At 56.7% G+C, this 141065-nt stretch overlaps 2 protein-coding genes across 2 annotated transcripts; one reads left to right on the forward strand and one right to left on the reverse strand.

Moving 5' to 3' along the window:
- The first annotated feature begins 30075 nt into the window (after nt 1–30075).
- RFLNA (refilin A) lies at nt 30076–35328 on the forward strand. Its single transcript, XM_049769261.1, has 3 exons — nt 30076–30297; nt 34277–34386; nt 34869–35328. Exons 1-3 carry the CDS (start codon nt 30076–30078, stop codon nt 35218–35220), a joined length of 684 nt encoding a protein of 227 aa, XP_049625218.1. The 3' UTR covers nt 35221–35328.
- A 2317-nt stretch (nt 35329–37645) lies between these two features.
- On the reverse strand, nt 37646–103538 carry NCOR2 (nuclear receptor corepressor 2). Its single transcript, XM_049769271.1, is given in 49 exon segments — nt 37646–38598; nt 38926–39105; nt 39901–40122; nt 41511–41564; nt 41986–42131; nt 42356–42505; nt 42803–42996; nt 43078–43223; nt 43317–43458; nt 44444–44984; nt 45204–45387; nt 45474–45608; nt 45707–45856; nt 46290–46541; nt 47071–47283; nt 48429–48774; nt 49665–49960; nt 50078–50164; nt 50266–50353; nt 50355–50401; nt 51073–51223; nt 51312–51415; nt 51513–51617; nt 51707–51809; nt 52019–52155; nt 52508–52660; nt 54910–55063; nt 55233–55353; nt 58158–58722; nt 59118–59168; nt 59663–59810; nt 61155–61297; nt 68635–68697; nt 70888–71060; nt 71499–71638; nt 73764–73862; nt 74922–74976; nt 80161–80339; nt 81589–81682; nt 81970–82142; nt 84475–84541; nt 85876–85928; nt 87114–87170; nt 88764–88877; nt 89626–89805; nt 91218–91380; nt 92510–92637; nt 95297–95483; nt 103479–103538. Coding segments are annotated over 48 exon segments (7533 nt in total). The 5' UTR covers nt 95402–95483; nt 103479–103538; the 3' UTR covers nt 37646–38416.
- Nucleotides 103539–141065: the final 37527 nt, after the last annotated feature.

The raw sequence follows: 141065 nt of genomic DNA on the forward strand, positions 1-141065 counted from the left end.
TGTGCAGGCCACATCTCGGGGTACAGGAGTCCTTGGGCAAACATTTCTGGCAAAGGGCCCCCAAGCACTAGTTCCAACTTTGGGAACCAAAAGATAAAGTGGAGAGTTTTGAGTGATCTGGAGGGTCTTCCTCCTGCATGGGAGGAGACAGGAGACCTGGGTGCAAAAGGGTGTCCCTTCCTGTGCCCTGCACTGAGATACCCACCCTGAGCCCGGCCTTACTCATGGGCAGAGGCCACTCTCGCATAAACAAAGTGGCACAGTGGTGCCAGTGTCACAGGCGGGACAGCTGCTTGCAAGACACTCTGGATTTGCTGGCATGTATGTGGTTCAGGGACCCTGGCCTGTCCCCTCGTGGGTCACCTTTCCACCTCGCTCTCCTATCTATTTCTCACATGCCCAGGATGGAGCCGCCAGGCACCACAGATACGCTGGGGTGTCTCCCGGGTACAGCCATCCCGGAAACCCGGTAGTATACCCACACTCTCATCCTGCTGCCCCCCTTCCCTATGCCCAAGGCCCGTCTCTGAACCTGACCGGCCCACGTTTGTGGAATGAGGGGCATTTCCTTCCAGTACCTGCCTCAAGGGGGGCCTGGCAGAGGCTCAAACCCTCACTTTTGGCTGGATCCAGGGTGTCTGCCAGCAAGAATATGGTGCTCCAAGCGCCATCCTAGCGGCCCACAATGCTGCTTAGTGGATCTGTTAGGATGCCGCCTCTCCGGCCCAGAGGTGCTGCACAGCCCACAGAGCGGCCTTGTTCCCCACGCCCTGGGCCTGAACCCCACTGGCGGGGCTGAGCCTGGCTGGGTGCCACCCTCTGCTCTGTGCAACTTGGCCAATTCACGGCCTGGGGGTGTGGGGGGACATCGCCAGCCGTTCCCTCCAAAGGCAGAGGCACTGGTTGACCAGTGAAGGCCCTGGAAACTAGTTTTATTCTCTCTGCTCACTCACTCCCCAGGGCAGAATTTCTGAAGCTCCGAACCCAGCTTGGGGAAGCAGCTTACAGAGCCCCGCAGCCTCAGCTCTGAATAAAGTCTTTGTTCTTTCCCTGCTGCCAGAAGGGGCCGTAGAAGGAGGTTTTCTTAGTGAGTGGCCCAAAAGAGGGAACACATCCAGGAAGCAAATTTCTGGGGCATTTTCTGGATTCCTCTTTGTGGGGTGGCAGAGAACATCCCCCCCTTCCCTGCCTGGGCCTCCCTCTTGGTGTCTCACATTTGCATTAAAGTCTCACTTGTCTCTGCAGAGTTCTGTGCTCACGGGGAATGGGCCTGCACCCTTTAACCATGGGCCAATCCTTCTTTCCCTCCCTGTAGAAAGTCCTACATCGGGCCAGAGAGATAGCACAGTGGCAAGGCATTTGCTTGCATGCAGCCAATTCAGGATAGACGGTGGTTTGAATCCCGGCATCCCACATGGTCCCCGAGACTGCCAGGAGCAATTTCTGAGTACAGAGCCAGGAGTAACCCCTGAGCGCCTATGGTGTGACCCAAAAACCAAAAAAAAGAAAAAGTTCTATATCGACCCTGGGTATACTCAGAATGAGCCTAGATGAGAATTATACCACACTTTATTTTACCCTCTGAGACCAGCAAAGTGGACATTGGCGAGTACTGATGGGCCACCCAGTTCTAAAGGCTGGATCAGGGGTGGACTAGTTTGAGACTGGGAGAATTGGGGGTGTAGAGGAAACAAGAGGTACCTCCGGGCTACTGACCCAGCCTAGACTCAGCAAATAAACAGACCCTTGCTCCTAGGATTGGCTGTTCCTGCACCTGGACTCCAAACCCAGTTCACACACATGCAGGGCATGAACCCAGGCCCAGCATCTGCAGGCCCACACTGCTAAGAACCTCACCCGCCTGAGGCACGTCTGGGGGTGGTCCCCTCCATCATTCCATCCTCTCACCCATCTGTCACCCACAAACAGATGCAGCATCTGTGTGTGCTGGACGCAGCTGCCAGAGGGAGACCTGGGGACCAACCAGCTTCCATTTGTTGTATTTATCTTATGCTTCGGGCCACACTCAGAGGTGCTCAGGGCTTACTCCTGGCTCTGTGCTCAAGGGTCAGTCCTGGCGGGCTCAGGACCATATGGGGTGCTGGGGATAGAATTGGGGCTAGCCGTGTGCAAGGCAAGCGTCCTCCCCTCTGTGCTCTCTCTTGGGCCCGAGCCGCCTTTCTTGCTCAAGGAAGGACCATAGACACCCTTAAGTGACTGAACGTGGGTACCAGGGCATGTGGCGCTGGTGATTTCTGCAACGTAAAGAAGTTTAGAAATTTATTTCTCTCTCTCTCTCTCTCTCTCTCTCTCTCTCTCTCTCTCTCTCTCTCTCTCTCTCTCTCTCTCTCTCTGTTGTTTTTTGTTTTGTTTTGGTTTTTGGTTTTCAGGTCACACCCGGCAGCGCTCAGGGGTTCCTCCTGGCTCTATGCTCAGAAATCACTCCTGGCAGGCTCAGGGAACCATATGGGATGCCGGGATTCGAACCACTGTCCTTCTGCATGCAAGGCAAACACCCTACCTCCGTGCTACCTCTCTGGCTCCTTTTTTGGTTTTTGGATCACACCTGGCAGATTCCTGGCTCTACGCTCAGAAATTGCTCCTGGCAGGCTTGGGGGACCATATGGGATGCTGGGATTCGAACGACCTTCCTTCTGCATGCAAGACAAATATCCTACCTCCATGCTATCTCTCTGGCATGAGAAGTTTAGAAATTTCAACAAAAGGTGGTAGATAAAAGATGGGATAAAGGATCGTTCAGTACCCCCAGTTCTGCCCCCAACATCACAATCTAGCTCAGCTTCCCATTCTTCTCTTCCTCACAGAAGACAGTTGGGGGCTGGAGCAATAGCACAGCCATAGGGCGTTTGCCTTGCACTCTGCCAACCTGGAACAGACTAGGGTTCAATCCCTGGCATTCCTATATGGTCCCCTGAGCCTCCCAAGAGCGATTTCTGAGCTGCTGGGTGTGGCCCAATCCCCCCCCCAAAAAAAAAAAAAAGACCATTGGGACATCTTCCTCGGAGCCTTGAACTTCCTCCCTGCTCAGCCTCACAGCAAGAATTGAGAAAGGGGGTGTGGAGAGCCCAGCTATGTGGCCTCAGGTCAGTCCTCCAGCCTCTCTGAGTACCAAGACCGCCGTGAAAGAAACTCAGAATTCAGCAGCAGCCGCAGAGAAGAGGCATCCTGGGGCGGGTGGCAGGGACCCCCGGGAGAAGCTGCATGGTTTGCCAATGGAGGCAGACACTGGCCTCCTCCTGAGGGCTGAGCAGGTCCAGCTGGCCTGGAATGTTCCTCGCTGAGCACATCCATCAACAGGGGGAGCCAGAGTTAACAGAGGTGTCTGGAAATTCCCAAATCGACCGCCCCGGAGACCCAGCAGCGAATAACCAGGTACTCAAAGGAGGGAAACAATCCTCGCCTTATTCTGGAAAGTTCATGCGCAGGCCAGGGCCTGTGGGGACCTGATGGAGTGAGGAAGGGAATGAAAACCTTGCTCACGTCTGAAATAGGCTCCGTGTCTCTGCGATACATATGTCCCTCAAAAAAGAAGGGGCCAGAGCTGGGGCTTTCCTGCAACTGAGCCTTCAGAGTTCCCCGGGGACCTTCCGTGTCTCAGCCCCAAAGTCACCTCCTGGGAGACTCTCTGAGCACTGCTACCAAAGGCAGGGCGGGCGCTCAGCCCGGGTCTGCCCCAGGCTCTGCGCCTTCAGTTCCAGCCTGGCCTGGTGGCATCTGACACCTCACCCCCTCACCTCACATGAGTATCTCCCGCTCTGTGGGACGGGTCTGACCCACTCCGTCCTGCCCCCTGGCAGGTCTGCGGTGACTGGGGCCTTGTCTGCCTGTGTGGCCATCACTCTCCTCCCTCTCCCTGCTTGGTGCTTTTGCTGCAGAGAATAAAAGGGGCTCCAGCAGGCTGGGTGTGTGTGTGGGGTCCTCTCCTTGGCCCTGCCAGGGCTTGGAGCTTGGGCAGGCCAGCCTTGGATCCCAGAAGCTCCATCGCCACCTGCCGCCCCTGCACTCTGTCAGGGGCAGAGGGTAGATGGTTCAGCCGTGTTCCCAGCCTATTTTCAGGATTGCAAACTCCAGCCATCCTCACCCCAACTCCTAGGCACCCAGGGCCACGGTTCTAGACTTTTCTGCAGCTCAACCTGCTGCATCCATGTGCTGGTTGTGTGGGTGCTGTATAGTTGCCCAAAGGACAGTTCCCATTGACCTGGCCCCGACAGTTCTAGCCACTGCCCAGGCTCCTGCCATGATGCCAACTCACGGCATGACAGGACACAGGAGTGTCAGCTAGTCCCTGCCCTGGAGGGCCCTGGGATGCTCCCGGCTTTGGATTTATGTGGTACCGTAAACTGTACCATCACTCCAACGCCTTGGGACTTTCACCCCAAGTTCCGGCCTGCCTTGTGTGCATCCTCTGTTGAGAAGGGGCCAGTCATGAAACTGGAGCAATAGCACAGCAGAGAGGGCACTTGCCTTGCACGCAGCTGACCTGGGTTTAAGATCCTCGGCATCCAATAAGGTTCCCTGAGCACCTGAGAGCAGAACCAGGGATGAGCACTGGAATGAGCGCAGATCCAGGAATGAGTGAAACAAATAAAAATAAATAAAAAGGGGCTGACGAGGTGGTGCTAGAGGTAGATGTCTGCCTTGCAAGCACTAGCCAAGGATCAGGACCATGGTTCGATCCCCCGGTGTCCCATATGGTCCCCCCAAGCCAGGGGCAATTTCTGAGCGCTTAGCCAGGAATAACCCCTGAGCACCAAATGGGTGTGGCCCGAAAAACAAAACAAAACAAAAAAAATTAAATTAAATTAAATTAAAAAATAAAATAAAGACAGGTCGGGCTACCACTTGGAGGCATCCTTCCCACTTCTGTGTCTTCCAGCAGAGGAAGGGGGGGGTGAGTGGCTGTGGCCTCCACCCCTGATGAGGAAATGTGAAAAACAAGCAGTGGAGGGAGAAATTGGGCCCATGAGGGTGAGAGCGAGATTCACGGGACAGCTGTGATGCTCCATCTGGGGTTCCAGGGGGGTCCAGTAGCACCCCCTAAGCCAGCAGTCCCATTGAGGGCTGCCTAAAGAACCAGCAGCCATTGTCCTAACAAAAAAAAGAAGGCTTTTTTGGAGGGGCCAGAACGCTAGCACAGCAGTAGGGCATTTTCCTTGCACATGATTTGATTCCCAGCATCCCATATGGTCGGTCTCTTGAGCCTGCCAGAAGCGATTTCTGAGCAAGAAGCAAAGAGTGACCCCTGAGCCCAAGAACAAACAAAAAAAAGTATTTTTGACTTATTTTATGGGCCACACCTGGTAGATCTTAGGGGTAACTTCTGCCTCTGGTTCAGGGATCTTTCCCTGGCAGTGCTCAGTGGACCCTATGGGATGCTGGGGATGTGGGGATGAGCCCAAGTCAGATCACGTGCAAGGCAATTGCCCTCCTGGGTTCAATCCATGGCTTCCCATAGGGCCCCCCTAGCCTGCCAGGAGCAATTTCTGAATGCAGAGCCAGGAGGAACCCCTGAACGCCACCAGCCAGCCCCAGCCTTGGAGCCTCAGTGCTGCAGCATCTCTTAGCAGCACGGCTGTGACCTTGAGGACCTGCTGCTCCTGTGTCAGGGCCCAGGAGGGGCGTCAGCCCTGGAGCAGGGGCCCCACAGCAGCTGGGAAGGCGGCCTGAGCGGAGTAAGGGGGCCCTGGTCCTAGGAGGCCCATCTGGGAGGCTGTGGGCGGGCCCGGCCACACAGACGCCCTGTTTACTCCTGTGCCCAGGAAGGCCTTTCAGACCCACACCTCATTTGTCCTGATTTGGAGGCGGCTGAGGCTGGACGCCTGCAGGTAACAAGGGGCTCTGTGTACCTCAGAGCCAGGCAGGCCCCAGCCAGGGCCCCTGAGCCTCCGCCCGCCGGAACAGAGGCGGCTACGGTGGGGCAGGTTTGGTGGGGCCAGGGCTCACCCTCCTCAAAGCCGCTCTGTCCTAGGGTTCATATGTACGCAGATGTGGGGTGAGGCCTGTCTCCCTGCAGATGTGGGGTACAGAGCCTGTCTCTCTGCAGATGTGGAGTACAGGCCTGTCTGCAGATGTGGGGATACAGGCCTGTCTCCCTGCAGATGTGGGGGATGGGCCCGTCTGCAAATGTAGGGTACAAACCTCCTTACTGTGCGTGGCATTGTGACTCACTGCTCGAGGACATCACACACCGGGACATCTGGATGATCCCCCACTTTGCAGGCAGGCAGGCAGGCAGATCTCACAGTCCAGCCAACCCCCCTGCCCCGCCAGGCAGCCTCCTGTGTGGTTCTGGGGCTGCCCTTAGCTTCTCTAGAACATTCTGTGGGAACAGACAGGTTGTATGTAGTGTTTGTTCTTCTGGGTAGGGCCGGGAGGGAACCCCAAGAGGCAGCTTGGGTGCAAGGGGAGGATGGAGGATGGTGGTGATCGCGTCCTTGGGGAACCTGGAGGATGGGAGATCCTGTGTAAAGCTTTCCCCCACTATTCTGGTCCCCTTTCAGGGCTACTTTCAGGGTTCAGGAACGGGGAGAGGCAAGAAGCAACATCAGGGCACCCTCCTCTAGCCCCCTGTTCACCTCCATCCCGTGAGATGCCTGTCCCCATCTGGGCTTGGGGTTTTCGGGTCTGTCCCTATCCCTGACTTATTGGATGTCTCTGCTCGGTTCCCCATACCCTTCCGCATCTGGGCCACACATAAGCTCCGTACCGGGGTCTGTTCTTTTCTGACTCCAGCGGCCATGTGACCCATTCTGGAACTGCCTTCATTTTGTGTTCCCTGTTTGTGCGGCCACTCTGTGGGACATCTCTGGGCTTGGCAGGATAGAAGCCTCATCCTTCCTGTTTGGGGTCAGCCCATATAACTTCCACTTCCGGATTACCCCTCCCACACAGCACCCAATGGATTGGGGCATCTTAGGGGCCCAAAGGCAGACTGTCAGTCATCAGTGTTGGGCCTGAGAGCAGGAACCTCATTGGCTCTGTCTCTGCAGATGGGGATCCACAGCCTTCCTGGACCCTGGGATCCCAATACCCCCTTCCAGAAAGGTAGCAAATCCCTTCGCCCAGGACTGAGGGCTGCAGGAGCTGAAATGTGGCAGAAGGAGGAAAAGGATTGAATGGAGCGGGTGGTGCAGTGCTGTAAAATCACCCCACGCACTGTATTACCAACCCCAAGTGAATGAATCTGAATCAGGGTCACACATGAAATAATTTAAACCAGACTGAGGTGAAACATATATAGTCTGGCAGTCTTCTACCTCGTATGGAGAGCCAGCTGCCTGCCAGAACTGCTTTTTTTTTTTTTTGAGTCCAGAGACCGCCCTTGGATGGGGCAGTGTTGAATAATTGTTGTAATATTGTTTTTGCCTGTCATCCCACCTGGATTTTCCAGGTGGGGGTGATTAAGGAATGAAATAAAAAGCTTGTTGGGGAGGCATAGGGAGCTCTTTTGCCAGAACTGACTGCTGGTTCGGTTTGCTTTTTGGAGCTGGCTGCAACTGACAAAAGACTTTCCTTGCTGAACCTTTGGCCCCCTAATCTTTTGCATTCGTTGATTATTCACGTCGGATATTATTATCAAAGTCTCCCCCAAAAGGGGGGACAGAAGAATGGGATTCAATTTATCTTTTTGGGAATCATTCTTTGACTTGGAGACCATCAACAAGGGGTTTGACCTCCCCCCACATTTGGCGCCCGGAACAGGTGAATCTGGACCCTCTGGAACTGTAAGTGACATGTTTTATTGGAAATCACCTCTGGAGATCCTTGGCTGGTTATTATGGATACTCACGCTCACTATGCCATCTGTTATTAAATACATCGGTTTGGCATTACTCAAGTGCATTACTCTGCTTGGATATAAACCATTTGGTTTGATACTAGTAAATATCATTGTCGTTGGATGGTTGCTGCTTACAATTCAATCAAAAATTTCTACTCCAATATTTGCATTGCTTGAGTGGTCTCCATTAGTCATAGTTTGTGGAATTTCTGTGTTGGCTAATATGACTACCATATGCATAGTCATTGGCTGGTGGTTAGGAAATAGACAATGTGGAAATTGTAAAGTGATGACCAGTATGGACAATAAAAAAATTTTTCCTACGAAAATTCAGACTAAGATACAGGCTGATAAATCTAACACTGGCAGCAAAAGTATAGGTATTTTTGCCGGTAAAAAATCAACTCGGACACGTAATTTAGATACTCATAATCCAAATCAAGATCTTGACACTGATGATCAGCCTCCAGTGCTAAGTCCACAAGAGAGTCCTGATTCTGTTCACAGTATGGACTCACATGTTAATGCCAACTCAGACAATGAACCACATTCTAGTATTCCACACCTCAGACATCAGAGTCCTGTGCAAGGTACTTCTGCTAATCCAGCCTCAACTCCATTTCAAACAGTATATGTTTCAAATTATGAACCTCTTGAAATGGAGGATGTAGAACGGTTTAAGAAAGCATGTAAAGAATATGGGGCTACCTCTCCATATTGTCAGGAGGTGCTAAGCATGTGGTGTCGAAAATCAATTTGGACTCTGCATGACTTTAAAAAACTTGCTGAAATATGCCTGCCATCTAAACAGCGAACTGAATGGGAAATGTTATATGCAGAGGGTGTGAAATCCAAACTATATAGTCCAGATGGAACCAAAAAACGAGTGGCAGGGGTTAATCTCTCATATGAATTATTAATGGGAGAAAATCAATATTCAGATATACAGACACAAGCAGCTTTACCAAAGGAAATCTCAAAAATAATTAAAGACATTGCATTATCTGCATGGGAAAGAATTGATACTAACAGTACTGGTGAGGGAACCTTTTTAAGAATCATCCAAGGTCCCCAAGAGCCTTATGTAGAATTTGTGGCTAAACTCAAAGATGCTTTAAAAATACAAGTTAAAAATGATGAGGTGAGGAAATTTCTAGAAAAATGTTTGGCTTATCATAATGCTAATTCAGCTTGCAAATTGGTATTGGCTCCGTTGCAGGAAAAAGCTGATTTAAATGAATTTTTATATGCCTGTAGGAATGTTTATGATATACCCCATTCATTAGCAAATTCAGATCAGGTGCAAACCTTTGCAATTACTAAAGGAAATATACCTCTTTACCAAAGGGGACAAAAACTTGCCCGAAAACCAGGTCTCTGCCCAAAATGTAATAAGGGTTACCACTGGGCAAAAGACTGTAGATCTGGAAATCCCCATAGTAATAACATAGGAAGAACTTTTAATACAAACCCTAGGAGACAATTTGCCTGTTACCATTGTGGAAAACAAGGACATATTAAAAGGAATTGCCATCTTTTGTTAAATTCAGTTCCTCCAGGATCTACAATTAAAAAACAGGGAAACTCCTACAGGGCCCATCCCCAGGCCCTTACAAATCAGGGGCAAAGTCATCAAACCATAATTCTCCCCAGCCCAGCCCAAGAAGATTAATTTCAATCAGTGAATTAACACATGCCACTGTGGGCAGTGCTGGGCTTGATATAACTTGCCCAGTGGACATTACAATTTATCCAGGAGAATGCCCTTACATGCTACACACAGGCATAGTGGGACCACCACCCCCAGATACAATGGGTTTGATTCTGGGCAGAAGTTCCCTTAATGTAAAAGGTATATCAGTAATCACAGGTGTTATTGATTCAGACTCAAAGGGAGAAATTATTGTAGTTATCAATGTGCCTGTTACTTGGACTTTCAAAAAAGGGGAGACAATTGCCCAAATAGTAATAATACCTTATGTTAAATTTGGGACTTCAGATAAGATAAGAACTGGAGGTTTTGGAAGCACAGATCCAGGGGCTGCCAAAAACCCATTAGTGGCTCTGATTACTAAATGTAAAGATGAAAATCCAATGATTAAACTTAATATAGAAGGACAAGTCTTCAATGGCATGATAGACACAGGTGCTCAGATCACTGTAATTTCTGATAAAGAATGGCCAAAAAATTGGTCTCTGCAAGAAATTCCATATTCATTAAAAGGAATAGGAGGCCTGAGTTCTTGCTTGTTAAGCACAAGAACCATGGTATTTTATGGCCCAGAAAATCAAAAGGCTATAATCAGACCTCATGTGGGCCCATTTTCACCATCCTTGTGGGGCCGTGATTTGCATAAACAATGGAAGGCAGAATTCCATATTCCATTAGCTCAAGGTGAGCCTGAACCTTCTCCTGAATTAAAAACCCAAAATTTTTGGTAGGGGCCACTGCCAGTAAAACCCCAGCACCAATAAAAATAAAATGGAAATCTGATGAACCAATTTGGATAGGCCAGTGGCCCCTTAAAACTGATAAATTAAAGGTGCTGACAGAATTAGTGGAAGAACAGCTAAAATTAGGACATATTGAGCCTTCGTTTTCTCAATGGAATTCACCTGTATTTACCATAAAAAAGAAATCTGGTAAATGGAGATTGTTAATGGATCTGAGAGCTGTGAATTTATCTATGGTACCTATGGGAAAATTACAGACAGGTTTACCATCACCTGTAGTAATCCCTAAGGAATGGCCACTAATTATAATTGACCTAAAAGACTGTTTCTATCATATTCCTATTCACCCAGATGATAAACACCGTTTTGCATTCTCAGTTCCTTCTATTAATAATACTCACCCTTGCAGGCGTTTTCAGTGGACTGTTCTCCCTCAGGGCATGCTAAATTCACCAACTATGTGTCAATATTTTGTGGACAAAATTTTGAGCCCTGCTCGTGAAAGATTTCCCCAAGCTATAATTTATCATTACACCGATGATATTTTAATTACAATGAATAATGAAACAGATTTACAGAAATTATATGCTTATGTGATCAATTGTTTGCAAATGGCAGGACTGAAAATAGCTTTAGAAAAAATACAGACCATGCCACCATATCAATACTTGGGCTTTATTTTGGACAGAACATCAATACGTCCACAAAAAATTTCCATAAAAAAAGAGAACCTTAAAACGCTTAATGACTTTCAGAAACTTTTGGGTGATGTAAATTGGCTCCGCCCAGCACTAGGAATCTCAAATGCAGAGCTGTTTAATCTGTTTAAAACTTTGGAAGGTAATCCTGCATTAGATAGTCCCAGAAATTTAACACAAGCTGCTAAAAATGAATTGGACATTTTTTTGAACAGACTGCAAAAATCATTTCTCTTAAGATTTATCCCTGGAGAGAAGGTATTTTTATTAATTTTCCCTACAAAAGAAACACCTACTGTGGCTTTAATGCAACAGGCTGGTCCTTTGGAATGGGTGTATTTACATAACAAACAGCCTCAGTCTGTGATATCTTACCTGCAACTAATCTCAGAATTGATTATCAAAGCAAGACTCAGATCAATATCTTTGTTAGGTTTTGATCCAGATATAATAGTATTGCCAATACCAAAAAAGGAAATTGAGTTAATATTGCCTCTTAATGAATCTCTACAAAGGGCTCTCTCAGATTTTACAGGAGAGATTTCTTCTCACTATCCAAAAGGAAAGACCTGGGACTTTTTGAAAAAGACTCAGTTTGTTATATCTTCAATTGTGAGGGATTCTCCTATTCCCAATGCAAAAGTTTTTTATGTAGATGGATCAAGTGGGGGACGAGGCGGAATAACCGGAGAAAATATGAACATAACAATAGAAACCAAATATAAGTCTGCACAGAAAGTTGAATTAGCAACGTTAATTTATCTATTAGAAAATGTATCTGAAGCCATGAATGTCGTTTCTGATTCTTTATATGTTGTAAATTTATGCCCGGTGATAGCCACTGCCTCCCTCAATTCTCATAGTCCTATTATACAGAATTTATTAAAAAAGTTACAACACATTATTCAAAAAAGAACTGAACCTATCTTCATCACACATATTAGAGCTCATTCAGGCCTTCCAGGGCCAATGGCTCAAGGAAATAAAACTGCTGATTTGTTGGCAATGCCTATATTTAAATCACCTGTAGAGGAACATTCAGCCTTACACACAAATGCTCGTCGTTTACATGTAAATTATCAAATTCCATGGAGGCAAGCGAGAGAAATTATAAAAAGATGTAACATATGTGCCCCGCTAGCACAAAAGACCCATATAGCAGGAGCAAATCCAAGAGGCTTGCAGTCTAACGAATTGTGGCAAATGGATGTAACTCAAACAGACTTATTTCCCAAAAAACCATACCTTCATGTGGTAGTGGATACATATTCTCGATTTATTTGGGCAATTCCTATGTCTTCTCAAAAATCTAAGGCAGTTTGCAGTTTTCTTTTACAATGTTTTTCTGTTATGGGTATTCCGTATTCTATTAAGACTGATAATGGACCCTCTTATATAAGTAAAACTTTTGAATTTTTTTGTAATGAATGGCAGATAAAACATCTTAAAGGAATTCCCCACAATTGTCAAGGACAGGCAATTGTGGAAAGAGCCCATAGAACTCTGAAAACTCAATTGCAAAAGAATAGAAAAAGAGGTTTGATGCCAATGGAGCTGTTATCTTTGACTCTCATTACACTAAATTATTTAAATTTACCTCAGGGAGAGAGCTATACAGCAGGGGAAAAGCATTTTAAAGAAGATAATCAGAGACAAGAAACAACAAATATTCCAATTTGGATAAAAGAGGATAAAAAATGGATTGCTGGTTATCTCCTCTTGAGAGGGAGGGGTTATGCTTATGTTTCTACAAATGACAACCCTCCTAAGAAATTTTGGGTCCCCTTGCGTCTCGTTAGAAATCGGACTGGCACTGATGATCAAGGTCAGGTTGCTGGGACTATAGACTCCTCCCCACATCAAGTACAGAGTGCTCAAGATATTGACAGTTGTGGTGCTGCTGAGGTGACTGGGAAAGTAAGTGAAGGATCAACTTTCATACCTCATATTCTCAGTGAATCTGACAAAAGTGAAAAATCCTTACAGTCTGGACTACAAACAGAAAAACGGAAACCTGTTTTCACTGGATTACAAAATTTGGGTAACTCATGTTACATGAATTCAATATTGCAATGCTTGTATAATATTACAGACTTGACTCAGTATTTTTATCAAGATTATTATAAAAAAGATATTAACAGAGAAAATCCAAAGGGACATAAAGGTAAATTAGCAGATGAATTTGGTCATCTTATCAAAATCATGGGAAATGGATGCCATAAGTATTTCAATCCTGAAAGTTTCAAAGCAACAGTAAGTTTACTCAATGACCAATTTGCTGGACACAACCAACAGGATCCTCACGAATTATTAATGTTTCTTATAGAAGGACTACATCAAGATTTGCTTAAAAATTCAATAACAGATAAAACTGTACACTTTATAGACAATGATAAATATGAACAATTTAGAGTTTGCAAATCTATTATCTATGATACCTTTCAAGGACAGTTTAAATCTATACTACAGTGTCTTACATGTTACCAAAAGTCTGAGGTTTATGAAACATTTGTTCAGTTGTCCCTGGCTGTCAAGTCTGCAGATAAATGTACTTTACAGGAATGCCTTGTTGAATTTTTTAAAGAAGAAGATTTGAGAGATAACAATAGAATTCACTGTAATAATTGCAATACTAAAAGAGATTTTTCAAAGAAAACCTATTTATGGAAAATACCTCCCGTATTGATAATTCATTTGAAACGTTTTGCTTTTGATGGAAAACAGATTAAAAAATTATACACTTATGTGGATTTTCCTTTGGAAGACCTCAATTTAGCAGAATTCACTCAAGAAGATAATAACAAGATTGAAAAATATAATTTATCATCAGTATCAAATCATTTTGGTCAAGTTCATTATGGACATTGTACTTCATATTGTAAAATTGCCACAGAACAGTATTGGATCAATTTTGATGATAAGAAGATCAAGAAAATCCCTATTGCATCGGTAAAATCTACAGCAGCATATATCTTGTTTTATATTTCTCAGAGATCTACTATGAATACTTAATGATCATTTCCTTTATTTGTTGATTATCATTGATGTTTTACTGGTCATTTTTTAGGTATGATTGCTTAATAGGAATGAATACGATGAATCCCCATTGTGGTTGTTTGTATGATGTATTTATGCCTTAATTTCAGTATTGTTTTAGGTCACTATTAATTAGAAGATTTTGCAATATATTGATGTTACTTAAGACCTATATGAAAGAAAGATACTTAATTATGTTAATGTTGCTTTATGATTGTGTATTGATATATGTTCATTTGGCAACTTTTGACTTTTCATTGTAACATCAGTGTTTTATTGCTCTCAACATAGATTTTGAGAGGAAGGTATAATTATAGTTTTGATATAATCATAATTTTGAGTAGATTCTGTTCACAGTGCTCATTATTGATGACTGATTATAATATATTTATTGTTTCATATTTGCATTATAGAATGTTATGGTTATGGTGTATATGAAATTCTTGATCATCTAGATTCACTTGACTTTGATTTAAAATTTTTTTTGTTACTATAATTTTTTGTTATTTTGAAATATTCATTTAAACAGTTTTTTCATTATTATATTTTCAAAGTGTTTTTTCTTTTTTTCTTTTTTTGATTTAATTCAAATTTTTCTTTGGCTTTATTTTGATTCCTGTCTAATAGATATTTTTGGTGATTATAAATGAGTGTTATTCCCATAATTTTGTATAGTATGTATTTGCATATTTATCAGTTTTCTAATTTTTGTTTATAGTTTTCTTTTCCTGATACTTTATGCCTTAATTTATTATTTTTCATAATTCCCCTTTTTTTCCTAGTTTTTAACGTTTTATTTGTAGGAATCTCATCACAATTGCAAGCCTCCTGATATCGAACTGAGGAATACATCATTAACTGTTCCAGTGCTGTGTTCTATATCAAGTTACAACTCGTCTTTCCTGATTCATCAAATGTCTTTGATTGGACTTTTAGGAGTTCTATACTCCTTATTTTTTGAGAGTAACTTTGAACCTAGTAAAAAAAATTTAACTTATATATTTGTATTTTTTTATGACTAAAATCTTTTAAAGTATATTTAATTTATGATTAGTGTAACTAAATGTTTTTAATTAATTGAAATTAATGTTTTTAATTTTATAGTATTTAATATTTTATTAAAGTTTTGTATTTGTAATTATGTAGTGTTGTATTGTATTGTATATTATTATTGTATTGTATTGTATACTATTATTGTTTGCTTACAAAAAAGGGGGAATTGTTGAATAATTGTTGTAATATTGTTTTTGCCTGTCATCCCACCTGGATTTTCCAGGTGGGGGTGATTAAGGAATGAAATAAAAAGCTTGTTGGGGAGGCATAGGGAGCTCTTTTGCCAGAACTGACTGCTGGTTCGGTTTGCTTTTTGGAGCTGGCTGCAACTGACAAAAGACTTTCCTTGCTGAACCTTTGGCCCCCTAATCTTTTGCATTCGTTGATTATTCACGTCGGATATTATTATCAAAGTCTCCCCCAAAAGGGGGGACAGAAGAATGGGATTCAATTTATCTTTTTGGGAATCATTCTTTGACTTGGAGACCATCAACAAGGGGTTTGACCTCCCCCCACAGGGCAGTAAGGACTTTGTAAGGACAGATAGTTCAAGATAGCCTGAGCCAGTCCCACCCAGGTTTACAAGGAAGACAATCTGGGCCAGAGTGGTAGCACAGCAGTAGGGTCTTGCCTTGCTCGTAGCTGACCCAGGACGAATGCTGATTTGATCCCTGGCGTCCCATATGCACCCCCCCCCCTCGAGCCTGGAGCGATTTCTGAACACAGATCCAGGAGTGACCTCTCTGAGTGCTGCCAGGTGTGGCCCCAAAAACAAACAAACAAAACAATCTCTGTTTTGAGGCAAATTCAAGTTGTAAACAAACATAAAAAGGAACCAGGAATGATCTTTGTCAACCTGTCCCCATCTTCCTGTGTAATCTTACCTAATGGTAAGACCTGCTCACTTTTGGGAGGGGTCTATGGGAGTAATAAAAGGTTGTCTCAAGACCAGAGAGGGATTCATCGAAGGGAGATTCAGCGAGAAACAGCAGGAGAGCTGGCAGGATGGAGGATTAGGAAATAGATGAGATGGCAGGGCAGCTGAAGAGAGGCTGCTTAAAGGTTAGCCTAGGTGGCTAGGGTATTTTATTATTATTATTATTATTAGTTATTATTATTATTATTTTGGGTTTTGGGTCATATCCGCAGCACTCAGGGATTACTCCTGGCTCTACACTCAGAAATCGCTCCTGGCAGGCTCGGGGGACTGTATAGGATGCCGGGATTCGAACCATCGTCCTTCATGCAAGGCAAATACCTTATCTCCATGCTATCTCTCCCGCCCTTCGGGTGTATTATTAATAAAGCTTCATGTCTCCTAAAACCGACTGCCTGTGGATCATTTTCTCACGGCTATCTTGAACCCGCAGACCTGCCGGCTGGAGGGTGAGGCCTTTCTCTGCAGGCGCGTTCCGTTCCCCGGGCTGGCAGAGAAAGGCCTCATCCTCCTTCTCACCATCACCCACAACCATCCTGGACTCTATAATTAACATGTTAATCAACAATCTTTGTTTTAGATAAAATACGGTGTGACCTAACAGAGCAGCCAAGGTCCGGGCTTCTTTCATTCAAGACTCGCATCCATGCATCCATCTGCTCTTTCGTGTGTGCAGGAAAAAGGACGGGTTGGTGCTAAAGAGACTCCCTGGCTCCCCAAGGCTTCCTCCTCCCTTGCACTTTCCTAGCCAGAAAGGTCGGGCCACAAGGTCAAATCCAAGGCTCCCCCTCCTACCAGTGAGAATTTAATCATCTCATTTCCTTTTCATCCAATTTATTTTTGTACTGTTCATGCCTGGCACAGGTTCCTAGCTTTTTCCATGTAGGGACACAAATGAAAAATTTTCCTTCAAATTAATTTTTTTTACCCTCAGGAAATGGACAAAATTATAAATTTTTCTTTTTGGTTTTTGGGCCATACTCGGTGACACTCGGGGTTTTTTCCTGGCTATGCGCTCAGAAATTGCTCCTGGCAGGCTCAGGGGACCATATGGGACGCCAGGGATGGAACCGGGGTCCAGCCTGGATCAGCCACGTGCAAAGCAAATGCCCTATCACCGTGCTATCACTCAGGCCCCAATTCTAGATATTTTTGAAAAAAAAAACAACATTTCAGCGGCTGGAGCGATAGCACAGTGGAGGGCATTTGACTTACATGCAGCTGACTCAAGTTTGATCCCTGGCATCCTATCTGGTACCCCTGAGCACTTCCAGGAATTATGTCTGAGCACAGTCAGGAGTAACTCCTGAGCACTGTTGGGTGTGGCCCCAAAATAGAAACAAACAAACAAACAAACAAACAATAAAGAAATAAAGTTTCAATGGAACTCAGGGCAGCATCTTTGGCGGATTGTATTTGGATAAACTAGATTAAATTATACGCATACCATATTTTTCATACCATAAGGCGCACTTTTCCCCCAAAAGATGGAGAAAAAATGTGACACACCCTTTATTGTGCAGACATACCACATAGGACAAGCAGTCAGATTAACACACTTTCACTGTCATATATAGAGCTTTTGTTTAAACTATTTGGTCGCTGCTGCGTCTTTTATTTTTTTCTTGTGTGTGTGTGTGTGTGTGTGTGTCTGGGGCTGGAGAGATAGCATGGAGGTAAGGTGTTTGCCTTGCATGCAGAAGGTCAGTGGTTCGAATCGGGCATCCCCTATGGTCCCCTGAGCCTACCAGGAGCGATCGATCTCTGAGCGTAGAGCCAGGAGTAACCCTTAGACCCTGCTGGGTGTGACCCCAAAACCAAAAAACCAAACAAAAAACCAAAAACAACAAACAACAACAACAACAACAAAAAACCTACGTGTCTCTGATGGGCGGGTGCGTCTTATAGAGCCAAAATATGGTAATTAAAAATTAAGTGACTGGGCTGGAGTGGTAGGGCGTTTGCCTTGCAATGGCTGACCCAGGACAGACACGGGCTCGATTCCTGATATCCCATATAGTCCCCCGAGTCAGGAGTGATTTCTGAGCTCAGGGCCAGGAGAAACCCCTGAGCGCCGTCGGGAGTGGCCTAAAAATTCAGAATAAGTAAATAAATAAATAAAAGTAAAAATTATGTGACGCCTTTTGCCTTTTAAGTTGGCTCTGAGAGTGTGGAGTCAGTCAACGTGGCCACAGTTGGTGGGGGCCATGAATCTGTTTCTCCTGTTGCTGTTTTTTGGGGGCTACACCCAGAGGCGCTCAGGGCTTACTCCCAGCTCTGCGCTCAGGGATCATTCCTGGTGGTGTTCTGGGGACCTTATGGGATGCCGGATACGGAACCCTAGCTGGCCGTGTGCAGGGCAAATGCCCTCCCCTCCTGCTGTCGCTCTGCCCCAGGAATCAGTGAGTCAGTGATACCAATAGCCAGCCCTCTGCTCCCCTGCCTGCTGCCCACTGCTTATCTACACCTCCAGCTAAATATCTGCCAAAGGCACTAGATTACTCAGAGAGGAAGTGCAGAGATATTTTTAATTGTTGTTTTGTTTTATGGGTCACACCTGGTGGTACTCGGGTTACTCCTGGCTCTGCACTCAGTAGTCGCTCCTAGCAGGCTCGAGGGACCATATGGGATGCAGGGATTCAACCACCATCTGTTCTGAATCGGCTGCATGCAAGGCAAAGCCCTACTGCTGTGCTATCGCTCCGACCTTGCGCAGGGAGATTTAAAAAATGACTCACGGGTCAGCAATTTTACACACGAAGCATTAACACAGGCTCCACAGCGCCCACTTGCTCAGCAGTTTTGAGTGACTCGAGGGGAATTTCATCCCAGATCTTCAAAGTCACCAGCCAATGTCTCTGTGACTTTGGACCCCTGTGCCTGGATGAGTTGGGCCCTGGTGGCCCCCCACATACGGTTTCTGATAGTCTCCTCCTTCCCTCTCACCCATTCGGAGCCTCTGCCCACTGCAGACTGCAGTGGCGGGGGTCAGGTCAGTGTGGGGGCTCTGGTAGGGTGTGGAGGTGAGGAGAGGGTCCCTACACCTGATTCCTGGAGTCTGTGAGTGACAGAGAAGGGCTCAGGGGGCCCTGGGGTCCAAACAGCCTGGATGAGGATCCAGTGAGCTGGACTAGGTGGGGGCTGTGTCCGGGCACCCTGGAGACCTGATGCCTCTGAGACACAAAGGGTCATCGGAGGACTCAGGGTGGGCTCACCACCAGCCTGGGACCCCTGACAGTCCCTCTCACCCCCTGCCCCCCAAGACTTGCACAGTGCAGACTTCTTTTATTTTGGTTTTTGGGTCACACCCGGCAGTGCTCAGGGGCTACTCAGAAATCTCCCCTGGCAGGCTCGGGGGACCATATGGGATGCCGGGATTTGAACCACTAACCTTCTGCATGCAAGGCAAACATCTTACCTCCATGTTATCTCTCCGGCCCCAGTGCAGCCTTTTTTCTAAGGTAAATGGGACTTGTCTGCCACCCTCTCAGTCTTACTCCTTGGCTCTGCCTGATGGTGGCAGGAGGGCTGAGACCAGCTGTGCCCAGAGGAGCTGCCACACTGGGCTCTTGTGCGGGAGACAGACCTGGGGCAAGGGGAGGGGAGTCGGAGGCAGCTCCAGCCCTGAGTCCTCCCTGGCTGGGTCAGATGCTGAGGATGCTGAGTGTAAGCCACACGGAAACCCCGGTCTCAGCCTTTCTACGCTCAAACAGGGCTCCATCTGCCACATGTGGGGGCACCTTAGGAGTATTATGTGTTCCAATACATGCATATGAGTGTGTAGGAGCATGAGTGTCTGTATACATACGTGTCTGTGAGCCATGCGCAGGTATATGTGAACTCATGTGGATGTGTTTTGGTTCATGTTGTTATGTGTTGTCCACATGTCCTGGCACACACAAGCTCATGTGTTGTGTTCATGGGAACACAGAATGCCTGTGTGTCTATATTATATCACGTATGAACCAGTATGTTTATGTTCTTGTGCATGTGTAAGCCTATGAGTGTGTCTGCATGTCTTTGTGGATGTATATGTGTGTGCTGGTGTAAGCTCAGCTGCTGGGGCCTGCCCTGGTCAGAGAGCCTGTAGGGAGAATTGGGGGGTTGGTCACTTGGCACCCCACTCTGAGAGCCTGTCTCCATTTTTATGCTGGGCAGCACCATGGGTTTTTTTTTTTGGCTACACCTGGCGGTGCTCAGGGATTACTAACTGGCTCTGTACTCCTGGCAGGCTGGGGGGGGGGGGGCGGCGGGGGGCATATGAGATGTCAGGAATCGAACCCTGTCTGTCCTGGGTCGTCTGCGGAAGGCAAACACCCTACTTATGTGCTATCACTCTGGCCCTCTCTGTGCCATCGTTGGAAGACCTGAGCCAGACCAGCCTATTCTCTGAGTCTCACCGAGGTCACAGGCCCCAGAAAGAACTTTCTTGGGCCTGAGAGATAGCACAATGGGATGGGCCAGTGAGATAGCATGGAGGTAAGGCGTTTGCCTTGCATGCAGAAGGACTGTGGTTCGAATCCCGGCATCCCATATGGTCCCCTGAGCCTGCCAGGAGCGATTTCTGAGCTTGGAGCCAGGAGTAACCCCTGAGCGCTGCCGGGTGTGACCCAAAAACCATTAAAAAAAAAAAAAGAAGTTTGAGAGATAGCACAATGGGGAGGGTGTTGCTTTGTACATGTTCAAACCCGGGTTCGATCCTTGGTATCCCATAGAAATCAAGATTGACTTCTGAGAGCAGAGCCAGGAATAAGTGCTGAGAACCTCCAGGTGTGGTCAAATATATTGGTTTTTGGGTCACACCCAGCAGCACTCAGGTGTTACTCTTGTCTCTATGCTCAGAAATTGCTCCTGGCAGGCTCGGGGGACCATATGGGGTGCCAGGATTTGAACTACTGACCTTCTGCACACAAGCCAAATGCCCTACCCCCATGCTATCTCTCCGGCCCACAAAAATAATTTTTTAAATGACTTTTGTCAAGAGTCCACAAAGGCTAATAGGATTGCTCTTTTGCTCTTACTAATAATGTTAAATGTCTTTGAATTCCTTGGGGCTGGAGTGATAGCACAGTGGTAGGGCATTTGCCTTGCACATGACTGACCTGGGATAGATCAGGGTTTGGTTCCCAATATCCCAGATGGTCCTCCAAGCCTGCCAAGAACGAGTTCTGAGCGCAGAGACAAGAGGAACCCCTGGGCGCCACTGGGTGAATGTCTTTGAATTCCAGTAAGATAAGCTCCCCTCCATCATCAAGTTAAATGAACTAGAGCCAAACCTCCCATGTGTCTTCTTGGTCTTTTAACATTTCACACTGAAAACCTTGCCTGCCTCTGGCGCCAAGGAAAAAGCAGCATTTGGAACTATTGGCCCACAGGGCTAGAATCCAAACACTGGTCAAGACTAAAGACCAGGGCCGGAGAGATAGCATGGAGGTAAGGCATTTGCCTTTCATGCAGGAGGTCATCGGTTCGAATCCCGGCGTCCCATATGGTCCTCCGTGCCTGCCAGGAGCAATTTCTGAGCCTGGAGCCAGGAATAACCCCTGAGCACTGCCGGGTGTGACCCAAAAACCACAAAAAAAAAAAAAAAAAAAAAAAAAAAAAAAAAAGACTAAAGACCAGAGTCCTTGCAAGAAGTGATGAAAAGTTAGACCACATTGCAGGAGAATAGTACAGGGGAGCTGGAGAAGGAAAATGAGAATCCAAGGAAACAAAAGTTGGGACTTTTTTGGGGGTGTGTGTGGTCACACCCAGCTGCGCTCAGGAGTTACTCCTGGCTCTCCACTCAGAAGTTGCTTCTGGGGCCGGAGAGATAGCATGGAAGAAAGGCATTTTCCTTGCTTGCAGAAGGATGGTGATTCGAATCCCGGCATCCCATATGGTACCCGAGCCTGCCAGGAGCGATTTCTGAGTGTAGAGCCAGGAGTAACCCGAGTGCTGCTGGATGTGACCCAAAAAACAAAGAAAAATAAAAAAGAAGTTGCTCCTGACAGGTGTGGGGGACCATATATGACTCGAACCTGGGTTCGTCCTGTGTTGGCCCCGTGCAAGGCAAAAGCCTTAACGCTGTGCTATCACTCCACGCCCCCCCCAAGCGATTTCTGAGCACATAGCCAGCCGTAACCCCCGAGTGTCACCAGATATGGCCCAAACCAAAAAAAAAAAAAAAAGACAAAATGAAAAATAGGGTCGGAGTGATAGTACAGTGAGGAGGGCATTTGCCTTGTTCTTGGTGGACCCAGTTTCAATCCCTGGTAACCCATAGAGTCCCCTGAGCCTGCCAGGAGTGATTTCTGAATGCAGAGTCAGGAGTAACCCCTGAGTGCAGCCGGGTGTGGCCCACAGATAATAAATAAATAAATAATGGGAGAAAAAAAGAAAGGAAAAATAGAGGTTATATCTAGAACACATACTGGCAAATGCAGAAAAGTCAGGTTACAAAGGGGTTGGGGTGTGGACGGGATGGGCAAGAGAACAAGGTGGCAGGGGAACCAAGCCTATAGCGGTGGTCGCTGGGCTGGGCCTGGAGGTTCATGCATTGGTGGGCACCATGACTTCTCAGGGTCGCCTGATGGAGGTGAGAGGGAAGGAGACCCTGTCCCCCAGGTCCTGATCTGTGGCCTTGTCTATCTGTGCTCTGCCTCTAGGCTCACTGCACGCTCCCAACAGCTGTCCCGATGTGGCTGGCACCCCCAAGCCAGCAGCACCAGGTTGAGTGGGTCCCTGTATGTCCTAGGATCCTTCCTGGGCTTCCTGCAGTTGCATCTGCCCCGACAGCATCCTGGGTCCTGCTGACCTCAGTCCTGACCAGTTTCGTGATGCCACTACAGAGATTCGAATATTCACCTTCCCTGAAAACCCAGGTCCGGAGTGAAGGCGCGAAGTCCCGTTTGGGCCGCCGGAGCCGGCTCGGGAGAGCGGCATAAGCTGTTCTTCTGCATCCCAACCCCTGTTGCAGTTCTTGGGTTCACCCCAGGCCGGGTGGAAAAGAACCTCTGGATGAGTCCTGGACAGCCTAATTGTCCCAGTTTGCCTGGGGCCAGGCACGGGAGAGACGGAGGACAGGATGGCAGGGCCAGGCGTTGAGCTAGCTTGGAGTTGAAATTGGGGCAACTCCAGCTGGTTCATCTCCAGCACTGTTCCGGCTCTGGGGACCCACTTTAAGTCTGGGTGTGGGGTGGTGGGCGGGACCAGGGCTCAGCACAATGTGGCCTAGATGGAGTGTGGCCTAGATGGTGTGTGTGTGTGTGTGTGTGTGTGTGTGTGTGTGTGTGTGTGTGTGTGTGCACGCGCTCGCACGTGCCTGCTCTATGCCCAGGGTTGGGACCCTGAGGAGGCCGCAGGGAGCCCCGGGCATCTGGGCGGTGTCGGGTTTAATGTCCAGAGCCCCGAAAGGCCGTGTTTGCCTGCTGCAGCTGTGCAAACTCCACCACGCTCTGGCCGCTCCGTCGAGCTCCCTCCAAGACAGACAGTGGCCGCTTTGTCCAAGTCCCTTCCAGTCCCCCGTCTTGGGGCGCTGGCCTGCCACAAACAGCTGCGGTTGGCCCTGTCTGAGGCCGCCTTCAGCCCCGGGTGAGAAGGAAAACACGGGGTGTGGGGCACCACCCTGGCTCCCCCAGCCCTCCCTGGTCGTGCACTGTCTGCTTGGCCTTGTGAGGAAGAGCACCCAGACCTCCAGCTCCCCAAAGGGACCTGGTTTCATGTCTTCGCTTCTCTGGGCCAGAGAGGCTGGGGGACTCTCCCCTGGTGATGGGGCTGGTCCTGTCGGGGTGATGAGAACAGTGTGTGTGTTGTGTATGTGAGTGTGTGTGTGTGTGTGCATATGCGTGTGTGTACACACAGCCTATGAAGCTGTCTTGTCTTCACATGTTCATGGGTGCACATGGGTGCTATGTTATTCGGTGGCGTATGCATATGCATGATTGCATTCATCACCCTATGAACATATTTATTACATCGGCACAAATATATGCACGTGGGTGTTCAGGTCCAGGGGACCCAGCTGATGGGGTGGGTGCAGGTCTGGGACCAAACAAGTGATCCCACAGCCGCCACACTCTCAAGTGTTCCCCCGGTACCTGTATCATTTATTTTCAGCAGTGGTGGCACTGAGGGGGTCCAGGTTGGGGGGATGCGTCCCTCAGCCCCTGAGCCCAGGTCGCACTGAGGATCCCAGACGAGGTGGGTTGAATTTTTTGTTTTTGTTTTGGGGCCACACACGGTGATGCTTAGGGCTTACTCCTGGCTCTGCACTCAGAAATCTGCGTTCCTGGCTTGGGGGGACCATATGGGACACCAGAGGATCTATTCTGGGTTAGCGCATGCAAGGCAAATGCTCTACCGCCTGCGCCACTGCTCCAACCCCTAGTGAGTTGAATCTTTAGCGGGCATTGTTGGGGCATTGGGATGAGGGATCAGACCCCGAAGGGCAGGGAAAGCCTCAGGAAGGGCGAGAACTAGTGAGTTGGCAGCTCGAATGGTCCATGGAGGGGCCCCATAACTCTCGGACAGTCCCCTCTGCTGTCCCAACCAGTGTGACAGCCCTTGTGCCTCTCATCCCGCCCACACACCACCTTTCCAGCATGGAACCCCTTTGGCAGTCTGAGGCGGGTGGGAGCTGCTTCTTCTGAAACCAAAACGGGTGACTCAGAGCCAGTGGCTGAGCTGGGCTGAGCCCCTCAAGTGTGGATGGGTGACCGACAGGGGCTCACATTTTATGAGATGCTGACATTGAGTGGCGGACAGAGAGGTGAGAAAGGAGGAGGGTCAAGGTGGTGATGGGTCCAAGTAGAAGATGGAGGGGAAGGGCGAAGTTTCAGGGAGAATCCAGGGAAAACGGCTCCAGCAGCCAGGCTGGTCTCATTCATGCTGCCCAGACCCTAAGAGTGAGTTCAGGGAAGCTGCTGCTGAGCCTATCAGGGAAGGACTGGAGGAAGCTTCCAGATGCCCTGGGACCCTTCCACCCGCTTCTCCCCGGCCCCAGTATAGCAAGTGCTGGTCCTGGGGCGTCCAGGGAGCAGCTGATCTTCCCATACCCTGATTTTCCCCTGATTTTCCCAATTCCTGGGCATTTCCCTGCTAGGATATCCCCAGAAATCATTTGCTTAGCAAGAGCATTTGGTCTAATCTCTGAATCTTTTCACTTGTTTGTTTGATTTGCTCTAGGCTTTCTTTCCTTCTGCTCTTGTTATTCTTCTCTTTGTTTGGCTTTGCAGCAAAAACTTCTTGTGGGGCCAGCCAGAGTGACAGCAAAGCGGTAGGGCATTTGCATTAAATACAGCCAACCCAGCATGGACCTGGTTCGAATCCCGCATCCCATTTGTTCCCTCATACCTGCCAGGAGCGATTTCTGAGCACAGAGCCAGAAATAACCCCTGAGCGCCTTTGAGTGTCATCCAAAAAGACCCAAAAAACAATTTTCTATCCACCGAGCTTTTTTCTCCGACTAGCTAAGTAGACTTCAGAGAAACAGCCATGGAAGGGGGCCAGGCAGCTTGGGTAGGGATCAGGGCAAACTAGATGTAGGGAATGTTCCAGAAGAACCAGGTGGGGACTCCCCATTCCCCTCACAAGCCCCTTAGGGTGGGCATGTACACCGGAAGGTTCTAGCTTTGCGGGATGGCAGTGAGGATCATCCAGAGTCCAAATGAAAAGACACTGGATGGATGGATCCCCAGGGTTGGAGCGACAGAACAGCGAAGAAGGCGTTTGTTTTGTACAAACCTGGCTGACCCAGGTTCCATCCCCGGCATCCCATATAGGATTCCCTCAGCATTGCCAGGAGTAATTCCTGAATGCAGAGCCAGGAGTAACCCCTGAGCATTGCTGGGTGTAGCCTCCAAAAAAGTTTGTGGGTGTCTTACCTGACAACACTCAGAAGCTCTGCCCCTGGCCCGTCTCAATGAGGGCAAAGTCGGTCTCTCTTAAAACGGGCAGAAGGCAGAAAGGGCACCTCAGCTCAGGGCTCTGAGCCCTGCAGGTGCGAGTTGCAGAGTTCAAACGCGGGTGTGGATGTTGGACAGACAGACAGACAGACAGACAGACAGACAGACAGAGAGAGAGGAGTGAGAGTTCCTGTATGATGGTGCTGTCGGGACGGGGTTTCGTGGGAGGGCAGGAACCCCGGGGTGTATCCGGACACTCTGCCCCCCCTACAGAGTATAGGGCATCACAGGCTGCTCTTCAGCATCTCTGGGCACCGGCCAGGCCCAACAGCTGCCCCGCCAGGCCAACAGAGCCACGGGTGATGAGGGGACGGGCTAAAAGCGGAGCGTGACTCACTGGGCCCATTCCTGACTGGGGGTGTGTGGGCGGAGTGTGAGGCCACTTCGGTGAGTGCTGGGTGGCCGGGGCCTGTGGGGACACAGGAGCACGGGGACTCGGCCTCGGTGCAGCCTGTCATTCCTGCTCCTGGAGAGGTAGAAGGGGAGGCCAGGCTCAGAATGCGTCTCGTTCCTTAAAAAAGAAAAGCTGGAGCCAGAGAGATAGCACAGCAGCAAACGGCTGACCCAGGACCAACGGTAGTTCGAATCCCCGCATCCCATATGGTCCCCTGTGCCTGCCAGGAGCGATTTCTTTTCTTTTCTTTTTTTTTCTTTTTTGGTTTTTGGGCCACACCCGGCGGTGCTCAGGGGTTACTCCTGGTTGTCTGCTCAGAAATAGCTCCTGGCAGGCATGGGGGACCACATGGGACACCAGGATTTGAACAACCACCTTTGGTCCTGGATCGGCTGCTTGCAAGGCAAACGCTGCTGTGCTATCTCTCCGGGCCCACCAGGAGCGATTTCTGAGCAGAAAGCCAGGAGGAACCCCTGAGTGGCCCCGGGTATGGCTCAAAAAAAAAAAAATCCCAATAGGTGATGCTGGAGCCGTAGCATAGCTGGGAGAGCGTTTGCCTTGCACGAGGCCAAGCTGGGTTCAAACCCTGACATCCCATAGGGTCCCCCGAGCCTGCCAGAAGCGGTTTCTGAGTGGAGAGCCAGGAGTAACCCCTGAGCATCCTCCGGTGTGACCCCAAAACCAAACAAAACGTGTGTGCGTGTGTGTCCAGAGCTGAGCATGAAGATGGGCCCAGCAGGCCCCATTCTACTTTGTCCCTCATTTCACCCTCTCATCCTGTCTGTAATCACAACGACTGCATATCACAGAGCAGGGATTTGAGCCCAGGTAGTCTGAGACTCCACCCCCTGAAACTCCATCCTGGGGGGAGGGCAACGCTGCCAAAGGCCAGCTGTGTGTGCCCTCCCACCTCTGTGATGCTGGATGACCCCACTGGACAAACAGTAACAGGCAGGCCCACGCTCGTTCCCAATACAATAAGTAGAGTGTCTTGGTTGCTACAATGCATTGGGCCCACCCTATCCCTTCTCCTCTGCAGAGATGGGTTAAAGGGTCACTAGGACCCTTTGAGTGACCCCTCCAGGATAGGACTGGAGCTCAGCTACCAATTCAGTGGTGTCTTCAGGGTCCTGCCTGTGCCCCTCTGGGAGGCCTGTTTGCTCTGGGGGGACCCCTGCAGTTGCCCCCCTGTTCTGTAAGACTCTGGGCACCCCTGAGCCCTTCCTGCATCCCCCAACACCACTGAGGTTGGCTTCCGCCTGTGGCTAGAATAGCTGTTATACATTTCTGAGTCTTTCTGGCTCAGGAACTTGGTCTTTTTGGGGGAGAATGGGGGGGTGGTGCTGGGTCACACCTGACAGTGTCGGGGGCTATTTTGGGTTCTGCAAACACCCTCCTTGCTGTGCTCCGACCCTCATCCCTGCACTATTTTATTTTATTGTTTGCCCCACCCCCCTTTTCCCCCTGGTTTTGAGCCATGCCAGGTAGTGCTCAGGGGTTCCTCCTGGCTCTGCGCTCAGAAATCACTCCTGGCAGGCTTGGGGACCATATGGGATGCTGGGGATTGAACCTGGTAGGTTTGCCCTAGGCAAACGCCCTACAGATGTGCTATGGATCCCGCTGCAGTATTTTAAAGGTGGAAGCACCTAGTGGGCAAAATACCAAAGACTTTGAGGCAGAACCTTCTCTGAACCCCTGCCCAAGTTGGTCCCAGCTGCTGCTAAGCATTACTCCGGGGGGGGGGGGGGTTGTTCCAGAGGCTCCAGCCCCAGCTCTGATGCTGGGAGGGGGCATATTTTCACCACCCCTGAGAGTGCAGCCCCCATCCTGGCAAATGGGCAGAGACAGTCCCGTGGGACTCCTCCCCTTACCTGAGGGGCTGAGGGGCTTGGAGGCTGAACTGGGACAGTGGGGGGCTTTGGGGAAAAGCATTTTCAGAGCCAAACTCTTAAGGGTTTCCTCTTCTCTTTCCAGAGCCCTCCTCGGGACTACTGGGGGCTGTGGGGGCAGGGGCATTGTTCTCCCCATCAGCCTCGGAGGTCCTGCTGGCCTGGGAGGAAGGGAGAGGGGATAAGTGGGGGTACCCCAGCACTCAGCCTTCTCCGGGGTGCCATGGGGCCAGAGTAGTGTCTTCCAGAACAGTCTCCAGTGTCATTTGTGCTCCAAGGCTTAGACTTTGCCAGGATGTGTGTGTGTGTGTGTGTGTGTGTGTGTGTATGTCCCCACTTCCCAGACTTGTCAGTGTGTGTGTGTGTCTGTGTTTGTCTGTCTGTCTGTCCTCACTTCCCACCCCAGAAACATTCTCCAGTCTCCTCATTTGGCTCCAAGGCCCAGACATTGCCAGGGTATGTGTGTGGTGTGTGTGTGTGTCTGTCTGTCTGTGTATCTGTGTGTCCCCGTGTGTGTGTCTGTCTGTCTGTGTGTGTCTGTCTGTCCTTTCTGTGTATCTGTGTGTCCCTGTGTGTGTGTCTGTCTGTGTGTGTCTGTCTGTCCTTTCTGTGTATTTGTGTGTCCCTGTGTGTGTGTGTGTCTGTCTGTGTATCTGGTGTGTCCCTGTGTGTGTCTGTCTGTGTGTCACTGTGTGTGTGTCTGTCTGTGTATCTGTGTGTCCCCGTGTGTGTGTGTGTGTCTGTGTATCTGTGTGTCCTGTGTGTGTGTGTGTCTGTGTATCTGTGTGTCCCCGTGTGTGTGTCTATCTGTGTGTCCTGTGTGTGTGTCTGTCTGTGTATCTGTGTCCCCGTGTGTGTGTCTGTCTGTCTGTGTGTCCCCGTGTGTGTGTGTGTGTGTGTGTGTGTGTGTGTCTGTCTGTCTGTGTATCTATGTGTCCAGACATTGCCAGGGTGTGTGTGTCTATCTGTCTGTTTGTCTGTGTATCTGTGTCCCCCCGTGTGTGTGTGTGTGTGTGTGTGTGTGTGTCTGTCTGTTTATCTGTGTGTCCTCGTGTGTGTGTGTCTGTCTGTGTATCTGTGTGTCCCTGTGTGTGTGTGTCTGTCTGTGTATCTATGTGTCCAGACATTGCCAGGGTGTGTGTGTCTATCTGTCTGTTTGTCTGTCTATCTGTGTGTCCCCGTGTGTGTGTGTGTGTGTCTGTTTATCTGTGTGTCCTCGTGTGTGTGTGTGTGTGTCTGTCTGTGTATCTGTGTGTCCCTGTGTGTGTGTGTGTCTGTCTGTCTGTGTATCTATGTGTCCAGACATTGCCAGGGTGTGTATGTGTGTGTCTGTTTGTCTTGTCTATCTGTGTGTCCCCGTGTGTGTGTGTGTCTGTCTGTGTATCTGTGTGTCCCGTGTGTGTTTGTCTGTCTGTGTATCTGTGTGTTCCCGTGTATGTGTGTCTGTCTGTCTGTGTATCTGTGTGTCCAGACATTGCCAGGGTGTGTGTGCGTGCGTGTGTGTGTGTGTGTGTGTGTGTGTGTCTGTCTGTCTGTGTATCTGTGTGTGCCCACTTCCCACCCCTGCCCTCGTGCACCCTGTCCTCCAGACCCTATGGCCGCTGCTCCACAAGTCCCCGCACACCCCGGGGGTCACTACCAGGGGCCCCCTGCTCCCCCCAGCCCCGGACCAGGCCCGGCGGGGCCGGGGCGCCTGGGCACGCGGAGGCGGCGCCTGGCTGGAGGCTTGGGCGGGCCGGGCGGGAAGGTGCGGCGGGCCGGGGCGGCGCCGGCGAGGGGGCTGGAGCTGCGGGCCGGCCGGGCCCGGGGACGGACGGACGGGGCGCGCGCGGGGGGCGCGGCGAGGGGAGCGGCCCGCGCCCCCCAGGCATGGTGGGCGCCCTGCGGCTGCGGGACATGGGCGACGGCCCCCGGGCCGGGGCGCGCGAGGGCCTGCTGGACAGCCCCGACTCCGGGCTGCCGCCCAGCCCCAGCCCCAGCCCGCCCTTCGACGCGCCCCAGCCCCGGGCCCTGGACACGCGCGCAGACCCGCCGGCGCCGGCACCCGGACCCGAACCCGAACCCGAACCCGCGCCGCGGGAGGCCGCAGCGGTAAGCCGGGGCCGGGGCCCTCTCCCGGGCGTGGAGCCAGGGTCCCCCTCCGGCCTGCCGTGGCCCCCTCGGAGCCCCCCAGGAGCGAGCCCGGGGATGGCTCAGGTGGGGCGCGCAGGCTGGGGAAGGGGGATCCCGCCCAGGGCCCCCCAGCCCAGCCCAGCCCAGCCCCGACCGCCCTGGGTCGTTGCCCCTGGGGGGCTGCACCCCGGTGCCCCGGCCTCTCCACTGCCCTGTGGCTCGATCCCGCTGCAGGGACAGGAAAGTTGCGTCTGTGTGTGCGTGTCTCCGAGTGCGTGTGCTGGTGGTTTGCGTGTCTGTCTGTCTGTGCAGTGTGCGTGTCTTGTGTTGTGTGTTTTTGTGGGCATGCGTGTCCGTGGTTGTGTGTCTCCTTGTGTGCCTGTGTGTCCCTGAATGCTTGTGCTTGTTCGTGGGTCGGTCTCTCTGTGTGTCTGAGCGTGAGTTCATGTGCTTGCCTAGGTCTTGTGTCATGCGTCTCTGTGTGCATGGGAGTTGTGTGTCTCTGGGGTCTGCGTGTGCTTGTGTGTGTGCGCTTGTCTCTGTGTGCAATGCATGTCTCTGAGTGCATGTGTCTGTCTGCGTGTCGGTGTGTATCTGTGTGTGCTAAACCAAACCCAGACCAGGGCTCCCTGCCTTCCTGCTGCCTTCCCCATAAGCCTGTGGAATGTGGAAGTGGAGTGGAGCGAGCGACGGGGTTCTTGGGGAGGCTGGAACCCCAGCTCAGGAGAAATCAAACCCTGAGGTCCTTGGGGAGCCAGCTTGGCTTTATTGGGGAAGCCTCCAGCCCCGCTGGTTGCCACCGTCCCCTGGGAGGAAGCGACCCGCAGAGCCCAGCAGTTGATGGTCAGACTTGGCGTCTGGTTCCCCCCAATCCTGCCAGCCTGGGCCCCTCTTCCCTGTAAGACACCGGCCTTCGCAGAGCCAGAAACTGTGTCCCCCGGAGATCCCCTCCGGACCTGGCATTGGAATCTGGAGACTTTCAGCCCCAAACCTCACATTTCAGTGGACACTCACGTGCCACCGGTGGGTTGCACGCAGGCTGACCGGGCAGGAAGGCTCGGGATTCCGCTCTAGAACTGTCTGGACGGACCGTGTGTAAGACTCTGACGTTTGGTCTCTTTGGGATTGTGAGCTGGGAGGTGGGGGCTGCCGTGGGCACCTGGACCAAGAGCTCTGAGTTACAGTGCTTGGCCATGGTCATGGGCATGGGTGACAGAGCTCAATCATGGGGTGTGGGGGTCTAGGGGCTACTCAGGAAAAAGGGACAGGCCCAGCTGCTGTCACTGGGACCACTCAGCTCCTCCTCAGAGAGAGTATCTCGGCATGTACTGCACCCCTTGAGTCAGCCAGCGTGGAAGCAGATATGGAGCAGCATTGGGTGCAGATTTGGAGAGAGCACTGGTACAGAACCGAGGGAACACTGGTGCAGATAGAGGGAACAGTGGCACTGGTCTGCAGGGAGCACTGAATGCAGAATGGAGGAGCACCGGATGCAATTATAGAGGGAAGCACTGGTGCAGATACGGAGGAGCACTGCACCCCTGACCTTTAATCCCTGAGCTTGACTCTGGGCTTGAAGCGGAGCTGGCGACCTCCTGCCCACGGGTACCTGGCAGGGTCATAAACTCTGGCAGTTGCTATCTGATGGTCCCTTTCCCAGAGGGGAAACTGAGGCTCAGAAGTGGATGAACTACCTGTAGATCAACCCCACCCCACCCCACCCCACCTCAGGTCCCCAGGACACCTCCCTGAGGGACTAACTCCCACCCTCTGGGTCTTTCTTAGCTTTTGTTCAGACACTAAATACCTGTGAGCCTCTGGGGTTCGAAGGTGCTGCTGAAGGAGAAGTGGTTGTCATGGTAGTGGGACCCCAGAGCTGCCCATGGGGCCCCCTTATTCTTCTGCCTATTAATCCTCCGTCCTCCTGCTTAGAGGCACTGTCTATATGAGGGGACAGGGTGGATCTGTCCTGCCTTGGGGCCCATGGCTGTGCCAGCACCTCCAGCTTGAGCTGTGTTCCTGGGGTGTCTCCTGAGAACCCACAGAGGCCTCAGGGGGCTCATCGAGTGCGGGCCAGTTGGCACCCCCAGACAGTGGGCAGGCCAGGGCAAGCCTCTCAGACCAGTGTCTGCCCAAGTGGGTGATGCCCCCGATTGCTGGAGCTGTGGGTAAAACTGGGGGTGCCGAGAGTTTCCTGGAAGGTGGGGATGGTGAGGACCCCGCAGGGTCCCCGATGGTCTTGGCTGTGGGGAGGACCAAGGGACTGGGTTGGGCAGGGTAGGGCCTCAGTGAAATCCTGAAATTCTTCAGGAGTTCCCGGTGTTTAGGGACCATGTTAGTCCCAGGGTATCGTGAGCACCGAAACGCTGATTTGGGAGGCCGTGTCACCCCACAGCTGCCAGAAGGCCCCACCTCACGATGCGACCCCCTCTAGCATCTCGATACTCTTCTGCCAAGGACACCCCAGACCACGGCCGCTTGGGCCTGTTCTGGAGCTCATGGTTGCGAGTGAGGAGTTCCCCGACCCCAGCCAGCAGGTGGGACGAATCAGTGTGACATCTGGCTCTGGGGACCTGCCCTCTGGGCAGCAGGGGGCTCACGTGAGGGATGAGTCTGGCCCTCATCCTGGGCCTTCTTGAGGCTCCCACAGCTATTTCTCCCTGCGACCAGGAGAGGTGCCAGTTCAGGTGCAGGGCTGGGGGCACCATGGCCTGGACCACCGGGCTCTTCTCGTCTCCACCCTGGGTCCCTGGGGAAGCGGTGAAGGAGGATGGGACTCGGGGAGTTAGTGTCAGCATCTGGGAAGGCTCTGTGGATGTCACATGTGGCCAAGTAAGTGTGTGGAGATGGGTGGTGGGTGACAAAGGAGTGGACAGCAGGTACTGACACCAATACTCAGCACACAGCACTCAAGGTAGGTAGGTACTCAGCACACAGGTACTCACAGGTACTCAGCATGCTTTCAGCACCGTGATGGAGTATCCTGTTTCTTGGGGGGGGGGTCCATTGGGAATAAGCATAGCATCCGGAGTTCTGGGGTCGCACTGACTGTGGGGCTTGGGGCACTAAGTTGAACTCTGTGAAAACCGTATTTTCTGCCCCAGGACCTTGTTTGTCTGGGTTCTCTGTGGTCTCCTTGTCACTCACTTCAGGACTCCCTATGGCACATCCAAAGCTCAAGTCAGGGGAGCAGAGAAGGGCCCGGAGAGAGAGCACAGCGGCGTTTGCCTTGCAAGCAGCCGATCCAGGACCAAAGGTGGTTGGTTCGAATCCCAATGTCCCATAGGGTCCTGAGTGCCTGCCAGGAGCTATTTCTGAGCAGACAGCCAGGAGTAACCCCTGAGCACCGCCGGGTGTGACCCAAAAACCAAAAAAAAAAAAAAAAAAAGGGGGGGTGCAGAGAAAACAAGGAAGCACTCCACTGCTTGGGGCTGGAGATGCTTCCCAAGCGAGAACTGGGTGTGTGTGTGGGGGAGGCAGGGGCTTTGTGGCGGAGCAGCAGGAATCTTGGTGGGTTTTGAGGGGCCGTGGACAACTCTTTTCTACTCTGCTGCTGCTGCTGCTGCTGCAGTCCTTGGCCTTGACCCTGCACAACATGGATTTGCTCGGTGGGCTCATATGTGATCTGGTCAGCTTCTTGCATGCTTGATCCAGGTCTTTACACAGATTGGCAAGACTTGAGCTGCTCCTGTGAGGGCTCTTCTCCATACCCTACCTCCCTGGAAATCCTGGGTTAGCTCCCTGGCCCATCACAGGCCCAGATCTGACCAGTCTAGGTGTCCTGGCCATGTCCCACCCATAAAGACTTGGGGCTCAGGGGGTGTCTGGAAGAAGACTGTTCTCACAGCTGTGTTGGGCTCAGAGACAGACCCCCAGAAGGGGCCTGGAACCCGTATGCAGAGGGTGTGGATATGGCTCTCCTGTGTCCCGTGGACATTGAAGTCTGGTCTCTCCACAGCCCCTTGCCCTGCCCCCTGACTCCCTGGTGCTGGTGAAGAGGCCCCGGATGCTGCCCGTATTCTTTGGGGAGAGAATCGAAGTGAACCCAGTACCCACTCATGCGATCCGGTGAGTATGATGGCTTGGCTAGGGGGTAAAGGGCCTGTGGAAGCTAAGGCACAGCCTTGGGTGGGCCGTGGTGGGGGCACTTGCCTTGCAGAAGCAAACCAGGTTCCTGGAACCCTATATGGTTGGTTCCCCTGCTAGGAGTAATCCCTGAGCACAGAGCCAGGAGTAACACCTGAGCGGCACAAGGTGTGGCCCCAAAATAAAAGAAACTCATTCTACCTGGCTGGGGGCCCTGGGTGTCCCCACAGACCTGCTTCAATGGGCTGATCTGTTTCCAGTCCTGCACCCCAGAGCTTTTGGGGGTGAGCTCACAGCCCACCGCAGATATTTGGGGGTGAGCCCCACAGCATCACCTCTGGGGGGTCCTGGCCTTAGTCACACGACCCATGTGTCCCTATGAGGTGACCAGATGTCACCACACCTCCTCCATCCCCCACCCCCAGTCCAACTCACCCCCACTGCTTCCCCATCTCCACCCCCAGCTGCAACTCGGAGGTCACCTACGCCTCTGAGAAGCACTTTCGGGACAAGGTGTTCTACGCTCCAGTGCCGACGGTCACGGGCTACAGCGAGACCATCGTGGCGGCCCCCAACTGCACTTGGCGCCGCTACCGCAGCCAGCTAACCCTGGAGCCAAGGCCTCGGGCACTGCGCTTCGGCTGCACCACCATCATTTTCCCCAAGCACCCACGCCCATCCTTCCGTACCACTCTGCACTGCAGCCTAGGCTGGCCCGGCCGCCGCTTCATGGCTAGCGTCCAGTTGCAGCCCACACCAGGGCCGCTCTGGTGTCCAGAGTGGGGCCGGGACACGCTCGAACCCACCCGGCGCTGACTGCTGCAGGAGCGAGGGACAGTGTCGGCTCCTGCCAGTACACAGGCATCCCCTCACCCTGGCTGGGACCCTGTGTCCAGGGCCTTCCTGTGCGTGCAGGACACAGAGCATGGAGCTGTGCTGCTCCCCACTCTGGGCCTTTGAGCTCGGGATACAGTGTACCCCTTGTCCTCCCAGGCCTTTGGGACGAGACTCTCAAGTCGGGGCCTGTCTTCCTGGCCATGGGCAGTAGGAGTCGCCCACTGGCCCTGTCCCCCATTCTGGACGGCGGCCCAGCTGCTGGTCTAGCGATGGGCACAGCCCCTTCACCCACTTCACGTCACCCCAGGAACTCTGAGGCTGTGCCCAGCCTGGTGCTGTTGAGCCAATGCCCAGAGCCCATCTGGCGGGGCACATGCCCCTCGAACCAGGTGCTGCCCTGGCTCGGCCCCAGGACAGACCTCTCTCTCCATGGGCACTCCGGCTGTTGGTAACGTGGAGTTCGTGGATTCTCTTAATAAAAGGTGCAAACCACACACGCTTCCTCTGCTGCTCCTGGCCATGACGCCTGTCGGGTCCCCACTTCCAGCTGCCAGCGGGGGTTCCTACGGGCTGCCTCGCCCCTGCAGAGCTCCAATGATCCCTCCCAAAACCCTTCCTCCTGGTCAGGGAGCTGAGGGGTGTGTCCGGCCAACAGCAGGGACAGCTTAGGCTGTCAAAGCTTGTCTGGCTGGAGGGGACAAAAGGGACAGCAGGGAGGGGAGCGTCTCTTGCCAGGCAATGCCCATAGGAAGGGGCGCCTGCCAGATGCCAGATGGAACCCAGATGGACCTTTTGCGGGTACCAGTGGCTGTTCCTGCTTTTTTTCTGCCCTAAAGCCCTATGCAGATTTGGGGGGCCCCTAGCCCAGAGAAGGGGGTGCCACCAGCTATGCAGTCGGGTGGTCCTGAGCAGTGAGGTTGTTACCATGGGAGCCACGTTTTGAGCCCCACAACTCATGTCGAATCCCCGTTGCTGGTGCATCTTGGGGTCACGGGGGCTGGGGGGAGACGACGAAGCCCATTTGGGTAATAGCCCGATGTTGACCAACACTGCCACCTGCCGGCCGACCCTGGCACTACACCAGGATATAGCATCCTCTCTGGGTCCCTGCCATCCTGCTTGGAAACTGAGGGGCCCTGGAGGGGCCGCATTCCTGCCTCCAGAAGAGCCTGTGAGGATGAGACTTAAGCCTGATCTAGGGGACCCTGAAGGACTGGGGGTTACTGGGTGCGCTAAGGGGCAACGGTGTGAGCAGAGGGGGCCAAAAAGGTACCAGGCCAAAAGCTCCCTAGCAGAACCAGGTGAGAGAACCCCAGCTTTGCAGGTGCCTTGGAGCTTACCTTTCTTTTTGTTTTTGTTTTGTTTTGTGTGTGTGTTTGGGCCACACCCAGCAGTGCTCAGGGGGTTACCCTGGCAGGCTCAAGGAACCATATGGGATGCTGGGGGTCAAACCCGGTCCTGCCAAGTTCAAGCTCCTTCCCCGCTGTGCTTTCGCTTCGATCCGGGGAGTTGGGGGAATGGTCACCTTTCTGCTCAGAGCCTAGCCCCACACTCCACTCTTGCAAAGGTTCCAGCAACCCCCCAGTAAGTCCCTCACACTGGTCCCTGCAGAAGCCCATGCGAGATCCTGCTTGTGGAGGGACAATGATCAGACAATGGGAAGTGGCTTGCAGGTGCTTCTCCCTTTGGGTGCTCTCCTTAAGATGCCCGTGGGGTTGAAGTCCCCGGTCCTCTCTCAGGACACCAACCAGCCTGTGAGGCTACAGACTCCGGGCAGGGACCTGCATGGCTTAAGGGTCCGTGGGGACCGGGGAAAGGTTGCCATCGGTGGCAGAAAGGGCAGAGTGGCAGGACTGGGTGGCTCTACTGAGTCCAACACGCATGCGGGGAGCACCCACAGCTTCACCAACAGACAACAGTGAGAGGCCTCTCCTGGGAGGGGCTGCATTCGGGTAAAGCTGTAGCTATGGCGCCTCGCTGCTCATGTCAGCCAGAAGAGATGGCTGGCACCTCACTGCAGTGAGTGCTGCTGCAGGTGTGACTGGCTCGGATGCACGTTGTCAGGCCCTTCCCTAGACTGTGAACCCCCACACTATCCCCAGGAGCACCAAGAGGCAGGTTCTCTGGGTTTAGGGGGCTTCACCTCCCAGGCTCTCCGCTAGTCCTGCCTGACACCCAGCAGAGTTCAAGAAGTGGCAGCCTAGGGGCCAGAGGATATCACAGCAGTAAGGTGTCCTTGCAAGCGGCCAACACAGGACGGACCTGGTTCGAATCTGGCAACCCATATGGTCCCCCGAGCTTGCCAGGGGCGACTTCTCAAAGCAGAGCCAGGAGTAGCCCCTGAACGTCGCCACTGTGACCCAAAAACCTAAAAAAAAAAAAAAAAGGCGGCAGCCTCGGTGACTCGAGTATATTTGCTTTTTAATGAGAAGAATGTGTAAATGAGAATGTCGCCGCCGGACGCAGTGGCGGCCACAGAATCCCATCGAGTTCATTCTGCCCGTGGAGGGGGGAGGCAGGCGCGGGGCGCCCCGGCCCCCTCGGATTCTGGGCTCACCAACTGTCTTGAATGCTAAGCGGAGACGGAAAGCACAGCTGCAGTGATACTGGGTAAGTCCTTCCTGGCGTAAAACATCTGAATCCATTCATTGAAGGTATCAAAAATATACCCTGTAAACCAATACATCATCTACACTGACTGCCTCCCTCCCCACCACGGCCCGCAGGGCCTGGGCACTCCTGGGGGGCTGGGCCAGGCCTGCACCCGACGGTCCAGAGCACTAAGCAGGATGGGTGGGGGTGGAGACAGGGACGGGGGCTGCTAGCTCAGTTTAGACTTTGGTTCCAAATGCGTTAAGGGGGAGGCAGCGGCGTGGGAGGGGCATGGTCATCCGGCTTCAGGTCCCTGGCCACGCCTGCCCGCTGCGCCCCTCCGGGCCCCTCCCCTCCCGAGCACCAGGTAAGCTTCTCCTGAGTAAGATCACTGCACAGGGCCAGCCCGGGGCGGGAATTGTAGTTAAGGCTTTAGACAGGCAAGGAGGCCGGCTCTGGACGGACTGACGGACGGATGGACAGGCGGGCGGGTGGCTCGCAGGCAGACTCAGGGGCTCCTCTCTCGGCAGGGCGTGCCTCTCTTGACGGCATCCTCGCTCCTCGCCAGCCGCACTAGGGACAGTCACTCGCTGTCGGAGAGTGTCTCATACTGGGAGCACAGCAGGGGCTTGGGTTCCTCGTCCCAGCCATGATGGGGGCCGGCCAGGGGCCCGCTGCCCGTGGGGAGGCCGGGTGGCGGCGGGGAGGCCATGGCACCGGCCTGCAGCCGCATGATCAGGGGGTTGTAGGGAAAAGGCGTGGAACCTGCAGGAAGAAAGGATGGTGCTGGTGAGGGGATGCCAAGCCTCGGCTCCGCCCCTAGCCCCTTCATCCTGCCGCCTGCCACTGCTCCTGGGGTCTGTCCCGAGGATGGTCACTGGGTCCTGATACCCTCCCAGGTGCCTCCTCCTGGTGAAGAAAACTACCTGCCCTTCCAGCCCTTCTGTTGTCTCTGGTCAGGGCCCAGGAAACCAGCCCTCCACCCCAGTGTTTCTAGAAGCTTCCCGAGGGGTGGTGGGTGAGCAGGGCTGAGCCCTCCCAGGGTTCTTCCAACAGGGCTGCGCTGCATGCACACTAGAGGCTGATGCCCACCTGCGGACGAGGGCCGGTCCTCCCACACGCGGTTGGTGAGCGGCGTCCGGCGGTTGCAGTCCCCTTCCGAATGCACCGAGGAGACAGAAGGGGGCCGCTCCCCTGACGCCAGGCCTGGGGCGGGGGACTTGGCCTTGCGGCTGCTGGGCCTCCCGGACACTTTGGCCTTCGCACCGCCACCTGTGGAAGCACAGGAAGGGGCATTGGTGCGTGCCCATGGCAGCCGCGGCTCCCAGATCCCCCCCCCCCCGGGCGCTGGGTCCCTCCAACCCCTGAACACAGACATAGTAGTAGGCTGGTGGGAAGGTATCTGGGGGGCCTTCTGGGGTAGGGGTAGGGGAGGCAAACGACCAGTGAAGCGCCCTGCACTGCCTCTTCCCGCCTCCACTCCAGCCGGGCCTTAAAACTCTGCCCCTGCCCGGAGGGGCCCTGGCGCAAGCAAGCCGGTGCTCGCAGGGTGCAGGGTGAGATGAACAGGCCCGAGGCCTCTCCCTCCTCCCCACCATACGCGGGCGCCAGGTGTGCGGGAAGGCAGGGAAGGGCGGCTGTGAACATTTTAGACAAGCATCAGCTCGGTGGGCGACAACGAGTGGGCGCGAGTGGGTCCGAGCCCGGAGGACGCGAGGCAGGGAGAGCAAAAAGCTCTGCAGCAGCCGGGATGTGGCATGAGTGGCGTGCTCGCGGCGCGTGTTAATGACGCAACGCGCAACTGTCACTGTCACGCGTGGGCGTGGCCAGAGCGAGCCAATGAGAAAGGACAAGGGTGGGCCTGGAGCGTCGTGTGTGCGGATGACGCAGGGGAGCGCGACGCACAGGAGCGGCGCCGGTTAATGACGCATGGGGGGCGCGACAGCAAGGCAGGTCGTTAGCGGGCGCAGGGGGCGTGGCCCCGAGGGCGGGCGCGGGTTAGTGACGCCAGAGGGGCGCGCCGGGCGCGGGTTAATGACGCGGAGGGCCGGCCCTGCGGCCGCAGACCTGGCGAGGTGCGCGCGTGGTCGCTCCGTCCATCAGCAGCGGTTACGGGCATAGCAGCGGGCAGGCCGGCACTGCCGCTCAGAGGGTTAAAAGCATTGGCGCCGAGCGGGTGCTCCTCCCAGTGGTCATATTTACCCATGAGCGCCTTTCTAATTATGGCCTCCAGCCCCATGTTGGTGCTGGCGTGCTCCTGCACCGCCTGGCTCCGGCAGGTCATAAGGCCTGGGGGAGAGACAGACACACAGGGGCCGGGCCGGGGACGGGGTGGGGGGAAAGACACGGTGAGCGCGCTTCGGCAAAGCCACGAGGCCCTTGGGCCCGCCACCCCGTTCCATCTTCAGGGGGGAATGGCGCCCTCCAACTTGGCAGGCTTCCTGTCTCCTCAGGCATGCCCCACTGGGTGGGCAGGGAAGCCAGACACTCTCCCAGCCCCAGTAGGCTGGTGGGAAGGTGCCTGGGGGCCCTCCTGGGGTGGGGTAACCAGTGATATGCAGTGCCCTGCCCTGCACTGCCTCTTCCCGGATCCACTACAGCCCCAGCCTGCGGGATGCTCTCTGACTCCCCCAGGTCCTCAAAGCTGCTGCTTTTTTGAAAGAAAAAAACACCCAGCGGCTAGAGGGGAGCCTCTGCAGGAAAGGGAGGATGCTAAATAAACGAATCAAGGAATCAAGAAGGGGTGCCCTTTGGTCCCTAAGGGGACTCCTTAGTCTCTCCCTGTTCCACCCTCGGCCTGGCTCCACCCACCGGTTCCTCAAGGGTGGAAAAAGGTGCAGAAAGGTGGGGGAGGCAGCCATGCAGTTAAAGGTGCATGCAGGGGCAGGGCAGGGAGTGCTGAGATGAGGGCCCGCCCATCCCCCCCCCCCGTACTTCCTGTCCTGCCAGCCTTGGCTCTGGGCCCCACTGCCTAAGGCTGTGTGCCATGCTGCTACAAACTTTTTTTTTTTTTTTTTTGGCTTGTTTACTTTGGAGCATATCTCCTCAGATTATACCTGGCTCTGCACTCAGGAATCACACTCCTGGTGGGGCTCAGGGGGCCCTATGTAGCCTGGGTTGCCTGTATGCAAGGCAGATACCCTCCCTGCTGTCCTATGGCTCCAGTCCGGAGTGCCGTGTTTTGCGGCATTGGAAACTCAAGCTTCTCTACCTTATTCTATTCCCACCACACTGCCCTCTCCACTGCCTGAGGCCTGGTGCAGGGCACAGGACCAAGACTGGGGGACAGGGAACAGGTACACTCCTGGAAGAACCTGTGTCAGGGCTCCGAACCAAGCTGTCCTTCCACCTTCTGGCACCCAGACCAAGGTTCTACTTGGCCCTTCTCACCAGTCCCCTAGGCCTGGGCCCTGGCACTCTGTACAGTGTTCTGAGGCTGCAGAGCCAGCCCCTGGAGCACCAAGGTGCAAGGAGAGCTATGAGTCTTCTACAGGGAAAGCTCTGGCTCCATGTGGAGCCGGGCGAAAGCTGCTTGCCCACTCACTGAGACCCCCGGGGGTGCACAGAGCAGTGCTGCCCAGATGGACACTGTTGCACATTCCTAGTCCTGGACCCCAAAGCCAAGAGGCCCTACTTGGGGGTATGGGGAGGGAGAATGACCAGAATGGCAGCAGTACCTGTTCCGGTGATGGCAGGCATATTGAAGATTTCTGTGCCCGGCTGGCCGATATCTGCAGGGAAATCAGATTGTGAGGCTTACAGGCCTGGGGCATCCTCCATTCCTAGTCCCCTGGGAGCTGTTGGGGATCCTGGCTGGCCGGACAGGGTAGGGCTGAGATGGTATCAGCCCTGACCTGTGTGGGATGCCTAGCTTGGTGCCAGGGTCGCACCTGACCAGCTTGATCCTGGTTGGGAGTGATGGGTGGGTGCTTCATGCCTCGAAGCGAGCCCCAAAGCCCCTCCCATTTCAGTTATGAGGGCGTGATGTGGTGCCTTAGTAACTGTAGGAGAAGCCCAGGTGAGCCCAGGGCTGGGCGCTCTGCTAGGAGTCACTGTTGGGCTAGGGAGCCACCCTGGGAGCCAGCTAGCGCCGCCGTGGCTGAGCTCAACCACGCAAGGCTCTGAGGGGTCCCGGACCCTCGTCCCACTCACTGTACTCGGGCTCGTTGCGGTTGTGGGTGCTCAGCTTCTTGTTGATCTCCTGTTTCTTGGACTTCACCATGGCCGAGTTGTTCTCGGTCAGTTTGCTGAAGAAGGCGGGCGGCTGGCCAGTGCTGCCTGGAGACTTGGAACCCATCCTGGGAAGAGGCCCGGGGAGCCTGTCAGACGCCCACAGTCTCTTGCTTTTGCCTGCTTTGGCCTTTCCATTGACCCTGTGGCTGGTGTGAGGTTTGCACTGCCCACCCAATCAGGGAGCCCCACAAGGGTTCCTGCGGGTTGTCAGCTAATCAGAGCCTCTGCTGTGGCCCCCCCGGCCACCCCGCCTCACCCCGCAGGGCCCAGGCCTGCCCTCGCTGCCTACCTGGACTCTCCAGTCTCTCCTTCTCGGTACAGCAGGGGAAACATGGCGCTGCGGGGGTGTCCTGGCTCGGCCAGGCCTTCTGGGGGGGAAACAGGCTCCATGCCGTCCTCACTGCTGCCCAAGGTCGACGTCTTGCTGGGTTCTGGGGACCTGAGTGGAGGGACATGGGGGTTAGAGAGCAAAGCCCCGCCGCCTAGGTCATGACCTCCGGAAAATACAAGTCCTGCTGGCACTTCACCTTTCAACATCTTCTGGGCCAGTCTCCCCACCTGCCCCCCCAAGCCAGGCACTGCTGCTAAGCCAAACCCCACTGCCACCCCGCCTGGGTCCCCGTATGCATGCAAGCACACAGTTCTGGCTGTCCCTCTATTTGTCAAATAGCCCATATGCCCCAGTATGTATGTGGGGTCTTTTCCACCCACATCCTCCCCAAAGGCCTGTGCCCACCTCTTGCCCCCCTCGCTGTGCGGAGAGCCACGGGCAGGGACGCCGTGCTCGGGAGGCGGGAGGTAGAGGTCGCTGGGAGGGCGGCGGAGGTCCAAGATGGGGCAGCTGGCACCGGGGAAGGTATAGAGGGGGGCGGGCAGGGCTGCGCTGAGCTGCTGTGGGTGGTGCCGCGTGTAGTCCTGTGTGATCACCTCCTGTGGGCAGAGGCAGGCGTGGGTTTGACCTGTTGCCCAGGGCTGTCCCCCGCCTCCACCCCCGGATGGGCAGAAAGTTACACTGATGTGTTGTGCCAGGGTAACCACCCGCTGGTGGCCCTTCACCCCCGGCGTGGACGGCAGCAGTGAGCTGGGGGCCGCCTGGCTCTCGGTCAGCGGCTGCAGGTGTGGCAGGAGAGCAGCCTCGGTGCTGAGCTTTCCGGGGCCTGCAGGCGTGGCGGGGCGAGGTGGTGAGGGCGCAGCGGGGGACCCCATTCTAGAGGGTACCCTGCTCTGTGCGTGTCACCTGCAGTGCCCACCTGGTGGTTTGTGCCGCAGCTCCCCCGGCAAGTGGCTCTTGTCGAGCTCCTCCAGATGTTTGGGGAGCCCCTTGTCGTGGGGAGAGCTCACGGGGCTCACGGGCTCCACCCCGTCCGGGCTGTAGCTGCCGCCCCCGCCGGTGTGATAACCTGGGGTGGGCAGGCAGGCAGGTGGGGTCAGCACACAGGATAAGGCGGGCTGCCTTCCCGACCCCCCTACAGACTGGAGGGGCTGACTTGGAGGTAATGGAGGGAAGGATGGGGCCTGGGAAGGAGCTGTTGGTGAGAAGTGGGAGAGATGGTGGCTGTGCGCTGTGGGCAGGAGAGGGAAGAAGAGAGGACAGGGAGAGAGAGGGGGGGGAGAGGGGAGGGAGAGAGAGAGAGAGAGAGAGACAGGTGGGAAAGAGGAACATGAGAGAGAAAGGGATCTGAGAGAGGGAGAGATGGAGACGAGAGAGGAGAGACAGGAAGGAAGGGGACAGGCCAGAAGATAGAAGCAAAGGAAGGAGGGGTCTGGGCCTTAGGCTTGGGGAGCTGCCATGGAGAAAGAAGTGGGTGGGGGACACCAGCTCCTGGGGGGTGTTCCTACATGATTCACAGCCCAGCCAAAAGGTAACAGGCAGGATGCCCGTTTTTTCTGGGGCTACTTGGTGGGCAGGTCAGCAAAGGGGCCCAGAACGTTCGTCCTGGCAAGTGGGAGGCCCTCATCCCTTGCACCAACCCCTTCCAGCCCCACAGCCCTGCCAGGCCTAGGAATGGTCCCGCTCTGTCCCCCAGAGGTTGCGGGGTGGGAGGGAGACAAGGCAGGGAGAGATGAAGGCGTGGTTGAATCACAGACCCATCCATTCAAGGGAATCAGAAAAAAAAAAAAAAGGCGAAAATTCAAAAAAGCAAAAAAGGAAAAAAAAAAAAAAAAAAAGGATAACCACGGAAAAAACAATGTGGGAATAATGGGGCGGCAGCTGGGCCGCGAGCGAGCGAGTGAGCGAGCGTGGGGGCGTCCAAACAAAAGACCAGAAGTGAGAAAAGACCAACCAAAAAACCAAACCGAGAAACAACGGGTGGGAATCAAATCAAAAGCGAGGATCTGTGGGTGTTGGGGCCACGGGCGGGGGCGGCGGCCGGAGCTTACCGTGGGGAGGGGAGCCGGCGGCCGGCGGACCTTCTCGTGGCCCCTTATCGTGGGCGATTTGACGCATGATTACCGCGTCTATGAAGGTGGCCGCCGTCAGGGTGGTCTTACCCAGAGAACGGAGTTCCAGTTCCTGGATGGAAAAGGGTTTACTTGGGGTCTTTTCCCGATGCGGGTCCGCGGCCGGGGCCGATGCTGCGGGAGGCTCCGGGCTGGCGTGGTGCGGCGCGAGGCTCTTAGCAGGGGCGCGCCCCACGGTGTGGCCGGAGGCTGGGGGTGCCGAGGGCCGAGGCTCGGAGCCCTTTCCCGGGGATGAGGCAGGCTCCAGCCCCGAGCGGGTGGGGGGCTTGGTGAGGAAAGCGTGGGCCGGTTCAGCTCGGGCCCGCTCGGCCCGGGTGCCCCGTGACGCCTCCTTGGGCAGCAGGACGGGCTCGGAGAGAGGGGGGTAGACCCCGTCCAGGGCGCTGCCCAGCGGGCAGTGGGCGGCGGGCGGGAATGTGGCGGCTGGGCGCACGGGCGAGGAGGTGGCGGTGGACCTGGGGAGGACAGTGGGGGTCACGCGGTCACCCCATGCCTGGCAAGTCCCCGGCCCGGCCCTGGCACCCTGCTGCAAACCGCCAGCGTCCATCTGAAAGGTGGTGGTGGGGGTCCCCGAGGTTCTGATGGATGGAGTGAGGCTCCCCAACCCGCCCTCTCGCCCACACAGGCGGCCCACCTGCCCACCCCGTCCCCTCCCTTGTGCCAACCTGGCCCACCTCAGGACCGTGGGCGTGCTGGGCTCCACGGAGCTGGCGACGCCCTTCATGCCCGTGTTGTGCAGGACGCTGGGCCGCTGCTGGACAGTGTCCTGGGTCCGGGGAGAGATAGGCGAGTGCTGGTGGGTGTGGGAGTGAGAGGTGGCCCGGCTGCTGCCTCCGCTGCCGCCGCTCTGCTCTGTACCTGGGAGACACAGGCCAGGGTCAGAAGGACGTCGGGCAACAGCTGAGACAGGGCAAGGCAGGGCAGGGGGGACTTGGGGTCCCTACCGGGTCTCCAGATGGGCGCGTGCTCCACGGTGGTGGTGGACGTGAGGACAGAACGTTCCCGCTCTCGCTCTCTCTCCCGCTCTCGCTCCCGCTCGGAGGAGGCAGTCGATGGCTTGGTCAGGTGAGTGGGGCCTCCTGGAAACCAATAAGTTTCGAGGCTGCAACTTGACCCCAGGGGCCACTGAGAACCCGCCCAGCCCCTCCTAGGTCCCCCCCATGGGGTGAGGCGTTACCTGGGGACAGTGGGGAGCTGCTAAGCCGGCTGCTGAAATGCTGGGGTGCGGTGGGGAGGTAGGCCAGGCGGTCCATGGCGGTGGCAGGCGTGCCTGGCGTTGGGGGCACCAGCACGGGCAGGTGTGGCACTTGGGACAAGTCAATGATGCCTGTGGGAAGGAAGGGGGCCGGGTGGTCGGCAATGTGGGGTGTGAGGGGAGCTATCCTCAGAGAATATGGATCCTTCCACGGTGCCTGGGCCCTGCTCCCCAGCTCTTGCCGGGGGGGGGGGGGCGGGGGGCCCCTGCAGGAAGGTTGCAGAAGCTTCATTGTCATCCCACCCACTCAAAAACACCAGTCTGCCAGCAGCCATAGGCGTAACAGATGGATGACAGACAATCTTCTGCTTTACAATCCAAGTGTAAAACCGTGCAGACCCTAGGGATACACTCTCACCACACGTCACCTGCAAGGCATGACCACCCACCCAGCAAAGAGGCCGGTCCTGTCACCGAGAGCCCCAAGTCCTGGGAGAGGCCCCTGTCCACCACCAGCAGCCCCACCTGCGGCCCAGCCCATCCACCACCAGCTCCACCCACCCACCTCGTGGGCCAGCGGCATAGTTAAGGGCCAGCGAGGACTCCCGGGGCGACAGGCCCCGCAGCATGTCTGCCCGCTGGGCCATGGCGGTGGCCGCGTTGTGGTGCATCTGCTGTGAGGTGATGTAGTCATTGATGATTGTCTGCCGGTTCTCCAGCGCCGCCGTGTCGGGGTAGCCGCGGATGAGGTACGGCGGGTACAGGTGCGAGTAGGTGGGGTTGGGAGTCAGGTGCCGAGGCAGGTAATAGGCAGCGGCTGCCAGGGGAGAGGGAGGATCAGGCCAGTTCAGCTGTCCTAACACCCCGATAGTCCAAGAACCTGGGACATGGGGGGAGGGAAACACTTTCTCCCCCACAGGGGGTGACTTTGGATTTTTTCTGTGCTCAGGGATCACACCAAGAGGTGCTTGGGGGTAACCCAGAGGATGCTGGGATAGCAGAATCCAGGCCAGCCACATGGAAGGTCAGTGCCTTCCCCGATGTGCTCTCGCTCCGGCCACTTGCTCTTTCTGAGACTATCCTTTGCAAAAATTAAGGCTTCTTTGGGGTTGGACACAGAAGCATAAAGGCCACAATCAGCTGGGTACCCTCATCAGGGTTTTCTAAGTCCCACCAAGTTCTGCAGGGAGCTTTCTCCCCTGAGAAACACTTATGCTGAGTCCCTGAAACTCCACTGAGTTCTGCTCATCTCTCTGTTGGGCCTCCTCACCCTAGGCCTCGGTTTCCCCACCCAGTGTTGGTCCCCACCTCATCCTCTCTTCCTCCCCCCTGCTACTGAGAATCACCTGCATCCAAGGAGATTCCTCGGGGAATGGACGTGGGGTCAAAGGCCAGTGGGATGTGTCCACGATACAGGTCCACACCCCGAAGCAGGTGCTCGTAGGGTGAGATGGGGTGTGGGTGGTGCTCGGGCACGCTGCTGTGCGGGGACTTGGCAATCTCTCGAGGAGTCGACGTCAGCTTGCGGTCCTGGGGCGCCTTGCTGGACGACAGGCTGCCTGCGGGGCCCATGGGGTCCTCTGTATCATGACTGCCCTCTGGGGATCCTGGGACCTCTACAAGCCACACACCCCCACCCCACATCCACCTGCCGGGTGTTCATTTTCCTCCATTCACTATCATTTCACTCATTTGCTTTCCTCTAGTTACTTCCAGCTCTGCTCAGAACTCATTCATTCATTCACTCATTCTTCCCTTGTTCTGTCCATCCACCGACCCAGACTTTTGGGGAGTCCTATACTTCCTGCCAAGGACTTAAGAGCTGGGCTGCCCAAAACCCAGACTGATGATCTGAGGAAACTGCCATTTCCTCAGAGCAGAGAGAAGGTCCTAAGAAAGAGACTGGTCTGGTCCAGCCAGTGTTTCAAAGCACTTGGTCCTCAGAGGTGACAGAGGGTCTGGGGACAGGCAGGTGCCATGGTGGCCTAGGAAGGGTAGGCAGAAAGGTTTGGGAGGCGGAGCCTGAGCCAGGCTGCTAGATGGAATCATAGGTGGTGGATGGATGAGTCTAAGTAGAGCCTAAGGCAGACCCTGCAGCAGCGAGGCCCTGCCTGTTAATATGTCCCCAAACCCTAACCCCGGTCACTGCCATGCCTGCAAACCAGATCCCACCCACCATCGTGTCTATGCCCATTCACATGTCTACCAACATGTCCCTCTCTTGTTCCTACCCAAGCCCACCAACATCAGCACCACTCTTTCTTGCCCATGCCCTTATCCTGGTCCCACCATTCATAGCCACGCCCACCCACCGTGACCACACCCACTCACAACATGCCCAACCCATCCATCAGTTCCTGGCTCCACCCACCCGCCATGACCACACCCATTCATCAATTCCTGGCCACACCCACCCACTCATAAGCACAGCCTCATTCCTGCCCAGGCCACACCCACCTATTAGTCACGCCCACAAACCCACTGGTTATAAGCCACACCATCACAATCCTGGCCACACCCACCCAAGCATGTCCATTCCCAGACACACCCATCTATTCCTAACCACGCCTCACTCCTGCTCCAAGCCATGCCCACCCATCAAATTCCTTGCCCACCCCCTGACCCCGTCCACCACCCAGCTCCACCTTATTCCCTGGCCACGCCCACCACTCTGACCCACCCACCCGCAGCCAGCCCCACGCACCCTCCTGCAGGCGTGGGGTGGGCTCCCGGGTGGTCACAGGAGAACCTCTGGGTAGGTGGCCAGTGAACGGCGTCCCGTGGTCCTCATAGGCCAGGGGACTCTGCCGCGGCTTGCCCAGCTCTGGCACAATGACGGGTGCCCCACGCGTGATGGAGCCCCCTGCGCTGCTGACAGCGCCCGGCCGGCCCTTCAGGCTCTCCTCGTAGCAGGCCCGCTCCAGGGCGCGTGGGTCGGCTATGACGTCCAGCGGGTGCACGGGTGGGAAGGTGCGGCCTGGGCTGCCGATGATGGAGCGCACGTCATGCTTCTTGGAGCCAGAGCTGCTGTCGTACTTGAGCGGGGTGCCCTGGGGAGAAGCGGGCTGGGTTGAGGCTGAGACTCCTTACAGTCTGTGGAACCAAGGCCCAACATCCGAAAACATCCACAAAAGGAAGCAACACTTTCTCTCCCAGCTGTCACAAGCAGCAAACCCAGTTCAGCTCATGGGCCAAGGGACCCAGGAGCAAACAGGGCCTCGGTGGAACCAGAAGCCGGGTCCCTGGCAGGCCCCAGTCTGTGTCGGCAGCGCTGGGGTGTCCGTGTCCACTCAGGAATGTCGGGCTTTCGCCAAGAAGGAGGCAGGCCAGCACTCTGGGGACTGCTAGACTCAGCCTGGCTCCATCTGGCATCCTGCTGGTAGGGCCTGGACTGCACAGGGCTGAGGGGCACACCCTCAACACTGCCTGGTTCTGGGCCTCATCTCTGCCAGGCTGGGACTCCTCCCAGCACCCCCCAACTCGGCCCACAGTAGGGCGCCCACCCTCGACCAAATACATGGCCTGGCCCAGCTCCTCACCCCAGAGACTCCTTCCTGTCCCTGAGCCAGGACAGGCAGCACGTACCTGATGGGCGAGGCAGACATAGAAACACACAGGGAGGGACACAGACACAAACAGGGACACCCAGCGGAAGTTCACAGCCACCAGTTACTCTGCTGTGTGGCATGGGCCCCATCACTGGCCCTCTCTGAACCCGAGTGCATTTCCCAGTCACGTGAGACCAGCAAGGAGACACGCTTGATGCCATATTCTTTGTACTTTCTCCCCAGTGCCCTGGGCCAACAGCTCCATCTCGCTGGGTCTCAATTTTTCCACAAGTGTAAACTCAGAAGGGCGTGAATATACCCATGAGATTGTGGCCTTCCTTCCCAATTGACCTCCAGCCTCAGTTTCCCCTTGGTGCAGGCCCGCACCCTACCTGGGTGATGGAGCCCTCCTTGAGCGGCCGTGGTGCTAGGGGCAGCTCGGGGGTGCGGCGTAGTTCCTCTCGTGGAATCTCGTGGATGGAGCGCCCGGCCTCTTTAACAGTGGCCACCAGGCCCTCGTGTGTTGGCTTCAGCTTCAGGGGCCCCAGGGCCTCTAGGGGTCGTGCCTTATAGGCCTCAGCCAGGTCCCGGGGAGCCGGGGGTGGCGGCGGGGTGCCCTCGCGTTTCAGGAGTTTGGGTTCCCTCCGCAGATAGTCCTCCTGGGCCTCCACGTAGGATCGTGGGATCCCTGAAAGGAGGAGTGGAGAGGGGCACACTCACCCCCACGCAGACGCTCGGACACTCTCTCAGACCCTCCTAGATCCGACCAACATCCCATCTCTCCCCCGGGGGCTGCCGGAAGTACCTTGCGTGATGGAGCCCCGAATGTGGTGCTGTTCCTTGAGGTGGTGGGGGCTGTGTCGCTCAGGCGGGATGGCACGGCCCATTAGCCCTGAAGTGGAGATGTGGCAGTGATGGGCCTGGCAGGGGAGTGACCCCCCCCCCAGAACAGCCTGGGGCTTCGGCCCCCCAAAACCTCCACCCAGCACGCACCTTCAATGCTGGCCGAGGACACGGCCCTGCTCACACGGCCCTCCATCATGTCATACGTGCGCTTGGGGGCGGCCGTCTCGTGGGGGGGGGGCCGCACTGCTCCCACTGTCCTCCTTGGGGCACTGGGACATGCCACCTGGGCAGAGACTAGCTTCAGTGATGGCCAGCCTGGACAGGGGTGCCATAGCAGGCAGGAGGGCAGCATGTTCCCTGTCCGACCCCGACCCCAAGCAAACATGTACCCACATGTCCCATGTGCATGGAGACTCCCATACGTGGTGGGAAGGAGCTTGTGAGTCTGAGCTGCCTTGCTGAACAGAAGAAGCCTGGGGGCTGGGAAACCCCAGTCAGGCCAGCTCAGCCCCCCCCCCCCCCCCCCGAGAAGGGCGAGGTCTCATTACAGGAACCCAGAGACATCCAGGAATGGCCCTGATGTTCTCCAAATTAAACCCTGGTTCTGAGCTATGCTTTGGGGAACAGCCACTGGTGCCCTTCAGCGTTCTGTAGGCTCTTCCAGCTGCCCCACTCAGAGCTGCGGCTGCGGGTCTGCAGGGACACCCCAGTGCCTCCTGCCAGCCTGTCAGTCCTCCCTGTGCTGGGCCCAATGCAGCACTTGTACTTTCGGGCAGAGGAAAGGGAGAGGCAGATGCCAGAGAAAAGGAGCAGAGGGAGGAGCAGGGTGGGGAGGAGCAGAGTGGCCATCAGGTCCCTCAGGCTTCTGTCTCTGGGGCCCTGTGTCCACAGCTACCTGGAAATGCCCTTCCCAGCCAGCCCCTGCCCAATCATCCTGGATGAGTCTGGCCTCACCATCGTAAGACAGTACATGGCCCTTCTTGCCCTCGTAGATCACATGCCCCTTGGGCAGCCCGTCATCCCGGCTGCGATCCAGGCGGCTGGGACTGTCCTCGCCCAGGATCCTGGTGATGGTGCCCTTGTACAGCACATCTGCTGGGGTGCCCTGGGGAGGAGAGGGGAGAGGAGCTCCTGAGACCAGGACAGGAGCCCGGAGAGGTGCCCGCAGCCCCCACATGACCCCCAGAACATACGTGGGTGATGGAGCCGCGGTAGGTGATGGTGCCTTCAGAAGGCACACGTGTGCTGGGGGTCCCTTTGGTGATGCTTCCTCCTGACACCACGCCCAGAGACGCCCCTGGAAGACCCGGCTGTTATGGTACTGTGGGTGCTGCCTAGAGCCGCCCACCTCTGGGCGTCACATGCAGAAGGTGCCCTGACCCTGCCACACCCACCTCGCAGCACAGATGTCTCCTGGGCTGTTGGCACCCCCAGGCTCTCCGGGGGTCCGGCCTGGCCGCGGGGAGACAGCTGCTCCTGTTTCACCCCACTGAAGGGCACTGGGGTGAGAGACAGAGTCGTGAGGCACCTCCGTCGAGATGCGGGGCCTCCCCCCGCTCCCCACCCTCTGCAGGCCCCCAATGCTCACCCAGCTTCTTGGGGTCCACGGCAAGGGGCAGCCCAATGGCAGTGGGGCCCACGGGCGCCTTGGCGTGTTCTGAATACGGGACGTGGAGCTGCATCGGCCCCGACTGTGGGAGACAGAGGCAGGGTCACAGCCCCCGACACCCCTGAGCCAGGGCCCCCTCGGAGAAGCTGCCTGGATTCGTGTCTATGCATTCAACTCGTTCTCCAGGGGGGAAACTGAGGCACGAGACAGTTAGGCAGTGCCTAAAGCAGAGCCACGACCACCCACTCTGGCCCCACCCCTGCCACCAGGAGGCGTCCACCTCCGCCTCACCTGGATGAAGCCCAGGGGTCTCTCGAGGACGCTGGGGTGTTTGGTGGAGGAGATGAGGGGCGGCGGGTTGGACATGGTGGACGGCCGTGGCAGCACTGGCCGGGCACCATCTTGCAGGCCCAGAGGCAGAGGGGCACCTGCAGGGAATAGGTGCCATGGGGGGCCGGGCACCCTCAATGTGCCCAGACCTACTGTCTGGTCCTTCCAGCCACCCAGACCCTGCCCAGTGGTCAGCAGCAGCAAACAAGGTGTGCTGGACCAGGGACCCCCACACCGGTCACAGATACCAAAAGTATCTTGGGGGGTCTCAGCTGTAGCCCATGGGTCCTGCCTCCCTCTACCCTCATTTCCCTGGCGGTGACTCTCCAGCTCCCAGCCTAGAAGCACAGCTGATTCCCCTCACACACCCCTGAGCCATTTCTCTCCACCCCAGACCAGGGTCCCCCTCCCTCCTGGACACCCCATTCCTGATGCAGCCCGGCCACTCACCAGGAGGGGCGTAGGAGAAGGCTGAGGGGTCAGGGGCATGCGGGGATGCCTTGATCACCTCCCGCGGGGGCACTGGGAAGGCCAGGCCTGGCGCCCAGCACAGGGACTCAGTGGGCAGCTGTTGACCCTCGGGTGGCCCAAACACGGGTTTCTCTGCGGAGGACACGGGAGTGAGTCAGCACGGGATAGCGGCGGTGTGGCTGGCAGACCCTCTGTTCAGCGGAAGGTGTCTGAAGCCAACTTTCTGCTAGGGGACCCCAAAAGTGTGTGTCCCTGACACCCAGCAAGAGAGCAGAGTTCCAGGGCCAGATACGGAGGGTGGCACATGGCCCACTGGGACCTTGGACACGGTGAGCAGGGAGCCTGCATTGGCAGCATGGACAGATGGAGTCAGGGAAGGGGGTTTTCACGTTAATGGGCAGATCCTGGGGTGACAGACATAGATGTAAGCACACCAGTGGGGACACAGTGATGGCTGATGGGAGCTAGACCCTCCCCTAGGACCTGTAGCCTCAGCTCTGGCCTGAGCCACCTCGGAAGGAACTACAGGCTTCCTCTTAATAGGGAAACTGAGGCACGTGAAGGCACTGCTGCCTGGCCGACGCCCACAGACAGGCTGGACCAAGGCTTCAACACTGACGGCCAGGCAAGTCTCCAAGGCCTGAAACCCGACCTCAGCTTGAAGCTGGGAATGGGGATCAGGCTGGGGCAGCTGGCTGTGAAAAGGGGGAGGGACGGGCCGATGAGAGATCAAAGGTGGCTGTGAATGACTATCAGCCTCAGGCCTGGGGAGTTGGAGACAGCTCGTTTGTGTGTGTGTGTGGGGGGGGGGGCGTTCTTCGCTTCTTCTAGCACCAGGGAGCCTAGTCAGGGCCCCTAGGCTCATCTATCCCACCATCCAACCCAACGGCCAAAGTGGGCAGTGGCTCGGGTCCTCCCAGGATAGATGGATGGGAACAGGCCTGCCCAGGTCATGACTTGTCCCTTCTGCTGGGCCCGGGGAGCCCAAGAGGCCAGCACAGGAGACGTGGGAGACCCGAGGGGTGCTGGGCTGGAATCCACGCAGCCTCTGCCATTCAAAGGGTACTTGCCTGGGGATCTTACATGTGTGTGTTTGTGGCTGATGTCTGGGGATGGCCATGAGGCTCTGGTGGGTCCCAGGAGACAACTAGCTTTGGAGGGCCCTCCCAGATGACTCTGTGCCCCCTCTCAGAGATTCCTAGCGGTCAGGCCCAGACTAGCTTCTGAACCAGCCCCCTGGGCCTCACGAGAGCAGTGAAGCCTCATTCCTCAGCTGCCATCTCAGCGACTACGCCCAAGGGTCACGTAAGCCCTCAACACAGGCACACCACACGAGCATGTGGGTATGTAAGCATAAAGACATGGGACACGTGCACACGCACACGTGCCCAAAAACACAGCACACACGTACAGAAATGAAATACATGCTGCAGTTAGATGACACGTTGGTTTTTTTGTTTATTTATGGTTTTGGGGCCACACCTGGTGAGCTCAGGGGTTACTCTTGGCTCTGCGCTCAGAAATCGCTCCTGGCTTAGGGGGATCATAGACGCCGGGGATCAAACTGTGATCCGTCCTAGGTCAGTGTGCAAGGCAAAACACCCTACCACTGCGCCACTGCTCCAGCCCCTAGATGACACCTTGTTTCACCCAAAACAAAGATTATCCCTGGCTCCTTTGTATTTGTTTGTTTACAAATTGGTTTTACTCAAAACAGAGATTGTCTTACATGCAAACCTGGGCAGGACTGGCAGAGGACAGCCTGAGCTATCTGTCCTTCCTTCCTCACCTGAGGTGGTCTCTGTACTCAATAAAAGTGACAGTCTGGCAGGCAAGTTTGCTCTCTATACGAGGTAAGAGACTGCCTGACTACACGTGTTTCACCCACCCTCAGCCTGGTTTGGATTATTTTGTGTGGTGACCCTGCTCCAGTGGAGACCCACTCACCCAGGGTTAGAAATACACATGAGGGGCATTTTCACACGCTACCAACATGTGAGTGAAAACAGATAAAGGCATGCACAAATTCAGAGACACACATATAGTAACAGAGACACAGAAACACACATGCCACATAATGGCAGACACATTCCTCTGTGTCACACTCACAAATACACACATATACACGATACTAGACACAAATACAGACGCAAAGACATGCACATACCACACTGACAGGCATGCACCATACAATGCACACGAACATCTTCATATACCTCACACTCACACACGTCGACATATACAGATGGACGCAGCAGACACATACAATGTTTGACTAAACAATACAGTGCAGACACACCCACGCACAAATACGCACATACATCCACACTCACACACCTCTGGGACAGGGCACGGGGCCCCTCGGCCTGGCGTCCACTCACCATCCTTGTCTGCAGGGGGTGCAGGGCTCCTGCGTGCGCCCTGGGGACTGCTGCCCGGCTGCTGGGGGGTGTCGGGGTCTGGCTGCAGATGCTGGGCAGGCAGTGAGGCCAGGGCGGGCACATCTTCCCGTGGGGGCTCATGGGCTTTGGGGGCCTGTGGACCGAGGTAGGGACAGAGTTGTCCAGGGCACATGGGACAGGGGAACATGGCAGCTGGGCTCCATCTGTGCCCAGGGACAGTGAGGGGTATTGCCAGCCCCTCAGAGCCATGTCCCGTGGGAAGGGCAGACTGTGGACACTGGCCTGCCTCCAGAAGCACTCACAATGGGGGGGATGGCAGCTGCCCTCTGCTTCAGCTGCTTCAGGTCCAGCGGCTTCTGTGGTGAGGCACTGGCCCTGGTGTCACCGGCTGGGGTGAGGAGGCTGGGCCGCGGGGACAGGAGCCTGAAACAAGCAGAGCAGGTCACCACCGGCTTCTCCCTCCCAGCTCTGAGTGATGGAGGACAATATCCAGGACACCACCAGCTGGCCCCAGGCCGGGAGAGGGTGAGGCTGTGAGCCCCGCAAACCAAACGTGGAACCCTCCCCAGGACAGACCACAAGTGTGTCTGTCACCTAGAACCAGGCGTGGGGACCCAGACTCTGGCCTGCACCATTATGGGCCTTCAGATGCTTCTAGAAAGCCTGCGGCCAAACCTTTGACCCCAGTGAGCAGAGTCCAGGACACCAAAATTGGGGCTGGTGGGGGCAATGGGGACCCTACAAGGGGCTAAAAAACTGACCACTTCGGCCACAGACCAGAAAACTTGCTTGCACCCCACTTCCTGTGGAGCTAAAAATCCCAGGGATACAGGCCATGTGTGTGGGTGCACTAGGACACCTAAAGTGGGTCTGGGGTACCCACCTGGGCAAAGCCATACCCACCCAAGTGCAAGCCTGCCCACAATTACAGACCACGCCCACTCATATGAGACCACATCCCCCAGAGAAGGTGACAGTGAGTAGGGTGAGATGCCTAGGTTGGGGCTACCACCAGGAAAATGGGGTTTGTGGGTGCTCAGCACTGTACCCAGTACCACCACCATTCACCCCCATGGTCCCGTCCCAGCCACTGCCCGTGGATGCCCGGCCCTGTGCTGGCCTCTGGGCAGAGACCCACCTCCCACAGAGCATGGGGGTGTAGTGTCAGGACCCAGACTTAGGGACTGCTGCCTCGGGAGCGGGCAGGTGTGACACAGCCCTCAGGCACCAGTCCCCACTGCCACCAAGGTCGCTGTGACTCGGGCCCTGCCCTCTGGCACAGTGCATGGAAACCTAAATGCCAGGGCAAATGGTGCCAGAGCACACAGCAGGTGCACACCCCAGATCTATATACCCTGATTCCAGCAGCTATGCCAGGAGCCTGAGGGTGCTAACCACCCAAATGTGTAAAACTGCGTGAGTGGGGGTGGCAAGGAGGTCCCCAAGATGGGGTAAGGGGCAGCAGGAAGCACTTCAGCATGAGGGGGCAGGTCAGGATTCCCACAAGGTCCTGAGGAGTGCAGGGCCCCAAGCCCACCTGTCAGACAGGGGCGGGCCCTCAGACGGGCTCATGTTTCCTGTGGGCTGACAGGAATGTTTTGGAACAATGCCTGAGGCTTGCACAAGCCAGTGACTGCGCCGGCAGCCACAGACTCCAGCTCTTCCATGGCCTGGCCGCTGTCTGGTCTGACTCACTCAGCTCTGGGGAGTCAGGCAGCCGGCGGCAGACACAAAAGCACCCCCAGGCGGCCACGCCAAGGACTGCATCGTCTCCACTGAGCTGGGACCCACCCCCAGGAGTGGGCATGATGGGCTCTCCCACCAGGCTCTGGGCTCATCGAAGCTGGGATGTATGGCCCCCACCCCAAATTAGGGTTCTGTGGGACATAGACCATAGCCCCTCCCGCAGGAATCTTGGGGTCCCCAAGGTTAATAAATAATTCCCAGGGACATTGCCTCGATCAAAGCTAGGGCTGGAGGGCAGATCCAGTCCAGGCAGCCACATGTCTCTCCCTTCTCCAGCTTCGAGGCGGTTCACCTGGAACCCTCGTCCTGTCCAGGCCATTGCACCCCTGTGCCCCATGTGGCTGGCCAGTAGAGGGCAGTGGGCCGGCCTGTGTCCAGCCTCTCCATCTGAGGATGGGGGAGGACCGGCCTGTGGCTCAGCCAGGGCGGAACACGCCAGGTGTCCTGAATCCAGGCCCAGAATGGCTCCTCAGGGAGCAGAGTTGGACCGTGAGCAGAAAATGCAGCCAGAAAACAGCACAGCCCAGGGAGGTCCAGGGAAGACTTGGGGGCTGATGGCCCTTCCAGTCCAGACTCTGGGATGAGATATTGTGGTCGCCCCTGACCCCAAGAACAACTCTGATATCTTCGTGGCTGGCAGGAGAAGTGGCCTGAGCACACCCCCCCAAGCAAACCAACCGTAGCCTTGTTCATCAGGAGATGCTTCTCCTCTAACTCAGAGCAGCCCCTGGGGACAGAGCTCGGGAGCAGAGGAAGAGGCAGCTCCTTCTGCAACACCGAAGGAATCCACTCTGGGTATGGAACTTTCTAGAACGGAACACAGCCCAGGTGGTTCATGGGGGACGGGAGTAACCCAGGGGACCAGACTCAGATTTTTCCTTCCCCTATCTCTGCCCCGACTTCCTGTGGCCTGAGGGAGAGAGAGGAAACAGCAGACATAGCTGGAGGAACAGAGACTGAGAAAGCAGAGGGAGGCTCGGCTGCCCTTAACGTGCCCATCTGGTTTCGCATCAGGACCACGGCGGGTTGGAGCCCACCTCCTGTGCCTGCCCACTCCCACGCCTGACAGCCTGTCCACAGGGGAGGAAACTGGGAGCCAGTCTCAGCTCAGTGCTGGCAGCCCCACACTCTGGAATTCTCCTGCTGAGAGCAGCCTGGCTGTGAAGCTTGGCCCCATGGGCCCCAGGGCCCTTGCATCGGTCATTTCACCCAGGGAGGAGAAACTGCACCCCCGTGATGTCGCTGCTAAGAGGAGATTGCAAGAAGCTCTGGGTGGGCCCTGGATCAGGGGTGACCCCGTCCAAACCTAGAGGAACCTCAGAGAGATGCAGATGCCCCGCCCTCGGCAGAAGGCAGCCGTGGAAGCTCCAGAAAGAAGCTTCTGAGACAATCCTGCCTCTGCTTTGCCTGGAAATTGCTTATGGCTCATCAAGGCCAACCCCTGGCTGCCCATCTCCCCCCGTCCCCTGACGCCCCCCAACCTGTTCTTGTCGCCGCCTTCGGGCTCATCTACTTCATCGGCACTGCAGGTGGCGCTGGAGTCGCTGTCCTGGGGGGCACCCGAAGCCTTGGGCACGGCTGCTTTGGCCCCAGGCCCGACACCCTCCTTCTCCACCTTCAGGGCTCCCTCAGCCACCGCCTCCGAGCTGGCCTCTGCACTGGCCTTGCTAGGCACGTCCTCGGCTGCCTCCTCAGAGCTCTCAGTCTTGACGGTGACCGAGGGTGCTTCCCCGGGCTGGTCGGCAGGACCGGCCTCGGGACAGGGCTCCTGCTCATCCTTGGGTGCAGCTGGGGCTGCCTCCTCCATGGGTGCTGTGGTTGGGGGCACAGTGGGCTCAGGGGGTGCCGGTGGGGGTGTAGGGGACTGAGCGGATTCCGGGGCAGGCGTGGGCTCAGCGGGGGCCGGGGTGTCATCAGGCGTCGGGGTGGGTGGCTGCGGGGGCGGTGCTGGGGTGCCAGGGGCAGGTGCGCTGGGCCCTGAGTCCTTGGCGGCTTCAGTGCGGGGCGACGGAACGCTCTCGGTGTCAGAGCTGTTGGTGACGGCAGCTGCAGAGCGGGGGACAAACAGAGCTGCTCTGGGGGCCCCTGTGGGTTCAAGGCCCCTCCAAGCCTCAGTTTCCCCATCTGGATAATGTGTGTCCAGGAGGATCCTGTGACCAAGTGGCCGGGGCTGCCTAGGTTTCCCTGATGTGACACCAGGGAAGGGCCAGTGCATGTGGGGGGCCTTCAGCAGAGCCCCATCCCTTGCCACTGTGGACTTCAGAGCAATCAGGAGGAATTGGGGAAACATTGGTGGGAAAGGAGCAAACAGCCATCAGTGGAACGGTGTGGGGAACAGACACTGCACTGCCCAGGGTTGATCGGAGACAGCAGCAAAGTGCTCAAAGTGGAGGGCTAGGGGACCCCTGCCCCAGCGAACCTGGGTTGCCCACAGCTCGTACCTTGACCACTGCACTCCCCCCTGGGCACCTCGTTCCCGGAGGGCTGTAGAGCTGAAAAGGAGAGAGAGTAGGTGAGCAGTGGACAGAGGGTGGGAGGGGAAGAAATGCAAGGTGCGGGAATTGGGCTGTGGGGGGCTACCAGGAGCACAGGGGACTGCAGCCAACAGCTAGCTTGTACATGAGGCCCTCTGCGTGGTCCTTGGCCAGGCCCTTGCGTGGTCCTTGGCCAGGCCCTATGCACCTTGGCATTCCTGACCCGGTGCCTCCCCGTTCTCTATGAGGAAACTGAGGCACCAAAGTAAGTAGGGGGAGGCACACTGGGGAGAGCATAGGCCTGAGGGGGCCTCAAAGAAGCTTGTGGCCTAGCTTCAGGCAGCTACTCCCATTAGGCGCAGCGAAATCAATGACCACTGGGACTGGCAATGGTGTCACCATCAGCCCCGCTCATCACCCTCATCCTCACCACCGCCACATCACCACCTCCATAACCACCACCACCACGACCACCAGTCACCACCCAGCCCTCCCCACTACCAGTCTCCTACCCTCGGCGTCCTCGGGCGCCTCCTCCTCGTTCCCGCTGGTGCCTGAGGCCTCCATCTCTTCCTCCTCCACCACGGGCGGGAAGGCCGCCTCCTCGCTGGGACCTCCCGGGCCTTTCTTCTTTTTCCTCCGTGCATTCCGCTCCTTCTCCTGGGGCGGGGGACGGCAGGCCTGAGGCTGGGCCAGGGCTGCTCGGGACAGGGCCTGGTAGTGCCATGGCCGCACCTCAGTCCCGTGGGAACTCGGGGCACCTGAATTTACTGACTGACCAAGTAAGTGACTGGTGGCAATGGGGCTTGAGCATCCAAGGGGGCTTAGAACCAGGTAGATCCTGGGCCAAAGCTCGCTGGAGTAACCTGGGGATGGGGTACGTCCCTGCAGACCCGGTGTCATGGTGTTGGGGGGGGGCAAGGATGGTTCTGAGACAGCTGCCCCCGCATGGCCAAAGCTCCATGCAAGCATCTCTAAGAGGGTCACACCAGCTGGGGCAGCCAGATAGGGGATGTATTTGGACCCTGGGCAGGGTGGCCCAATGTCGGCCAGGCTGGTGCTAGTAGATATGCTGCAGCTCGAGGGCTCCCCACGCCAGCCTGACCCCGGAACTGAATGATGCTACATTGTGCCCTTGCTGATCATTTGGCCCAGCCTGCTCTTGGCTACCCAGAGACTCCCCAAGACCCAACGCAAACCTGGGGAAGGGCAATATCACTTCCTATCCCACCCTCCTCCTGGTTCTGCCCCTCAGAACCACCCCTGTGTGCCTCTGAGTGCGAGTCAGGACACAGATCTGCTCCCTGGGATAGGAACAAGCTCCCTAAGACACTGGGGACAGGACATCCCGACACTGGCCAGACTCTGGGCTCAGTTATACCAAAGCTCGAGGTTCTAGTGATTTTCCTGCTTAGACACAGAGCAGGGGTTCCCCGACCCCACTGTCCACACTGCTAGTCCTCTGGCCTTTTAAATCCCCATGCTCAAGTTTTGGGGTCCCAGCAGAGCTGGGGTACCTTCTGCCTGTTCCCACCATTTTTGGGGGACACAGGAAGGGGGAGAGTGCTGGGCCAAGCTCAGTCTTCCGGGGTCCCTTAACCCCTGGGAGTTCTGAATGCCAGTTCTGGTCATTGGGGGGGGGGGGGACAGGGCTCATCCATCAGTGACTTGGGACCCACCAGGACTCAGCCTGAGGCTGCACCCCTAGTGAGCCCCAGATCTACACCACCCCAGGTCCTGCCCTGCTCCCTGGATGGGTGCTGGAGAAGCAGGGGAGTGACTGAGGGCTCAAGGGAGGGGAGTGGGGGCCCTCACACTCAGTCACTGCCTAGGAACCCCCAACACAGCTTCTAGGGTCTGGGGAAGTTGAGAAGGAAGAGGGTCAGTGGGAGTCCACAGCAGCCAAAGGCCCAAGTGGGGGCTGCCAGTGGGGGATGTGCCAGTCCCCAGCCCCTTGGGCCCCCAACCCCGCTACCCTGCAACCCCGACCCTCGATCCCCTCACCATCTTGAGCTTGTGCTGCTGTAGGATCTCGTCCAGGTTCTGCCTCTTTTTGTAGTTGAAGTAGAAGTTCTTACACTGAGACACGGTCTTGGACCCCACCATGCGTGCAATGGCCGACCAGTTGCGGCCGTGTTCCAGGAGGCCTGGGGAGAGGCTGCGGTCAGAGGTGCAGGGGTGCTGGCCAGACGCTCAGACCTGAAACCTATGATGTGCCCCGAATCCTTGGCAAGAGCACAGGGGCAGGACCCAGCCCTTGAGGTGACACCACCCAGGTCATCCCCACTGTGATTCGGGGGACCCTCCGCTTTGCCTCTCTGGAGCCCTGCTTAGGGATGCTGAGACCAGGAGCGTCCCGGTGGGGGAAGGGGGATGGGCCCAAAGTTCTCCCTGAGACGCAGAGCAGCTGACTCAGGGCCCAACAGGTGGGCTTAAGGACAGGGAACCTGGACCTCATCACAGCCACTTCCCACCATTTCCCCGGCGCCTGATGTGAGGGTCTTAGAAACAGTGGAGCAACAGAAGACCCCATCAGAGGAAGCCCCACACTCCCAAAGCCCTGCCCATGAGCGTGGCTGAGCTCAGCAATATTGCAGCCTGTCGAGGCGGGTCACAGCCATCTGTGTACACACACACACACAAACGAACATACACACACTCACACAGAGAACAGACACACACATACACTCAGACACAAGCACACACAAACAAATACATACACACACACACTCACATGGACACACGGTCCCCTGGCCCCACTCAGGGACCGAAGTGCCCATCCCAGCCAGAGCCACTGAAGTCCAAGACAACAAGTAGGCAATGAACAGAGCGACCAGCACAGGGTCAGGGGCAGGAGAGCTGGGGTCACCGTCTAGGGGCCTCACGTCCTCCCTCCATTCATCCGGACACAGCCCTTTGGCCCTTTCACTCTGCACGTAGCGCTGAGGACAGCCATGGGCCCAGTCCCAGATCCCCAGACTCTCCTCAGACCCTTTTCCTCTCGCACGACCCTCCCTGGGGGCAGACCCGGGCTCAGAGGGGCACAAGCCACACAGAGAGCTCAGAGAGCTCACAGGCGGGCCGGGCAGGCAGACAGATGGGCCACCTTCTGCCTGCGACAGCCCTGAGAGCCACGTGGCGGGCTGAGGTTCCTCAAGGGCAGCGGGGCCGGGCCAGGCCGTGGGAGCCACTGTAACCCGGCCCCTGACCTTCCCTCCGCCCGCGACAGCAGCTGCCCGTCCACGGCCGGCGGGGCCTGGCTTATTTATATTTCTCCAGCCGGGGCCAAGAGCGCCTGGCAAAGCCCGCGCCAGGCCGGAACCCCAGGCGGAGAGGGCGGGTCCCCCATCTGGGCTGGGGAGGCCTGACCACCCCCCCCCCAAGGCTCGCGCAGCCACTCGGATAAAGGACAGAGGCTTAGCGTCCGGTTGGGGCCGAGCGGCCTCCTTGGACAGAGCAGGAGGTGGGCTCAGAGCCGTCCGCACAGGCTGACACACGGCGGGCTCCTGGGTCCCGTGCCAGGAATCCCATCATTGCGAGGGTGCAAGCCCAGACGCACTTCAAACGGCCCCACCAGCCAGCCCAGGTGCCCAAGACCTCATACACCGATCCACATGAAAGCTCCAAGGAGGGGGATGACAAGTATGTGGAAACCCCTCCCCCCAAAGTCCCCCCAGACCCGGGTCTTGCCCTTTTTTAAGAGGGGACACAGAGCTAAAAAAGCAGGGAAGGGGCCCTGGAAGAGAAAACGCAGTTTCAAGTCCCCTACCCCCATGCCAGCCCCTGTCACCCCCTGGCTGGGGACACTCACATCCTCTCATCTGTGTCTCTCCCTCGGCCAAGTTTTCCGGAAACATCCGCCCTGGGGAGGGTGCTCCAGGGAGCAGTGCGGACGGAGGGTGGCGGGCGGAGGCGGGAGGCTTGGGTGCTCGGTGCAGCTCTGGCGTCTGCGCTCTCTCTCTCTCTCTCTCTCTCTCTCTCTCTCTCTCTCTCTCTCTCTCTCTCTCTCTCTCCCCCCCTCCCCCCGTCTCTGTCTCCTCTGTCTGTCTCTGTCTCTCTCTCGGGTGCTCAGTGAGGCTCTGGCGTCTCTCTCTCTCTCTCACTCGCTCGCTAGCTTACATCCTTGTCCCTCGAGGCAGGCAGGCGGGCAGGCAGGCGGGGAGCGAGGAGGCGGGGGCTGGCTCCCAGGAGGGTGGGACATGCTCCAGGGCCGCTCCTCCTCCTCCCCCCCTCCTCCTCTTCCCCAGTCTCCAGCTGACACCCCCCCCCTTCGCCCCCACTGGCCCCCTGCAGCTGCGCTGGCACGGACCGAGGTGCCCTTCACCGTGGGAGCGTCCCTGCGGGAAGTTGTCAGCGGTGAGGACAGGGGCCTGCCAGGTGCCACCAGCCTCCTGCCACCGCCTCTCTAACACTGGCGTAGGCGGATGGAGGCCGGGCGCTTCCAAAGCCTGCCGGCCGACAGCCCTCTGCTGGCCGATCCGATCCGAGCTGAGCCCTCGGCCGACAGCCCGCCCGCCTGACCCCCGTGCAGGACTGAATGTGACCTCCAGACACAAGGTTGGCTGTCGGGGGCCGGGCTTGGGCACGACTGGGGCGGGCACTGTGGCCGAAGCCCACTTGGCAGGTTCCCCCCCGCCCCAACCCGTGGCGTCAGCAGCAACAGCGGGAGAGCAGATGAAGGCTCAGAAAAACAGTGTTTCTCCGCCTGGCAGCCAGAGCGAGAGCTCAAGGCTCCTTCCGCTGTCCCCCCCCCCTTGCCAGCCCACCGGGGGGCGCCCTTGGAGGTCTGGGAGGGAGCTCAGGGCTGTGGGCGGAGGTGCGGCGGGCTGAGATTCTGGGAGGAGGCACTGGGGATTTCGAGAGAGCCCGGAGCTTCCGACAGGCACAGACCCCACCATTCCAGGGGCAGGCAGGCAGGCAGGCAAGGGGGGTTGGCCAGCCTCCTCGTTCTCCAGCCAGGCCTGTCCCCCTGCACCTGTCACCAGGCCCCACTGCCCCCACAGGGTTGAAAGTTTAACTGGGTGAACTTTGGAGTGCCATCGGGTCACCACTGAGCCGTCTCAGGGCCACTGACCAGCCGGTCCTTCTAGCTCTCCACTTGCCCTGCCATGCTGGGACCTCAGGGGCTCATGGACAGCTCTAATGTGCCCCTGGTCCCCGAGCTCCCTCCACGGGGGTGAGGCCACTGCGCCCATCAGGGAGGGAGGAGGCCTGATAGGTCTGCACCCAAAGCAAAGCTCTCAGAACACGACCAATTTGGGGACCCCTGAGGCTGGCCTCGGGTGGGACAGCCCCAGAACGGCTCTACCTCCTCCTGATGCGGCTCTCAGGTGCTCCCAGGGACCCTCGCATCCTAGAATGTGGTTCTCAGCCCTGACTGCACCCCCGTCTCCAGCTCTGCATCTCTACACCCTCTTGAGCTCACCCCCTAAGGGGGCCCCTGATACCCTCCCAGCCATCCCCACCCATGCCCCATGGCGCTCCCCAGAACCAGAGTCTGCCCAGTGCTCTGTGGTGGGTGGCACACCCCAACCAACCCACTTCCAATTTCCAGGGAAAGGAGTTTCGCTCTGGAGCGGGCAGGAACTAGGAAGTGAAATCGAGCAACAGGAAGTCAAACGGGGGTGGTGGGGGGGGGTGTGTGTGACTCAAAGTCGGGCACGGGAGAGGGGATCCCCTGGGGGGGGGGCTCCTGTGGGAGTCTGGGCCCCACCTGCCCCTTCTGATACGCTGATAGATACCAATCGCTGGTGCCCGCCCACCCTCGGTGCCAGGTAAAAGCACCCAGCACCCCACAGCTGGGACTGGTTGGGCCTTGCTCTGGAACCCAGAGCCCCCCTTTTCCCAGGAGCCCGGCTCCCCTGAGATCCCCCCACTTTTCTCCTCTCACCAGGAGGAACCTGAGTTTCCCACAGGGGTCCACCAGGAGAACCCTGCCAGGAAACAGGATTTTCTGCTCACACACGTGGAGGGAACCCCAGTGGACTGTACCCGCTCTAGGCTACTTCCTAAGCTCAACCCACCCACCCACCTGCCCGCAGGAACACGCCTGCCAGCATCAAGCCCACCTTCCTTGGTGGGCACCCGAGCCCTGGGTGGGCGGGATCTGTAGCTCCACACCCGGACCCAGAGAACTCTGGAAAAGGCCCCATTGTGGCCTCGACACCACACAGGAGGACAGGAGCCAGCTCAGACCTCAGCTTCCTCCTCCAGAGCGGGCCCGTGTGTACAGTTGTGTAATACACGTGTATATAGATGTGTGCAGGTGTGTGCATGTACATGAGGGCGCTGGGTAAGATTCAGGAGCCAACTCCCACAGGGGCCAGGCCGCAGTGCCCAGGAGGCAGTGGATGTGCCCGACATCCTGCCAGCGGCCTTCCCAGTAACCAGCTCAGCCCTGATGCTGAGGTCGGAGAGGGGCTGAGGCCCACCACTCCTGCCCAGTGGAGACCTGCTCAGCCCTAGGCACATCACTAGCCCCGTGTACAGTGGGGTGAGAGTTGGGGGGGGGCTCTGCTCAGCCCTCAGGGTGGCCACGGCCACCGCGCCCATCAGCTGAGCCCCGTGCAGGGCAGAAAGCAAGTCTTGCCTCCCCCAGAGACCACACGGGGAGCCTGCAGCAAGGGTGGCTGGGGTGAGGCTGGCCTGCACCCCTCTGATCCTCTCTCTCCCTCCCCACCCAGCAGATTGCTGAAGCCAGGCTGTTGGGCTAGTCCTGGGCTACCCTGAGCCTCCAGAGCTGCAGCCTGGCCGGGGGAGGGGCTGCAGGAACCTCGGGCAGACACGGGCTCCAGCACTGACCTTTCCCAGGGGAACCGGCCTGGCCTGCCCTCCTGCCCGGGGTGGCCCAGGGCCAGCTCCCTGGGGCTGCCAGTTCCTGCTCATGCTCAGTCCCCCGCGTGGCTGAGTCCAGACAGGCAGCCCCACGGCATGGCATGTCCATGGGCGAGAGGCGAAGGTGGCCTGGACTGGAACCAGCGTCCTCCACAGCCATCCTCCTTCCTGCCTCCCTCCCCTCCCCGCTGGGTTCCAGAAGCTTCTTCCAGGCAACACTGAGCACCCAGTCACAGCCCCTTTTGGGAGCAGCTGGCAACAGGGCAGGCGGTCCTGCTCAGGGGACACACACAGGAGTGGCCAACCAGAACTTGAACAAGAGCAGATGCTCTGCCAGCTCGGGGCACCTGCTGTGAACTCGGTGTGTGTTCACACACACTGGGGGACGGTGAGTACCCCCCCATTCAGGTGGGGTACACTTTCCAACAGGCACATATGTGACCCGGCAGCCCCAGGAAATTAATATTGGGGAGAACAACCTGGAGGGGGGGGGGGAGGCACAGAGGGGTCAGAGAGATAGCACAGCGGTAGGATGTTTTTACTTGCATGCAGCCGAACTGGGATGGACCCGGGTTCGATTCCCCGAATTCCATATGGTCCCCAGAGCCTCCAGGAGCAGAGCCAAGAGTAATCCCTGAGCACTGCTGGGTGTGGCCCCAAAACCAAATCAAAACAAAAAAAAAAAAGGCAGAGAGGTCAGTGCTTCGGCTGAAGGCCACACAGCAAAGGCTGGAGAGTGGTGAGGAGAGAGAACACAGTGGGTGGGTGGCTGAGCACCACTGAGCACCCTAGCACTGCCCGGTGGACCCCAACAAGCAAGGCTGAGGTCTGGATTCTGGGCCTTGCAGACACCAGCTTCTTTGCTTTAGGATCCTCCAGCCCCAGCCCCAGCATGAATGGCCCTGCAAGGGGGCTGGAAGGGCCTGGCACAGCAGGTTCTGGGGCCTCTCCAGGGTCTGTGGGGACTGCAAGGCATGTCTGGGCATCGTGGGTCCCCTCCCCCGCGGGAACGTGGTCCCGGCAGCTGCTGTGAGCCGTGACTGCAGCCGGCAGGGCCTCCTGGCGTGAGCACGCATGTCACCAAGCAGGGCCCCGCTCCGCTCTGAGGGGGCTGCCTTGGGCACCCTGTGAGCTCAGCGCCGCCGCCGCCGCCAAGGGCCAACCTTGAGACGCCGCCACGAGCCACCACGGCGGGTGACTCATCTCGCCGTGCTCCCACCCCCTTCCTCGATTGTCCTTCTTCGAGGGACAGAGGGCAGCTGCCACTTCCCGGCTGCGGGCAGTGGGGAGGACAGACACCAGAAAAAGGGTTGCCATGGTGACGGCTGCATGGAGGAGTGGATTTGGTGGGCGCCCCCTTGCAGAGCCACACTTCCCAGCCCACAATGACGCTACGCACATGGCCCCCCATACACGTGGTTCTATGCACACAGCACCATAACACACGAGCCACAAAATCCTATGCACACACGCTACTATGTGTGACCCTACACATAGGGTCTTACGCACACAACCCCCACATAAGCATCCATGCCCAAGGAGGGCAACCCCCGGCCCCAGGTCCAAAAGCAGACTGGCTGGCCAGCAGAGCCTAGGCCCTCCTATGCCCAGAGTGTACACAGGCAAGGTTAGGGAGGCCTTGCACAGGAAGGGAATAATAGCAAGATACTGGTAGAATGTCCTGGAACTGTGTGGTAGTGGTGGTGGTGGTGGTAGAGGGAATAACAGGGGTGCTGGGAAAATGTTCCAGAACTGTGTGGCAGTGAAGGGAGCAGGAGGGATGCCGGGAGAAAGTGCTAGAACTATGTGGTGGTTGTTGAGAGTTAACAGGATTGCTGTTAGAATGTTCTGGAACTGTGTGGTGGTCGAGGGAGTAACAGGAAAGCGGTAGAATGTTCTAGAACCAAGGCAGTGGAGGAAATACAGGCATGATGGTAGAACATTCTGGAACTATGCGGTGAAGGGAGTAACAGGAATGCTGGTAGAACATTCTAGGACTCTATGGAGGCAGAGGGAGTAACAAGAATGCTGATAGGATGTTCCAAAGCTGTGTGGTGGTAGAAGGAGTGTAACAGGGGTGCTATGGCAGAATGTTCTGGAATTGTGTGGTGGTGACGGGCGATGCTCAGGAGCCCTGACGCACATTTTACGACGTGGCGACATTTTGCCAACGTTCAACAGAAACGGGAGAAACGGTATTTCTTAGGGCTTCACTGGCCGGAAGCTCAGAGAAGCCACAATGGCCGTGGGGAGAGGAGGAGACAAGGCCCAATGGCCTGCAGAGGAGAGAGCAGGCCCCACAGCTACACGGACTCTCAGGGCTGACAGCCAGTCCAGCCCCATGCCCGCCAACTCCACATGAACAACAGCAAAGCCACTTCCCTGTGTGGCACGAGTGAGAATGCAGCATGGCCCCACTGTGCTCCCCACTGTTTCCAACTGTGCCGGCCCCAGCACCTCCATCACAGACGCGAAACACCAGGCCCAGGCATGGGGAGCCATCATGGTCCCCAAGGGGGCAAAGAAACAGCACCTCGCCCCTAGCCCAACCCTGGAGATGCCCCCGAGCACCCCTGCATGAGCAGCAGAAGCATCCCGTGTGTGTCGCACCAGTGGTAGACAGTCCACAGAGCCCCGGAACCGGTCTCACCTTTCTTGGCAGTGCCCATTTCCTCCTCAGTCCAGCGGGAACTCTCGTTCATCTCCATGGAGGCTGAAAGGCAGGACGGGCCCCCATCAGCGCCACCATGGGTGTGCTCAGCGGGGGGGCCCCCCGGCTTGGTCAGAGAGCCTCCTGCCTCTGATGTGCTCAGGTGGGGTGAGCAGAGGGCGTGCAGGCAGGAGGGACACTGTCTTCCAAGTTGGGCTCCAGGTGGCGACGGCAGCTGTCGTGGGCAGAGCCCGCTGCTGCATTCGCCCGTCAATCCTCACCCATCACTACTCATGAGGCCTCACTAACTGTGGTGCCTGTGAAGGTTCTGGGAGGAGAGGGGGGACTCTAAGGTCACCCCCATCCAGGGACCCTTGAGGACACGGCTGGGAGTAGGAGTTGTGAGGGGTAAGAGCAGGGCCGAGCAGTCCTTGAAGGAAGGGATGGATCCTCTGAATAGGTGGGCAGGTGTTGGCATAAGCGGTCTTCACTATTCTGTATAACTCTTGTCACCCCTCCCTAGGCTAAATGCTAGTATTACCTGATGGTCAGACCAGCCCACTTCTGGGAGGGGTCTATGGAAGGTAACAAAGGGGTTGCCCCAGGGATCGAGAAGGGACTGAGCAAGAAGCTCAGCAGAAGTAGGCAGCACGGAGAGGTGGCAGAGTCAGGATTAGATGCAGGGCAGCTGAAGGAGACTGCTTAGAAGGTTAGCTTTGCTGCCATGTAAGATTCACACATGGTGGTTAGAGCCTTGTACTAAAGCTGATGTCTCCTGAACCTGACTGCTTGTGGATCATTTCCTCGCCGTTACCCTGAATCTGCCTGCAGACCCGCCGGCTAGAAGGGGTTGAAGGCGCCTAGCTTGGCTGAGAAAGGATCCACCATCATCACCAGCACAATCCACAACTCGTATTAAATTAGTTCTACAATTCTTGTTTTGTGTGTGTGTGTGTGTGTGTGTGTGTGTGTGTGTGTGTGTGTGTGTGTGTGTGTGTGTTTTGGTTTTTGGGTCACACCTGGCAGTACTCAGGGGCTACTCTTGGCTCTATAGTAAGAAATTACCCCTGGCAGGGTCAGGGGACCATATGGGATGCCGGGATTTGAACCACCGTCCTTCTGTAAGCAAGGCAAATGCCCTATCGCTGTGCTATCTCCGGCCCCAATTCTACAACTCTTTGTTTTTATTTTTGTTTTAGGGCCACACCAGGTGATTGATGCTCAGGGGTTGCTCCTGGCTCTGCGTTCAGAAACTGACCATAAAGGACGCCGGGGATCAAACCCAGGTCTGTCCTTCGTCAGCCGTGTGCAAGGCAAGCGCCCTACGGCTGTGCTATTGCTCCGGCCTCAAGTATAACTCTTTTGGTTGGCGTTTGTCACTCACTGGATTGAAGCATCCTCTGGATTGGTCCCTTACCCTACCTGTTCTTCACCTCAGGGTGTGGTCTTAGGCTCCCCAATAAAGACCCTGGGTCTCAGGGAAAAGCTGCTTGCTGTTTCAGTTTTTCCATGACTGAGCAATCTGCTTCTTTTTATTTTTTGGGTTTTTGAGCGACACCCAGCGGCATTCCAGAGGTTACTCCTGGCCCTACACTCAGAAATCGTCTCTGGGGGGCCGGAGAGATAGCACAGTGTAGGGTGTTTGCCTTGCACATAGCCAACCCAGGATGAACATGGGTTTGATTCCTGGCATCCCATACAGTCCCTTCCAGGAGCGATTCCTGAGTGCAGAGCCAGGAGGAACCCAAGTGCCGAAACAGTTTTGTTGGCTCCCAAACAAACAAAAACAAAAAAAAGAAATCGCCCCTGGTAGGCTTGGGAGACCATATAGGATGCTGGGAACCGAACCTGGGTCCATCAGGGGTCAGCTACTTGCAAGGCAAATGCCCTACTGCTGTGCTAACGCTCCGACCCTTGAGCTATTTGCTTCTTAGGAGAGGAGGCTTAAGTGTGGGAGTTCCTGAATCTGTTTTATCCTCTTAACAGTGCGTGGATTATTTCCTGTGTCGGCATTTGCTTCCAAACCCACGCCCCTTCAATCTCCTGGGATTGGGGCATGAGGGCTTCCGCTGTGGGCAGGGGGAGGCTGGCCCAAACCATCACCCCTAGTCACCCCCAAAGCAAGTGTCCAGGTGGCCAGAAGAGCAGAGGCCACCCTGCCCCCTAGTGGTTGACTCCAAAACCTCACTATCTGCTGGGGTGATGGCAGAAAATTTGGGGCTGTAGAGGCCAGGCTGGGGCATGGACACTCACCAAGCTCGGCACTGTGTGGCGGGGCCACGGCCTCCTCACTGTGGGCCTCGCTGGCCATGGAACGCGTGATGCGGCCTTTGCGCCGGCCCTGGCTGTTGGCCGTCTTGCGGCCCTTGGAGGCCACGGCCTCCTTCTCGTCATTGTCTTCGCCTGAGGTGTCATCCGCCTTCTCCCTGCGAGCCAGAGGGAGATGAGGGTTTCCCGGGTCCGGCCCTCCAGTCCTCGTGTACCCCTCTTACCACCCGTCACAGCCTCTGCCCAGAGGGGCTGGCACCACTGTGCCTCCTGCCATCCTGGAGTTCCTTGCTGGCCACCAGTCACCCGTCCCCCTTTCCATCTTCTCAGAGCCTGGCCAGGGTGTGTGGGACCCACAGGGGCAGAGGCACGGAAGCCGCATTCTTTCTTGCGGCTGTTTTATTGGTGCCACACCCAGGAGTGCTCAATGGACAAGAGGGGATGCTGAATATTGAATTTAGATCTTGTCCAAGATACCTACGGTGCAGAGGGTGGACAGCCCATGGACACAGCTCCCCCCATGGCCCAGTCCCCTTCACCCTCAACACACACCCCCCACGACACATGGCTCCTCACGGCACACGCCTTGCCCTTACTTGTTGAGTTCCTCCTTCTCGTTGTCCAGCTCCGGCTTTTCCTCCTCCTTCTCAGCCTCCCGCTCCTTCTCCTTCTCCTCCTTCTCCTCCTGGCTGTTCCGAGGCATCTGCTGCTGTTGCTGCTGCTGTTGCTGTTGGGGACACACACAGGTGGGGTGAGGTTCAGCGTTTGGGCTGTTTTGGGGCTGGAGGGGGGGTCACCTGAGCTCAGAAGCCAGAGCTCCAAGGTAAGGCAGGGCAGGGCTAGGAGGGGGCTCCTTTCACGGCCCACCGCCCGACGACCAACTGTGCAGCCTTCCCCGAGTCTCCCCTGGGAATCTGGGGTGTGGCAAACCCAGGCAAGGCTGCAGGACAGCGTCAGGCCGGGGCCCCCAAGTGGGACGCCTGCCAGCTGGGGAGGACGCGGTGAGCAAGGTTGGGGGACACACCCTAGCAGCTGGGCTCCGCCTTCAGGCCTCCAGCTCCCTCCACATCCTGAAAATGGGCCATCGAGAGCGGAATGGTCTACCCCCACATGGGTTCAAAGGCCCTGGAGACTTTCATCTTGGCCCAGTAGCGGGGCCCCAAGAGGGGCAGAGAATGTCTGAACACCCAGCACCCTAGCCTACCCTGCATGGCAGACCATCCCTATCTCGGCCCATCCAGCTGGGAACCAGCTCCCAGGGTGTGGGGCTCCACATGGCTCCCAGCAGCATGCAAGAACCAGGAGCAGAGCGGGTAAGGAGGCTGGGACCCCAGAACCTAAACCCCAGTACTTGGGGAGGGCCTGGGGAGTGAATCTTTTTTTTTCTTAATTTATTTATTTATTTAGGTTTTTGGGCCACACCTGGCAGCTCTCAGAGGTTACTCCTGGCTCTGCACTCAGAAATCTCTCCTGGCAAGCTTGGGGGACCATAGGAGATGCTGGGAATCAAACACGGGTCTGTCCCAAGTCAGCAGCATGCAACACAAATATCACTGTGCTATCACTCCGGCCCCAGGAGTATGTGTGTGTTGAGAGTGTGTGTTGAGACTGGCTAGAGATTATCGATGGTGGGGTGTCCGCAGACCCCAGTAGACTCAGGTCATGGGGCACCTGTGCTATGGCTTAAAACAGACATGCGGGGGCCGGGAAGGTGGCGCTGGAGATAAGGTGTCTGCCTTGTAAGCGCTACCAAGGAACGGACCGCGGTTCGATCCCCCGGCGTCCCATATGGTCCCCCCAAGCCAGGGGCGATTTCTGAGCACATAGCCAGGAGTAACCCCTGAGCGTCAAACGGGTGTGGCCCAAAAACCAAAAAAAAAAAAAAAAAAAAAAAAAAACAGACATGCGGATGCTTGAACAAAGTCCAGAAATGTGGCCTCAGACACACGGCTCCTTTACGGCCTGTTGTAGAGACACAAACCCAGGCATGGAGTCACAGCCGAGTAAGTGTCTACAGTGCCCATGGTCACCACCTCACGGGGGTTCCCAGCTCTCCCCCCCCCCTGCCGTGACATCACATGGGGCCTTGAAATGCCACTTCGCTCCAACTACTGGTAAGCAGGGGAGTCCCCACTATACTGTGCCCCCAAGCCCCTGGGACCCCAGATGCACACCCACATCTGTCCTCTCCAGGAGCTCCGAGGGGAAGTCTGGACTGACCTCAAGGCCCAGGAGGACACGCCCCAAGGTCAAGAACACCCCTCCTAACCCAGCCTCGACTGGACTCCTGGTGTTGGTTCTGCCTTGAGCTGGGTCCCAGGACACCTCCTTAGGGCCTGTAAGCCCCTGAGACCTGCCTTGGAGTCCCTATGGGGAGAACTCTGTCCACAGTGCTCAGGCTTTGTCCCCACAATCCAGCAGTGGCTGGGGCAGGATTCTCAGGCTGCAGAGACCCCCCGCAACCCTATATGGAACCTGCCAGCCCCTTTCTGGCAGCCACATTGCTGCCCATCTCACAGCTCTCCCGGCGGTTCTCTCCTGCACTTGGGCCTGAGGACAACCAGTCTGCTTGGAACCGGGGTGTGACCCTTCTGTCCTGACCCCCACCCAAGACTTGCCCTCATAGTGCTGGGGGTCTGGGAAGAGGCTGAGTCCTTAGTCTCGTCCACTCCGCTCATGACCAGGTGACCGGGGCTCCACTAAATAAGGAAGGGGACAGGCCAGGGTCTGTGTCCTTGACATGAGTTGGAGCGTGACGCAGTGACCAGAGTGGGTGCTGAACAGGGCTTCGGGAGCCCCCACCCTGCCTGATGAATCATCTCAGCTGGCCCCTTGGACTCGGACCCTCAGCCGCTGCTCACCTGGCTCTTGCCACGGCGCCGGTAGCTTCTCCTCACCAGGCTCTTGTAGTTCTCGTTCTTCTTGGTCAGATAGTAGTACAGGACGCACTCAGCCACCGTCTGCAGCAGCGACACAGGGACGCTCAGGGGCAGCTCTGTCTGGCCTGTGAGACACAGGCCCTGCCACCCCGCAAGCTGGACATGGCCTAGATCTGGCCTTGGGATGCTCAGATCACCTGTGTGGTGGGTCACAGGGCTGCGAGGACAGAGGCCTGACCCTGGAAGGGGCAATGAATGGTCCCAGCCTGCTGTCCAGCCTGAACAAGCTCCCGGCTACCCCAACCAATCTCCTGCATTTCAGAAGCAGAGGCTAGACTAAAGGCACAGGGCCCTCTTACGGGCTCATGGGGGCACACCCTACCAGAACACAGCTACAGAGCAAACCCTCAAAATAGGCCAGGAGGAGAGAAGCCCCCATCCTGATGGCCCCATGAGGCACCTTGCCTAACCATCAGCCCCCACCCAAGGCACCACGGGGCCTGTCCTGTGAGGGTCGGGGGATTCAGCATTTGGGCAAACACAGGCATTTTGGAGACCATGGATGGAACAGCCACCCATTTGTAGCCATGGTCACCCCTGTGGGACTGGGGGGGGGGGGGGGAAGGGGGAAGGGTTGTCCCAGAGAGGCTCTGATCAGCACCAGGTAAGCTCCATGTCTATATGGGGGAACCTGCAAAATGGGATCCAGCCAGAAGCAGGTGTGGCCCTCGTGTGGGCGTGACCTTGATGTCCCATGGGCGTGGCCTCATGAGACTACACTGAGTGTGGCTTTGTGTGGGCGTGACTTGCAGCATATGGGCATAACCTTATGGGTAGATTTGTGGGCATGGCCTTAGAGTCATTGGACGGGGCCTTGTGGGCCTGGCCTGTGGGCTAGGCCACGCACAGCTGCAGTGGCCAGTGGCCTTGTAGACACAGCATGTGACCCTGTGTGGGCGTGAACTGCCTACGTGGTGGGCGTGGTCTCTTGGGGGCGGAGCCTTTCTGCCTCTTGAATTTCCTAAGACAAGCAGGTGGATTCTTGCTGCTGGGCCAGGATGTACTAACCCCCATCCCGCTCCCTAGCACTGCCCTGCCCACGGGCACAGACTCTGGTGGCACGGCTGGCCAGACACTCACCTTCCTTTCCAGGAACGAGGCGATCAGACCGAAGTTTTTGGGGTGTTGCATGAACCTGTGAGAAGAGAAAGGCCATGAGCCGGGGCCAGTGGAGGCTTCCTGGGCGAGCGGCCACAGAGCGCTGGAGCTCCTGCCATCTCGGGGCCCAGTGGGCCCTGCCCTGCCCCACTCCGGCACTTTAGCCCAGCGATGTGCAGAGGGTGGCCCGGGCCTGAGGGAGCCTTCCGGAGTGAGTCACAGGTTGTAGTGCCTTTGAAAATACGCTTGTTTGTCTTGCGGGAGGAGCTTCCAGGAAAAACGAGGACATTGCATGCGGTCACTCAGAGCTCCCCGGTCCAAAACAAAAAATTCTGCTTTTGTTCTGGCTGGGCCCTGCTGGGCCTGGGAAGCAGACGCCCGAGGTGGCAGGTCACAAGAGGTGGCCATGGGGTGGGGTTCTGAAAACAGGCCGGGCGCCCTTGAGAGGCCGGCCACAGAGTCAAGCTAGGAGTCAGAGGGGGGGCGGGGAGCTGGCACCCCACCAACCGGCTTCCTGCACAGCCAGGAGAATCACTGGGAAATGGCCCCGCTGGGCAGGAATTGTCAGGCCCCCTAAGAGGAGCAAGGCGGAGGGGGCGGAAATGTGGGGCACCCAGTCAGGCCGGCACACCCCCCAACTCCCTAGGGGGGAGGCGAGGCTGCTGAGAGGTGGGGCCATGCCCCAGGGGAGGCCGGGTGAGTATATTCCAGAGGCCCTGCTTCCAGATGGCTGGGCGGGAGGCCAATGGACGCTCCAGACATGGGAGAAGCAGGAAAAGCCGCTGGGTGGCTTCCCGGAGGAAGCGGCGCTTACCCACCTGTGACCCATAGCTGCCCTCTGCCCTTTTATACAAACTAACTTCTTCCTTCCTTCCTTCCTTCCTTCCTTCCTTCCTTCCTTCCTTCCTTCCTTCCTTCCTTCCTTCCTTCCTTCCTTCCTCCCTTCCTCCCTCCCTCCCTCCCTCTTCTGGGAACTCTTCGAGGATACACAGATAACCAATCAAGGGGTAAGTGGGACCCAACAGGTGACCCACACCTGCCATCTGCCATTTTATTCAAACTTCCTCCCTTCCTTCTCTCCTCCTTCCTTCCCTTCCTCCCTCTTGGCAGTTCCAGCCCTGGTGCCATTGCACAGACCAAGAAACAAAAGCTGGGGGCCCAAACGGTGGCGCAAGCGGTAAGGCATCTTCCTTGCCCACGCTAGCCTAGGATGGACCGAGGTTTGATTCCCTGGCATCCCATATGGTCCCCCAAGCCAGGATCAATTTCTGAGCACATAGCCAGGAGTAACCCGAGCGTTACCGGGTGTAGGTCAAAAACCAAAATATGAAAACCAAAAAGGAAACAAAGGCTGAAAGAGATGCAGCTGACTGACTCGTCAGCCCACAAAGGGAGCAGAGGAGCTGAAGAGGCCTGACACAGGAGTTCCTGCAGGAAGCAAGGATGTGACCCAAGGGGCATCACATAAAAGCCAGAGAAGCCCCACAGGAAGATCCCACCGTGCCCGGAACTTGCTTCCCAAGAATCAGAAAGAAGGTACAGGGGGCCCTTGGCCGGGCCCCACCTCCCTCACCACAGCACAGGTGGCAGAAGTGGAAGCACTGAGCTGGGCTCCCTCCACCCCTGCTTGGCTCTCCACATGCAGACCCACCCAGCAGGGAAGACCCTGGAAGTCCCAGCCCTGCCTTCCTTCCATGCACAGATGTTTCCCCATTTCCGCAAGAAAGTTAGTCTGAACATTCTTGTCCCACCAGCCCTCTGATGTCCAGAGTCGTGCCCAAGTGCATGAGGGTCTGTCACACTTTGGCCAGACACTGGGACCTCTTTCCAGAAAGGCGGCTGAGTGGGGAAAGACCTCCAAAGATATCCCCTCAAACACCCTGGCTCCCACTTTGACATAGACTTCTTCCCCCAAAACATGCAGAGGCCCAAAGCACCATCCCCAGCACCCAACACCCCCTCCACCAAGCAGGACCCCGAGTGCTATGCCCACTGTGTACAAAGGGTCATGACATCTGCTGCATGTCTTGACCTTTCCGAGCCTAGTAGAAGTGGGTGGGTGGGTGTCCATTGAGGGGGGAAAACGGAAAAAATGCACCAAGAGCAGGAAATCCCTGCCCATAGAAGCCCCAAGCAGAATTCCTGCTTCTCCTGCATGCACCAACCGGGAACACTGCCTCGTACCCATCACTTTGGTAGAGGTCTGGTCTTCATATTGCCTTCTTTTTTTTTTTTTTTTTTTTTTTTTTGGTTTTTGGGCCACACCCGGTGACGCTCAGGGGTTACTCCTGGCTATGCGCTCAGAAGTCGCTCCTGGCTTGGGGGACCATATGGGACGCCGGGGGATCGAACTGCGGTCCGTCCTAGGCTAGCGCAGGTAAGACAGGCACCTTACCTCCAGCGCCACCGCCCGGCCCCTGGTCTTCATATTGCCTTCTAATTAGATGTCTCTCGATTGGTTCCTGTGAGTATCCCCTCCCCCAACTCATCTATCCCACCTGAATTCAGAACTGCCCACACCTGGAATGGGCGGGTAGAGGAGTCTGCAGGGGGGAGAGAGAGGGGATAAGGAGGAAAGTTAGAGAGAAGTGTAGGAGAGGCATCATCATCACACTCAGCATCAGCAACTGAGCATCATCAAAGAAGCAGCAGCAGTCGCATCACCAAAGGGAGTTAGTCAGCCTGGAAGCCAGTGAGGAAGCCTGGAAAAAACAGCTGAAAGGGAGACAGAGGCCGAGAGAGCCCAGCAGGAGTGGAGAAGTAGCTGCTAGGAAAAGGCTAGTATAAGAGGCCATGGGAGGAGGTGTGCATGGCGGTAGAGACTGTGAAATCAAGCTGGCTGACTCCTGGAACTTTATCTGACTGCTTTGGGAATCTCTCTGCCTTCACCCTGCAACCTTCAGACCCGCCAGACCGTAGGGGCTGTAGGAGCCGGGTTGAGCCCAGAAAGGCCTCACCATTTCCATACCAACTTTAGGACTCTTTAATTTATATTAAGACAACAACTGACGCCCGAACCTTGGACTGACTTGAATCCTGGACCCAAGAAGACCTCAGAAATGGTGAGTGCTAATTGTGACTTGATCCTTTAGTGGATTATCCCCATGACAGCCCCCTCGAGCTGGACTGAATTTGTTCTGCCTTCCACTGGAACATCGGTGAACATGGCTCCTGTTCTGAATGGCTTCATGTTGCTCTGGTTTATCTACTTGCATTTCTTACTCTGGACTGTACGTGCCAGGCTCCCTAGAGATTCTCCTGCACACATTCCACAAGATGGGGAAAGAGTTGAAGACTCTGGGCAGCATCCCCAATGCTACTGTCTACCATCTTTCCTCTATGAGAGGTGCCTTTTGCGAGGACCTTGGACCCCAACCTGTGGCAGATTATCTAATAGACCCCAGCAGCCTATCACAGAAGGTGATGATGGAGAAGATGAAGGATCCAAGACTAGCTGAAGACCAACAGCTCCTTTTAGAACTTCCTGCACCTGGGATACCTCCAAAAAATCAACTATTTTTTTAAGGCTAATCTTTTGACTATTTGCATCGGTCGTTGTCTTACTACTTAAATTGTGTTTTATCTCTATGTATCCTATTGTTTTGTTTTATGCCTAACTGCAAATAGAAAACTTTGTATCTAATTTTAATATTTGTTTGTACAATTCTGGGGAAATGCATTTTAGTGTTTTGAAAGTTCTCAGCTATCCTGGTGCATGTTTCCCAATTGCTATGTTATATTGTGTGTCTTACGTAATAATTTATACAACTATTTCTGTTTTATCCCTATTATAGACTTATCAATAATGTTTCTGTCATAATACAAAAAAGGTGGAGAATGTAGGGATCTCTCCTCCCCTAACTTCTTATTTATCCCACCTGAATAATCAGAACTGCCCACACCTGGAATGGGCAAGTAGAGGAGTGTGCATGGGGGAGAGGGAGGGGATAAGAAGGAGAGTTAGAGAGAGAGAAGTGTATGGGAGGCATCAGCAGCAGATTCAGCATTAGCAATTGAGCATCATCATCAAGAAGCACCGAAGGGAGTTAGTCAGCCTAGAAGCCAGTTAGGAAGCCTGGAACAAAAGCAGCTGAAAGGGAGACAGAAGCCGAGAGAGCCAGAAGTAGGGAAATAGCTACTAGGCTAGGAAAAGGCTTAGGATAGAGGCCATGTGAGGAGGGCAGTGCATGTCCTACATGGCGGTAGGGACTGTGAAATCAAGCTGGCTGACTCCTGGAACTTCATCTGCCTGCTTTGTGAATCTCTCTTCTCTCAACCTGCAACATTCAGACCTGCCAGACCATAGGGGCTGCGGGAGCCGGATCGAGCCCAGCAAGGCCTCACTATCCCCCTACCAACAATAGGACCCATTGATTTATATTAAGACAACAGGTTCCTTTGGTTTACACATTAAAAAGCTGTTTCCCGGGGCCGGGAAGGTGGCGCTAAAGGTAAGGTGTCTGCCTTGCAAGCGCTAGCGTAGGAAGGACCACAGTTCGATCCCCTGGCGTCCCATATGGTCTCCCCAAGCGTCCCATATGGTCTCCCCAAGCCAGGGGCGATTTCTGAGCGCATGGCCAGGAGTAATCCCTGAGCATCAGACGGGTGTGGCCCAAAAACCAAAAAAAAACAAAAACAAACAAACAAACAAAAATAAAAAGCTGTTTCCCATTACTTCCTCATCTGGCTTTTCCCTTCCCATGGGGGGGGGGGGTGAGCTCTGTTTCTCCCCAATAAAAGTTGCTTTGGAGGCCTGGAGGGGCAGCTGCCATCTTGCTCGTGGTTCCATGTGGTGGGGAAACGGGCTTGTGGGCGAACAGCTTGTGGTGTGAATCTCTGGCCTGCTATTCCTTCTCAACCGAGTGTGGATTATTTCCTGTGTTAGAGTTGCTGACGAACCTGCGTCTCTTGTCCTACCCGGACTTGGGGCGTGGGGATCCCTCTCCCTCTCTGGGCACATTATGGAACACACAACCAACCATTCAACACATCACAGCAACACAAGCTGCAAAAATCACACCTTGATGGGTGCGAACATGCCAGGCCCCGTGCCTGGTCCTTCTAGGAAGGGGCAGATGGAGACCCCAGAGAAGAAATTATGGGACGGAGAAGGAGGGACCATCTCTAAGCACAGGAGGAACGGGGAAGGCCTCAGTCCTGCCCCAGTCTTTGGGAATCCCAGTGCCCGCAGTGGGCCATGGACCGTGGGCCAGACACTCACTTCTCCCGGAAGGTGTCCTTCTCCTGCTCGCTCCACATGTTCATGCCCTGCCGGTCCTTGTACACCTTCATGGGGTCGTCCATCAGCCCGTTCATGTTGATGAACTTGATACGCTGCTGCTCGGCGTCATAGAGCATGGGTGGGATAACAGCCAGCTGGCGCATCTGTTTCTCCAGGTTCTGCGGGGACATGGGGCTGGGCTAGGCTGGACCAGACTGGAGCAGTGCCATCCTGGGGGGCAGCCTGGTTCCAGGAGTGCTGTGGCCCACGGGGCACCTGCCTGGCAGCTGTGAGGGGCAGCGACGCCTGAGAGGCACCAGGCGGCAGTTCAGTTCAGAAACCCTGAGTGGGCCCCGTGGCTCCTCCAGCTCGGCTGCCGGCCCATTAGCCATGACTAACGACCCGCCTCCGAGCAGCCACAGCCCCCGCCACAGTCAGCAGGTTCAAGGCTCCTGCATCTGATCTCATTCACAGCTCCCCACGGGGAGTAGGGCTGGGGTTGGGGGAGCAGAGATGCAGCTTCCCCCAGCCAGGCAGGAGCCACCGAGCTCAGTACCATCAGCGCCCTCCCTTGGCCCCATCTGAAAATCGCCACAGCGATGACATGGGCGAATCTGGGGTGCTCCACTTTGTGCCAGCCCCAGCTTCACAGGGGAACCCCAGTCTGCCTCCAACCCGCCCGCCTGATCTGCTGCTCTCAGACCTGGGAGGCTCCCGGAGGAGCATAGTATGAGCCATCTGGGCAAGCTGGGGGTGACAAGACATGCTGATGGGAGTGTTCAGGGCCTTAGCAAACTCGTGGCAGGTTCCTGGGCACCCCCTTGAATCTGGACTGCTGGGAAATCGCGCCCCAGACCTCACACCCTTCTAGAACAAGGCCGGGTCTGTCTGGGGCTGGAGCTGCAGTGGCAAACACACACAACCTTGTGGATGGGCAGCTGGGCGTGGACAGACGCTGACTGTCTCTCTCCTGCCTGGAGCTGCTGCTCCAGGCGACCAGCTGGGGGATACTATAGCCCCCACCTCATGCCACAGAGTGGGGGGAGACGCCTCACTACTCCCCAGGGCCCTGAGCACATGGGGAAAGCAGGTGGAGCTGGGCTGGCTCCATGAATTCTGTGAGTAGAGAGGGGAGGATCTGGAGGGGCCAGGCAAGACCGTGATACCCCAACTTTTTGTTTTTTGTTTTTTGTTTTTGGGCCACAACCGGCGTTGCTCAGGAGTTACTCCTGGCTGTCTGCTCAGAAATAGCTCCTGGCAGGCACGGGGGACCCTATGGGACACCGGGATTCGAACCAACCACCTTTGGTCCTGGATCGGCTGCTTGCAAGGCAAACGCTGCTGTGCTATCTCTCCGGGCCCGACACCCCCAACTTTTATGATCGCCTTAGCCGCATGGGTCCAGCAAGGCCCCCAACGCCACCTTACCTCCTGTTCCGAGAGGCCATCGATGATCTCCGACACTTCATGCTCACTTCGCGCAGCCGACATGGACAGTCCACTGCCGCGCTGGCCCACCCTGCTGGGGATGGAGGGTACAGTGGGCATCGCGAGGCCACAACCTTGAGTGGGTCCTGGCTTTCCCAGGAGCAGGCAGGATGCAAATAGGGCTCCCGCCCCACCAGCCCCGGGCCCAATGAACTGTGAATCCCAGCCAGAACCAGAGAACCCTGAGGCAGGGGTTGAGCACGTGTCTTTAGGGACTCCAAGTGACCTACACGGCACCTGGGCTAGCCGAGCCTCCACTTTCCCCAGGGGTTCAGGGATGCCTGCAGGGGCTTCCTGGCTACCCCCCACCGGCGGCCTTACCTCTGCATGCGCTCTTGGAGCTCACGGTGCTTGCGGATCTCTGGGAACTGCTTCTCATAGTACTCTCGTACTTTGCTCTCCTTGGCACGGCGGCGTGGGTTGTTCTCAATGCGCTCGACCTTCTTCTCCCAGGCCTCCATCAGCTGGTCATAGCGCTGGCAGAACTTCTGCTCCTGGGACCAACAAATGGGGCTCTCACAGAGGTTCCACGGGGCTCAGAGATACATGGACATTTGGTGGATACGCACGGATACCCCAGACACTTACGAATACTCCACAGATACATGGACACTCCACATACACTCCACAGAGACACACAGACACTCTACAAACACACAAACACTCCACGAACACACAAGATCACCCCTACACGCATATACATGGTCACTCCCTCTGGTCACAAGGTACGCCTGGCTCAGGCTAAGACAAGCCCCAAACCTAGCCATGCATGGCTCTCCCTCAAGGCTCTGTGCCCTGGTGCCTGGCACCCCACAGCCCAGGGAACCTAGACTGAGGCTGTGACTCAGGTATCTCTGGGGCCCCCCAAAGCTTCAGCCTCTTTTTTTTTTTTTTTTTGCTTTTTGGGTTACACCCAGTGACGCTCAAGGGTTACTGCTGGCTATGCGCTCAGAAACCGCTCCTGGCTCGGGGAACCATATGGGATGCTGGAGATTGAACCCAGGACTATCCTGGATAGGCCACATGCAAAGGAAAATGCCCCACCACTGTACTATCGCTCTGGCCCCAGCTTCAGCCTCTTGAACGGCTCCTCATTCCCAATTTAGAGGGACCCATCTGCTGCACCCAGGGAGCCAAAGGCTTCTTGGGGTCTGGCTCAAGAACCAGTGCCCCCAGTGATCCCACAGGGACACCCCTACCGGCAACCCTGATTCCCCATCCTTGTGCCAATGTACCCCCCCAGTATAGTCTGACCATGGTGCCAGTCACCCCACAGCGAGGCCCCAAGAGGCCTCCAGGACACCTCGGCAGGTGGCCGACTCCACAGATGCACTGAAGGAGTACCTCAAACTGAAGTGCTGGTCTGTGTCCCCTGACCAACCCACAGCAGGATATGGTCAGCTGGAATTGAGGGTCCCAGAAGAGCCACCCCAAGGACAGTTACTCCCAGACTCACAGAGAAGCCTGCAAGATGAGGTAAACCCCTAATCTAAGGTTAGTGTCATAGAAGAGGAGGTAGGAAAGAAGGAAGGTGAGAAGGAAGAAAGGAAGGAGGAAAAGGGGAGGAAGAAAGGAGGGAGGAAGGGAAGGAGGAAGGAAGAAAGGAAGTAAAGAAGGGAGGGAAGGAGGGAGGGAAGAAAGGAGGGAGGAGAAAGAGAGGGAGGGAAGAAAAAGGAAGGATAGAAGGAAGGAAGGAAGGAAGGAGAAGAAAAGGGAGGAAAAGGGAATAAGGGAGGGAGGGAGGGAGGGAGGGAAGGAGGGAGGGAGGGAGGGAGGGAGGGAGGGAGGGAGGAAGGAAGGAAGGAAGGAAGGAAGGAAGGAAGGAAGGAAGGAAGGAAGGAAGGAAGGAAGGAAGGAAGGAAGGAAGGAAGGAAGGAAGGAAGGAAGGAAGGAAGGAAGGACCCCACCCAGCAGGCACGCAACTGGGCATCGCTGGCCCATCATCATTGCCCAGCTAAGCCCTCGACTACTGTGGGAAGCCCATCTCAGGGCTCAGCCTCAGGAATGCCTGAGCCCGGGAGAGGAGGCTGCTCTCCCCACAGTGCCCCTCACACGTGCCACCCGCTATCTGCACTTCCGGAACCACCTCCTAGGCCGCCCAGGTCAGGTTGATGCAGCCCCAAGTGCCCAGGTTCTTAGAAGTCTCTGGTTCCTCTTCCTCAAACAGCCACTTCCCCTCAGCCCCTCACAGCTCCTCTGAGTTTCCAGGAACATGGGGGCCACGCAAGGCCAGCCTGCGGTCACCCCAGGACCCCAGGAGTGGGTACAGCTGAGGGCAGAGACGTGACTAAACAGAAGGCGGCACGCAGGTCGGGCAGGGGCCGGGTGTCGACTCCAAACAGTGACATATGCATGACATATGCATGTCATATGTCACTGCTCTCCTGTACATGCACACACGTACACAGACATGCTTCTCGTTCACATGTGCATGTGTGTCATGCTCACACTATCCTATGCATGCATGTCCTGTGAACAGCCATTCCCACACAGAGGCCATCAGTTAGTTCCCCAGGCCACAGACACACACATTGGGCCCTGTGGACAGCACCTCCTACGGGCAGTGCCATTCCTCGGGTTGTGAGTAAGTGCCAGGCAGGGGCCTTGTGCTGTGCGGACAGGCCACAGAAGCCACGAGCGACTGAGGGACAAGCTGCCCACGGGGTACCCACTTCGCAGTCCCCCACACTCCTCCTTCTTCCCACCTCCCACCAGTTCTGTGCCTCCCCCCTGCCTTCTGCTGGGTCCTGGCCCCACTCCAGTTGGTCCTTGGGCCAGATGAGGCACCCGTGCCCGGGCAGGGTGAGTGGAGAGCCCCGGCCTTACCCATTGCTTGCGGGCGTGGTTCCTCCTCTTGAAGTACAGGATGAGCTTCTTCCTCATGGCCTGGTTTCTAAGGGGCAGGGGCCCGTCAGCACCCACGCCGCCAACACCAGATCCCCTGCACCTGCCCTCACATGCACATGAATCTGCCCGCAGCATGGCTCAGAAAAGCCTCGGCCTTAGACCACACAGGGACCTGGTCCAGAGAACTGGTCGGCCCGTCTGCCCCTATGACACTACAGAGCACTGTCCTAGAGAGCACTCAGCTCTGAGATGGACCCAGAGAGCACAGTGAAGGAGGAAGAGACAGACAGAAAGAAAGAGACAAAGAGAGATTCAGAGAGACAGAGAGAGGTGGAGAAAGATGAAAAGAGAAAGAGACAGGGGCCGGCAAGGTGGCGCTAGAGGTAAGGTGTCTGCCTTGCAAGCGCTAGCCAAGGAAAGGACCACGGTTCGATCCCCCGGTGTCCCATATGGTCCCCCCAAGCCTGGGGCAATTTCTGAGCACGTAGCCAGGAGTAACCCCTGAGCATCTAACGGGTGTGGCCCGAAAAACCAAAAAAAAAAAAAAAAAAGAGAAAGAGACAAAGAAAGAGGGAAATGGGGGGCCGGTGAGGTGGTGTCAGAGGTAAGGTGTCTGCCTTGCAAGCGCTAGCCAAGGAAGGACCGTGTTTTGATCCCCCGGCATCCCATATAGTCCCTCCAAGCCAGGGGCGATTTCTGAGCGCTTAGCCATGAGTAACCCCTGAGCATCAAACAAGTGTGACCGATAAAAACAAAAACAAAAAAAAAAAGGGGGGGGGGGAAATGGGCTGGAGAGATAGCACAGCAGTAAGGCATTTGCCTTGCATGGTGCCAACCCAGGCCAGACCAGGGTTCAGTTCCCGGCATCCCATATGGTCCCCCAGCCTGACAGGGGCAATTTATGAGCACAGAGCCAGGAGTAACCCTTGAGCGTCACCAGGTGTAGCCCAAAAACAAAACAAAACAAAACAAAAAAAGAAACAAGAGATTGGGAGACAGACAGAGAGATTGGAATAGATAAAGAAACAGATGGGAAGACATAGAGACAGAGAGATGGAGCGAGACAGAGAAATAGGGAAAGACAGACAGCTGGGAAGAAACCAAGCTTGCGAGAGCAGGTGGGCCCTGCCGTAACAACCCCACACTCCTCCATGATCAGACGTACCCATCTCTAAAAGGAACGTCTTCCTCCTCCTGCCTGCATGTGTGTCTGCTTTGCTCCCCCCAAGATAGGGAGGGAATCTCCCTGCCCTGGTTCTGCCCCCTTCCCAGGCCTCAGCGATCCAAGTGACCCTGTGACCCCTGAAGTCTAAGACCCCGGCCAGTCCGAGCTCCTAAGGCCCGACTCTGTGCCCCCAGCCCATGGCCACCCCAACTCACATCTTGATGTTCTCATGGTACTGTCGGGTGTCCGAAGGCTGGTTATACAGAGGCTGTGGAGGGAATGGGGCATCAGGGATGCAGGGATGCAGGCAGCCAAGCCATAGAGGGGGCCCAGGCAACACCCCCACCCTGGCAAGAGCTGAGCCCAAGTCTCCCAATCCGGGATGAACAGTGAGGACCAGCCATGAGGAATCTGTCAACTTAGGGGGTGCAGGCTCCGAGATGGAGGGGACTCTGGGGGCCTCGGGAGGAAAAGAGGAAAAAGACGTGAGTGTCTTTGCATGTGGCCGAGAGAATGCATGTCTGTAGTGTCCATGAGTGTAACGTGTGTGAGTGCTGGGGGTGTAAACAGACACTCATTCCCCACAGAGCCCACTGTGCACAGGACTCTGGGGCCGGAGCCGTGGCACAGCAGTAGGGCGTTTGTTTGCCTTGCACACGACTGACCTAGGACGGACCTCGGTTCGATCCCTGGCATCCCATATGGTCCCCCAAGTCAGAGCGATTTATGAGCACAATGCCAGGAGTAACCCCTGAGTGTCACCAAAATCCCCCCCCCAAAAGAAACAGAGGCTCTGCTTATTGATTCCTCTGGGGGGGGGTTGGCTAGCACAGTGGGTGCGGGGTGGGCATGCGGCTCAGGCACTGTCCGCCACTAGTAGGGACCCCAGGATGGAGCTGAATACACCCTGGAATGTTGGGGGCCCAGCAACATACAGCTGTGCTGAGAGAAGCCCCGGCTCAGAGTTGCCCACTTTCGCCTTAACGGCAGATTGTGGGACAGAAGGAGGGGGGGCGCATCCGAGATGCTTTCTGGGACAAGGGACCCCACAGGCCCTGGGCTGGGCCCAACTTGAGGTTTCTACACATGCTGGGGACCCTCAGCCCCACCTCAGGGAGAAGCCTGGGCCCCTCTTGCCCCAAGCAGATGGGAAGGGGCACACCACGTCTCACTTCAGCCCCATATCAGTCCTAAGCCCATGCCTCCTTGCATGGTGCAGTACTTGGCAACCCCTAGCACACTCTCCTGGGAACCCCGGAGCCTATGGAGAGGCCAGGATGCCCGCCCAGGGACACAGGTGGGAGAGGGAACAAAGCCTCCAGGTAAGCTGGATGGATCTCACACGCCACCACAGCCTGCAGACCCTGGACCAAACAAACCCCGGAGGCTGACCACCCCCAATCTGTGCCCCTACCCTTGCTGGCCCACTACATCCACCCCCGTCACCACTCACCAGCTCTACCTGGGGCCCCAGGCCTTCCAGAATCCGGTGAGCTGCCTCAGCTTTCTTCTGCAGGAGGAGAGCAGGGTGAGGGTGCAGGGGAACAGAGGTGAGGAAGAAGGGGAGCAGGGGTGAAGATGGAGGGGAATGCCCAGGGATGCAGTGAAACAGGCTGACGTCCCGCCTCCTGCAGCGTTGGGGCTGGCACAGCAGCCCCGAGGGGCTCCGTCCCGGCCCAGAGCTGGCACGGCTGCCAAGTCTCTCTCAACAAATGCCCCCTGTTCTCCAGCCCTGCCCAGGGCTCCGCCTGCTGCCACACACACTGGCCCCTGTCTCACGACCCCTCGGGACCCCCCTGAGGCGGAGCCTAGGGCTGTCAGGCTGCAGGCGTCATCACCCCAAGACTGCTGGCAACAAAGGTGGACAGTCAGTCACCGCAGAGGGACATGTGCCCTGCCAGGACTGTGGGTCTCTGGTGTCTGTGCAGGAGCACTGCAGGGAGAGCCCCCATCTGGCAAAGTGGGAACATACCAGGGTCCGGCAGGCTTGTCTCACACACATTAGTTATATGGCACACATGGGCAGGGCAGGAAGATCCCAGAGCCAACAGGGGAGCAGGAAGGGGCTGGCTCACTCGGGCACCACCTACCACCTACCACATACACCCACCACATACTGAGCAGCATGGTACATACATGTATACCTGGACACAAAGAGGCCCGGGCTGCCCACAGCCAGGACTCCCTGGCTTCCCACCAGGGGACCTCTCACTCCAGGGTCCCAACCCCTGCAGGCAGCAGGGACCCCAGTCCTGTGTATGTCAGTGGGAGAAGCCCCAAAGGCCTCATCAGGTCAACTAGGGCCCCCTAACTGTAGACCTGGCCCTCATACCAGAGAGCTGGGCCAGTTTGATAAGTCTGTGGGGCTAAGCTCAGCTGTGTCCCAGGATACCCCTCGCCCTGTCCTGTGCCCAGTCCCTACCCTCCCTCTCAAGTTCATTCTACACCCACACAGGTCACACAGGGTCAAGCACTGGGTGATGTGCGAGGTGCCGCCATGCTGGCGGAGCTGTGTCCAAAAATGGGCAGGCCTGTCCTAGACACTGGGTAGCAATCCACCCCGCTGCCTCACTCTCTGCACGCCTGGTCCAACCACCCTGCCAGGACATCCGCTGCCCACGGTCACGGCCACGTACAGGCAGGGACAGGGGAGCCAGCGGGGGTGTCATCTTGCCCACCCGGACACGCCTTCTCGGGATGGCACAGAACAGGCCCAAAGGGCTAAGAGCCCAAGACCCAAGGCCATGACAGGCCCAGGGCTTTCAGGGCACACTAAGGCCCATGAACGATCCTGGGGGTGGAGGGCCTTCGGGGCTGTGACGAGCCACTCTGTCCAACACCCTTGGGACCTGTCCCTGTGCCAGGCCCAATGTGGCTCAGCTAAGCCCAGGGCTCAACCTGCAGGGCCCAACCTGCACAGTAGGTCAACAGCAGCCGCCAAGGGCTGGGCTCTGAGGCCACAGAGGGGCTGCCAGGACCCCCACAGGGCACCACCGGTACCAAGCCCTTCAGTTCTATACAGACGCATCCCTTCGGGAGGGTCAGCTAGCAGCCTGGGGCCTCCCCAGTCCGAGCCCCCCGGAAGAGGATGTGCCATACATACCCTGTTCTCGTCATAGATGATCTGGACCAGGCTGCGGTGCTTGGATTCGATGGGCGGCGGCGACACAGGCCTCTCGGGCTCGGGCGGCTTGGCAGCCTCCTCCTCCAGCTGTTGCTGCGGGCAGGAGCATGGGTGAGCACCGAGGAGGAGCTGGGCAGCCATCGGCCGGAAGTCAGGCTGTCAACCGCTTCCTCTGAGTCAGCGGGGACTCTGGGTCCCCCCACAACTCCGCCTCCACGTCTATAGAATGGGCACTCGCCCAGGGCCCAGAAGGGCATCGGGCACCCACGGGGCCACCCTGCACCTGAGCCAACTCAGACCAGGTCACATCGGGACCCCAGGGGAAGAGGGAGCAGACAAGGGGCTGAGTGAGAACAGAGCTCATGGGCTCTCCCTGGCTAGAGCCAACCCCAGCGAGAAAAGGAAAAGTCTGGGTCAGCTGCAAAGGGCAATGATGCTGGAAGGTCAGCAACGCTTGCACAATCTCCAAGTCCCTCAGCACGCATAATCTTCATATAGGAAAGGCCCCTGGAGTGGCTGATGGAAGGGGTGTGCAGGGGGGTACGGGAAAGGGGTGAGAGGGGGTTGCATGGAGGCCGTGTCTGTGTGGTGTGAAGAAGCTGCTGTCCTACGACTGGTCTGTGGAATGAACCCTCCAACACCCACACAATGGCCACTGCCAGGCCCCAACCCGATGTGCAGCCGGAAGTAGGGTTTGTGGGGGCAGCCGGGGGCTGGGCCCTGCTGAACCAGGGTGGCATCAATGCAGACAAAAAGCTGTACCACCGGGCCCAGGGGAGGGATGTGGTGCCCACTGGCCTGGCCCGTCGTGCCCCACGGCAGAAACCAGCGCCCACCACACCTGCTTCTTCTTCAGCTTGGAGATCTGCTGCTCCACCATGGCGATCTCGCGGTCGACACGATCCATGTTCTGGATCAGCTCCTCCTTGGACAGCCGTGGTGGCTCCAGCTCCAGCTCGGGGTCGGCGTGTGGCGGGCTAGGCGGGGACACTGGCTCCAGCTTGCCCGTCAGGCTCCGGTCCTGGGGAGGGGAGGGAGCACAAGCAAGGGGCCGTCACGGAGCAGCCCCACACCCGACTACGGCAGAAACTGGCACTGACCCTCACAGCTTGTGTCCCCACCATGACCTCTGACTCTCTCCGAAACAAGCTGAGACCAACTATTGACTGGGCCCAAACCCAGCAGAGGCTCTTGCTGACATTCAGGCCCAAGAAGCTGGTTCCAGAATGACACGAGAGTCAGTGTGGCAGGAAAGAGACACGCACATGTGTGTTCGTGAGTTCACACATTTCATGTGTTCCCACACACACAAAGGACACATGTGTGGTCTCACACAGACCCATGTCCCTATGCACAGGCATGACCGCATGCAGAAATATGTACACACAGTTGTATACACGGAAGCATATGCACATGCACTCCATAAGTATGGCCAAGATGAGCGGCCAGGCCAGCCCACAAATGGGGGACTTGGGGCACTTTCTGCCCGAACCCCATCCCGAGTATCTCCACTTGGAGTCTCTCCACAGAGGCAACAGCACAGCTGAGGGTGGGCGGGACTGCAGGACAATAGCTGGAAACACCCTGGACCCTGCCTGGTCCAGCCACACCCTGGGAAGGGGCTGAGCAGTGAGATCATGCTAGGTCTCTAACACACCAGCCACGCGTGCAGACGTCAGCACACAGCAGTCACTCATCACACCAAACATCAGCTACACACACATGCCAGCATACGCCAGCCACAAGTATCCACACAAGCACATGTCTGCCGCACACATACACCAGCCCCCGGGCCCCACCGCCTTGCTGTGTAGCCCTGTGCCTGGGACCCTCCTGTTCTCCCTCCAGTTGGCGCTCCTCAGTGTCCCCCCCCAGTGCCTGGCAGTGCCGCAGGAATCTGGGACCAAGTGTGGGGTCTCAGGGGCAGCCTAGGACTTGATCGGGGCTTTCCTAGTGCCAGGGGGGGACCAAGGTCACTACAGGCAACCGAAGAGACAGGAAATAACCTGATGGACCCTTGAAGGCAAACAGGGCTTGTGCGGGAGTTGGGGAGACGACCCTTGCTTGTGCCTGTGGGTTGAGGCGAGGCGGGAAGGTCGCCTTCTGGCTAGCACACTAGTAAGAGAACAGAGGGCGACATAGTCCCCTAGAGCGAGCAGGCATGGAGCCAACCTCACAGGCTTCAGTTCTCTGGGCAGGGCTTAGAGTTTCCTTAGGGCTGGCAGTGGCTTATAGAAGGGCCGATAAGGGGCACCACATCCGGGTCCCAAAGCCCCCTCCTGGACCTCAGGGCAGCAGGGACAAACATATACAGCATCCCCAGAGTGAAAGAAATCTGGGGGGAGTCTCCCCAAACATTCAGGAGTCCCCCATCCCCCTCCCGCCCATGTGAGAACAAGTCACAGCCCCGCAGTGGGTCAGGCTGGGCCCTACCTTGGCCAGGTCGTCCGATAGCCCGGGCTGGCCGGTGGCGAGCAGAGGTGCGGGCCGCAGCAGGGGAGTGGGCAGCAGGTCGAGGCGTGGCCGTTTGCTATCCATGAGTTCCAGCTCTGACAGGTACACGGGCGGCTCGGGCCGTAGGTGTAACTCCTGGGGCCTGTGGGAGACAGTGGTGCTGAAGCCAGGGGCAGGGCCACCCACCTACCTGCCCGGGGCCAACAGCTGTGCCAGATGCCCAGGGACTACAGGAACTCCAACAGTGACTGGATAGTGTCCCCTAATTTGAAAAAGGGGTGTCTGGACCAGAGAGACTGTGAACAGAGAGGGAGGGCGCTGGCCTTGCAAATGGCTCACCCAGGTTCGCATCCTGGCATCCCACAGGGTCTCGTAGGGCCCCTGAGCACAGTCAGGAGTGATTTCTGAGCACAACCAGGAGTTAATCACCAGGAGTGGGCCAAGCATCCCCCCCAAAAAAAACAAAAAGGGTCTCTGGAGAGGGGCTGAGTAGCATGATGACTTGAGCAGGTACCAGAAAAAGGAGCTAAGCACAGACAATATGACAGGGATACATTGCAGAGGGACCCAGAGGGGCTCAGATCAGCCCAGCCTAGTGAGACCAAGAATAACCTCTCTTCATATAGTGAGCCAGTCCTTCTGGCCCTTAAACTCTAATGTCTCTGGCCTTACTACAATGATGTCATTAATTATTTTTTTAAACCTATAGATGAGGGGCTGGAGAGATAGTACAGTGGCAGGGTGTTTGCCTTGCAAGTGGCTGACCAGGACCTATTTTGTTTTGAATTCCTAGCATCCCATATGGTCCCCCAAGCCTGCCAGGAGCGATTTCTGAGCGTAGAGCCAGGAGTGGCACCTGAGCGCTGCCGGGTGTGACCCAAAAACAAAAACAACAACAACAAAAAACCCACAGATGAGTGAGACTATTCTGTGTCTTATCTCTCTCCCTCTGACTTATTTCACTCAGCATAATAGAAAACAGGCAGGGGTTGGGGAGGTGGGACATTGGTGGTGGGAAGGTTGCACTGGTGAAGGGGGGGTGTTCTTTTTATGAGTGAACCCCAACTATAATCATGCTTGTAATTATGGTGCTTAAATAAATATTTTATAAAATAAAAAATAAATAAAAAAAAAAAAGAAACACCTTTGCCAACTCTCAAAAGCAACCTCCCCTGAGTCTCTTGGGTCACCCACAGGGGGTCAGTCCCGGCTGAGCCTTTGCTGACTCGGTCCCACTTGGCCCCAAGCCTGGGGTCCCAGGGTCCACTCACCTCTCATTCCCGGGCTGGAACTCCGAAAGCAGCGAGGGCCTCCTGCGCTGGGGCTGGATGATGGGGCCGGGAGACAGGTGTGAGGTGAAGTCTCGGGGGCCGTGTGGGTACTCGAGCAGCCCCACGTCCTGCAGGTGGGACCGTGTGAGTAAGTGCACAGGACCTGGGATCGCTACCCCTGACCAGCCCAGGCAGTGGGACTAACATCAGCAGTGGGAATGCTCCCCACACAATGCTTCTTGACTGGAGACTGCCCTCTCAAACCAGCCCAGGGGTAACTCCATGAATAGTGTTCCTGTCTAGGGACCACCACCTCCTGATTGCCCATACTGTAACCACTGTCCTTTCTCTGTGGTCCAGGCTGAGGAGTACCACCTCCTGCCAGTCCAGTGCTCCCTATACCAGGGTCACCCACCCACCCAGCCCTCCAGGTTCCATCTGGTGAGAGAACAGGCCTAAAGTACAAACCCCACAGGCCCTGGGCTGAGTCCTGCACATACACACACTGGGATCAGGCACACACCCCAGGCAGGTGTCCTGATGGATTCGGGTGGGCCCAGAAGTCAGGCAAAAGCTCCAGCCCTTCCCCTAATCAGGGACCCTGAAACTCTGCCCGGAGGTGACAATGTCTCCAAGGGAAGAATGAGAAACCAGAAACCAAGATGGCTGTACATACAGCCATAAGCCACACACAGGCACCCAGGGGCTCCCTCAGGGTCCATCCAAGCAGGTGCAAGCCGTGTCCCTGCTACCTCCCACAGTGCCCACCGCACCCAGCTTCCAGCCAAAAACCAGTGCCCAGAGGCACCTGAACCAAAGAAAGAGTATCGGGTGGGGTCAGTCCCACAGCCTGGAATTGGGTGCCGCTAGGGGTCCCAGCTCAATGCCTCTAAGCACTGCAGACACTATGACATGGAAGCCTGGCCCTGGTGATGGCAGGGAACACCCTGCATCCTTGGGGGCACTGGGAGCAACACCCGCAGAGATGCCAGTACCCTACCATGGGCACACTCGGGGGAATGTGTGAGTGAATATGTGAATGAGTGTCACTGAGTATGAATGAGTGAGGAAAGGAATGAAAGAAAGGGTGAGTGTCAGCGAGGGAGCCTAGGAAGACGCGTGTGAATGAGTGTGTGCTGAAGGACAGAAAGAAGGCAGGCGATGCAGGGTGTGTGCTCAATGGCTGAACAAATGAGAGAATGAATGCACAGATGGGCAGTGAATGTTCCCCAAGAAGCTGGCAGCCCTCCCCACCCCGTGCACAAAATGTGCTCAGCCCCTCGGCTATAGGCCTGACTCCAGTGACCACAGGAGTGACCATAGGGCCCGCAGGGCTGTGGCCATGACGGCTGAAACAGCAGCTTCACCCTGGGGACAGGAGATAAGGCAAGATCTGGGGCAGGAGTCATGCGTGACAAGGCCAGGATGGAGGTGGGTCAGTCGGCCTGTCTGTCTGGGCAAGTTTCTGCAGCCCAGGGAGGTGTCAGAGAGACAGTCAGCACATGGACACCTGGGCCCTCACAATCTTTAAACCCCTCAAATCCTCTCCTGACTCATCAGGTGGGCAAACTGAGACACAGGAGAAGGACTGTGGGCAAGGACACAACCCAGGCACCCAGGGGTGGACATGGGCTTGCTACTTGCCCGACTGTGCCCATTACAAAGACATGCAGGCTAGGGGTCACCTGAACCACCCCCTGACTCCACAACCCCAGAGCAGACAGGGGCCGGAGCGGTGGTGCAGTGGTAGGGCATTTGCCTTGCACATGCTGACCTACAACGGACCGCAGTTTGATCCCCCGGCATCCCATATGGTCCCCCAAGCCAGGAGCGATTTCTGAGCACATAGCCAGGAGTAACCCCTGAGTGTCACCAGGTGTGGCCCCAAAACAACAACAACAAAAAAACAAAACAAGGAAACAGAACAGACAGAATCCAGGACACACCTAAGGCTGGATCTAAGCACCCCAGAAGGGGCCCCAGGCCTGCATGTAGGATGAGCGTGGTGTGGCGTCCGGGGTTCCCAGACTAGGCCTTCCGGGCTTCAGTTTCTCCTTCCTCTGCCTACACTCCCCAAGACGCAGGAAAACGGGGGAAGCATTACCAAAACTAGGCCCTAGGAAAAGGCTCTGACACCGGGGAGGGGTCCCAGTTGTGAACTCCCAACACCTGCCGCACTGAGGCCCACACACCCCACAACCCTGAAGGCAGAGTCAATGCAGAGACAAACATGGGGACCTATGTCTCATGTGAGGGACAGAAGCTTCTGATCAGCTCCTACCAAGACCAGCCTCGGGCCCTGATGGGAACCCAGACTGACTCCCCTGGGGTTGGACCAGCCAGACAGTGGGACACCCAAGACTGACCACACACCCGCCTCTGGCTGCTGTCTGCAGGGAAGGACAAGCGTCGCTGGAGACGTGGATCTCGGAACTGGGCAAGCTCAGCCCCAGTCAGCGCAGGCTCCCCAGTTCCCTGAGGCCCACCCAGGGGCCTCAGACGGAGGCCAAGGGCACCCATAGTGGCAGCAGGGTCCTGTGCAAAACAGACCTAACTCCTCCTGTATCTCCTCCAAAGCCACTTCCTGTCTCCTGGGGCTGAACCTCACTCACAGCAAAGCAGGACACACGCACAGTCTGTACACACACGCAACACACACGGGCTGCTGGATTTGCACACACACACTCAGAAAGGCAAGTGGCAGGAGTGAGCGCAGCACCCAAGACCCACCTCACCCAGTCTGCACCCCGAGGCCTTGCCTCAGGAAGCAGCAGAGCAGACACTCACCGTGTGGGGCCGGGCAAGCTGCACGGGGTAGGGCAGGCCGTGGGTCGGGTAGCGGGGCTCGGTGCCCCTCCACGTCTGTGCCACGGGCTGGGTGGACCCTGACATGGTGCTGGCGGCCAGAGTCCTCTCAGCGGCCGAGGGTCATCAGACGGGCCGCATCCTGGGGTGGGAGCGCCTTGCACAGCTCCTGAAGTAGAGGAGACAGACGGTTAGCAAGGAAGAGCCCGCGGGCCCAACTTCACCCTTCCTCAGGCAGCCCTGCACCGGGAACCCCAACTCTGCCTCTCTGCCCTGAGGAATCCTAACAATGTCGTCCTGCCCTCGGGAACCCCATTTCTGTGGTCACCAGGCCCAATGTCTCCTGAGTCCCCACCCCAGCGTGCACCTTCCTTAGGGACAAGTGTCCTGTCTGGCCTGAGGGGGCAAAGGAGGTTCCGGGCAACAGCACAAGGCCACATCCATAGGCCAGAACACAAAACACTGGGTGTAGGTACAGGGCGGCACAGGACCCGCAGGAGATGCCAGCACGGCCCCTTCAGGTAGGTACTGGGGATCCCAGGAACAGCCAATGGGCTCACAGGTGGGGAAACTGATGTTCCAAAACTGTGGTGGAAACGTGGGCTGGGAGGGCCCAGTTTCCCTCAGAGTTTCCTGCTGACACAGCTGCATGATGCGGGATTGGTGGGGCTGGACAAATGCTCCAGCACAGACAACACAGGGGCTGCACCCTGAGTCCACGTCAGGGGAACCAACAGACTCCCACTCACCCCCCACCCAGCCAGTAGATGAGGCAGGTGGGGGCAGAAACCACTGGGAGGTGCTGGATGAGGACAGTCGGGTGTCATGGAGCAAGGGGGTGAGTGCAGCTCCCTAAGATGGTGGGACAGACACATGGATGGTGATGGGGGGGGATGGATGGATGGATGGATGGATGGATGGATGGATGGATGGATGGATGGATGGATGGATGGATGGGTAGGTGGGTGGGTGGGTAGATGAGTGGATGGATGGATGGATGGATGGATGGATGGATGGATGGATGGATGGATGGATGGATGGATGGATGGACGGATGGATGGATGGATAGGTAGGTGGGTGGGTGGGTAGATGAGTGGATGGATGGATGGATGGGTGGGTGGGTGGGGGATGGGTAGGTGAGTGGATGAATGAGTGGATGAATAAGTAGATCGATGAGTGATGGATGGGTAGGTGGATGGATGGGTGGGTGAATGGATGGGTGGATAGATGAGTGGATGGATGAATGGGTGAGTGCATAGATAGATGGATGGATGGGTAGCAGGTGGATGTGAATAGTTACGTAGAAGGTGGTGGTGACCTCCCTGCAACCACCTCTGGCCTCCCTCCCAGCCTGTCCACCTATACAGGATCCTCCTGAGTCCCGGAGTGAGGCTCACGTGTCAGGCCTGGCCAGAAAGGAAAATCAGCCCCACAGGAGAAACATAGTCTGTGGTCAGTCCCCAGTCTGGGGCTCCACTGGCCAGGGGCACCCACACTCAAGGTGGGAGAGCAGGAAGCTTTGGATGGGGCATGTGTCTCGAGGGACATTCCGATATAGTAGCACCCCAGATGACACCATAGCTGTGTATTTACATCCTCATTCAGATTGGGGGTGACTGAGGCTCAGAGTGGGAGAGGGAAGAAGAGCCAGCAGCCACTCACTCCCTGGGACCTGGCGGGAGGGTCACATTCCAGATGCCAAACCAGGAGAACTCACAGACCTAGGAGGGGCCCTGGACCCTCTAACCCCTCACAGTCAAGTCCACCAGGCTTCCACCAAGTGTTCCAAGCCCTCAGCATGAGCCTCCCCAGAGAGGAAAACTCCAGCCTCGCTCGTTGAAGCCCTGCCCAGGGACCGCAAAAGGAACAATGTGGCGGGGCATGGCTCCCACCCAGTGCCCCAACCCAGTGCCCCTTCCTGTCAGTCTGCTCTAGAGTGGCAGAGAGCCCACAGCCCAACCCAGAACTCAGAGGTGCCCTGAGGAGCCCCCACAGGGCGGATCTTCCCTCTGGCTCTTTCCCATCGTGCCTGGGCACCACAGGGGCCTTTCCCAGCAGCCCCGGCTCCTCCATCTGGCATCCAAAAGGCAATGTTCTCACGGAGGGAAGCAAGAAGGATGCAGAGGAAAGGCTGGTGGCAAAGCGGGGTCACTGGGCAAGCAGCTGAGCCCCCACCCAGGGCAGAGTGCAAGGGGAACTGGCAGAGGCGAGGTGGGGGGATGGCTGGGGAGAGAGGCACCCGTTCTGCTGCCACTCCAGGCCATGCAGGAGCAAGCAGAGGCATAAAGGGCAGGACACGCAGTGCTGGGCTGCGACAGACAGACAGGCAGGGGGGCAAAAAGCCAGGACAGAGCAAGAAACTGTGGGACGGGTAGGAGGATGGGGCAGCTAGGAGGGACGAAAAAGGGTCTAGTTTCAGGGCCTGGAGTGATGGCGCAGCGGTAGGGTGTTTGCCTTGCACACAGCCCACCTGAGACAAACACGGGTTCAATCCCCGGCATCCCATATTGTTCCCTTAACCTACCAGGAGCTATATGTGAGTGCAGAGTCAGGAGTTAACTCCTGAGTGCCACCAGTGTGGCCCAAAAATAAAAATAAATAGTGGGGCCAGAGAGATAGCATGGAGGTAAGGCATTTGCCTTGCATGCAGAAGTACAATGGTTCAAATCCCGGCATCCCATATGGTCCCCCGAGCCTGCCAGGAGCGATATCTGAGCGTAGAGCTAGGATAACCCCTGAGCGCTGCTGGGTGTGACTCAACCCCCCAAAAAATAAATAAATAAGGTTCTAGTTTTGGAATTTGAAAATATTCTGGATGGGGGCTGGGGGAGGCCAGAGCGATAGCACAGCAGAGAGAGCATTTGCTTTGCACATAGCTGACCAGGGTTCAATCCCCTGCATCCTATATGGTCCCCCCAGACTCCACCAGGAGTAACCCAAAAGCAACACCCAGTGTGGCTCAAAAAAAAAATAGAACCTTCTGGATAATGGATGAGGGTCACATCGCAATGTAATAAATAAATACCTTGACCTAAAATCAAGTCTGAAAAGTGCTGCTGGGTAAATGCTGTGCACCATGAAACAAAACACTCCTCCTTAGGGAAGTCCTCTCAGTTTGGGTGCAGAGCCCCCCCCCCCCATAAGGCTTGTTCTGCTCTGGGGTCCCATACTGCCCTGAGGTCCCAGCTTAGGGCCTCATCGCCAGTCAACCTCCCTCGGGGTGCGGCCAGCCCCACGGCCCCTGTGGAACATCCATCCATTCACCCTAGTCCCTGGAAAGTGCCCAAGTGGCCCGAGGCAAGAAAGGGCGCAGGCTGTGAACCTCAGATTCTCTGGCAGTCCCACCCTGAGCACCACCTCCAGCCTGGGAAGGCCCATTGCCTGTCACCCCTGACTCAGCCTGCAGAGACACACCCCCCCTCCCACAGCCGAGGTTACATTTGTGACGACCGGAAGTGCTCGCACCCCAACATGGACTGGCACAAAAGAAATTCACAAGTCACCCTGAATATTTCAGAAAAGACCACAGGGCTGCATCAGTACATGTGAAGGACAAATGTTTCTGTGGCTAAGAACAGCCGGGGCCCCAACTCCCAGGCCCTCCTGTCCCCCTTTGGCCTCAACAGGACCCTCCCCAACTGGTCTCTGTCTCCTCCTCTCACAGATGACAGGCCCGGAACGGGGAGTAAAGGCTCCCACGCGGCCCTGGAGGTCTGTCAATCAATCACCGGTGGGAGGGACTGATCAGCCATTGATCCCCCTCGTCAATCATCGACCTAAAAACCCTCCGAGGGCAGCATCGGGAGATGGTATTGGGGTCTGAGTGTGGGGGGAGGAGGGTTCGTGGCCAGGCACCGTTCAGCAGGGTGTAGGGAGGGCTGAGGGCCTGGCTGGGACGATGGTGGCTGTTGTCTCAGCAGACTGGACACTTCTCTGTTTGGTTTTTATTTTATTTTTTTGGTTTTTGGGCCATACCTGAAGGCGCTCAGGGGTTATTCCTGACTCTGCGCTCAGAAATCACCCCTGGCAGGTTCAGGGAACCATCTGGGATGCTGGGAATCAAACCCAGGTCCATCCCGGGGTGGCCACATGAAAGACAAATGCCCTATCGCTCTGCTGTACTATCTCTCCAGCCCCCTTGGTTTTTATTTTAAAAGGTTTTAAAGTCAGCTGTGAGGGACTGGAGAATAGCAGCAAAGCGGGGAAGTCATTCACCTCACATGTGGCCAACCTGGGTTTGATCCCCAGCATCCCATAGGGTCCCCAAAGCTTGCAAGAGTCAATTCTTTTCTTGTTTGTTTGTTTTGGTTTATGTTTTTGGGCAACACCCGGCAGAATCAGGGGTTACTCCAGGCTCTGCGCTCAGAAATCGCTCCTGGCAGGCTTGGGGGACTGTATAAGATGCTGGGGATCGAACCCGGGTCTTTCCTGGGAAAGCTGCATGCAACAAATGCCCTGTTGCTGTGCTATAGCTCTGGCCCCGCCAGAAGTCATTTCTGAGAGCAGAGCCAGGAGAAACCCCTGAGCACCGCTGGGTATGGCCCAAAATACAAACAAATAAATAAATAAATAAACAAAAATGGCGTGAACCCACTGGGGACACCAATGGCCAGACAGCATGAGGGACACCAGGAAGGACTGGACCACGTGCTGGTGAACCCGTCCATGGTGAGGGGCCCATCCTAGGACACAAAAGACACAAACCTGGGACCACACTAACCCAGCCTGGGCCCTGGTTTCCTGCAGCACGCACCAAACCCCAGCACCCCTACAACCCAGTCCGTCAGTCTACCTCCCGGACAAACAACCTGCCAGGCATTTGTCAGAATCACTGTCACCCCCAGAGGCTACTACTAGGGGAGGGTCATTTGAGGCTCCCAAGAATGCTGGAAGAAGTGCCCGTCACGTGGCCTAGATCCAGACATGCCTGAAGCTTTCCGGGACGTTTCGATGTTAAGCACAGGAGAGGGAGGTGGAAGGTCACTACCAATTATACTTGTAACACTTGCCACTTGCGCTAACAGCCCCCTACCTATACACACACCTGAATCTCCTTGTTGAATCCGGTCCTTCCCTGCTGAAGTTCCCTCCCACAGTGCAGACAGGGGTGGGGAGGGAAGCAGCACCGCAAGGTGGGGGGGGGGAAGAAGCGCTTAGTATCCAAAGGCCCCCAGCCATGCAGGCTGCACTCACCACCCCTGGGGGCGCCAGGCGGGAAGGACCTGCCGAGGCATGTCCCAGACTGAAAACTACCATCGTCAGACAGACAGATACCCAGGATCCAAAACCAGCACCCAGGGGTCAGAGAGATAGCACAGTGGTAGAGCATTTGCCTTGCATGTGGCCGATCCAGGAGAGACTGTGGTTCAAATCCCAGCATCCCATATGGTCCCCCGAGCCTGCCAGGAGCAATTTCTGAGCAGAGAGCCTGGAGTAACCCCTGAGTGCCGCTGGGTGTGACCCAAAAAACAAAAATAAAACAAAAGCAGCACCCAGAGGTAATAGGGAGACAGAGGCTGGCCCAGGTAGCGGGACCCAGAAGTGCTGGGTGTCATTGGCCACAAAGAGCCAAGGAACGCTAGGCAGAGACCAGGGCCCACACATACCCATGCCCACAGCCCATCCACCTTCATGCCAGCCAGGGGAGCCTTAGGGGACAGGCTCTGGGCAGACAGACGACAGTGTAGCTCAGGGCCTGGATGCCAGAGCCGGCTTTGGATGCCCTGGATGTGGCAGGCTCGGGCTCAGGACTTCTGGCTGCGGGCACCCCAGCCTCCAAAGAGGGGGCTGCAGGCTCATGTTTGCTCCTCCCTCCCTCAGCTCCAGGACAAGGTACTGGATTCCACTCACTGTTGTGGGATCCTCTCCCCAAAGGCAATACACATCACAGAGGCTGGACTCTTTACACACCCCACAACCTCTGCCCAGCCTTCTCTCCAGGGTCCCAAGCAGTGTTCAGGGTGTCAGGTACCCTCTTGGGGTACGAGGCCAGGGCTGGGGGTGGCCAAGCTGTGTGGACTGAGACGGGAGAGTCCCCTCACCCAGGCAGGTCCAGTCCTGTGTCCACGGGCTCAAGGACAGACTCAGGCCTTAGGGAGACCCCAGACACGCTTCTGGCTCCGTTTGGCCAGCCACAGGGGACCAGCACTTCCCTGAAATGCTGCCACCAGGGCCCACACCAAGAGGGCTGGCAAGGGACATGGCAAGGCAGCGGAAAAAGACAAAGCGGCCTGGGGTCTAGTGCTCAGAGAAGCAAGCGTGGAGGCCCTTTCTCAGGACCCAGAGGTCAAAGGGGACGATCTTGCCAGGCATGGGTCCCCCCAAGCCCTGCCAAGGTTGTCCAGGACTGAGCCCAGCTCACTGCAGGGTAGGGAGGTTGTATGGACAAGGGGGACAGTGTTTGCACAGGTGGGCACCCAACATTTACACAAGCTGGGAGGGGCTACTCCCACCCTATTTGGCCTTGGCACCTCCCAGGTCTCTCCCGTCTAGATTCACCAGCTGTCCAGTCCCCGCCCAACCCGACGGGACCGCCTGGTGCAAGTGGGTGAGTGGGTTCAAGAACATGGGGTGTGGGACCAGAGTGATAGCACAGTAGTAGGGCGTTTGCCTTGCACGTGCTAGCCTAGGACGGACCACAATTTGATCCCTGGCGTCCCATGTGGTCCCCTGAGCCAGGAGCGATTTCTGAGCGAAGAACCAAGAGTATCCCCTGAGCGTCACCGGGTGTGGCCCAAAAAAAAAAAAAAAAAAAAGAACGTGGGGTGTGGGCAGAGCAGGTGCCAAGAGGAGATGGGACAGAGACATGAGGGCTGGGGAGGAGGGGAGAGATGTGAACGAGTGTGGGTGTGCGTAGTGAATGACTGGGTTGGGTGTGAGAGGTGTGAGTGTGTGAACGTGTGGTTGGTGTGAGGTGTGCGTGAATTGATTGCTGATGTGTGGTGGAGAATGTTTAAAGATGTTGGCTTGAAGTATGAGCGAGTGAACACGTGTGCTGGTGTGAGAGGTTTGAGCGTGTAAAAGTATAACAGATGTTGAGAGTGTGAACACAGTGGGGCTGCACATGTGTGGTGGTGGGTGTATGTGTGAACAGGCATATATAAGCATGTGATGCCTGACCCTGAGCCCGGGCAGACCCATCCTTGGCAGGTCACACAGCCAAGTCCCCCTTAGGCTGGATCTGTGCTCCTCAGCCTTTCCCAAGCTCCTGGAGCAGCGTCGCACCGGGCCTGCTGGCCGGGACAGAGTGATCAGAACCCATCCCAGCAGCCTTCTCTTCCTTCGTGACTTACTGGCCAGCTCGATGCCACCTGCCACATGCCAGGGACGGGGCAGAGAGCTGTCCGGGGCAGCCCAGACCCAAACGCAGACTGACCACATCTATCCACAAAACTTTTCTGAGTCTGAGATGTGATAGACGGGGCAGGAGGGAGACAAAGTCCAACTCAGCCTCAAACCAGCCCCAAGGCTGTTAGGGGCACCCAGGGGCCCCCGGGTGTCTGCCGAGTCACTGAGCCCCAAGCACCCAGGGACGACTCCACCAGAGACTCAAGAATCACCCAAGATCGGCAGCCCATGCAGTGGGGAAACTGAAGCTCACATCAGGGACACTTGCTGTGTGCCGTCCTCAGACCCTCCCAAGTTGCCACCAGCTCAGAATAGAACCGATTTTACCCAGTTCCAAAGCCAACAGGCCCATACGGAGCCCCTCTCCTCCCCACCCCTACAAGGCTTCCCGGCCCCTCAGCTCATGACCATGCGTCCAACTTTCCAGGCTCCCTCGCTCTACAGCTGCTCCCTGGGCAAGTCTGGGCCAGTGGTGCTGAGTCCAGATCCAGCATGGGCGCCCTGCCAAGCGCCACCAACAGGCACTGGGGCCAGAGCAGTGGGTCCTGCACTTGACACCCACCAACCCGATGGGAGGCTCAGCCCAACCCCGGAACCTCCAACCCCACGCATGAAACCAGCAGGCCTGGCCACCTCAGCTCCCCTCCCAGAATTCCAGGAGCTGCGGCCTTCCTCCATACAGCTCCCCAAGGCCCACCCGGCACCCCCAGCTGACCTCCCATCAAGGCAGGGCCCGTGTTCCCTGTGGCACCCACACACACAGCAGTTGCGCACGCGTCCCTGCCGACCGCCGGCCCGGAAACTTCTCTTCTCTTACCCGGGCACATGACCAGTCTGGCTCACGTCAGCGCCAGCCGAGCGCCAGGCGGCGGCTTCCAGGAGAGCCCAGGGCCCCGGTGCAAACCCATCCTTCCCGTGAGACCACGGCTGGGGCAGGCCGGGGACCAGGCCCAACCTCAGCTGACAAGTGCACTGCACCCCCTCCCCGCGGGGCCACCCCACAGGGCCACCAGCCCCACCACGCCTCGAAGGAGTCCCGAGCCCAGCCGCCCGGTGCAAACAGGAATTACATAAGTCCGCTGTTCTCGCCGGGAGCAAAAGTACGGCTTTCTCTCCCAGCCTTGGCAGCGAGGAATAATTCCTCGTCACCATGGCAACCCTGGCGGGCTGCCAGGCGGCACTCGGGAGCTGCACACTGGGAACCTTTTTATAGCTTCAGCAAGGCTCATCGCTGGCTCCAGCCACTGCCCCGACTTCCTCCCACGGGGTGGGCACCCTGACCTCGGGCAGATGCTGCCCCTCGGGCGGCAGGCTCATGGCACCTCACGCTGGCTCACCTGGCGGAAGCGCTATCTAAGCCCTGCCGGGCATCCGGTACACGCATGACTGCACGCAGACCAGGACGTGTGTGAAAACATGTGCAAACATGCTTCGAACATGTGTGGCTGTGTACCCCGTGCCTTACACGATAAACATCCATGATTCGATACACACGTGCATCTATGTGTATGTGATGTGTCCATCCATCCAGACACATGTTGTGTGTACCCACAACATGTACAAGAACACATGTGTAAATGCATATAGAAGCCTTGAGAATCAGTGCAGGTCGGTGGCTGGTCCACACCTGCATTCTACTTGTACAAGAGCATATGTCTTTACCTTACATGCCTGACATGTATACGTTGGTATGTTGCACACACCTGTCAAATGCAGGCATGTAGACACGGTGCTCGTAAACACACATCTATGGACAGGTGATGCCTGCTCACAGCCCTGTGCAGATGACCTACACATGAACACACGCAGGCACAAGCACGTGCGCACACACAAGTCATCTAGATCTGAACTGGAACCGTGCACAGCTCGGACGAAGGCAGTACATCCCGTCACATCCGGCGGAACAGGCCCAGTTCAGGCCCAGCCACCACCACAGAGCACATTGGCTTGGCACTGGCCACACGCGGCCTGGACCCAGCTGCATGCAGGCTTGCCGGGGACACAGCCACCTCGGGCAAGAAGCCCAGCACATGGTCAGGCAGCTGGGGAAGGGGAGAGCAGCTCTGAGGCCAACTGACGGGGGGGGGGGGGGGGGGGGGGAAGAGGCCCCAAAGGGCCCTGAAAGGCAAAGCAGCTGGAAAAGGCCACGGGAAAACAGGGAGACGCAGCCCTGCTTGGGCCCAAGTCCTTTCCACTCCAGGCAAACCGAGGTAGCAACAGCAGTAGCCTCGAGCCCAGATGCACCTCTTTGGCCTGGCTGGGCCTCATCTCCCAGCACCCCACCTTCCTGGACGCTGCTCACCCTCACCTCCATCCCGACAGGCCGGGTGGGGCTCTGCAGGCCGGACCCCCGTGGGAAACCTCCCAGCCCCTCGGAGCAGCAAGGCCGCTGAGTGACAGAAAACCAGGGCTGGAGTGCGTGGCTGCTGCCAGCTCCCGGGGCCCCTCAGGGCTTGGGACACATACCCCTGTCCAACCTCCCCAGAGTCACCCCCGGGGACCTTCGTGTGTGCAAAGCTCTGGCCAGAGGCTGTACTTGTTCGGGAAGGACCTTGGAGCTAATGGGACAGGCAAGCCATGGAGCAGAAACAACACAGGGGCCCCAGCTATAGGGGACATCAGGATGGCCTGGCGACAGCCTGCTGATGTCTGTCCTCACAGTGCAGGGCTCAGACAGGATACAGGGCTGCCATCGGGGGCTGAAGCTGCCCCATGGCCCATGGCCCTCAGTCTATGAATCATGGACCACCTCTACTATCCACCTCCATCTGCCCTGGGGAATGCTGGTGGGAAGTGGAAATGGGGGGACTATGGGGAAACATGTGGGGTCTTCTTTGGCAAGAGGAGAGAGCTAAAGAGTGGGCCATCGGCTGGGTGACCAGAGGCTATGGAAGGGTGACTCTATTTGGGGGGGGGGGGAATCACACCTGGTGGTGTTCAGGGGTTACTTCTGGCTTTGAGCTCAGGAATCACTCCTGGCAGGATCGGGGGACCATATGGAATGTCAGGATTTGAACCACCCGTCAATCCTGGATCGGCTTCATGCAAGGCAAATGCCTTACCACTGTGCTATCACCCTGGCCTCCTAACCCTTGAAGTCGTGACATACCCCATCCATCCACACCCAAGGGACAGCTGGATCTGTGGTTCCAGCTACGCATGCCTGATGGCCAAATAGGGCCTCGAGGGCCACCTCCTCCCTAGTGTTGCAAATCAGCCCCTGATGAAGTTTACTGATGGAGGGATGGAGGATGAGGCCTTTCTCCTCCAGCTCAGACCATGCGTCTGTTACCCTGTTCAGTCGGCGGTTCTGAGGTGAATGTGGCAGGAAGAAAGCCAACAGGCAGTCAGGCTTCCGAAGAAAACAGCTCTTTATTTCATGAAGAGGCCAAAGACAAAAGGCCTAAGAATAGGCCCCAGGAAAAAAGCCCCTCACCTTCCACAAACCCTTGCTTTTATACCCCAGAATCAGGTACCGCCCAATGGTGGGATCAGATACCACCCAATGGTGGGATCAGAATGCCAGGTCACACCCTAGGGTAGGGCACAATCACTGATCAGGGTAGGGTCAGTAACATAATAATCCCATAAAAATGTTTACATACACAACACTTAGGAGTACCCCAAAGCCACAAGGAGCAGCCCCAGATAGCTGGAAGCTGCTAGAATCCAGAAGTAAAAGCCCGACGGGTCACAATCTTTGCCCGAACTCGAGTGTATCCTGCATCCTTGGCACAGGCCCCCAGGTGCTCAGTAACTAAGAAAAAAATCAATGAGCCTCAGAACTGGGGCTGGAACCATAGCACAGTGGCAAGGGTGTTTGCCTTGCATGAGGCCTATCCAGGTTTGATCTTCGGCATCCCAAGCCTGCCAGGAGCAATTTCTGAGTGAAGAGCCAGGAGGAACCTGAGCAGGTATGGCCCAAAAACAAAAAAATACAGAGCCCTAGAATCAAAGGCAGAAGCTGAAGCCTTGCACTGTGGTCCCTGACTTGGCACCCAGAATGGACGGGGTAGGGCAGGCAAGGCCATGGCACCTTGGGGAAGGCATGGAAGACCAGCCAGTGGCCAAGGCCCCAGCCTCCTGCTGGTTGTGCCTGCCCAGGCTGTGGGACAGGGCAGCAACAGGGAGGCAGGAAGACGCCCCCTCATTCACCCCTGCCCTAGCAGCTGCTACCGGCCTGGGGGCCCTGCCTGGCGTGCGAAATGGGTCTGCCAGGAGCTGAGGCTGGTGCTAGACATAGGTCGACCGCAGTCCTGCCCACACCCAGACCAGCTCTACAGGGGCCGTGGTGAGATCCTCCAGCAGTCCTCCTGGTCCCCCCTCTCGAGTCCTCCCTCTCCAGCAGAAAGGTCCTCCCAGACCCTAAGGCCAACATGAGCTGCAGCGTCTGGGACCTGCAGAGCAGATGCCTATGGCCGGCTTAGGACAAAGCATGTTCAAGGGGGCCAGAGAGATAGCACAGTGGTAGGGCATTTGCCTTGCACGCAGTAGGTCCAGGATGAAAGGTGGTTCGAATCCTGGCATCCCATAAGGTTCCCCGTGCCTGCCAGGAGCAATTTCTGAGTGCAGAGCCAGGAGTAACCCCTGAACGCAGTCGGGTGTGACCCCTACCCCCCAAAAAAGAGCACATTCAAGGGAGCTTCTGCTGGTTAAATACACATGGGCCTCCCCCCACCCAGGGGATAACCCCTCCTTCCAGCTGACTGGTGACGGTCCGATAGGGGAGGCACCAGTGGGGACAGCAGAATGAGGGTGGTGACAGCCACCAGTCTTGAGTCAAACACAGTTGAGTGTTTCACCGACTCGGGTCCTTCTTTATTCAGGGGTTCTGGTTCACAGGTCTCCCCCAGAAAGCCGGTGTGGCTCGCGGGACCTTCTCTCCCCGCCAGTGCCACTGGGTTTCGATCCTGCAACCCATGGACAAGAACTAAAACAGCAAAGGACAGTGAGGCACAAAGGTACAAACCTGTCCCCTTCTGAAGGAAAGTGGGGTATGCACACCTGTCCTCACATGCAGACACTGGAGTCCTGCTGCTTACTGCCCACCAGCCTCCCCACACGCAAGATTAGGGTCCTCAGAATCTGGGGTGTCCCTGCTGGCACAGAGGGGGAGGTTCCAGCAAAGTTCTGGCTACAGGGAGCCTCACGGTGGCTACAAAACTGGGTCAGGAAAGCCCTCTGCTATGTACAGGCAGGTCGTTCCGGGACCCTCCTGGGTCCCCACATCCCAAAGGCGTCTCCCCAGTCCCTGGTCCTGACTCAGCAGAAAGCCCTGAGCAGGTTGACAGTGAGTGAGGCTGAGTGCTGGCCACGGGGTAAGTACTGTGTAGAGACGGGTCAGCAAGGGGACCCAAACCCAACAAACACTCCCAAGGAAGAAATCAGGTCACGCACACACAGGTCCCGGGCTCCCGCAGTGCATGAGAATGGGTGAGCGGGCCAGGCTCAACAAGCAAGGCTGTACACAACCCGGAAGACACGTCGCAAATTCATCCTTGTCTGCTGCAGGTGGTCAGGGAGGGGCACTGGGAACCCCCACACGCCACATTCCCCATCAGAGCCCAGAGAGTCTCAGCTCCTTGTGTCTGCAGGGCCCCTGCACTCCGGGAAGCCAAGCCTGGGGCCAGCAGGATCCACAAGAGCTGCCCCATCACCTCCCAGGAAAAGGAAAGGGGTCTCGGAAGTCAGCCCCCACCTCACCCCCGCCATCCACAGGCACCGGAGCCCTGTCCCCTCCCCCTCCGCCCATCCCTCATCCCTTTCCCTCAGAGGTGATGGATGGCCCCAAGGAGGGAGCTAAGTGCTGGCAGACAAAAAGCCCATTTATCGCCCTCGGGGGGCTGTGGCCGACAGCAGATAAGTCAGGCAGGAGGAAGGCGCCCATTAGCTGGCGGGATGGATGGACAGATGGAGCGCTGCGGTGGGGGTCAGGGACAAGGGGACACAGGGACAACCGTTGCTCTGCGGCAACAGCAGACAGGGCGGCAGCTGGGGGTCAGGTACAGGGGCTGGGGGGGGGCTGGCCCCCAGAACGCCATGGCCACGTGCCTCAGAAGGCCCCCAGACATGCTCACCCCCACCGGGGGCTCAGCCCGCCTGGCCCCACAGAGCCTGCAGTCTCACCCAACCCCAGGGGCCCTCAGCGCCTCCACGGGACATGCATGTGTGACAGGGTATAAGCACATTTGTTATGTGCAGTGTCCACATTCTGTGTGTGCCCACACCCCGTGTCGTGCCTAACGCCCACTCTGCACGTATATTCGGGATATCATTTAGTCCATGTGTTGTGAACATGAGGTTCGTGTTCCATGCACCCAGGTGCATGTGTGTACCTGTTCCATGGATGTGTTAAGTGTTACCATGTCATGTGTTCTACATGTGGTGTGCATTGTTCCATGTTGTTCCTATATACCGTGTCGTGTGTATTCCACATGCTCTTGTGTCATGTCTTCTGTGTTTCGTGTGTCCCATGAGTGTATCTCGTGCCATGTAGTGGCTTGCGTCTCACGCACTTGGTGCGTGTATGTACACCTCCCATGTGCAAGTATCATGTCACGTGTGTTCGGCATGTGTCCCACGCATTCCATGTACATCCAGGTTGCCCCTGTTGTATGTTCCATGTGTCTCCTTGGGTGTCATGCACTTTGACATGTGTCATGTGTGTTCCATGCGTGTATATGCCTTGTGTCTCCTTGTGCATGCTCCATGTGTTGCATATGTTGGTGTCGGCTGGAAAAGGAGCCCCCCAGGAACGGGTGCAATTGCCCCTGCCACTGCCCACCCCACACAGCTTGGACCGTGCCCCCCAGAAGAACCCAGAATGGTGAGATTAGATGGGCACTTACCAGAAACAGCGGCGACCACAGGTCCTTGGCACGGCAGAGACCTGCGGAGGAGAAAGGTTTGGGTTAGAGGGGCGGAAGACCCGCCTGACAAGGACACTGAACCCTGCCCAGACAGCAGGGCCCTGGGCACCCCAACCTCTCCCACAGAGCCTGGAGGGGCAGCTGGGCACACCCAGGAGCAAGCCCGCCACCCCCCATCCACCCAGAGGCACCAGCATCCCAGGAACAGCTCCAAGACAGCTCCAAGAGAGCCCCAACCCCGGGGAAGGGGAAGCCCCCCTGGACCCGTCACCTGCCCACACCACACCCTCGCTGGCCCTCGTGGACACAGAACCTCATCACTCAGCATATCCTTGTCACCCACCACTCATCCCACCCTCCCCGAAAAGCCCTTTCTGCCAGTGGGGTCAAGGTCGAGAGGAAGGTCAAGGCCTGGAGGCGCGTGTTCTCATTCTCTCCCAGACAGGCCACTCGCTCCTGGCTCGCTCGCTCACTCACTCGCTCGCTCGCTTCCCAGCAAAGTGGGGCCTGGAGGGGCCCTTGGCCCTACACCAGCCCAGGCCCAGAGCAGGGGACCCTCCTCCTTCCACCCCACTGACACCAGCACCACCCAGCCTCCTCCCTCTCCAAGTAGCCCGCCAGGAGCTCCCCATGAAAATTTTCCAGCCTCCATGCTCTGGTTACCAAGGGCCACCCTACTCGGGCTGCATCCCCTCCCCTGCTAGCCAGCACAGCACAGCCCCGGGTGTCCCATCCCAGGAGACTCTGGTACAGAAAGGAGGGCCTGGGGGCCCAATGCTATGAGCACCGGACTACGAGCAAGACTACCAGAGAAGAGCAAAGCAGCACAAACTGGGGACAGAGCAGGACACAGGCCCTCGGTGGACTGACCAGGCAGCAGCCTGAGACAGGACATCTGGTTCCCGCAGTATGGGGACACACCAGACATGGTCCATGTGTTATAGACATGTGCACAGTATACCATATAGACATGCACCAGACATGCACACAGAGGGACACCCTGCACACTGGCCACAGGGAACAGACATAGAACCACACACACTCTCAGGTCACACAGCCAACACACCAGGAAACTGGCAAAGGCGGGGCCAGCGAGGACAATCCTTGAGGGTTGCATGGAGCTGGGGGCCTCCTCCCCAGGCCCTGCCCAGACTCCTCACTGGCCCACAGTATCCAGCACCTCCACGCTCTCCCCTCAAGACCCCTGCAGGACACCCACATCTCCTCTGGCCTCCTCCATCTGCCCTGCTGCTGCTAAGACCAAGCCCAGAACTTCCTGCAGCCTTGCTCTGGGGGCTCAGGACATTGGGCCTGAGGATAGAGCAGCTGCTCGTGCCTCAGTTTCCCCACTGGCACTCAGAAACTGAACACACCCTCAGTCTCAGGGGGACCCAAGGCCTGGGGAAGGGGGATCACACAGCATTCCCACCCCGGGGCCACTCCCTAGAACTCCCCCCCCGACAGAGAAACTGAGGCGGAGACCTCCCACGACCAGCCCGAGCTTATGTGGGGAGAGGGGGCGTGGGCATGTGGCCAGGACATCCCTAATCTGCAGCCAACTCCCCCCCAAACGTACTTTTCTCTTTTGGAGGAGGTTTGGGTCAAACCCAACTGGTGCTCAGGGGTTCCTCCTGGATCTGTGCTCAGAAATCACTCCTGGCTGGCTCAGAGGACCATATGGGATGCTGGTCCGTCCCGGGTCAGCTGCTTGCAAAACAAATGTCCTACTGCTATGCTATCACTCCAACCCAATATGTTTTTCTGAAGTTCTGAGCAGCCCTTGCAGTGCGGCCGCCAGAAGTCAGGAGCTATCAGGCTTCAGAAGAACCTGGATCTACCATTTCTAGGGGCAGCCTGGTTCCCCACCAAGGCCATGGCGGGTGACAGACGGGGGGTGGGGGGGAGGGAGACAGGATGGCACAGCCAGCAGAGGCCCCTGCCGGCCCTGGCCCAGGCCAGCCAAGGAGACGACTTTCCCACACAGGGAGGCCCAGCACTGCCTCTGCCCACCCTGGGGCCGGTCAACAGTCACCTGGTGTCTGTCAAACTCGAGCCCAGGCCAGTCCCAGCATGGCAGTGCTCGGGCACCGGCTGACTCTCAGACCCAGCATCCGGCCGGGCACTGCTGAGTGGGCCATCCCTAAACAGGGAGCAACCAATATGGACGGGTGTGTGCTTCGGGGCTCAGTGAGGGAGGAAGAAAGCTCCAGAAGCTGCTGCATGCCCCTCCCTGGTCCAGCAGTGTCACTGACTGAGCTCTGCCCCTCAGGAACACTGCTTGGCGGCGCTGAGCAGAAAGGAGCAGAGACGACCCGCTAGGCACCAGAGCAAGTCCTCCCACTTCCCATTCCCATGCAGGAGAATTGGGGGCAGGGCTATAAGCAGTGATTAGGACCCCATACTGCCCAAAAGCCCCATCAGCAGGAACAACTGTCAGGGCCAAGAGATGGAGAAGCAGATTTGTCACTGGCTCAGGGCCATGGTGGTCAGCACACAGGGGGGCCCTGTGTCAGAAGTGGATGCTTCTGGCATCCCCGACACGAGATCCCAGCCACCAGCACTCCTTACGGCCAATAGCAGTGGGTCAGGCAGATCCTTGGACAGGGACAGGTGGCTCATGGGGGATCCCGCTGTACCAACCGAGTGTCACCACGACTTCCACCTGTGTGGACAGCAGAGCCCAAGGCCCACCAGGTTCACCATCTGGCCTCGTCACCATGCCAGAGTCTACCTCTACGCCATGGGGGCAGTTTGTGGGGAGCTTCTCCTCCGCCAGAAGCCAAGGCCTGAGCCTCCCACTCACAACACCTTGTACCCCAGGAAGCCGAGTCACGGCCACCAGCCAGCAGCTGTTGCCATAGAGATGGTGTCCAGACATAAAGGACGGCTCAGGGAGGTGGGCAGGCAGGGGACAAGCCCCCAACAGCCACAGAGCTGAGTCACCACACAGCCAGGAGACAACTCCACAAAGGTCTGGGGTGAGGCCGATTCCTTGCGTCTGGCTGTATGACAGGGGTCCAGATCAAGCTGGCAGGAGCCACTCGGTGGCTCCACTCTGCGCTGCTCAGGTGGGTAGCTGGCTCTGGGCACCACTGCTGACCCACATGGCTGCCTGTGAAGCAGAAATTACAAGTTGGGAGGGCAGAGAGATAGCACAGTGGCTCGAATCCTGGCATCCCATATGGTCCCCTGAGCCTGCCAGGAGTGATTTCTGAGCACAGAGCCAAGAGTAACCCAAGTGCCACCGGGTATGACCCAAAAACCGAAAAAACAAACATACAAGTGTGGGCACACTAACATGCACCAACATCCACAGCCCTTCCACCTCTGCCCCAAGCTCCCAGGCACATCCGTCACCCCAAGAGGGAAGGAGCCTCCCACCCCCAAAGCCAGCCCCAGAGTACCTGTGCTTCTGTATGTCCATTTGTCTATCTGTGGGACACACCTGGTGGGGCTTGGGCTCACTCTTGGCACAGTGCTTGGGAATCACTCTCAGCACAGAGCTCGGAGAATCACTCTTAGCTCTGTCCTCGTGTCAAGCCTGACTCTGACTCAGTGCTCAGGGGTCACCCCTGGGTGATGCAGGGCACAGGAAGGAAGCTCCTACTCTCCCACATGAGGCTCCCAGGATGCTGAACCCAAAGGTCACCATTGCCTAGGACTGAGGTGCAGGCCAGGGGCAGAGGATAGAAAGACAGGCATCGGGGCCGGGAAGGTGGTGCTACAGGTTAGGTGTCTGCCTTGCAAGCGGATGGACCGTGGTTCGATCCCCCGGTGTCCCATATGGTCCCCCCAAGCCAGGGGTGATTTCTGAGTGCATAGCCAGGAGTAACCCCTGAGCTTCAAATGGGTGTGGCCCAAAAACCAAAAAAAAAAAAAAAAAAAAAAAAAAAAAAAAGAAAGACAGGCATCAGCAGTCAGCACATGCTGACCTCTGAGCTCCCCTGGACTGAGGGGCCCCCAAAATAACAGCAGCAACAGAGCCTGTGGCCTACGGCTAAGCCAGAACACACGTGCGCACATGCTCAGACCCCAGCACGCAGCCCTCTTGGGGAGACCCCACACTCCTCAGCCCTGCTCCCCTCTCCAGGAGATAAGCCGCCTTTCCATGGCCGTCCAGGATCAAATGAACCCACTTAATCACCTCAGGGATCTCTGCTGAGCCTGGTCCCAGGGGCAAAGAGAGGGAGCAGCAGGGCCTCCCCACAGAGCCTGGGAGACTGGGGGGGGGGGGGAGGACTGTGGGCGGTTCATTCCATGGACATGACACTGCTGAAATAACGGGGCGCAGCCAGGCAAGGGACCACTGAACCCCATGACCAAGTGTGGGAGTAGCATGAACCATGAACCCCACTCTTCAGAGAGGAAACTGAGATCCAGGAGGTGAGACAGCAGCCCAGGGAACAAGTTTATCTCAGGGCACCTTGGGACACCCTGATTATTTCCCAGGAAACTTGGGGGCACGTGTGGGAGGGCCCAGGGCCTGTCCTCAGGACCAGCTCATGAATTCCCTGGGCTATGGGGGGGGCACAGATGTCCTCCATGGGCCCAGCCTGAGCACAGAAGGTGGGGGGGGGCCTGTGCCCTCAAAAGCACAAGCAGGTCTGGTGGGTGATGGTGGAGAGACCGATGAATGAGCATACTCAAGCCAAGCTCCTGGATCCTGGCACACATGCAAGGCAAATGCCCTACTACTGTGCTAGTTCTCTGACCCCAGCCCTTATTCCTGACCCTGAGCTAAGGAATCACTCCTGGCAGGCTCAGGGGACCATATGGGATGCTGGGAATCGAACTGGGGTCCATCCTATGTTGGCAGTGTGCAAAGCAAATGCCTTACCGCTGTGTTATAGCTCCAGCCTCATTGTTTTCCTGTTAAAAAGGTGTCTTCCCGGGGCTGGAGAGATAGCATGGAGGTAAGGCGTTTGCCTTTCATGCAAGAGGTCATCGGTTCGAATCCCAGCGTCCCATATGGTCCCCCGTGCCTGCCAGGAGCAATTTCTGAGCATGGAGCCAGGAGTAACCCTGAGCACTGCCGGGTGTGACCCAAAAACCACAAAAAAAAAAAAAAAAAAAAAAAAAAAGGTGTCTTCCCATTGCCTCCTCATCTGGGTTTGTTCCCTCTCGTTGGGGGTAGGCCTTGTATTTATCCCAATAAAGGCTGCTCTGGAGGCCTGGAGAAGCTGCCATCTTGGCTTGTGGTTCCACCTGGTGGAGCGATGGCTTGAGGGCGAACAGCTTGTGGTGTGAGTCTCCGGCCTGCTATTCCTTCCCAACCCAGTGTGGATTATTTCCTGCATCAGAGTTGCTGCCGGACCTGCGTCTCTTATCCTACCTGGACTTGGGGCATGGGGATCCCTCTTTCTTTCTGGGAACTGTGAGACACACAACCCACTATTCAACACTATGGGATGCCAGGGATCAAACCTGGGTCAGCCGTGTACAAGGCTAAATGTCCTAAATGTCCTCCCAGCTGTGCTGTCACTCCAGCCGTACCCAGGACCTTATATAATAAAGCATATACATAATATTTAGAATGTTCAAACCCCACACCCTGTCCCGGCCCTCCCCCCCTCAGGCCTGCCAGCACCTGCCAGCATGGTGGGGTGGTCCCAGCCAGGTCCCTGGGGCCGCTGGCAGCTGGGCTGCAAGATGTAGCCCACAATCGGGTTTGGTTTCAGCTAATTGTAGGCTTGGGTTTCCGGAGCAGGCCCAGAAGCTCAGCTGAGGGGGCTACGCTCTCCTTGGCAGCGGGTAGGCACTGCCCATGTGCAAGACACACACTTGTTAGAAATGTGTGTGTGTGTGTGTGTGTGTGTGTGTGTGTGTGTGTGTGTGTGTGTGTGTGTGTGTTAGGAAAAAGGCAACGGCACAGCAGGGAGGGTTCTTAAGAGCCTTGTATGCAGTAGACTCATGTTCAATCCTCAACATCCCATAGGGTCCCCCAAGCCTGACAGGAGTGATTCCTGAGCACAGAGCCAGGAGGAACCCCTGAGAGCCACCAGGTGTGGCCCAAACCAAAATAAGATAAATAAATAAATAACAACAATGGGCTTGGTGGTGCCCATTGGGCGACCCAGAAAGAATAGAGACCAGACAGGCCCAGAGCAGAACAGATTGGGAGGGCTGAGGGGGTGGGTGAGAGGCCCTCAGAGTGTGGGGAAAAGCCTACCTGGCTTTTCTCTGGCTTGGGATGAAGCCTCCTGCCTCGCTCCTGTGACTCCCCTGCTTACTTCTGTACAGAATTCCCCTCCCTCAGGCTAGGACCCATCCGACAGGCAGACCCCCAAAACTGGCAGGACCCTCCAGGCTGCTTACCAACCCCAGGCAATCGGGCCCCATCCTGGACCCCCTGAAGTTACCCACCCCTGTTTTCCATAGGAAAATGTGTTTTGAGGGATGGCACAGTGGTTTTAGCAGCATGGCATTTGCCTTGCACACAGCTGACCTAGGAAGGACCGTGGTTTGATCCCCGACATCCCATATAGTTAGTTCCCTGAGCCAGGAGCAATTTCTAAGCACATAGCCAGGAGTGACCCCTGAGCGTCACCAGGTGTGGCCCAAAAACCAAAAAAGGGGGGGGGGCGGAGAGATAGCATAGAGGTAAGGCGTTTGCCTTAGATGCAGAAGGACAGTGGTTCAAATCCCGGCATCCCATATGGTCCCCCGAGTCTACCAGGAGCGATTTTTGAGCATAGAACCAGGAGTGCAGGGTGTGACCCAAAAACCAAAAAAAAAAAAAAAAGGAAAATACATTTCAGACTCTAGAGGTTCCGATGGGCACAGCCCTGTGAACTCTAACCTTAGCAAGTGGCAGCTACTCTGAATCCCACCCACAAACCCACAAGAGACAGAGCAGTGGCAAGTGTGCATAGCCAAGCCAGGTTTACCCCCCAATCCTGCTCCCTAGGGAACCCAGAGGGTGCTCGGAGCACCACTGGGAGTGAGTGACCCTGGATATGGGCAAGTGAGCCTGGACACAAACCCTCCAACTAAAGCCCTGAGCCCCAGCTGCAGGCCCTATCCGCCCAGCCCCACACACACCAGGCCGAGCCGCCTGGCCTGGCCTGGCCTGACCCATACTAAGACAACGGAGAATTCATCGAAGGCAGAGAACCCAGAGCAAGCCCTGTGCGGTGCCCGGCACTGCCAGGGTGGGCGAGGGAAGGAGGCACCAAGGGGCTGGAGTAGCAACAGCAGCGACCCCCAGCTGGTGAGAGTCAGGAGACCCCAGCCCCTGAGCAACACTGGGGAGGCCCCAAATTGTCAGAAATGATTCTCCACAAGTCCAGGCCCCGGATGCACCAGGGAGACACCGAGGCTGGCCTGTGAAGGCAGCACGGGCACTAGCCACATAGCCAGTCTCTGTGCCAACAGGGGAAACTGAGGTCCAGGCCAGCATCTCCCCCACAATTGCTGCAGACTGGGCACAAGCCACAAATCCCCACTCAAATGATCATGGACCTCCACAGCAGCCGCAGGGACAGAGGGACAGACAATAGGAATAAAGGAAAGGCCGCAGGGGCAGATGGACAGACAGCAGGGACAGATGGGCAGACAGCAGGGATAAGGGGACAGGTCGCAAGCAAGAACACCCCGGGGCCGAGCACTGAGTCTTTCCCGCTGGTGCCCAGGGGACAAGCCCAAGAGGCTTTGAAAAAAGGACTTGTCTTGGCATGGCACCCCCACCCCCACTCCCGGCCCCCCTCATTAGCCTAACGAGCAGCCCCGTGCCAGGCGGTTGTCATGGCCGCGGCCACCATGGTGGCATTGGCACAGCTCCCAAGGGGCGGCCAAGTTCAGCCTAAGGACAAGCCAGGGGGCCCAGCACCCAACCCTCCCTAGGCCTGGCCTCTGGGACTCCCGCCGGAAATGTTTCTGCAAGAGGTAAAGGCTCACCCCACACCCTATCAATCCAGACCCCCCAACTGTACCACTCCTGGGAGGCTGTAGGGGAAATCTCCCAAGGAGGAACCCAGGCCAGGCCCCACTAAAGCGGGAACTGCAGGGAGGGTCTGTCCCATCTGAGACACGAGCACTGGACCAGGGGTGACCCTCGGATCCCCCCACCTGCCACCAGGTGGGCACACAGGGCCGAGGGTGGCAGAACCCCACATATTCTGCCCCACTGGTGCTGATCCAGCTTTCTAGCCACACTGGCCTAACGGAGACCACCAGACTCCATGAGCACCAGTGCTGCGGACAGCAGGTGGCAGGTGGCACTGGGCAATGCCTCTTCATTTCTGAGCCCTAAAGAGCTCCAAACAGCACCCACCCCCATTCCCCACACCCTCCACTGTCTCAAACACTTACAAGAAAGTGCCTGATAAAATCGTATGGCATGGTGGGAGGGGCCTTGGCAGCCAAGGGCTCAGGGGTCTCCCACCCCAAAATAGCCGCTGTCTGAGACAAGCCTGGGGGTGGGAGGAGAGAGAGAGAGAGAGAGAGAGAGAGACAGAGACAGAGACAGAGACAGAGACAGAGACAGAGAGACAGAGAGAGACAGAGAGAGAACAAACACAGCAGAGAGGACGCTGACCTTGCACACAGCTGAGCAGGTTCCATCCCCAGTTCCCCATATGAACCCCAGCCCTGAACAAAGCCAGGAGTAATCCCTGAGCACTGCCAAGTGTGGTCTAAAAATCAAAACAAAAAAATCTTGCTAGGAACCAGAGCAATAGCTCCACAGGAGAGCATTTGCCTTGCATGTGACTAGCCTGAGTTCAATCCCTGGCATCCCATCAGTTCCCTGAGCATGCTTGGAGTGATTCCAGAGCACAGAGCACTGCCAGAGAGGCAAATAAATAAATAAATAAATAAATAGGACCGGAGAGATAGCATGGAGATGGGGCGTTTGCCTTGCATGCAGAGGATCGGTGGTTCGAATCCCAGCATTTCATGATTCCTGAGCCTGCCAGGAGCAATTTCTATTTCTTTTTTTTGTTTTGTTTTGTTTTTCGGACCACACCCGTTTGATGCTCAGGGGTTACTCCTGGCTAAGCGCTCAGAAATTGCCCCTGGCTTGGGGGGACCATATGGGACGCTGGGGGATCTAACCGTGGTCCTTCCTTGGCTAGCGCTTGCAAGGCAGACACCTTACCTCTAGGGCCACCTCGCTGGCCCCCAGGAGCGATTTCTGAGTGTAGAGCCAGGAGGAACCCCGGAGCGCTGCTGGGTGTGACCCAAAAACCAAAAAAATAAACAAATAAAATAAAAAATAAAAAACTATGCCAGCCTCTGTCTGTCTCCAGCTGTCCTCCAAACTCTTCACGAAGAGACTCCATGGAGCCAGAAAAGCTTCTCAGGTAAGAAAGCCACACATCAGGGCAGGAGATATAGCATGGAGGTAGGGCATTTGCCTTGCATACAGAAGGACGGTGGTTCTTATCCCGGCATCCCATATGGTCCCCCGAGCCTGCCAGGGCGATTTCTGAGCTTGGAGCCAGCAGTAGCCCCTGAGCACTGCCGGGTGTGACCCAAAAAAAAAAAAAAAAAAAAAGCCACACATCAGGGTAGGGGGGATGGGGATGTGGCATTGGGTGTGACCCCAAAATTCTCAGACTTGTTCCAAAACCACATGTCACAAAATCTTCTGGTTGGGGACAAAGTGGTAGTAGCATAGTGGTAGGGCGTTTGTGTTGCACGCTGCTGACCCAGGATGGACATGGGTTCAATCCCCAGCATCCCATAAGGTCCCCAGAGCCAGGAGTGATTTCTGAGTGCAGAACTACGAGTAACTCCTGAACACCACCACTAAGTGTGGCCCAAAAAATAGAAAACCTCTGGTTACCACAAAAGACATTAAAAAAAAAAAAAAAAAAAAACCATGGTTGGCTGCTTCCCTACAGGAAAACTAGGTAGGTAAGGAGGACCCAGGAGGAGGTACAGAGCAGGAATTCAGGGGTGTGGTCCCCACCTGCCATTAGGGCTTGAAGCTAGCTCGTCCCCTGCGTGTCAGCCTGGGGACAGGACAGCCAGGGACAGAGAGACCCACGCCTGACACACACATGTTCTCCCGAAGCTGAATGACGAATGAGAAGCAAATGACCCCTCAGCCCACCCGGCCAGGGACCCCGAGACAGGATCCCTCACGCAGGGCGATGGAGGGCTATTCATTCCTCACGAGACAAAGAGGGGCCCAGTCTAAGCCCCAGGAGTCCACGCTGAGTGAAGGGACATGACAGGACATACCCAGGCAACTCTGCAGGGACCCACCCCCAATCCCCCACAACCCGGGGCCCAGCTGCAGGCAGACGCCGAACTCCATCAGTCCCCTTCAGAAAAACTGGGCAGCCAGGCCGGGCCCTAAGACTCCCATGGAATCCTCCCAAAAGGCACCAGGCCCGATCCAGACAGATGTCTACACCCCAGATCTACCCCACATTTTTCCACCAGGAGGTCCCAAGGGGCTGCAGGGGAAGATCACAGGAATGGGGGGCCATGGGCTGAAACCAGGGGCCTAAAAGTAAGATGGGGGCCCACAGGAGGGTTGGCCGGGGACCTCCACAGACCGGAACGAGGACGGAGCTGACATGAGATGGTGAAGAAGGGCCAGAGCCAGCACTGCACAAAGCTATGTGTGCAAATTTAGGGTCCAGAAAAGGGGGGTGGCGAGCAGAGGGCGCACAGGAGAAATGAGGTGGAGACAAGTCCACAGTGATATTGGCCCATCCCAGCTATGTCCGTGGCAATATGCCTTAAAGGAGGCCAGAGTGAACAATTCCCCCACCTCACATAGTCCTCATCACACAGCTCCGGGGTCCCTGTGTTACTCAGCTGGAGGATAGGCCTGGGCACCAGGGCCCCCGCAAGACCCCCAACTCTACAGGGTCCAAACACAACAAACAGAACAACAGTGGGTTCTCAAGGGGCCAGCCCCTCCTCCACCCCTTCTCTGCAGGATGGGGAAACTGAGGCAGGGGGTAAAGGTCCCACCAGACTGCATCATGGCTACTGTGGCAGAACTAGGACTCAAGCCCCCTTCAGCTCCCTGAAACCCGCTACCCGGACACCCCTCTGTTCTTCCCCCAAATGTCCCCCAGCTTAGGGCTGCCTCGTTTTCCAACAGGCCCAGGTGACCGACCGCAGGCAGCGGCAAGGCTCATGGGAAGCAAATGGCACACTTGGGACCATGACCAGCGGAAAGGGGTTTCAGTGGTCTGCAGGGGGGCAAGCAGCTCTCGGGGTGTGACCACCCTGCCTGTGTGGCGGACTTGCGTCCCAACCCCAGAACCCACAAGCCACCCCAAGTCCATGCAAGGGGGTGCAGAATACAGAATTGTAGGCATAAGACCACCTCTCTCCCTCAGGAGACAGGGCACGAGGAGATCAGGGCAAACTGGGGTTCAGAACAGCGCAAGAACCTACAGAGGCATCCAGGCACTTTTTCCACATGGCACCACGGGCCAGGGCACCCCAACTATGGGTTGCAGAGCCTAGCCCAGGGTAAAGCCAGGCCTGAACTCGGGAACCAGTGTTGCTTCAGGAACTCTCTCTGCCTGGATAAAGGGTTCCCCCCCCCCCAAAAAAAAAAAACAGTCCTTGGCGCTTCTCAAACCTGCCCAAGTGATACAGAGTGGTTGGCACAGGGGGTACCACTTGGGCAAAGCTGATGAGACTGTGAGGCTCAAATCAGAAGGGTCGTTCCTGTGGGCTGGATGGGCCGGGCAATGACCTGGTTTGGCCTTCTCAGCATCCATGAAGAAAGGGCCACCATGGCCCTTCCCCAGACCTGTTCCCCCCCCCCAGGTCCCTGCACCCAGGGCTATGGGTCAGCTGGCCTGCCACACACGCACGCCCCAAACCTCCCTAGGTGCGGCCGGCCGTGTTTGAGCCGGTTCTGTACGCACCACGCTAAATAATTCAAAACCCTGTTTTCATTTCAAAATAAACACAGCCATGTCACCAAAGCGAATGCCAATTTGCATGAATGTTTAAGATAAAAATGAGACTTCAAAGAAATGCCAAGCTTGAAGCTGGCATCGCCCCCTCCCCCCCAACACCAGAGGAAGAGAGAAGAGGGGCTTGTCAGCATCCCGCCTGGGGCAGCCCAGCTCTGTGGGTGCCCACTCAGATAGGAAATGTGGGCTCTTCACAGCTGCTCAGGGGACAGATGGACAGAAAGGCAGGGACATCATCGGGACCCTCACAGTCCTGGCTTAGTCCTGGGATGCAAATTCAAGCTGGTAATGGTAGATATGTCACTCACCCAATCGCTGCCTCAGTTTCCTAACCTATACAAAGAGGTCACAGTACTGTCCGTAGCAGTGGGTAATAAAGTGAAAAAATATCCACTCCCATTGGGCAGAGTCCAGACACAGAGCAATGGCCGAAAACACACCGCACATACCAGCACATGCCTGTACACACACGTGAAGAGCATCTGACAGTCCCTAAGTTCCTCCCCACCCACGTCTGGCCTCCCTGTGGATCCCACATGCCTTTGAGATGACCCTGGGGTATCATATCAGGGTATGCTCCCCTGAGCATGCCGGCCCGGGATTAGGCATCCCCAGGAGCCCCAGAGGTGGCACCAGGGAAATCTGCTGGTGGCACCTGAGACTAGTAAAGAAAACACGCAAAGAAAAGCTGGTCAGAGAGGGCAGAAAGAAAGGGGGTGCCAGGCACTGCAGGAATAAGGAGTCACACTAATAGGGATTTTGAGGTACACACACACACACACACACACACACACACACACACACTGTCTCAGAGAATCTCCTTCCCTACCACAAGCTCTTGTGGGGACCTGGAAGAGACCCAGCCCCCCTCACTGCTCCCACTTCTAGTCTGATGTTGGGGAGGCTGCCAGACACCCTACACACACCCTTGGGAGAACAATCAGGCCCCCAGATTCTCAGGAAGATCTCGGAGGCAGCCTGAGCATTATTAATGGAGGGAACGGAGCAAATCATGGAAAATAAATCCTTCCCACGCACACAGCTCAGTGCCCCCGCAGAGGGGAGGGGAGGGGAGGAGAGGCTAGCCTGGAGCGGAGGGTCCCCCCCTGTCTCCATTCCTCACTCAGCTTCACCCGGCCTGCCACCAGCCACCTTCCTTCCCATCACTGTGGACTGATCAATAGTATTGATCCTGGAGCAGGCATAAATAGCAGCTCAGCGGGGAGCGACCAGCACTGCGCCCACGGCTCCCGCCCCCGTGTCTGGGCACCGCAGACTCCCTGGGCACCAGGCAGGCGGCGGTGGCGCTGAATTTCCGAGCAGATGAGCAGATGAGGCCACCGGGGCTGGCAGTGGGGAAGCCGGACACAGGAAGAAGCAAGAGACACGAAGACTGCGGTGGATCTGCTGTCTGTTGAGCTGGGCACCTCTGTCCTTTCCATCCAGGGGGCTGAAGGAGAACCCTCCCTCCCCATTCGCTCACCCAAACCAAAGCTCAGAGGCCTGGGGAGCATAATAATAACAATAGGGCCTCACACTTGCCAAGGACTATTGCCCTGGTTCTCATCCCATGGAGTCCGTGGTATGGTGTTACTGTGTGTGGGAAGGGCCCCCCCAAGAGTGGCTGAGAATTGGTCCTGGCAGCCTTTGTGGGCGAATGCCACAGGGCAGGATCAGCCCTGGGTGGGAAACTGCAGAGTTCAGTGGGATGTACTGGGGGTTCCTGCCCCTGATGGCGTGCGGGCATACACACAGGCACACGACCACCCACCAAGCTCGCTCGCCCCAACAAAGCCGGCGTGGGGGAGAGTCTCTCCTTCCCGTGCAAGTGGCCGCGGGGTACCCAGACCTGCTTTTTAAAAAGCGCAAAGTCAAGGAGAACAGGCGGGCAGGCGGGCAGGAGAGAGGCAGCCCTGGGCCCAGCCGGGGCCGGCACAGCCCTAGCCCGCAGAGGCAGGGATCCCTCCTCCCCTTCCTCCGCGTACATCCTTCCTCCCACCCCCAGGGAGGGGATGCTCATAATAAAACCAGTTCTCACCGACAGGGGGGAGGAGGAGGAGGAGCGGGGAGGGAGGAGGAAGGGAGGCGGCTTCGTCCCCGCCGCCTGCACCAGACAGACCCTGGGCAGCGCACAGAGCCTGGAAGAAGAGCCTGGAAGAGCCGGGTGGCCACGGGGCCTCCTCTCCACGCTGCGCAAAGACAAACCAACCATGAATGGGAAAAAAAAAAAAGGGCAAAATAAATAAAATAAAATAAAATGAGGTCGGAGAGATAGCATGGAGGCCTTGCATGCAGAAGGACGGTGGTTCGAATCCCATATGGCCTCTCATAGGGTCCCCCCCAAATGAGCCTGCCAGGAGCAATTTCTGAGCGTAGAGCCAGGAGGAACCCCTCAGCGTCGCCCGGTGTGACCCAAAAACCAAAAAATAAAATAAAATAAAATAGAAGGACAACTGGCATGAACAGGGGGACTCCCCCCCAAGGGGACCTGGGGAAGGCTTGCTAGGGCAGGCAGGCCGTGCGTGTGTGTGTGTGTGTGTGTGGTGTGTGTGTGTGGTGTGTGTGTGTCTGCGTATGTGTGTGTGTGTCTCCCTGCGTGTGTGTGCGCGTGTGTGTGTGTGTGTGTGTGTGTGTGTCTCCGGCTAGCCAACGCCAGGAGGTGGCTGGCGAGGGCGCGCCTCGCAGGGGGTGCCCCCCGCACCCCGGGGCCTCCGGGCCCTGCGCCAGAGAGGGGCCGGCTCCGGATCGCAACTTCCCAAACTCGTGGCATTCCAAGTATCCGCACGGCAGGCCCGGGTCTGGGAAGGGCCCAGCCAAGCCAGGCAGGCAGGCAGGCAGGCAGGCAGGCAGGCAGGCAGGCGTCCCCGGGCGCGCGCAGCAGGCCCAGGCCCAGGCCCCGGGGGTGGAGCTGGAAAGGCAGCCCGGGTCGTTCGATCGATCCCTCGGTCGGGCCCCGGGGCACCCCCTGCGGAACGCGCCTTCCCCGGGGCCCCCCAGATCCGCCGGCGAGGCCCGGCGGCGCCCCCCGGAGTCCGGAGAGGCGCCGGGGACGAGGGCGCATGGCGGCCGGGCGCGGGGCGCGGGGCGCGGAGGCTCGGGCACCCGGCGGGGGGCCCCCCGGCCCCCGCCGCCACCCGCTTCCCCCGCCGGGCCGCGCCCCAGCGGAGTTCCCCCAAGTTCCCGGCGCCCCCGCGCGGCCCCCCGGCCGCCCACGCGTCTCCAAGCCGGCCTCGCCAAATGCGCCCCCGCGCGCGCGCTCCGGGCGCCCCAACCCGGCCCGGCTCCCCGAGGGGACGGCGGCGGGGCCCCACTCACCTCGCCCCGACGCGACGCGACGCGACCCGGGCCGGCGCGGCGGCCCCCCGCCGCCTCCTAGGGCGCCCGCCCCGGGGCCCGGGCCCGCAGCTGGGCGCGCATGGCGGGGCGGAGGCGCGGGCGGACGCGGGGCGGGCCGGGGGCGGCGGCGGCGGCGGTGGCGGCGGCGGCGACTCGGCCTCGCTCGGCCTCGGCCTCCCCGCGCGCCCCGATCCCCGCCCGCACCGACGCGGACGCGGACGCGGACGCGCAGCCCGGCCCGGCCCGGCCCCCTCGGGCTCCTTAAAGGGCCCGCGTCGCCTCCGTCGCCGTCGCCCGCGCCCCGGCCCCGAGCGCTCACGCACACGCACGCGCACACGCACACGCACACGCACGCCGGGGCGCGCACACGCTCCCGGTGGCTTTGGAGACGTTCCCGGAGGGGGGAGGAGGAGGAGGAGGAGGAGGAGGAGGGGAGAGTGGAGGAGGAAAAGGAGGAGGAGGAGAAAGTGGAGGAGGAGGAGAGGAGGAGGAAACGGAGGAGGAGGAGGAGAAAGTGGAGGAGGAAGAGGAGGAGGAGGAAACGGAGGAGGAGGAAGAGGAGAGGGAAGAAGGAGAGGAGGAGGAAAAGGAGGAAGAAGAGGAGGAGAAAGTGGAGGAGGAAGAGGAGAGGGAGGAGGAAAAGGAGGAAGAAGAGGAGGAGGAGAAAGTGGAGGAAAAGAAAAGGAGGAGGAGGGAGAGGAGGAGAAAGTGGAGAAGGAGGAAGAGGAGAGGGAGGAGGAAAAGGAGGAAGAAGAGGAGGAGGAGGAGAAAGTGGAGGAGGAGGAAGAGGAGAGGGAGGAGGAAAAGGAGGAAGAAGAGGAGGAGGAGAAAGTGGAGGAGGAGGAAGAGGACAGGGAGGAGGAAAAGGAGGAAGAAGAGGAGAAAGAAGAGGGAGAAGGCGGAGGAAAAGGAGGAAGAAGTGGAGGAAAAGAAGAGAAGGAGGAAGGGGAGGAGGAGAAAGTGGAGGAGGAGGAAGAGGACAGGGAGGAGGAAAAGGAGGAAGAAGAGGAGAAAGAAGAGGGAGAAGGCGGAGGAAAAGGAGGAAGAAGTGGAGGAAAAGAAGAGAAGGAGGAAGGGGAGGAGGAGAAAGTGGAGGAGGAGGAAGAGGAGAGGGAGGAGGAAAAGGAGGAAGAAGAGGAAGAGAAAGAAGAGGGAGAAGGAGGAGGAAGGGGAGGAGGAGGAAGAGGAGAGGGAGGAGGAGGCGCAGCAAGTAGGCCAGAAGGAGGAAGAAGAGGAGGAGAGGGAGGAAGAGGAGGAAAAGGAGGAGGAGGAGGAGAAAGAGGAGGAGGAGAGAAAGGAGGAGGAAAAGGAGGAGGAGGAGAAAGGAGGAGGAGGAGAAAGGAGGAGGAAGAGGAAGAAGGGGAGAAGAGGGAGGAGGAGGAGGAACAGCAGGTAAGCCAGGAGGAGGAGGAGAAGGAGGAGGAGGAAGAGCTGGTAGGCCAGGCCAGGATTGCCTTTTCCTCCAGTCTCCCTCCTCCTCCTCCCACGCAGACCCAGATTCGGACTCCCCCAGATTCGCCTTGCAGCAGCTATTACAGACACTCCAACTCTGGGCAAGAAGGCCACAGCATGCCTTTCCGGGGACCCCCGCCTTGGTGCAACACCCCAGGCCCACACCCTGGCAAGGCAGGTGCTGGAGAGTTACCAGGCCCTCCGCCCCCAGATGTGAGCCGGCTCCAATGTGGGAGGACCCCCCCCACCCGCAAGTAAACATGGGGAGCCCCAGCCAGGCTGGCATAGGCAGAGGAAGGTCTATTTGGAGCCTCCTCCAGCCCCTCTATCCCAAGCAGGCCCAGTGTGTGGGACAGCCTAGTTAACACACACTTGGGGATACTCACTTGGGGCCCCCCCCAGGACAACATGGCAAGTTTGAGGTCTGCAGCTAGCACCCCTCAAACCGTCACTCCTTCCTCCTCTCCCCAGGAGGTGGTGGGGAGACAGTTAAGGGGTTTGTGTTCTGGGCTTTGTTTTTTTTTTCTCAGTTCGACTTTCCTTTTTTGGAGCGAGTCTCAGCAGATTCACTCCTGCCATCTGCCAACATCTGAGTGCCTGGGGGGTGCGGTGGCTGCTGGGGGGGGGGGGGGCTGTGCCTGCTTGCCTGCCACCTCCTGCCTTGCAGATGGGGTGGGGTGGGGAGGCACACAGGGGCAGAGACTAGTGTCCAACCTCCCCTGGGGGGCCTCCCTCTTGCCCCCCAATCCTTTCTGGAGTGAGGGAACAGCTGGGCCTGACATGGTTTGGGAAAAGGAGTTTCCCCAGTGGAGGATTGAGAGGAGCAGTTTGGAATTTGAGTGGTCCACATGCCCTCCTTGTGCCCCCACAGTATCCCCCATGTCCCCCCCCCCCACACACACACACACACTCTCATCCCCTGCTTCAAACCTGTCAGGTTCCAGTGAGGGGGATCTGGGGGCAGGAACTAGCAGAAGGAAAGCCTGAGACTTCCCAGGGTTCCAGGAACCCCATTAGGACTGCAGTTCGATCCCCCATCATCCCATATGGTCCCCCCAAGCCAGGGCAATTTCTGAGCACTTAGACAGGAGTAACCCCAGAGCATCAAATGGGTGTGGCCAAAAAAAAAGAAAGAAAGAGGGGCCGGGTAGGTGGCGCTGGAGGTAAGGTGTCTGCCTTGCAAGCGCTAGCCAAGGAAGGACCGAGGTTCGATCCCCCGGCGTCCCATATGGTCCCCCCAAGCCAGGGGCGATTTCTGAGCACATAGCCAGGAGTAACCCCTGAGCGTCAAACGGGTGTGGCCCAAAAACCAAAAAAAAAAAAAGAAAGAAAGAAATCACATTTCCAGGCATTTCTACCCCGCCCCAGGGTTTGGTGATAGACATCCATCAACCAATCCCGGCCTCTTGCTGGAGCCCAGGAGGGGCCTCCCTCCAGGGGTCTCTGACTGCTTTATGATGTCCCCAAGGTCCCCTAAATGACCCTCTGAAGTGCTGGGCCCACAAAGATTGCAGAAAGAAACCAACTCAGGCCCAAGCAGGAGGCCTTTCTGGAGTTCCTCTGCCTTGAGCCTGTCCTGGAGGGCTGGAGGGATAAACGTGGCCTGGAACCTGACCCATGTAACCCTGGGGAAACTCCTATGTCCTGGGTCACACTACCTGGCTGGGAGTTTCCTCAGAAGGGGCCTCCCTGACCAGGCCCCAGTGGGCCCACCCCAACTGCTACCCTACCTCACTCTACCTTTTGCTGGGCAGAGCTGAGCCTAAAGTCGCACTGTGCTGACTGTGTCTGTCTCCATAGCCCCCAGACAGCTCTGTGGGACCCCCCAAGGCGACAGCGCATGTCTCACAGGGATGTCACAGTCCCTTCCAGAGATGTTTCCAGATTAGGGCTCCCAACTCCACAGCAAGCTAAAGCCTTGAGTCTTGGCCCGGAACCCCTGGTGGGAGCCCCGAGGACATAAAAAGCCAGACAGGTCAGTAGAGAGTGTATGTGGGTCCCTCACAGCTGTTGGGAGGTGGCTGGTAGAATCAGTCTCTTGCTGATTCATGGAAAATTTCAGGGTGGTGTTTCATGCCTTAAGATGTGTGTGTGGAGGGGCCAGAGCAATAGCACAGTGGTAGGGAATTGGCCTTGCACGCTGCGAACCCAAGACGGACCCGGGTTCGATCCCTGGTATCCCATATGGTCCTCCAAGCCTGCCAGGAGCAATTTCTGAGTTCACAGCCTGGAGGAACCCCTAAGCACCACCGAGTGTGACCCTAAAACGAAACTAAACAACAACAAAAATATGACGTGTATGGAGACGTGGGGCCTGGCAAAGACTAAGGCCAGGGAGGAGATGAGGGCTAGGTGGGACCAGCACATACCAGAACCCCAGCACCACAGGCAGCCATACCAACTGGCAGATCTGGCCGGGCTGTGTATGTGGTGGCTGCCACATAGTGGCCAGCCTGTGGGTGACTGCAGTCAGTGACATACACGGGCTGGGGATCCACTCCAAGTGGCCTGGGCAGGAGGAGGGAGAGTCTGAGATCCAGGATAGGACAGAGCAATGTCTGTCTGATCCATATGCACTTAGTAAGCACCTACTATGTCGCATGCTTGGAGGAAGGTCGAGCCCAGAGGGAGGAGTAAACATTCATGGCCGGCTGCATGCAAGGCAAACCCGGATGGGTTCCATCTCTGGCACCCCATAGGGTCCCCCGAGCCCACCAGGAGTCATTCCTGAGCACAGAGCCAGGAGTAAGCCCTGACCATTGATTGGGACTGGGGAGATAGCATGGAGGTAGAGCATTTGCCTTGCATGCAGAAGGGCAGTGCTTCGAATCCCGGCATCCCATATGGTCCCCGGAGCCTGCCAGGAGCGATTTCTGAGTGTAGAGCCAGGAGGAACCCCTGAGCACTATCGGGTGTGACCAAAAAAAAAAAAAAAAAAAAAAAAAGCACTGCTGGGTATAGCCCAAAACTAAGGAAAGAAAAAAGAAAGAAACATTTAAAAGTTGCAATTCCTAGGGCCTGTTCTGAAGCGATAATACAGCGGGGAGAATGTTTGCTTTGCACATGGCTGACTGGTTTGATTCTATTTCAAACACCCCACAGACTTTATGGCATAGAGTGATCACCGGAGCACCACCAAGAGGACTAAGTCCTGAGCTCTACCCCGTGTGACCCTATAAAACAAACTAACTACAAGGGGGGGAAAATTCCCCCACAAAGAGCAGAAAACCCTAGGGCTGGAGGGGCCCAAAGAAAGGCGAGGGGCAAAATCCCCCAACCTTCCTTTCTACATACTAGGGTCCAGTCTCAAACCCCACAGCTCAAAAGCTGTTCCAGGAGTCACCCACCCCCCCAGAGCACCCCAGACATCCCAGGTCTGACCCTGCCTGGCTCCCTCTGAAGGCGGCACCTGACAACCTGGACTTGCCTTTCCAAAGCTCCCTCAAGCCCCGGGCAAGCAGCGATTATCTCTACAGATAATTCCTTTCTCCAGAAATGCACTTCTTCTTGTTTTGGTTTTGGGGCCACACCCTGGCTCTGCTCTCAGGAATGTCTCCTGGCACAGCTCAGGAGATCCTATGAAAGAAAATATGTAGGAAGCTTGAGGAAGGAACTCGATTGACCATGTGTGCGAGGCCAGTGCCCTCCTGCTCTCCCTGCTGTGTGTGCTATTGCCCCGGCCTCTGGGATGTTCCCCACCCCTGGGACTTGCGCAGGTGGGACAGAACAGAGGTGAGCGTTTTGAGGAGAACCAGCAAGGATGAAGCACCCCCCCACCCTGGCACCCCTTCCCCTAAGAGGTAGCCAGAGCTGGGGGAGGAGCTGGTGAATGTGTCCAAGGCCCGAGTTCCTCCGTGGCAGGTCCACAGCTGCACTGGCCTGGCGGGGACAGACTGTACCTTCAAGGCACTTGCTGGCTGGCAGGCAGCTCTCCAAGACATTGTTTAGCACAAAAGCAGGTGCACCAGCCCAGGGGAGTCGGTGTGTCTGGGCTTGGAGAATTCTAGAAGGGCATTCTGGGGGTGGAAGTGAGGGGGTCCGCCCTGGCCTGTGCGTCCCATGCCCCACTGGAGGGCAGCCAGGCAAGGGCTGGGCCTTGGGGCTCTGGAGAAGGAGGAGGAAGAGGAGGAGGAGCAGCAGTTTGGAGGCCCAAGCGCCCACTGTTGAGGGTGGTGGGTGAGGGTGTGCAGGGGGCCCCAGCTCTGGGCAAGGATCTGGATGGAACCAGCCAGAATCAGGCACAGTGGGCCAGGCAGGGGCCCTGACAGAGAGGTCCCTCAGGGCCAGTGTGACAGAGGACTGAGGTACTTGTGGGGGGAGGGGTTTGAGCGCGACCCAGAGCACAGGAGACCAGGGGGAGGGGGGAGGGAGACAACATGGCCTGGGGGTGCAGGGTGGGCTGAGCCGCTTTAACTGGATCCTGTGAGTGTTGTTTGAAATGTGCATTGGGGACTGGAGAGATAGCACAGTGGTAGGGGTAAGGCATTTGCCTTGCATGAGACCAACCCTGGGGACGGTGGTTTGGTGGTTCGATTCCTGGCATCCCATATGGTCCCCCGAGCCTGCCAGGGGCAATTTCTGAAGCGTGGAGCCAGGAGCTCCTGAGCGCTGCTAGGTATGGCCCAAAAAACCAAGGAAAAAAAGAAAATGTGCATTGAGAGGCCAAAGCAATAACACAGCGGGGAGGGCATTTGCCTTGCATGCAGCTGACCTAGGTTCGATTCCCTGCATCCCATATGGTCCCACAAGCTTACCATGAATGATTTTTTTTTTTTTTTTTTTTTTTGGTTTTTGGGCCACACCCGGCGGTGCTCAGGGGTTACTCCTGGCTGTCTGCTCAGAAATAGCTCCTGGCAGGCACGGGGGACCATATGGGGCACCGGGATTCGAACCAACCACCTTAGGTCCTGGATCGGCTGATTGCAAGGCAAATGCCGCTGTGCTATCTCTCCGGGCCCCCATGAGTGATTTCTAAGCGCAGAACCAGGAGTGACCCCTGAGTCCTGTTGGGTGTTGCCCAAAAACCAAAAAAGAAAAGAAAATGTGAATTGAGGGACAAGAGCACAGCAGGGAGAACGTTTGTTTCTCCCAGGGGTCCTCAAACTTTTTAAATAGGGCCAGTTCACTGTCCCTCAGACCATTGGAGGGTCTGACTACAGTAAAAACAAAACTTATGAACAAATTCTTAAGCACACTGCATATATCTTATTTTGCAATGAAGAAACAAAACAGATACAAATACAATATGTGGCCCGCAGGCCATAATTTGAGGACCACTGCGCCTTCAGTTGAGTGCCAGAATGTTCCAGAATTGCACTAAGGCGCCCCCTACAGTCAGGTTCCAGCCCCATCATGGTGAGGGGACCTCAGAATCTGGGCTATCTTCCCCTGTACAAAGTCCACAATCCTTACCCTCTCCCAGGCTGCGTTTCCTGGGACTCTTGGCACAGGTCACCCCCTCTTTCCTCCCACATGGCTGGGAGCGATTGTCCTGGGGTGAAGCAGGCCAGCCAGTTGGGGATCCCCCCTACTTCCCCTACTGTACCTTCTTGCTTTGTATGGGCTGCCTGCCCTGACGTCTCAGCTTTGACCTGGAATTCCTTATCCTGTTCATGAGAGATCCAGATCCCTGCAGATTTATTTATGAATATGAAGTTTTGGATCAGGCACAGCGGGGAGGGCATTTGCCTTGCACACAGCTGAGCCAAGTTCAATCCTCGGCATCCCATTGGGTGCCCTGGGCCTTCCAGAGGGTGTGACCCAAAAACCAAAAAAAAAAGAAAAGAAAAGAAACTGCTACTGGCAGGCTCAGGGGACCATATGGGATGCCAAGGATCGAACCTGGTTTCCTCCCGGGTCAGCCATGTACAAGATAAATGCCCTACTGCTGTGCTATCTCTCCAGGTCTAAGTATTTATGATTTTGTTTGCATTTGTGTTGTAATAAACAATATAAAGTAAATTTGTCTTGTGCCTGCAAAGGGAGCTGAGTAGGATGGTGGGTGAAAAACTGAGACACTGGTGATGGGGTTGATGGAGTCACACTGGTGGTGGGGTTGGTTTTGAAACAGCTAATGCCTGAAACAACTGTATTATTATTGTTGCTGTTTGTTTGTTTGTTTGTTTTGTTTTTGGGCATATCGGGAGGCACTCAGGGGTTACTTCTGGCTCTGCTCAGAAATCACTCCTGGCATGCTCGAGGGACTATATGGGATGTCGGAGATCAAATCTGGGTCCATTCCGGGTCAGCAGCATGCAAGGCAAATGTCCTACCCCTCTGCTATCACTTCAGCCCCTGTATTATTATTATTAGTATTATCATTAAAGTTATTTTATTATTTTTTGTTTTGTTTTGGGGCCACACCTAGCGATACTCAGGGTTTTCTCCTGGCTCTGTGCTCAGAAATCACTCCTGGCAGACTCAGAGGATTGAACCTGGGTCGGCCGAGTGCAAGGCAAATGCCCTCCCTGTGTGTTATTCCTTTGGCCCCTGAAACGAATATGAACAGCATGGTAAATCCTGATGCTATATTAAAAATTAGAAAAGAAAAGAAAAGAAAGGCCCCTCTGAAAAGTCGCACAGCAATCCAAAGTCCAGTGGCTCATTGAGAAGTGACACCCACAAACAGAACCACCAGCACTCTCGTGTATGTACAAGAGTCCTTGAGGCCTATGACGGTATTTCCAGTGGCTGCACCCACTCAGGAAAGCCCCGGGCAGACGGGCAGATGGGCCAGCTCCAGAACTTGACCATGACACAATATGATCGGGGTCCCTGTGACCCAGAGTCCACATGCATTGGCATGTGCAACTCTGTGACTAAGATAAATGAACAAATCAGCACAGAGATATGCATAGGTCCCAGGAAGTCGACCTTGAGACACAGCAGGGTTCATGCTGCCAAATGTGATGGGGAGGGAACAGCAGCTGTGTGGTGAGAGCAGGAGGGACCAAGCAACGTGTCTCAGATCAGGACACAGAGAGGGACTCGGTGTCCCCCAGATCCGGGGAGGAGAAATCAGCCTTGGAAACAAAGTACAAAGGCCCTAAGGGTTACAGACGGTGACCAGAAGCAGCAGAAGGGCAGGTCCAGAGGGAGAAAAAGTATGGGGTTTTGTCACACTCCCTGGTAAAGCTTGTATGTATCTCAAGGATGATGCTCTGTCATAGGGAAATCATGTGTGAAATGCCCTGGACATCATTTTAGACTGTATATGGGGCCAGAGACATAGCATAGCGGGGAGGGCATTTGCCTTGCACGTGGCCCACCCGGGTTCGATCCCCAGCATCCCATATGGTCACCCAAGCACCGCCAGGCGTGATTCCTGAAAGCAGAGCCAGAAGCACTGCTGGGTGTGGCCCAAAGACAAATAAACAAACAAGAATATAAACCATCCCAGTGTTGGGACGAAAGAGGGTCATGGGTCATGTTCCCGTTGCTCAAACAGGATCGGCAAGTTTGAGTTCAATTTCTGCAGCTGCAGGTCTAAGAAACATCAGAGCGATTCCAGGAGGTCAGGGACAGGCCAAGCAGGTTGCAGCGGGCCTGGTTTTGGAGTTTTGTTTTGTTTTGTTTGGGGGCCACACCTGGCGGTGCTAAGAAGTTATTCTAGCTATTTGCTCCAGATGAGATCCCGGGGATAGAACTGGGGACTGCTGTGGGCAAGGCATATACCCTCCCTGCTGTCTTCTGTCTCTAGCTCCTGATCCTGGGTTCTATCCCCGACACTCACGAATCCACCAGCACTGTGAGGCATGGCCCAGTGCCCCTCCTGGCCCCAGCATGCACTGTTGGATGTGATCCCCGGAAAAAAGATGAATGAGTAGGAATAAGGCCGGACTCTTGGGGCCCAGAATACCACGAAGAAGGCAAGTTTCCCTCCAGCTGCTGCATTTGGTGGGGGGGCTGGAGACAAAGGAAATGCTCCCCTGTCTTGATCCAACCAACTTTGCAGCTGCACCAGGGAACTGGGCAGGACTCCAGCTAGCACCGGAGGAAGCGAGGGATGGTCTTGTTGGAAGGAGACGAGGTCCTGCATTGCTCCCCCACCAAGGGCTCTGCTCTGCTTCTCCAGGTCTCGGAGGGACAGGCTGGAGGAGACCCCGAAGACACCCATCGAGGTAGAAATGTGAGGAGCCCAAGGAAGCTTCCAGAATCCTGCAGCCCTGACCAAACTCTGGTTGGCTCCCCTACAGTGCAAATGCCCACGAGGCTCTGGCCCTTCGGGGCTGGTGGGGACCAGACTGCCCCTTCAAGGTCCCGTTCCACCGCTGCCTTCTTGGAATTCAGGATCTGAGTGGAACAGGACCCTGTGTTGTTTTCATTCCACACCAGGGCCCCGAAAACAACGTGGCTGGCTTGGAAGGGGTTGGGGGCCACAGGAGCCATGTGGTATCTGGACACCTGGCCTGCATCTCTGGCGGCCAGTGGGGGTCTGAGATGGAGCCTGGATTTGGCTTGGACTCAGCAGCCTGCAGAGACTTGAGGCCAGAGCTGCTGGAAAAGATCCGACTTCGGCTCGCCTTGGGAGAGCCTGGACTGACGTCAGAGACGCCCGGAGCAGACATCTGTGGGCCGAGTCTGGTTTGGATCAAGCGCCCAGAGTCACTCATTAACTGTCCTGCAAGACTCGGAAGCCTCTTGTCCTGAGGCCTCCCCCAGTGCAGGAGCTCAGAGTGCCTCGGCCAGCTGGCATGGGAGGGCTGTGGCTCAGCCTCCCGCACATCCCCACAGCCCCCACCGTGCAGTCAGATGCATGGGGAGGGTCTTCAGTACTCTCCAAACAGTGCTTTGCAGCCTTCCACACCTATACACAGGCTCAGTCCCAAACTGAGGGCGAAGACGCTGCTCCAGGCTTTCATCACACTGGTCACTATGACCAGAAGATGTTCCAGGAACTGGAGCATGCAGGAGGGCCACCTTCCTTCCTCCATGCCAATGGGGGTAGCTCCAAAACCAGAACAGAAAAAAAAAAAAAAAAGAAATCAGTGTTTTCTCTCTCCTGAAGAGGCCTCCTGTCTCCCTCCATGCTGGAACTTGGCAGAAAAATGCTGTTTCCGACGGGGCCGACTGGAGCCCTCTCTGGACCCCAACCTCAGGGTCCCCATGTTGGGAGGTCAAAATGTTCCCTGAGTGAATGAATGAATGAACGAATAAATGAATGAACAAATGGATGGAGACCAGCTACCTCACTGAACACATAGTGCCGTGCAATTTACCTCTTGTATGCGGGTCTTGTCGTGTGGGTCTCGTCACCACGCCCTCGGGTAACCACACCCACACACATGTTCACCCAGATGCACACTTGAGGATTCACTTGCACACTCGTTCATGTATGGCCATGTGCTTGCACCTATGTTCACACATGCACTCTTGCACACATTTGATCACATGCATGTGCTTCACACCTGGACTCTTTCACCTCTATCAGCCCCAGAGACCAGCCAGCATGCAGGGTGCTGGCCAAGGCCCCCTGAGCACGGCTTCCTCGGGACGGCATGTTTCCTCTCTGATTCCCGGATCCCAATGACTGTTTATTCTCATCAACAGCTAATCTGTGCATTCAGCCTCGAAGGTTTGGATGCGGCATCTTAGGGGGCACTGGAGAGTTGCACCTCCACTTCCTGCTCGTCATGTCTATAAACCAAGACCCCTCATCCAAGCTATGCATTTCCAGGCACTTCACCATGGCATGCCCTGTCTGGGGCAGCACCTGAAGCTGAGATCAGCCAGCAGGAAGCAGCCAGAGGAGTGAGGGTTAAAAAAAAACAAAAAACAAAAAACAGAGGAGTGAGGGTTGTCTGCAAAGATGGCGGCCTTGGGGTGCTGGTGCGACAGCACAGCAGTAGGGGGCTTGCCTTGCATGCGGCCAACCTGGGATGGACCCGGGTTTGGTCCCGGGCCTACTATATGGCCCCTGGAACCTACCAGGAACGATTTCTGAGTGCAGAGCCAGGAGTAACCCCCTGTGTGCCACTGCAGGGTGTGGCTCCAAAACAAAACAAACAAACTAAAATGACGGTGGCCATGAAGTGACCATGCACCCCACCAGGAAGCAGGATCTTATAGAAGGGGGGGCTCTGAAGCTGGTGTGACCAATAAAAGATCAGGGTCAGAGTGACAGCACAGCAGGTAGGACACTTGCCTTGTATGCCACTCACCTGCGTTCTATCCCCAGAATCCCATATGGTCTCCCGAGCACTAGAATGTTACTCATGGTCACTCCTCACATCCAACCCCCTTCAGTCCTCTGAATGTCTGATTAATACCGAGGGCCTGACCATCACCAGACACCCAACAGTGACATTGTGTGCTCAGGGCCTTGGGACTGTCTTGTTCAAAGTTGCCTGAGGTCATCACTGGATCAGTGCTTCCTAAAGTGTCCCGGTGAGACCTGAACTGGGGCTCTCGATTCACTGACTGGTGGCCGTCCAGACTCCTAAACAAAAGATCCAGGCCTGTGCTTGTCTGGATGTACAGGTCCTGTGATGGTGTGCGGGTCCTGTGAGGGTGTGTGGTTTGTCTGGACAATAATCCCATGTAAGAACTGCTGAATTGGGCCGGAGAGATAACATGGAGGTGGGGCATTTGCCTTGCATGCAGAAGGATGGTGGTTCGAATCCGGCATCTCATATGGTCCCCCAAGCCTGCCAGGAGTGATTTCTGAGTGTAGAACCAGGAATAACCCCTGAGCACTGCAGGCTGTGACCCAAAAACCAAAACCAAAACCAAACAAAACAAAACAAAAAAAAAAACCCTGCTGAGGGCCCGGAGAGATAGCACAGCGGTGTTTGCCTTGCAAGCAGCCGATCCAGGACCAAAGGTGGTTGGTTCGAATCCCGGTGTCCCATATGGTCCCCCGTGCCTGCCAGGAGCTATTTCTGAGCAGACAGCCAGGAGTAACCCCTGAGCAACGCCGGGTGTGGCCCAAAAACCAAAAAAAAAAAAAAAAACCCTGCTGAATTGCTCTGTTCAGTCCCTCCTGAGAGCCTCCACAGTAATGTCTGGTGGGGACACACCATGTTGGGGCTCGAATTCTGGGCCTCGAGCCCATGAGCCATGGCTCCACCTACCTCAGCCCTCAGCCATCTCCTGGGCCCTATGTTGTCTTTTCTGAGAAACCACCAACTGTTTTCCCAAGCTCCTCCCGGCGCTTTCAGTGGAGCTGACAAGATCTGGAATGGTCTGGAAGGTTCTGCATGCCTGGGGCCCTCCTTAGATCTGTGATGATGGCTCCGGGCATGGTCTTGGTGCCATTTTTCCCCTCGAACTAATCATTGAAGGGGGTCTCTGGGGACCAAACCCAAAGGCTGCTTGACTCCTAGGCCTGGCATCTGCCTGCCTCTGTCTTCTCCCAACCCTGCAACCTCCCCTGATCCCTAAACACACCTGCTCACCACTGCTGCCCCCCTCCCACTACTTATGCCCCCATTTTTGGAGTCAGGCACCCTCTGGGTCAAAGTCCCCATTGCAAGCTAGTGTCCCACCTCCTGCCACCAACCGGGCATCGCACCTACTCTGTGCTGTGCAGTTCCAGGGCACAGGGCAGACCTGGCCTCTGGCCCTTCCCTCTCCCTGGTGAGCGAACAAGCATTTTGCAAACAGCTTCAGTCAGAGAAGACTGTGTTGCCAGAGCCGAGGCCCTATGGGGGCACCGGGACAGACCCCCGGTGGGCAAAATCTCTGGGACAGTGGCAGAGACACGGCAGGGCCTGCGGTGCTGGCTCCGGGCCCGGTGAGGCGGCGCCTCTCACCATGGCGACAGGCGTCACCGGGATGGGATGTGTTTGCACAAAAGGGGGTGTCAGGAAACACCCACGCTTGGCAGCCAGAGGGTGATGTGGTGCCTGGCCCAGCCTCCAGCCCCCACCTTCGTGTCCCCCCCCTCCCCGGGGCCTCCCAAGGGCCTTTTCCTTCTTCTCTGCAGTTGGCAGCTCTGAGTTCAGTCCTGGGCTCAGCTCACTGCCTTCACCAACGGTGCTCATAGAGCATAGAAAAATCAGAGGCAGAGAGGCTAAGATGCCTGCTGGAGCCTGGAGAGCTTCTTCAAGAGGGAGCCTTGGGGTTTGGTACTGGCAGCAGAGACCTGGGAGGCGGGGGTTCACCCTGCTCCCCCGACCCTGTGCTAGTGTCTACATGTCAGGGTATCCTCGTGTCTTGGTGGTCTCTCTGCAAAACAGACCCAATCATCATCCCCAGAAGAACCTCAGAGAGAAGCTGGAGAGATAGCACAACAGTAAGGCATTTTCCTTGCAAGCAATAGATCCAGGACTGACAGTGGTTCGAATCCTGGCATCCCATATGGTCCCCCGAACATGCCAGGAGTGATTTCTGAGGGCAGAGCCAGGAGTAATCCCTGAGTGCTGTCGGGTGTGAACAAAAAAACATACAAACAAACAAACAAAAAACAAGAAAAAAAATAAAGAAGAGGGCCTGGGATGCTTCTCTGGCCGGTGGGCCCTCAGGGGAAGTCTGCTTTGGCCTCTGAGAGAGAGAGAAATCTTACTGTAAGATGAGGCAGATCCCCCAGGACGCTCTCTGCTTGCTGCCTTCCCTCCTCCGTATGTGATTGGGGGAGGATCCAATGACAGGAGCAATGGCAGCATGTTGTTACAATGTGGAGAGGCTCAAGCCAAGTTAGGCAAGGTGGTGTCATGCAAGGCACTGCCTGTTCTCCTGGGCCCCTTGTCCCCAGTCATGACCTCATGGTCCAGCCTTCTGTGCTTGTAGCCAAGCCTTTTCCTAAAAGATCCCATGTAGTTCTGCTAGACCCTCCCCGCTGGCCAACTCTGAAGCATGACTCCTCTCAGAATTGTTTAGTGCTGAAAGAAGCGGCCTGGCTGTGGCCCAAAGTGGCTGCCTGGCTCTGCCTTCTCACCCTGGCACTCATGGCATTTGTGGCTGGGGAAAATCTGAATTAGCCTCTGACTGCTTCACTAGGAGATAAACACACAGTAGACACGCCAGCATCCTAAATAAAGTTTTTACTTTTTTGGTTTTTGGGCCTCACCCAGCTGTGTTCAGGAGTTACTCCTCGTTCTGCACTCAGAAATCGCTCCTGGCAGGCTCGGGGGACAATATGGAATGCTGGCGATCGACCCCGGGTCCGTCCAGGTTGGCCATGGGCACAGCAAAGTTCCTGCCACTGTGCTATCACTCCAACCCCCTAAATAAAGTTTTATTGGCACACGCTCACACAAGTTCCTTTGCGGACCACTGCTCAAGAGGTGAGATGGAGACTTGCAATGAACACAAACAGCCAATCTAGTTTGTCCTGCCCCGAACCTAGTGGTCCTGCCCATAATCCTCTCTGCAGGCAGGATGTGGGGCCTACTTCTGCCTTGATTATGCAGCTCCCTGCCTGGCCGAGGGGCCCTGCATCGTGAATACCTTTGTGCTCTGGTGAGCAAAGCTGCGGGAAGACTGTGCAGGACCCACAGAGCATCTGATCGCATTTCTCTTGGGTGAGTGCCTGTGAGAGTCTGGCCGGGCCTACATCCCAATGTCATCCTGTGCGCACCAGGGAACGTTCCCAGGCCCGAGTCTCTTTCGTCCCAGTGATCCCTCCTTCCCGTCTTGCTTCCATCCCCTCTGCCAAGCTCCACCACACGGAAGCACACCCACTTCCCAGGGGAGAAATCAAGAAGTAACAAAGCGTAGGAAAGGCTGTTTCGTGCAGGAAGCCTGAGTGACAGAGCTGTGAGAGGCCAGAGCCACACACGCATCCTGACGTGGAGATGAAGCAGGGCCCCCCCCCCCAATGCAGGATGGGAATGGGGGGAACAGGCGTTGCTGAAAGAGCCAAGGGCGGCTACAGAATTACCACAGTTTTCTGCAAGTTATTGAAGTTTTCTGCAAGCTCTGCCAGGCTGCAGGGCTGAATGACTACTAGACTACAAGGCCCAAGGCTGCCGAGGCTGGTGCTCCAAGTTTCACAGGGGCAGCTGGAGGGTCCACTTGCCAGATAGGGGCCTCGTACCCACCCAGGGAGCCAATTTGTAGTAACTGCCCAGTACTGACAGACAGACAGACAGACAGACAGACAAAGCAGGCAACATCTTGCGGGTGCTTTATCTCTGCTCTGGTCAGTACGCTGGCCCACCCACTCCAACTGTCCAACTAGCTTTTTCCTTTATACCAGGCGTGACCGGGGGACATGGCCAAGGGGTGTGTCAGGGGCGTGTCCAAGTCCAACTATCACCACATCAACAGACGGCCCTCTGCACACGGGGCAGGAAGGGGGAATCTCTACTCCTCTGGGCATTTCCCGGCTTCCAGCCACAAGTCCACACTCTGACAGAGGGAAGTAGGGGAAAGCACAGGGGTCTGACTCGGGTCCTGCTGTCAAAAGCTTCCCGTAGCTGTGCGGGGTTCTCCAGCCAGTGGGTACCAGATGAGCAGACTTCTGAGGGCAAGAGTGAGGGGATGGAACGGGAGGCCCCGAGAATCCCATGCTGACCAGCCCAATGACAGCTCCTGCCAGTTTGCAGTCCAGCCACGTTTGCAGCAGCTATGTTGAGGGGAGGGTCCCGAGCTGGCGGGTGGTCAGGGAGAGACAGTGTGGTTCAGTCCACAGCTCATCCCACCAGGATCTCTCCCTGGGGATGAGGATCCCATGAATCTCGAGGTGGTGGAAGCTGAGATGTGAGGATACAGCATAGCTGATGGGAGCAGCACAGAGGGGTGATGGCCGAGCCCCACATGTCAGCTGGATCCCCCATAATCACCCTCCAGACTGGGACTCACTGCCTGTCTATTCATGGGATTCATGAGCACGTAGGAACCACGTTCAGTGGCGGGGCTGGGGGGGGGGCAGAGGACCCCTTTCCCCAGCAAAGCCCCTAGGGAGGC

Source organism: Suncus etruscus, chromosome 2 (assembly GCF_024139225.1).
Source record: "Suncus etruscus isolate mSunEtr1 chromosome 2, mSunEtr1.pri.cur, whole genome shotgun sequence".
Lineage (NCBI taxonomy): Eukaryota > Metazoa > Chordata > Mammalia > Eulipotyphla > Soricidae > Suncus > Suncus etruscus.

Coding starts and splice junctions, on each gene's coding strand:
- RFLNA (XM_049769261.1), top strand. CDS start 30,076: ATGGTGGGCGCCCTGCGGCTGCGGGACATGGGCGACGGCCCCCGGGCC. Junction 30,298..34,276: donor CGCCGCGGGAGGCCGCAGCG/GTAAGCCGGGGC, acceptor GTCTCTCCACAG/CCCCTTGCCCTGCCCCCTGA. Junction 34,387..34,868: donor GTACCCACTCATGCGATCCG/GTGAGTATGATG, acceptor CTCCACCCCCAG/CTGCAACTCGGAGGTCACCT.